The sequence below is a fragment of the Chrysemys picta genome, chromosome 2, assembly GCF_011386835.1.
Source record: "Chrysemys picta bellii isolate R12L10 chromosome 2, ASM1138683v2, whole genome shotgun sequence".
NCBI lineage: Eukaryota > Metazoa > Chordata > Testudines > Emydidae > Chrysemys > Chrysemys picta.
In genome coordinates this window covers 253,296,147-253,440,325 of record NC_088792.1, presented here as the reverse complement: position 1 = coordinate 253,440,325, position 144,179 = coordinate 253,296,147, and the positions used below count along the sequence as shown (strand labels likewise).

General features: G+C 44.8%; 1 protein-coding gene and 1 long non-coding RNA gene across 12 annotated transcripts; one reads left to right on the top strand and one right to left on the bottom strand.

Moving 5' to 3' along the window:
• Window positions 1-52,848: 52,848 nt before the first annotated feature.
• On the bottom strand, window positions 52,849-86,183 carry LOC112060214 (uncharacterized). Of its 7 annotated transcripts, none has more exons than XR_010598031.1 (5): window positions 85,731-86,039; window positions 84,291-84,401; window positions 78,815-78,977; window positions 77,950-78,095; window positions 52,849-53,626 (listed from the first exon to the last, which is right to left on the bottom strand). It is a non-coding gene; the product is annotated as an uncharacterized LOC112060214 (long non-coding RNA). The 7 variants fall into 7 exon arrangements; XR_006173273.2 differs by lacking the exons at window positions 52,849-53,626; window positions 85,731-86,039 and adding exons at window positions 63,264-67,430; window positions 86,052-86,183 and having other exon boundaries at window positions 77,969-78,095; XR_010598028.1 differs by lacking the exon at window positions 52,849-53,626 and adding an exon at window positions 63,264-67,430.
• YWHAZ (tyrosine 3-monooxygenase/tryptophan 5-monooxygenase activation protein zeta) lies at window positions 86,142-123,055 on the top strand. Of its 5 annotated transcripts, none has more exons than XM_005306624.5 (6): window positions 86,142-86,407; window positions 89,090-89,393; window positions 117,626-117,749; window positions 120,999-121,162; window positions 121,249-121,344; window positions 121,998-123,055. In XM_005306624.5, the coding sequence occupies exons 2-6, from the start codon at window positions 89,100-89,102 to the stop codon at window positions 122,055-122,057; spliced, it is 738 nt and encodes a 245-aa protein (XP_005306681.1). In that variant the 5' UTR covers window positions 86,142-86,407; window positions 89,090-89,099; the 3' UTR covers window positions 122,058-123,055. The 5 variants fall into 5 exon arrangements, with proteins under 5 accessions (XP_005306681.1, XP_023965200.2, XP_065438289.1 ...); XM_024109432.3 differs by having other exon boundaries at window positions 86,157-86,346; XM_065582217.1 differs by having other exon boundaries at window positions 86,277-86,612.
• Window positions 123,056-144,179: the final 21,124 nt, after the last annotated feature.

Below are 144,179 nucleotides of genomic sequence, written 5' to 3'. Positions count from 1 at the left end.
GGGAACAATTTCCCATTGGAAAATGCCAATTTGATTAAATCAATTAGTTCCATGGGAATATGTTTATTCCGTCCAATCTACTGATAGAAACCGAGTAGGTTTCTTGACAGCCTGCCTGGCAGACTTGGAGCCTGGCTGCCCTGGAAGCCCTGGTTCGAGCCAGCCAGGCTTCCCCCTCTGTGACTGCCTCATCAATTTGTTTCAAGAAGTGAAAATTAAATGTAATTTCAGTTTTTCTAGTTGTCAGAATTCCCGTTACACAGGAAATAGAGGTTTTGTTCCAATGAGAATGATTTTTTTTTTTTTTGAAATTTTGGAATTTCCAGCAGAACAGGAATTCCAGGTTCCAGCCTGCCCTGAGAGTGAGTCCCTTAAAAGCTGGGTCTTGTCAGAGTGCAAATACACATCAGGTCAAGAAGGCCAAGCAGGGTTTATCCTGTTGAAAGACTGACAGATCAATCTTCTGCTTTACAGACAGTGGAAAGAGGAAGGACAAGATGAGTGTAATATGATCACTGTTGCTCAAACCAGGGAGTGAGTGTACTGTGGAATTTGGAACAAGCTGCAAGGGATGGAGCTGCCCTGCTATAAAATCTGCAAAGGGAGAATGACTGCAATCATCTGGTGTCACAAGATCATGTGCTACCATTGTGAAGTGGCCACAGGACAAATAAAATAAATACAGAGGCTTAGACTGTGCAACTAAGACAGTGTTGGTCATGGTACTGTCACAAGGAAGTTGATGAGGTGTATTCAAAATTCCAGGTCCCCACGCTCTTATTGCACATTAACCCCCCTTTTGGGAAGGGAAGGGTTAATCTAGGGATAGACACCACACTTAGCAATAGGGCAACACGTTTATTGAAAGGGAGCGAGCCCCAGCCACTGCCAAGAGCAATACCAGAGGCAGACCTCTAATGTGAGGGCAAGACTACACTACCGCGCTACATTGGCACAGCTACAGCGATGCAGCTGCACCGCTGTGGTGCGTCTGATGAAGACGTGCTATGCCGACAAGAGAGCGCTCTCCCATCAGCATCATTACTCCACCTCCACGAGTGGTGTAAGCTATGTCGGCGGTAGACGCTCTCGTGCTGACGTAGTGCAGTGTGGACATCGCTTTAAGTTGAAGTAACTTATGTTACTCAGCGGGGTGTCATTTTCACACCCCTGAGCGATGTAAGTTACATGGACTTAAGCGGTAGTGTAGACCAGCCCTGAGTTACAGCAAACCCCAGTGAATGCCAGGGGAAATCCCCAGGGCAGACCCCAATAATACAACCCATCAAATACTGCAAGTCTCAATAAACAAGTCAGTGCCCTCAACCCATATAGATTTCAACTGGGTCTGGGATCCTTGGATTTCCTCTGAAGTGGAAAGTGCTAAGAATCTTACAATATTAACTCAGGAGCAACTTGCCAAATTAAGGATCGGCCACTCTTTTAAAATTAAGTTTGGCGACATGCCTTTGGACTCATTCTGGTTGACAGTGGCATATGAATACCCGGTAATCTCAGACCATGCTATCTCCATTTTGTTGCCAGTTTCAACAATGTACCTGTGCAAGTTAAGTCAGGCTTGAAAAATAAACCTATATCAAAAACAAAGAGCGCAAGAACTCTGATTTGCACCATCAACATTTTCTACCAGGCTTAACTGACTCTGCATATGATATCAAGTATCAGGGGGTAGCCGTGTTAGTTTGTATCTACAAAAACAACAAGGAGTCTGGTGGCACTTTAAAGACTAACAGATTTATTTGGGCATAAGCTTTCGTGGGTAAAAACCTCACTGCACTCTATGCATCTGAAGAAGTGAGGTTTTTTACCCACGAAAGCTTATGCCCAAATAAATCTGTTAGTCTTTAAAGTGCCACCAGACTCCTTGTTGTTTCTGCATATGGTAGCAGATGGTTGATTTTCTTTTTTGATGGTTTGGGTTCTGTAGTTTATGCATCGGAGTGTTGCTCTTTTAAGACTTCTGAAAGCATACTCCACACCTCATCCCTCTCAGATTTTGGAAAGCACTTCAGATTCTTAAACCTTGGGTCGAGTGCTGTAGCTATCTTTAGATATCTCACATTGGTACCTTCTTTGCGTTTTGTCAAATTTGCAGTGAAAGTGTTCTTAAAATGAACAACATGTGCTGGGTCATCATCCAAGACTGCTATAACATGAAATATATGGCAGAATGTGGGTAAAACAGAGCAGGAGACATACAATTCTCCCCCCAAGGAGTTTAGTCACAAATGTAATTAATGCATTTTTTTTAACATGCATCATCAGCATGGAAGCGTGTCCTCTGGAAAGATGGCTGAAGTATGAAGGGACTTATTAATCTTTAGCACATCTGGCACGTAAATATCTTGCGATGCTGGCTACAACAGTGCCATGCAAACGCCTGTTCTCACTTTCAGGTGACATTTTAATTAAGAAGTGGTCAGCATTATCTCCTGTAAATGTAAACAAACTTGTTTCTCAGTGATTGGCTGCACAAGAAGTAAGACTGAGTAGACTTGTAGGCTCTAAAGTTTTACATTGTTTTGTTTTTGAGTGCAGTTATGTAACAAAAAAAAATCTACATTTCTAAGTTGCACTTTCATGATAAAGAGTTCGCATTACAGTACTTGTATGAGGTGAATTGAAAAATACTATTTCTTTTGTTTATCATTTTTACAGTGCAAATATTTGTAATAAAAATATTATAGAGTACTGTACACTTTGTATTCTATGTTGTAACCGAAATAGATATATTTGAAAATGCAGAAAAACATTCAAAAATATTTAATAGATTTCAATTGGTATTCTATTGTTTAACAGTGTGATTAATCGCAATTAATTTTTTAAATCGTGATTAATTTTTTTTAGTTAATCACATATTAGGGGCTTTGTCTTATATAGGCAACTATACCCCTCCCAAAAAAGTGTCCCAATTTTTCAGACTCGCTATCTGGGCTCCCTATAGGAGATGGTGGTCCTTTTGAATAAGGGAAAATTCATGAGTGGGCACCTTTCATGAGATAGGTAGAAAACACCCGAACAATCACTCATATTGTAATAAAAAAAATCACAAGAGTTGGCAATTGTAGGCACCTTAGAATGGGATCCACAAACCCAGCATGCTAGGCAGGGAGCCACCTAAGATGGCCTATGGGAGATGCTGATGAGAGAAGTGTGTCACAGAGATTGAAGCCAAAGTCGGGCTGCAAGGAGGCACCTATCTATGCTAGTGATCCAGGAAGTGAAGTCAGGCAGATTAGGCACCTAAATCATTTTCTTTGAGAAGGAGTCAGGTAGGTGCCTCACTCCGCACTAAGTGACCAGAGAAGGAGGCGGTGGTGGGGTGGTAGTGCCCATCTTATAACTTTAGCCCAGTGATTGGAGCACTCACCTGGGATGTGGGAGACCAGGTTAATTCCCCTCTCTCTACCAGAGGAGGAGAAAGGATTTGAACAGACATCTACCACCACTCAGGAGAGTGCTCAAATCACTGAGTTATGGGATATTCTGATAGTTAGTTAGTTAGTTAGTTAGTTAGTTAGTTAGTTAGTTAGTTAGTTAGTTAGTTAGTACCCATTACACTTCAGGCATTTAGGTCAGTGACTAAGCTATTCCACTCCTGTCTGTTTCTGGCAAGTCTTTCAATGGTTCCCCAGCTGTGCCCCAGGTTTTTCAGCTTTCACAGCTCTTCGCCATGTTGTTTTTGGAAGGCCTTGTTTTCGCTTGCCTTCAGGTGTCCATCTTATTGCTACTCTAGTGATGGAATCAATTTCCATCTGAAGCACATGGCTAATCCATCTCCAACGCCTCCTGGCAATGATGGTGCTCATATCCTCTTGGTTGCACTGTGTCAATAGATCTTGGTCTGAGATTGTTCTGGGCCAAAAGATATGGAGGATTTTTCTAAGGCAGGTTGTATGGAATGAAGACAATTTGGACATGTCATACTTTGTCATTCCCCAGCATTCTGCACTATAAAGTAGTAATGAAAGTACACATCTCTGATAAATCTTGAGTTTGGGTTTGGTGTTGTAGTTTGATGATTTCCAGACTGTATTTAAGCTCCTGAAGGTATTCCTGGCTTTATTGATTCTGTTCTGGATGTCTTGGCTTGTTCCACCATCCTGGCTGATGGTGCTGCCCATTGGGCCAGTGAGACAGAGCGTGCACAAGTGAAAATGACTTTGTAGCCTGGTAATTAGGGCACCATGGTGGGAGGCCCAGGGTTCAGTCCTGCTGCTCCATTGACCTGTACCTGGCTCACTATACCAGTCTTACCATGGAGTCATAGACAGTTCCCTTAGCCGCTCCAACCTCATCTTGCCACTCAGACAAACTGAACATTGTGATTACAGGTTACTTAAACCTAAAATTACATCACATCAGGTTTCTCCCAATCCCAAGAGACCAATCACCCCAGATCAATTGGTACTCCAGACCTTACACCAAAGACAACACAGGCAGCCAATTCTATAATAAACTAACTATAGGTTTACTTGCTAAGAAAAAAGAATGAAAGTTATTGAGAGATTAAAGCAGGTAAATATAATAACAGGTAAATCACAGTTTGTAACTCCAAATGGTGGAAGTGATGTAATAAACTGCCAGTTTCCCAAAAGTCCTTCAGGGCTACCCAGAATAAGTTAGGGGATCTCCATCTTCTCATTTAGTTATTCTGCCCTGTTAGAATCCAAACAGTCCAAAGATGATAGATCATTTCTTGAATCCATATTTATAGCTCCTTTACACAGAAAGCAAGCTGACAGTGTCTTTACCCACATAGGCTTTTCCTTTGATGACAACGCATGAGGAATGCACTTAGACTTTTGACTTCCAACCATATACGTAGTGGCCACTCGCTTTGAAATTAGCATTTTCTATTAAAGTCCTTAGGTCCTTCATTAGCATTTCACAAGTTTTCTTTGACAGGTAATTTAGTTACAAGGGAATTTACCATGTAAATGTTTACTATTACATTATGACAGGACTAGATAAGCTAAAATAATGCCTGTAACATTCCACTAGTTTCCATGAAGTTTAAACATCTGAATACACACTTATACATGTAACAATTACATTGATCTACACAAGTAAATTGACCTGAATACACTCCAGCATGACCTGGTCAGCATCACACATTGATTGTTGGTTCATCCATCACAGAGGTGTCAGAAGACTATATGTATGAGGTATCAGGCTAGTATTAGGAGTAAGTACGAGATCAGGGATAGTTGAAACCATATAGGGAGGTACAGCAGGGTTCATGACTCCTGTAAACAGTCAGGTGGAGGCACCACCAGTTAGTAGCTAAGAACCCAGGCCATTGTAACCCACTGCAGCCAAAGCAGGAGGACACCAGGTAAGGGCTCCTGTTGATGATTAGTTGCTCTTGGGGTATGACAACCCATGAAACCCCCTTTCATGCATATAGGACTCTGTTGTTTTAACCCATTTTCCTAGATACCAGAGTTCTTTTGGCAAATAAATGCCACTTTGTTTTGAAGAAACTGTTTTTGAGTCACTTTAGTCAGCTGCTGTCTCAGGGTAGAGTAAAAGGGCTTAGAGGTGCTGCACCCAACTGGCTTGCCAGGTTAACAGAGGGGCTGCAGCCCAAAAATTCAGTCGGTTCCAGTCAGAGAAGGAGAAAGTAGCAAAATCAGTCCCAAGGAGGTGCACCAGAAAGGGACAAAAAAGAATCTAAGGCACAGCTCATCCAGTAACCATGGCAATGACATACAACCACTCAAAACTGGCTGATTTATTTACAGATTTTCTATTCAATCAGAACAACAGAAGTCAGCAAAGTTTCTGGCTACTTTACATATTTTCATGTTCCAGAAGGGGAAACACCAAACAAGGTGGCTCTGACTTGTCCAGTGCTTTCCTAGTGGCTTCTGATAAATAGATCCTATCACTTGCTCTCATGAGTAGTCCAGACTCTTATTAATCAACAGTCCCAGCCCAACTAGGTTCGGGTACACCTGACTGCATCAGCTCAAGGAAGCTCTCCCAGCTGCAGCTCAGAAAACCGGGGGGGAGATTTAAAAACCCTGCATATCTCTGTCTGGTTTGAAGGGGCATCCTCCTTGTGTTCCCTCAGGGTGGGGTGTTAGAGGGCTGCAGAACTCCCTCCATGGGGAACCAAACAACCTGATCTATGCACCCCACAACACGCAGAATTAATTTAACAGGTACCAATCTGCAGAGCCACCTGAGATAAGAAATTATTTCTGAAATCTCCCAGACATTATTGTAGACTTCAGTTGACTTGAGGCCCTTTAATGATGCAAACTGCTTCCTAAATAGAATTTATACAAGAAATTGCTTTAGGTTATTGGAAGAAGATAATCTTTTCCCTCCTTCTAATCAAAGATGAATAAAACATCATCCAACATACTGTACAATACACTGAACAACTGTCAGTCAGAGTTCAACATCTAATTTAGGCCTCAGTCCTTCAATCCTTATGCACAATAAACTACTTTCTCAGGTGAGAAGATCCACGGGTTAATTGCTGGACTAAGCCTGAGATTACTTGCATAAGTAGTGTTCAACTTGAGTGAAGCTGCAGAATCAAATCTTCAGTTTAGCTGGACTTTTAAATCTGATCTGTGACCACCAGATCCCTTCCAAAGGATCATGTATGTGATGGATCTCAAACACAACAAATTAACATTCAGGCTCTGCTCAGAAGCTGGCTAGCTGCCATGGGATGATACTCCCTGGGAAAGGGGCAGCTGATGTTACATAGTCAGAATGGCAGCACAGAATAAACAGGGATTGTGAAAGCTCCCTCTTAACTTCAGTGGGACCAGCCTTGTATTTAGAACTGATGCCCCAAGAAGTGGCCCAACTGCACTTTTTGTCATAGGCAGCACGATGGGGCGCTTGGAGGGCCTAGCAGTTAGCACACCTGACTTCTAGCCCTTTGTCTCTCTGTCAGGGGCCTGGTTCTTGACTCTAGGCTAGGAGTATTTGGGCCTCCACTCACATCTGGGTCTTTACCTTGAAGTGGAGCATGGCAGGAGGACTCAGGCCCTCCCCTCTCCACCAGGCTCCAGCCCAGAACTCTGTGGGAAGTAACACCAACAGGCCAGGGCCGCCCAGAGGTGGGGGAAGTGGGGCAATTTGCCCTGGGTCCCGCAGGGGCCCCCACAAGAGTTTTTCGGGGCCCCTGGAGCGGGGTCCTTCACTTGCTCCGGGGGCCCTGGAAAACTCTCGCAGGTCCCGGGCCCCCAGAGCTTCTTCCGCTCCAGGTCTTCGGCGGCAGTTCGGCGGCGGGGGGTCCTTCCACTCCGGGACCCGCCACCAAAGTGCCCCGAAGACCCGCGGTGGGGGGTCCTTCCGCCTCGGGACCCACCGCCGAAGTGCAGAGTCTTCGGCGGCGGGGGCCACCTGCCGCCGAAGACCCCAGGCCTCCTGAATCCTCTGGGCGGCCCTTCAACAGGCGCCTCCCTCAGAAAGTTTAGTTCCACTATTCTGGGCTACTTCCTACCTATGTACTCCTTCAATTCCAGGCATGGACGCTATAGAGCAAACAGTCAATAGCTTAAGAAAAAGTCCAAATGAGCAGGGCCCTGCAAGACCTGCTGGTTCTCAAAGGGGATGGTGGCCGGAGAAGACACTGCCTCGGGGCCTTACTCACTCTGTAGCCCCATCTCAGGCCCAACCTTCTTTCTGGCTCCCCAGAGAAGGACTCATTCTCACCTGCAGCCTGTCCACAACTCTTGGCCTGGGTTTCTAAACTCCTTTTAACCCACTCTCCTGTCAGAGCATGCTTAGCAGACCCCGAGGGGCAGGGCTACCTGGGCCCAGTACTGCCCTTTAACCTCTGTGGGTTCAATGTGGGCTTTGTATACCACATCACAGGCAGGTATAATCACGGTGTCTTGGCGGTGATCTTACATATTTTAATACGATTATTTAACTATTATTATTATTAGGGCTGTCAAGCAATTAAAAGAATTAATCGCAATTAATCACACTATTAAACAATAATAGAATACCATTTATTTAAATATTTTTGGATGTTTTCTACATTTTCAAATATATTGATTTCAATTATAACACAAAATACAAAGCGCTCACTTTATATTTATTTTTGATTATAAATATTTTCACAGTAAAAAACAAAAGAAATAGTGTTTTTCAATTCACCTAATACAAGTACTGTAGAGCAATCTCTTCGTAATAAAAGTTGAATTTACAAATGTAGAATTATGTACGAAAAAATAACTACATTAAAAAATAAAACAATGTAAAACTTTAGCGCCTACAAGTTCACTCAGTCCTATTTCTTCTTCAGCCAATCGCTCAGACACACAAGTTTGTTTACATCTGCAGGAGATAATGCTGCCCGCTTCTTGTTCACAATGTCACCTGAAAGTGAGAACAGACGTTCGCATGGCACTGTTGTAGCCTACATCGCAATATATTTACATGCCAGATATGCTAAAGATTCATATGTTCCTTCATGCTTCAACAACGATTCCAGAGGACATGCATCCATGCTGATGACTGGTTCTGCTCAATAACAATCCAAAGCAATGCAGACTGACGCATGTTCATTTTCATCATCTGAGTCAGATGCCACAAGCAGAAGGTTGATTTTCTTTTTTGGTGGTTGGGGTTCTGTAGTTTCCACATCGGAGTGTTGCTCTTTAAAGACTTCTGAAAGCATGCTCCACACCGCATCCCGCTCAGATTTTGGAAGGCACTTTCAACCTTGGGTCAAGGTCTTTGGCTATCTTTAGAAATCTCACATTGGTACCTTGTTTGTGTTTTGTCAAATCTGCAGTGAAAGCATTCTTAAAATGAACATGTGCTGAGTCATCATCTGAGAGTACTATAACATGAAATATATGGCAGAATGTGGTTAAAACAGAGTCAGAGACATACAATTCTCCCCCAAGGAGTTCAGTCACAAATTTAATTAGCACATTATTTTTTTAACGAGCATCATCAGCGTGGAAGTATGGCCTCTGGAATGGTGGCTGAAGCATGAAGGGGCATACAAATGTTTAGTATATCTGGTACGTAAATACCTTGCAATATGGGCTACAAAAGTCCCATGCAAACTCCTGTTCTCACTTTCTGGTGACATTGTAAAGAAGAAGTGGGTAGCATTCTCTCCCGTAAACATAAACAAACTTGTTTGTCTTAGCCATTGGCTGAACTAGAAGTAGGACTGAGTGGACTTGTAGGCTCTAGTTTTGCATTATTTTGTTTTTGAGTGCAGTTATGTAACAAAAAAAATCTACATTTGTAAATTGCACTTTCACGATAAAGAGTTCGCATTACAGTACTTGTATGAGGTGAATTGAAAAATACTATTTCTTTTGTTTATCATTTTTATAGTGCAAATATTAGTAATCAAAAATTATAATATAAAGTGAGCAGTATGCATTATCTATTCTGTATTGTAAATGAAATCAATATATTTGAAAATGTAGAAAAACATCCAAAAATATTTAATAAATTTCAATTGGTATTCTATTGTTTAACAATGCGATTAAAACTGTGATTAATCACGATTAATTTTTCTAAGCTAATCGTGTGCGTTAACTGCGATTAATCGACAGCCCTAATTATTATTCATGGTATGTGGGTACGGCCCTGAAAAAAACACTCACCAATACGCTCACATATAATTGTGAAATGTTCCACATCTCACTGTTCCAAGTACCTACAGTAATCCCTGTATTGGACCCAGGCAAACAGTTATAAAAAATAACAAATTTAACAGAGTTAACAAGGATGATCGCTGCAGGCCAAGTGCCACTGCAAAGGTTTTGGTGGAAAATGTTTTGAATGAAGGTGTTTTGCGCCTCAGCACACATCACTGAGGTAAATGATTGGGGCCAGGGCCCCAGGATACAGTAATTCTGTTCAGTTTTATGGTTATAAAGGGGAATCAGATCCTAGAGTATTTTTCTTATTTGACTCCTATGCCCCCATTTGAGGAAATTGTGACATGGCAAAAAGTGAATAAGCTTTGTCTGAAACATGTGAACTCCTCCCCCCCTTTATTTTTTTTGTTTGTTTGTTTGTTATCTGATTGTTGTATATTATACCAGACTCACTGAAGCTGGGTCATTTATACCTCTTGTGTCAGTGAGATTCTCTGTGGCACAGGAAAGGACAGCAGGTGGCATTCCTGCCACCACCCTCTTGTGATTGCTGGTAGGGATGGAGGTTAAGCTGACTGGGATTTCACAGGGACTCTGTTGGTAGAGACTGCTAAGAGATATGCAGCCATGCCACATACAGCCTTTGCTGACTACCTTTTGAGATGGACTGACTCCCAACGCTCTCCCCAGCAAAGGGGAGCTTGGCTCTTTGTATAAGTGCAACTTCCTCCCCTGAAGGATTTACCCGCTGCTGGGGTCCTTGCACCTAGGTTTATGCCAAGGTAAACCTGGGCTATATTTAACCCATTTTCTGTTATTAACCTGGGTACATACTGTAACACTGCACCCCATATTCTTCATAGTGCTATTATTATGAAATGATTTTATGACATAATTATGCTCCATTTAGTACAAGGCAGGTCATGTAAGGTGTCACTGGAAAAGTTATGATTTGCTTAATATGATTATCTTATTTGTATGCATGTATCGTTTTTGTATCTCAAGTTATGAATATTGACTATGTATCTGTATTTCAAATATAGTTACACCTGGGTGACACCCACTAGGCAAAATTCTTCCAGTCTAGACAGCTGGCTGTGAAGGGTCAATTCAAGGTAATGGACCATTAGGAAAAACAATAGGCCTTAGGAGAAGCTTATCTCCCACCTGGTAAGCCTAACTGAGAATGCACCAGACAGTCTGTAAGTAATGGCTGCTATGACTCAGCAAGGTATGGAAGGGCATGTGACCAGGCCATGTGACTCTGGACTCCATTTTGGGATGTCTGTATTTTTCCACAAACTGGTCTGGGAACCGTGTTTGAAACCAAGGGTGTTCCTGCCGTATGCTAAAGCTATAAAAGGCAGGGAGTGACCTCACCACTTGATCTTCACTCCCCACACAAGAAAACTCCTGGAAACACCTAAGGAACAAAATACTGAACTAGGGAAATGTTGGACCCAGGCTAAAGGGATTTCTAGCCTGTGTATGAAAACCTGAAAATCCCAAGCTGCAAAGCAAGTGCAGCTTGTACCTTGAGAATCTGCAAGCCTGTTTGTATCATCAGTCAGGGTGAGAGACTGTTAATTCAAATCCTATCCTTCTAGTATGTTAAGCTTACTTTGCATTTTTGTTTATTTACTAGATAATCTGCTTTCATCTGTTGCTATCACTTATAATCACTTAAAAATCTATCTTTTGTAGTTAATAAACTTGTTTTTCCTTTATCTAAACCAGTAAGCTTGAATGAAGTGCTTGGAAATCTTAGCTCAAGGGGCAAAGGCTGTTGCATTTCCTCTCCACATGGACAGGGAGGTGAACTGGATAATAAATTCATACTGGTCGGGGTTTTGACCAGGGCAAGATGGTACAGCTCTAGTGTCCTAGGCTGGGAAGCTGGTGATTATTTTGGCTTTAGCCTCTGTATTGTTGGTTCATATAGTGGCTGGTCAGCCTGCATGTAACTGCAGCTGGGTGTTTCCCTACCTGTGTGAATGCTGGTGGAAGTGTAGGACTGGGAGCAGGTCTGCAGCTTGTCACAGCAACACAATGTGAGTGGGAGCCCAGGCTGGTGAGTTGGAAGGTTCAGTGGTACCCCAGTTCCAGGTGGCGCCCCTGGGGATGTGTGGAACCCGTCACACATACCACTGTGAGAAATAAGCTAGGATGTCCACAGGCACCCTGCAAAGGTGCTTTATCACAAATGAGTTCTGACATTCTAGTGGACTTCCAGTTGAATTTAGAAGAAAGATTTTGATGAAAAAGGTCACACGCCTAGATACTGGCAGCAGTGCTGTAGGATGGTGTCTGGTCAGGGTTGCAAAGCTGATATTCTAACTGCAATCACACTTTTATGCATCTAACAAGGACTGGGAAGTGCCAGAAACAAGCACCTTGCAATTGACCTAAATATCTTCTGGAAGTGGCTAAGAAAGCCAGGGTCCACTGAAAGGAACTTAGCTCATAGCTGTTCACTGCAGAGACTAATGGGTGGGGACAGCAAGTGTGAAAGTACATGTGAGTTGCCAGTCAGAAGTCTCCCTGCAGCAAAGATGGAGGAAAAGCAGCAGTGATGAGAGGTGTCAGCTAACTAGCTTTCAGCCTGCTAGGCAAATGGCCTCCAGTAAGAAGGACAGCATTGCAAGGTGGGAATCTTTGATTCTCAGCCAGTAAAACCAGCTGCACAAATAGTGAAAGACAGCAGATGGTGTGGATAAAGCCAAATCCACAATAACCTGCCTTTAAAAGTGGCTGAGGCCCAGCTTCACAAAGATACTAGGCATCTAAGTCCCAATTTTAGGCTCCACTGCAATCTACAGCCTCCCACTCTGACTGTAGGCGCCACTTTCCCAACACCTACATTTTTGCAGTAAAAGTTCTCTTGGTGCCTAAGTTTCTCCCTCTGGCATAAGCAGTGCAGCCTTGCTCTAGGTGTCCATATGCCTATCTCCTGCCTAAGCCCCAGAGCAATCCATGGACTAGGGGAACACAGACACTCCTCCGTCTAACTTGCACATGAGGCCTGGCCAGCAGGTGCGCTCAGAGATCGCCTACCATATTGGGTCCCATTCAGTACAGTGGTACAGCTGGCCTTTACAGCCACTGAAATGTACTCACATTTGTTTAGGGGACCCACCCCACGCTATTAGTTCCAAAATCTTGAAGGACATAGTGACCAGAAATAACCAGTTCAATTTACTAACTAGAGATATTTCATTTGTTTAAAAAAATCCATCAGTTTTAAATACAAAACATAAGGCAGCTGGGTACAATTTATCCAGCCACCCATCTCCCCTTCAGTTTCATGGGTGGCGTTACACTTCACCCAGCCCACTAACCATATGTGGCAGTGTCACTGGGGGTGAGTGCAGTAGTGCCTCCCTGATGTCCCAGCAAGGCCATGCTAATTCTTCCCTCATTGGCTCATCTGAAGACAGAGAATATGCCAAAACCGGTCTCAGCAAGAGTGCTGCTACACAGGAAGCTGGGAGTCTTCCCTGTTCTTACAGCTCTGAAGAAAGTGAGCACCTTGGCCCAGATCCACAAAGGTATTTAGGCACCTCAGATGTAGTTGCTACTGTGATCCATAAAACCCCTGCTTGGCTGCTGCCTAACCCTGTAGGTGCCTAAACTCACTTGGTGCCTAAATTTTCAGAGTAAAAGCTCCTTAAGTACCTATGTTTCTGCCTCTGTTAAATACACTGCTATCTCAGACTAGGCAACCGGGCGCCTGTCTCTCGCCTAAGCCCCAGTGTGATCCACAAAGCAGGGAAAGATAGGCGTTCCCTGGCTTATGTTGTCAATGGGATCCAATCCAGTAGGTGTCCTCTGAGCAAGCCTACTGGATCGGGTCCCATTCAAAATCTGGCCAGAGGCCACTTCCCTTACAACTTTTAGCCCTATGGTTAGAGCATTCACCTGGGACGGGGGAGACCAGGTTCAATTCTTCTCTGTGCCTACCAGGGAGATGGGAGACCCCTGTTCAAATCCTTCCTCCCAGATGAGTGCTCTAACCACCAGACTCTAGAATCATTCTTGCTTGCTCTCTCTGATACAACGAAAGTATTAGCCAAAGTGGACCAGCTTCAAAAGGCAAGGTTGAGGGAGTTTACATTAAAATATCCCATAGTGCAGTGGTTAGAGATCCTGTTCAAATTCTCTCCTCAGCAAACAGAGGAGGGAATTGAAGCTGGGTCTCTCACATACAAAGGAGTACCTTAATTACTAGATGAAAGGTTTACAGGAGACAGCACCAGCACCACCTCCTCTAGCATCTCTTGCAAGAAACACCTTAGACACCTAAACTGCCTGACTCCAGGAGAGGCGTTCCCAATTGTGGCTCACAAGCAGAGGTGCCTTCCTGCAGCCCAGGCTTAGGCGTCTATTCCGTGAGAGGGATAAGGTTCAGGACACACCCCTTTCATTGGCTAGTTTAGCTGTTTGTGGATCCCATTTTTAGGCACCTAACTCTCCCCATTCATTGTATAGGAAGCCTGAATGCCTAAGTCAGGCTTTGTGCATCCCATTGTTGGTTCAATGATTTTCTAGGTGCCTAAAATTTAGGTGTTGCGATGCCTACATCCCTTTGTGGATCTGGGCCCATCAATTTGATTCCCTGCCTCACCACCACTTGAGTGAGGCCCTAGGGCTGGAATAATGTGGCCCCACCTGAAACCGAGAGAACTTATCCCAGTAAGTTTGATGGTCATTTTAGGCGAAGAGGAAGGAGAATTGTGGATGGTATCTAAAACCTGTCACCAATGAATGGAGTGTTTCCAACTATCAGACATCTCCACAATAAAAATTCATTCAGCTCCCGAGAGCCAGTGTAATACAGCAAGAAGTCCCTTATAATATATGCTTTCTCCACCACAGCAGGAGTGTTGCTGTAACTACTTAATGCAGCTTGCAGATGCTGTCATTTACCCATTTGATATACATGAGCTGGAAACTTCCTTCACTGCAAATTCCATCAGAAAGTGAAGGATGGATTCTCCTAGCTAATTTGCACAATTATCTGTACTTTTAAAGCTTTTGTAGTCTTTTCTCATGGTAAATAAATAAACTGAACAAGACAGCACAACACACAGCATGGATACGCACATAATACAAATGGTTTCATCGTGTAGCTCATCCTGATTTATGTTGCAGAAAGCAGAGATGTAAGCTCAGCTCTTTGATCACTTCTCTGGCACTTAGGATTGTTCACCAGCAGAATTTACTCAGGCAAGAAAACGCATGGCTTAAAAGTATCTTTCATTTCCACTTGAGCTGAGACAAACAGGTCTGGACATGATGGCTGGCTCACGGGACAGCCCTGCCTCACTCCAAACCTCAGCGGGATAGCCTTCTGCTTTAGCCAGCCATTATCCAGAGGGTAGCTTTGTACCCCTTGCACAGAGATAAAGGTACTTGGGATCCCATTGTGGGGTATGCTACAGCACTGATACCCATGTCGCACTCAATCAAAGGCCTTGTTTTGATCCAGGGAATGCCCATACCCTTGCCAATCACCTGCTGCCCCTGCCTCAAACACCTCCCGAAGATCACACAGCGAATCTGCTAGCAGCCTATGCTAGATTGCACTGGCCTGCGCTGGATGGATCAGCATTGGAGCCACCTTACCATGCCGCTTCAGGACACCTTTGCTAAAATCATATAACCTGTATTCAGCAGAGTGAGAGGTCTCCAGTTTTCTAATCACAACCTGTCGCCTCCTTTGCTCAGCAGGATCAACAAGCCCTTATTAAATGATCTCTCCAACTCCCTCCTACCCAGTGCCGGATTAAGCACAGCTGTCAACACCCAAGCGAAAAACCACTGGGCAAGGCTGGTACAACTCACTTGTCAGCCCATCTCTGCCTGGGGACACCTTTTTCTTTAAAGCTTGAATTGCTTCCAAAGCTTCCTGACACTGCACAGGGGTGCACAAACCTTCTGCCTGTTCTACTATAACTTTAGAGACTACCACGGAGTTCAAGAATACCGCCCGCGCTCTCCTATCCCTTTGGACAGATGTCTGCTGTTCTTGCTCTTCTCCCCACGTAACTTGGCATAATAAACCTGGATCACATCCAGCATCTCCTCAGGGTCTCTGATGCATCTTCCTTCTGCATTTCTCAGCCCCAACATGTCCCTAGCTTTCCTCCTCATTTTTATAGGCAAAAATCTGGTGCCAATTGGTCTTCACTCTTATTCTAGCAGCAGTCGTTTTCCCTTCACTATTATTTTTAACCCTGTCGCAAAGGCTCCTGATCAGACATGCCAAACCCGTGAAAAAAATGCAGAAATTGGGCTTGTTTGGGGCTTAATTGGCTTGTGAGTTGCTTGTTGGTTAGTTTTTGTCGTTTGGCTTGTTTCTGCCTTTTTTTTTTTTTGATCGGCTCCCAGCAAGCAGGAGCAAGGGGGGGCAAGTGGGGGGAGAGAGTCAGGGTGCACAGTGAGCCCACCACAGTCCCAGACTGCACGCTGGGGGGATCTAGTCACATAGAGTGTTGGGATTCTTAGGGATTGGCTTGTTTTGACCTTGTTTTGAAATGGGATTCGCTTGATTTTTGGCAACTGTGCCTGATGTTCTCCTCCCCATTCCTGCAATTATACTCTTACCCCTGACTTCTGAGTAAGGGTGCTCCTGCCCCTCCACTCACACCTCCTGACATGGAAGAGGGCATGGTCAAGGCCGGAGCTGTGAGGGGGCGACTGCTCTGAGACTCTGCAGCCTCTCTTGATGATACAAATGCAACACTTCTTTTACCTCCGCCATTCCCCTCTCTACCCATTGCCTCCTACCCCAACCTTCCTGACTCTGCTGTGCCAAAGAGTCACCTCTGCGGGACAGCCGATCTCTCTCCATTTTCTGAATCCTCCTGTCATTGGCAAGACTCATCAAAAACTGCTTCATTTCCTCCTGCCTATTTACCCACCAGCTCATCAAGGAGGGAAATACCCCAGTAACTGTCTCTGAATCCTTAAACTGAGCAAGGAAGAAGTCAAAAATTCAGTCCTCTTCCTCCTGCTCCACCCAGTCACTACCATTCATTACTTCCAAGAGCCTCAGATTCAACTTCCAAATTCACTTCCCAAACCGAATGACTGTATCCAAATGCAAAGTGACCTGCACCAATACATGATCTAAAACCTCCAATGTAACGGTCCTAAACCTTGCACACTTCACTCCCTTCTGTATGTACAGCCTATAAATTCTAGTCCTCCTTGACCCTCTAAATATACTCTCCACCACCCTTTCCACCTGGGCTGAGCCCTCCAAATCCTCTTCCAAAAAAGCCATTTTTCAGTTTAGCTTTTTGCATCGACATACGTAATTGTTTAACATCTGCTGCCCTGAACCACTGATACCTCTTCTGATCCGCCTCATTGCACATACTCTCCTGTATCTGAATGTGAGAATTAAAGTCGCCCCCAAAAATAACAGTCCAAAAAGTGAAAAGAAAAGGTGTAACATCTTCCAACAATAACTCTTTCCATCCCCGAGCTAGGGTGCCCGTACACATTAATAAGCCTGTACGTAATGCCAGCCATATTCTCAAAGTCCATCACCATCGCTCTGCAGGCACTACCTCCCAAATCTGTGGCTGAGGGATTTTGAAGGTGAAGAATAATTAACCCATATCATCTATTTCACTTTCAGCCACTGACCATACAGACCACCCCTTTCTCCAGCTAGATCGAGCCTTTTCACAATCTATTTCAGAGTGTAAGCTGGTTTCCTGAATCATTAACATGTCCAAAGGCTGCAAGTCTTGTAACTCTGCCATTTTCCAAACCTGTGTCCTTGGTGCTCTAATGCTATTCACATTCAATGTCCTTGCCATCAGAGAGGCTGGCTCCCCTGACCATCCCTGCCCATTATGCTCCCACAGGTCATGGGATCCTCCCGCACCTTCGGAAGATGCCATCAGGAGTGCTCAAAGGATGTTTGATAGGCCTCCCCCTAGAATTGGACATTTATCCATCCCCCATCTTCAGTGTCTCAAATCTCCCTCCTTCCATTCTCTCCAATCTCCCCCTGCTTACTCTGTGCTTTTTTTATTAGCACTTCTCAACTGTTTGTTACCCCATCCCCATGGCTTGTGGAAAACCCAGGCACAAGGGGGAAGTCTGTAGCAGTGATACAGTGGGGGAATAAGAGGCTACCAGTGTGAATCTGCTGATGGACATGACCGATCTGCAATGCCCAAACCAGATGTTCCCATCAACTCCCCCAGTCCCTTCCTCCTACTATCCCCTGTCTTTTCATTCGCTTTTCCCTTCCCCTCATGCTGACCCACCAATACCGCCACATTTCCTGTGCCTGCCCCATCATCCACCACTGACTCCAAAGTGTTTATTGCTGCAACAATATTACTATATGCCCCTGCTTCCCTGGCTGACTCCTGGGCCTCCATCCCCTTTACCCAGTTGGCCAGAGGGGAAAATTTGTTGCCCAACTCTATAGGTAAGGGAGCAGGTCCTGGAAGAAGAGGAGAGGAGAAACAGTCAGGGTCTCCCAGACCCAGACAACCAGACCCAGAGACACCAGAGCTAGGGACTCCCAATACCCCACCACACCTCTGGCCCCCTTCAAAGTTCCTCTGTATGATAGGGGCCTCTGGGAGCTGCCCCTAATCCAGAGCAGAAGATGGAGTTGCCTGACACTGGCGAGAAAGGGAGAGCACCGTCAGTGGAATAACAGACAGGGAAAGGTGCGGAGAGAGCATCACAGAGGGCAACTGAAGAGAGGAAGCCCCTTCCACCCCACCAGCCATCTGATGCTATTGCTAGAGCTCTACCAGAAGAACTCTCCCCCAGTATCCACCAAGCTCTACCCCTTTTGTGGCTGATCCAGCAGTGAACTCTCCTCCTCCTCCCCACCTCTCCCTACAGATACTTCCTCCTCCCTTTTCTCCCCCTCCACATCTAAGGATTCACTGGAGTTCTGCTCCTCCACCTCCCTTCTCAGCTGCCTCCTGTAGGACGTTCATTATCCCTGCTCAAAACTGATATGCTTTGCTGACCTACAGTCTCCCCCACTATGCACTGAGCATCATCCCTCCCCTCAACCCCATTAAGCATAGTTTGCTTCAGGTCATATAAATCAGTGAAGCCCATATAATAGAATGGCCTGCAGTGAATTGGGCTTTTTGCTTGGAAAATTCCTTTCTTATTGGAAATCAGCAAAGGAAACTTAACCATTGCCTGAGCAGGGCAGGTTATAAGATGCTGGAATTCTGACACTTGAAGACTTGTGTCATTCTATTTAAGGAATATCATTATATTAGAGGGAATGTAATCAGAAAGAGACCAATTGTTCAAAAATCATCAGACACCCCAAAAAGAGGTGTTTTAAAACACATTGTGTGAGAGACTAATGTGTGGACTCTGATAATAGTTTTGATTCCTATGTATGCTTTAGTTTTCTTCTGGGCATTGCATTGCTATACTGAGTGTAAAGGGAAAGGATGATGTGTTAACTCAGCAGCTTGGTTGGAAACCAGAGTAATTAATAAACTGAATAATGTCTATTCATGTGAATGTGAAAGTCTATACATGTAAATGAAGGATCACATGAATATTTAGCATATCTGACATATAAATACCTTGCCACGCCGGCTACAAAAGTGCCATGTGAACGCCTGTCCTCACTTTCAGGTGACATTGTAAATAAGAAGCAGGCAGCAGTATCTCCCGTTAATGTAAACAAACTTGTTTTTCTTAGCGACTGGCAAAACAAGAAGTAGGACTGAGTGGACTTGTAGGCTCTAAAGTTTTACACTGTTTTGTTTTTGAGTGCAGTTATGTAACCAAAAAAAATCTGCATTTGTAAGTTACACTTTCACGATAAACAGATTGCACTTCAGTATTTGTATGAGGCAAATTGAAAAATACTATTTCTTTTGTTTATAATTTTTAAAATACATATATTTGTAATAAAAATAATAATATAAAGTGAGCCCTGTGCACTTTGTATTCTGTGTTGTAATTTAAATCAATATTGAAAATGTAGAAAAAATCCAAAAATAGTTAATAAATTTCAATTGGTATTGCATTTTTATAAATGCAATTAATTTTTTTGAGTTAATTGTGTGAGTTAACTGTGATTAATTGACAGCCCATATATATATATATATATATATATTAGGGCTGTCAATCGTGATTAACTCAAAAAATTAATCAAATATATATTTGTGTGTGTGTTTATACACACACACACACACTGATGCTAAGGATGACACTTCTAGAGGCTGGAAAATTACTTAAAACTGGATACATCCTAGTCTGCAGTTCTCAGATCATGTTATCTCAGGCATGTCTTTTATACTTCTAAAACAATCATCATTAAAGTAATAGAAAAGAGACAGTTGGACTGGACAGTGGCTTGCACAAGGGCTATGTAACAGAAATAGACACTGATTTTAACATCTTTATTAGCATAACCATGTTTAGATGTTCCTTTCACTCCTTGGACATGAGTAGGTTAGAAAGAAATTACTATGTTCCCAGCACAGAACCGATTTCTCTGGTAAGTGCCATTTGACAAATGCTTCTATTGCCAGTTCCCAAAGATTAATAAAAGCCTTACAGAAATGAACTCTGACAAGCTTAGGGAAGTGAAGGGATTCGGATTTATACATAATTTGTGAATAAAAGTCAAATAGAGAAAAGGCTCCTCGGAGAACTATTTCATCCTCAGTACTACCATTAAAGTTAAAGCTCGTTATTCACTATGCTAATCACTGAGATTTAAAGGTAGAAGGCTCCATTTCTGATGGGGAATAGTAACAGAGTAGACTGCAAATATTTAGGCCTCTCAAAAAAGAATTCACATTTGAACCCGTATTATCTAATCACCTAAAGAGCTCGACATGTAAAAGAATTGTATTTAGCCCTGCAACTAAATTTGCAGGACTTTCAAGAGGCTATGGAAACACAGCATAGGAAAGGAAATGAGTGTTCTGCAGTAAGTGAAGTGAAGTTATTGGATTCTGTTTCCCTGGAAAGGGTTGAATCTAAGTGACCTGGTCAGAGGATTGAGCCATGAGGAAAGGCAGAGTACCGCATGGCCAGAGCCGCTGTCTAGAGAGGGGTGCTATATGAGAAGCACCTACTCCACCACATACAGCTGTGAGGGAACATACCAGTGATGAGTGCATACCTATATAGATGAACACAAGGGTGTTTAAGGTGCTCTGTGGCTGAATGGCTTTTGTTAAGGTGGTATTTATACAGGTGACCAGTGCTATCAAGGTGCTGGTGATGAGGGTGTCAGGTCTCTCCTGTTACTGCACTGCAATCACATGAAACAGGTCTCTGTTCTGGAGGGTGATCATTGGGGTGCATTACTGCACCCCAATCTCATGTTGTCTGCCATGTATCCGCATAGCACATAATATTACTAGAGCTGTACAAAATATGGGACAGGAAATGACAAGCTCTTTAATGGCCTTATCCTTAAATTTGTGGTGTTCCCATAATACACAGTATTGTTGTGTCTTCCTGAAAGAAAAGCTAGGCACTGATGCAGGTTGTAAGGAATCCGGTGCAGCTCCAATTTAAGGAAGAGATGGGTATGTGAGGGCCAAGGCCTCTGGAGGCTGAAATAGTTTGGGTAAACGTTCAGATCAGACTCTGAACCTCTTAAGGTTTCCTCACCATCGCTATATAATCTAAGGCCAGTTTACCACATGGTTTTTACATGACACTTATGCCATGGTGATGCTGGTTTACTGGGTGCTCCAAATAGCTTGGCTGTGATAATGCTAGTGATGGCATGATTTTAGTTTATTCCCCCCTAGTATTAGGGGCAATAAAGAAAATATCTTATTCTTTGAATACCAAAGACCAAATGGTCAGTATACTTGGGTTACTGTAAACCTCTCCCTTCCATTGAGGGTCTGAACATACTGTCTGCATACCTGGTCTCTACTAGCCCAGGCAGCAAGAAACCAGGACTTAGACACAAAAGAAAGATTTCCTTCACAGCAATTCTGAAAACTACCATTAGGCCATCTGGGATGCCCAGTCTTTCCCTCTCATCAGATACAGTTCATATGACCCAGACATACCCCTCTTGCTGTCTGATCTCTTGACATATCTACGGATCAAAAGTGTAGAGTCCTCCTGAAGTAAAAAAGACTTGACATCACTTACTGAATCAGGCAACAAGGACTAGCTTTGCTTTTGCACCCAGATGTTCTCATGATGATATCTTCCCTAAGGGGATAAATATCTTCCTGACTGTTGGACTGTGGTTATGTTAAATGCCTTAAATCCATGTCTCATAATGGACACCACTGAGAGCATCAGATCTGCACAGCAGATGGCTACAGAACAAGAGTGCTCTCAAAATACAAGGGACATTCCTGAGGCATGTTTTCATATTATCTTTCTTACATTGGGTTTTCAAGTGTCAGTTTATCATTGTGACATTGTAAGATGCTAAACCTTTAGCAGTTTAATATTCTGGTAGAGGTTTTACATCATTGTTGTATATCAGATTCATGATTTAAAGTTTGGAAGTGTTTCACTTTTTGTACATATGTTATTTCACACCTGTAAGGATAAGTTTTGCACTTTCCATAATCATCTTATCTGTTGGCACGATTTGAAATGACACCTTTATGAGCATTTTAGAAAGCTAAAGGATTGAGTAAAATCTGTCTTTCAATGTGTGAACACAAAAATGTGTGAACATTACCTGTATTTAGAATGGGTTAAATACCATTGACAGCTCAATTCTGCCACTGTTACTCATGGTGAGTAGTTTTTTACTCCACAAGTAGCCTCCTTAATTTCAGTGGGATTATTCATAGTGGCAGGAGAGAAAATAGGGTCCTGAATAACTTGTTCAATTAATTTTGTGACTTTTAAAAAAAATTAAAAGAATATATTTTCACTTATTTGCCCAATTTATAGAACTTGGCAAATGGATTATGAATATTCATAAATATTACACACTGTGACTCTTTGCCAATAAAAATGTCCTTAATTTGTCATGTTTTATTCAGCCCTTTTATTCAATTTTTGTCAAAACATAATTCACAACATTATCTAAATGAAAGGGTTAGTCCTAGAAGGGGTTCTGGCCTACTGATATATTTTGGAATATTGTTGTTAGGATCTGTTTGTTTAATATCCCTGAGCAGAACAGAGAGGTAAGGTTGTGCTAAAGATACTAAAGGCATTTTCATAGGCTCCATGTGACCCCTAGATTCAGAGTTCTCTGACAGTTTTGGTCTGAGCAAGACATTCCCCATGCCAGATTTCTAGTAGAAAGAACTCCATATAATTAGGTACCTAGTGGAAGGGGGAAATTCTGAGTGTATATGTGATGTAAATGCTAAAGTATCCCAGTACTTACTGGACATTTCGTAGGTGTCCGTCAGAGGGATCTTTAACTGATAAATGTCTGGTCAATATTAACTGAGGCCTTATCTACACTACGGGGGGAGATTGATCTAAGTTACTCAACTTCAGCTACATTATTCACGTAGCTGAAGTCGATGTACTTAGATCTACTTACCGCGGGGTCCACACTATGCTATGTCAACAGGAGACACTCTCCAATCAACTCCCCTTGCGCTTCTCATTCAGGTGGAGTACAGGAGTTGACGGGAGAGCGATCTGCAGTCTTAATTAGACTTGCTAAATCAGTTGCCGATGCATTGATCACCCGGTAAGTGTAGACAAGCCCTAAGACAGAGGCTCATGAGAGAGCCCCTGAGAATATAGCAACATAGTTCTTTGATAGTGTATCTAATTCCTTAATTTTCCTTAACTATATCTATAGCACCACCCTTACAATGATCAGTACTTTACTTCACAAGTAGTCCCATTGATTTCCATAGGATTATCTGCAGATTAGCATACTAGTCAGTGTGAGTAAGGATGGCACACTGGGTTTAAAGGTTGGGAAGATATTGAGAACAATTTCATATTGTGAATGCAAAAGTGATGGATTTAGTTTACGATGCTACATTAGGAAATCTAGAATCTCTTATGAAACAGTGGCCAGCTCATGTGTTTGGGGAACAAAATTTGTTGTCATCTTTGAAATGAAGTTTAAGAAATCCACTATTGAACTCAAATTGATAATCAGAGCCTCAGGTCCAGGCCTCAGAATGCTGTATAAATTTGCTGCTCTTACAAACTCTGAAATGTCATCCTTAATGGAGATGGACCCGAGTTGCAAAGTTTGGTGGTGGAGTAATCTGGGATTTCAGTTTGCCCTGCTCTAGGGATCAGAGCTACCAGCAATGTTCAGATAATACTAATATTTAAATCCCCCCTCTGAGTGTCGTCAAGCACTTTACAAATATTAGTGATCCTGCACTAGTGCACAATATACTAATTATACCTCCCAAAAGGAGATGAGAGGTACTGCTGTTCCCCCACCTTGAGAATCTACCCCTGAATAGGAAGCAAAGATGAGCCCTCCCATGAGTGCTTTGCTGCACAGTAATTTCTTGTTGTATGTTTCTTGTAAGCTAAATAAAAAATAAACAGTGCACAGAGGTAATCCATTTCTTTCTCACAGTAGGAAATACCTTTGCACAAGACTAAGTAATAGCAAGTGTCACAGCAATACTGGCTTCCATAAGCACAGCAGCTTAGTTTTCTAGTTGCTGACATTGAGGCAGCTGGTCTATTATGTTGCACACATAACAAAGATAGTATAAATTAAGTTGCCATGTGAGTCAAGGATGAATCCCACACACAGAGATATGTAATACCTTTTATTTAACATTGTGTACTGGATGTATTCATAATACTGACATTTACTATCCTGCAGAGAAGGAAAGAGATATTGTGCCACTTCTTTTGACACTAAAAATATTCTTTTGGGTTCTGGTTCTTGGAGCAGATATATATAGCTTTAAAGAAGCGCTCTACCGTATTTTTCTTCAATATTTTAGTTTTATCATTTAATACCCACATGAGGACAGTCACAGGCATGTGGCACAGGTGCCAACTTTCATTTTTCTAGGTGGGTGCTCCACCCCACTCTCTGCCCCGAGGCCTTCCCCCAAAGCCCCACCTTCACTTCACCTCTTCCTGCCTCTGCTCCACCCACTCCCAGAGCGTGCCTCACCTTCACTCCGCCTCTTCCCACCCTTCCGCCCCCTCCCCCACTGCTGAACAGCTTATCAGTAGGAGCCACCGAACAACTGATTGGTGGGGGCTGGGCACCCACTATTGTTTTCAATGGGTGCTCCAGTCCTGGAGCATTCACAGAGTCGGCACTTATGGTCATTGGAGAGGGTTATAAAATACCCACTTTGTATTAATGATACCCCAGAAAGCTGAGTTGAATTCTAGTAATGATACTTCAGCAAAACTCTCACTTACCGATCAATATGGAGATTTGGATTGGAGGGCCAGTGTATTATCACATCACGCCTAGAAAGATTGCCTTTAAAAGACATTGTTTCTGGCAGCAGCAAGCTAGCATTAGTGGATAATGCATGTCTACCCTGAAGCATCACTTACACTGAGGTTTTTTGGAATCCCCTAATTCAAGAGGGATTTAAAAAACACACACACAAAGTTCAACTTTCCATCTAGCTTCCAAACACTCTTGTCCTGGTTCAGAAGTGCCCACAGGCTCAAGACTATAAGATCGCTCAATTCTAGATATATAAAAACAAAGGTGAGACAGGTCCAATGCAAAGTATGCCCAGAAAAGTCCCCAATAGACAGCTTCAGGGTCATTCTATGGCCTTGTTCTGGTTACTACAAACCGATGCTTCACTTTAAGAACAATGGCCTTGGTCATCCCGAACCATTGACACCACTTCAGTGGGGTGTCAGCAAGGGAGAGGTGTCAGAAAACCTGGCAGGGATACTTGGGGGAGAGAGGGGGAGTGAAGGGGCCTTCAGATTGTTCCCTCCAAGGTTGGGATTGTTCCCTCCCATGGAATGGGCAGCAGTTTCTCCCACAAACGCTATGGATCCTGGGGGAACTCCAGAAGGGGTTGGCCCCTTCATCCAGATGCCTAGGGCCTCTCTCTGCACCAGCTCTTCCATAGGAATGGCTGATTTTTTTCCCCCAGCTATTGCTGCCCTTTGGGGGTTTCTCCCATGGGAAGAGGCCCAGGGAAGAGTTAGTGCAGTCCCAGACACATCAACACTGACCGCTTCACCACTGGGCTTGTGGGGAGCTCCCACCCGTGTCCTTGGCCTCCCCATCTCCAGCCACAGAGGGGATTCTGCAGGGTTGGAGGGGAGCAAGAAAAGGTTCCACAGTGTTGTCTGACCCCTGCTCACAGAGGAAAGGGGATCTGTATGTAGGGAACCGTCTGCACCCCTCATATTGGACAAATGATCCGACTCACAGGATTCAAGATTTTTGTCTGGATCTAAGTTAGAGAGATGGGCCCAAGCTGAGAGTTTTGGCTAGACTTAGGCCTGTCAGTTATGATAGTTTTCCCCATATATATTGTCTGACCCTATTAAACCAGCCTTTTCAGAACACACCTGTCTCTAACCAGACAAAGAGAGGCAGCAGCCTGAATTCTGCTTGTTTTAATGAGGTGTTAACTTCAAAGACTACTTGGGATTATTTAAGCATTAAATTACATTAAGCAACACAGTTGAAGAAATAAAAATAAACACAAGTCAAATAACTTTAACCTCTCCACCAGGCCGTGCTAGCAGCGGTTGTTAGCAAACAAACATTGTACTGCACTTAGAAGTGGAACTTACTGAGTCACCTTCTCTGTTCCACCACAGGCATTGCCTCGACTGCCTGTTTGTCCACTTCTCCATAAGTGAGTTTGGCTTTCCTCCACACCTCTTACGTGTGGCATGCCCTTCCCGACCTAATTCGCAAAGCCACTGCCCCTTCATTCTTCAAACCCCTCCTTGAGACCCACTTGTACTGCAATTCCTACAGGAAATCAATAGCTCATAATAGCTAAGTGGGAAGCCAGTGGGGATTGTGTATCTTTAAAACCACCACTCTTAAATGATTTTGAACTAGCAGTTTGTGCAATAACTAACCTATGCAACTATGTGATCTTATGGGATTTTCTAAGGAGGCAAAGAGAGTTAATCACCCACTCCCACTGAATTTCACTATAACTCCTTTGAGAATCACAGTTGTTACTTTCCTGCTCTCATCTTCCTTCCCTCCTATTGTTCCTCTCACTTGTTGTGTCTTGTCTTAAATTATATTGTAAGCATTAAGGACATGCTCCCCGCCCAGATGTGTTTGTACAGTCAGCATGAGCTGGCCCCTTGAGGGAGTTTGGGTCACAGCTCCCTCTGTGTCTGTTTTTCCCCTGCAGCATAGGGTTGAGACAGCCCAGGTTAGCCATTGATTAGAGGCATCATGTGTCTGGGTAGGGCCATGAGATTAAGATCAAATGAGTATAGGCCAGAGGTGGCTCCTGGTATAAAAGGAATTGGCTGCTGAGTCTGAGGGTCTTGGGGTCAGAAAAGAAGCTGGGATGGGGGAGATTCTCCAAGGGCTGTAGGATTGTTTGAACCAGGCAAGAGCCCTGGGCTGAAAGACCTGCAGAGAGCGAGGAGGGAGATGAGCTTCCTTCCTAAATGTTTATGAGGTAAGGTAAGAGTGGAATACACCTGCATATAGTGCAGATCTTAGGATGGACCTGCAGATAGAGTGTCAGTTCAGGACTAACTATACCTTTTAACCTCTGCCTCTCCATGGGCCTCCTTCCAAGTGGCAGGCCCTGCATCTTCACTTCTCTCAGGAGGAATTGTGTGATTCACCTTCCCTTTTAGACTGGATTTCCATGCTACAGCACCCTTGTATAATAACCATGATCATTCCATAGGTCCAACTGTGTTCAGATACCTGCACAGATTCCTTTCAGGACCTGTAACCAGTAGGGAATATAGTGACTCAGAACAGCTTCTCCAAAACAAAGTACTGTTCATTTACATCAATAGAATCATAGAAGATAGGGTTGGAAGAGACCTCAGGAGGTCATCTAGTCCAACCCCCTGCTCAAAGCAGGACCAGCACCAACTAAATTATCCCAGCCAGGGCTTTGTCAAGCCGGGCCTTAAAAACCTCGAAGGATGGAGATTCCACCACCTCCCTAGGTAACCCATTCCAGTGCTTCACCACCCTCCTGGTGAAATAGTGTTTCCTAATATCCAACCTAGACCTCCCCCACTGCAACTTAAGACCATTACTCCTTTTCTGTCATCTGCCACCACTGAGAACAGCCGAGCTCCATCCTCTTTGGAACCCCCCTTCAGGTAGTTGATGGCTGCTATCAAATCCCCCCTCTTCTGCAAACTAAACAAGCCCAGTTCCCTCAGCCTCTCCTCATAAGTCATGTGCCCCAGCCCCCTGATCATTTTTGTTGCCCTCCACTGGACTTTCTCTAATTTGTTCACATCCTTTCTGTAGTGGGGGCCCAAAACTGGATGCAATACTCCAGATGTGGCCTCACCAGTGCTGAATAGAGGGGAATAATCACTTCCCTGGATCTGCTGGTAATGCTCCCACTAAGACAGCCCAATATGCCATTAGCCTTCTTGGCAACAAGGGCACACTGCTGACTCATATCCAGCTTCCCATTCACTGTAATCCCCAGGTCCTTTTCTGCAGAACTGCCACTTAGCCAGTTGGTCCCCAGCCTGAAGCGGTGCATGGGATTCTTTTGTCCTAAGAGCAGGACTCTGCACTTGTCCTTGTTGAACCTCATCAGATTTCTTTTGGCCCAATCCTCCAATTTGTCTAGGTCACTCTGGACCCTATCCCTACCCGCCAGCATATCTACGTCTCCCCCCCAGCTTAGTGTCATCCACAAACTTCCTGAGGGTGCAATCCATCCCATCATCCAGATTAATAAAGATGTTGAATAAAACTGGCCCCAGGACCGACCCCTGAGACACTCCACTTGATACTGGCTGCCAACTAGAAATGGAGCCATTGATCACTACCCGTTGAGCCTGACAATCTAGCCAGCTTTCTATCCACCTTGTAGTCCATTCATCCAATCCATACTTTTTTAACTTGCTGGCAAGAATACTGTGGGAGATCATATCAAAAGCTTTGCTAAAATCAAGATATATCACATCCACTGCTTTCCCCATATCCACAGAGCCAGTTATCTCATCATAGAAGGCAATTAGGTTGGTCAGGCATGACTTGCCCTGGGTGAATCCATGTTGACTGTTCCTGATCACCTTCCTCTCCTCCAGGTGCTTCAAAATGGTTTCCTTGAGGACCTGCTCCATGATTTTTCCAGGGACTGAGGTGAGGCTGACCAGTCTGTAGTTTCCTGGGTTCTCCTTCTTCCCTTTTTTAAAGATGGGCACTATATTTGCCTTTTTCCAATCGTCTGGGACCTCCCCCGATTGCCAGGAACATAGCATTCAGAGAAAAGGGCTAAAACAATAAACAAGCCAATATGCATCTTGTTTTACCTAAGCTATAGGTAGGTCTAACTTATCCCAGACACTTCAGTCTCTGGGTGTGAAGAGTCAGTCTGCTCCCCTGCAGTCACTACCTCCTCTGTCTCCTCTCAGCATCAGGACTGAGGTTTTTAACCCCTCCAAAGTTTGATGTTTCATTTTCCCTGCTTTGATTCTCTTCCCACCACCCCAGCCAGCCTGTTGAGCAGAGTGGAGGTAAAACTTCAGTATTGACGCCTGTATTTTTTGTTATGTACCAGTCACTGATTATCAGAAGTCACTGACCTTGGTCCCTGCAGATGTGCAAAACTACAGAAGACTGACTTACCCTAGTTATCCTTTAGCAAGCAACACACTAACCAAACAAGAGGCACACCCAATATTCATTACAATCATACAGATCTCTCCATGGTCTTCAAACACAGCATGTGACAAAGGTCACCCTCAACTAATCACCAGCCTCATGTCCCCGTGCTGACTGTCTACCTGCATGGAGCCCCAACACGAGGCATGTCAGGCTGCAGGTTAGGACTCATTTTAGTAGTGTCAGATTTGCCATGTTTTGGGGGGTTAGTATGAAACACCCTCAATTAGTCACTGACCTGGTTTAGTAGCTGCACCTTCACCATGCAAGCTAGTAGTGGAGTGAGTATTTAAATATAATAGAATCTGCCTTCATTTTAAGATGGCCTAGATCTAAACCCACAGGGAGCTGTAACTATATTTGACAGAAACTGTGGCTTCTAAATAGAACTATGTGAATCCTTTTTCCAGCCTTTTATAGCATTACACACCCAAATCTCAGCCCAGGTTTCCCAAATGCTTCACAAAGCTTTTGGGCAAACCAAGGCTAATTTTCAGGTGACAGTGGGCTGACTTTCCCCGTGAACAGCCTTCCCCCTGGGTGCTGGGGAGGGATTTATAGTTTCAACCTCAAATTGTGAGAAACTCTGCATTTTTTGCACAATTTTCAGTCAAAACCATAAGTAGCTCCATGGTTCTGGCTGAGTTTTGCTTTGGGGTTTTGCCAGTAAATGCTGATAGTCACTGATCAAAAAGGTAGGAGTAAGTACATTTATTGTATGTCTTAGAGTTAGTTTACTAGAAATTTTTCCCCAGCAAGGATGTCCCATTTTTAAGGCCACAGCAGATCCCATCTGAGCTTGTCATCTCCTCAGCTCTCACTATATCGTATCTCTAGAAACACAGGATGAACCAGCCATTCTTACAGTACTTTTCTTGGGCAGCAATTATTATACAAACGAATGCAACATTGTATCTCTAGAGCAGGTATATTTGGATCAATTTGCACTGTGGTAGCCTGTAGACCAGGAAATCACAAGGTCATGTTTGTTCCAGACTGGTGCTTGAGCTCATATGCCATGTTGTGCAATACCAAGGCACTGTGCTGTAAAAGGTGCCAACCCTGGGATGGTATTTAAAGATGAGATTCCTTCTGCCCGTCTCTGTTGGCTGTGCAGGTGGAAGTCAGGCTCGTAGCCTTTTTTGAACTGAGCAGAGAAATAAACGTCAACATCCTGGACTATGCAACAAAGAGTCCTGTGGCACCTTTAAGACTAACAGATGTATTGGAGCATAAGCTTTCGTGGGTGAAGGACTATGTTTCTTTCCTCATTAAACCAGGTTCTAATGGGAGCTCTAGCTGAGAGCATAAAGCCTTGCCTACAGAGTCACTGTACTACCAGCTTTTAATTCATTATTGTAAATGCTCTGAAATACCTGGGATATGAAAGGTAATAATATATCAAGTTATATTCTTATTGTATTGTAGAATCCTGCCTTATTTGTCTCAGGCAGTGTAACAACAATAGTTCTGAATTCAGAGTCATGTAACTGACTCACACTGACTACTGAAAAACAGGCAAGGGTCATATGCAAAAACGTATTAGATTCCAAAAGCAATTTCAGGCTCACTTTCTTGCATTACATTAAAGCTACTGCTCCCAAAATGTTAATGATTTTATACCTCCCCCACACCACCTGTAAGTTCGTTTCTGACAGTCTGCAGTACTTGCAATGGACTCTGCATTCTTTAGATCACAGTTGCTCAGACTTTATCCTGGCCTTTCTCACCTGGGGTACAGGAACAATATTAAAGCCTCCAGCTTGCATAAGGTGGCTACCTCCCCTGGACTTTTGGGGCAGGACTGGGAGGAAAGGAAATAGTTCATTTTGGATACTGATGGGGTTAACATTTCTTCAAGCAGGACAACCTGAACTATGTCGTAAAATTTTAGTACCTTATTAGCTCACCTCTCAATTTTAAAGATGGGCCTGGGTGCGAAGTTGGACCTGAATTTGAATTTCCCCCAAAGTTGGAGGGGTTTTGGATCCAGAGTTCTAATTTGACTCCAAGAGATGAGCCCAAGCTGGGAATTTCCCAAGAATTTAAGTTTTTGGATTTGGATTCCAATTCAGGCCCATCTCTACTTCTTTTAGGCCAAATCCCTGTCCTTGCTTTGTCGCCTTGGGCCACTCTTGCAGTGCATATGGGACAAAAGCTGGCTTTAAAAGGCAATTAAGGATTCCCTTTGCATAGGGGAATTCCTGGTAGTAGTAAACGGTATAGTCAGGCTCAAAACAACCCACTTCTGGGCCCTCAGGGGTTGTCTGAGCATGAAAGTTATTCTGGAATAAGATAGGATGTGAATTTAAAGAGGACTGGTTACTCTGGAGTTGTCGTGTCCCCTGTGTGGAAGACTTATCTACACCGGGTCAGCACACTGTGCTCTGGTGATCCTGGTCCAGTGGAACTTCCCCAATGCTGCTCTAACTAGAGCTGTAAGGGGCAGGAAGATTGATGGAAAGCACCCGAGGGCATGGACTGCTTTCTCAAACACTAAAGCATTTTGAGATCCTCCATACGCAAGACAAGATATAAAAAATCAGAGTTGAAGCATTTTAGAATACTCAGTGTTCAGTAAGTGGTTTTGCTGAGTTCTAACTAGAAATTCTGCAAAGTGAGAGCGAAATAGTCCATATCGTCTTTTCCTTTTGTGTGGATGCTCATCAGGCTGCTCTTATTTATGCCATGGATCACGCTGGCCCCATGTCAAAGGGATCAGAGAAACAAAGGTGTTTTGTTCTTTTTGTTCCCATGGAAAGCCTGGTCCTGTGCCCTGTTCACACGCACCGACCACGGCACATCACCATGCTCAAGAACTGCCCTCCGAGTTCACATGTGCTCTTCACCGTCCATTCCTGAAAGGCAGTGTGATGCAGCAGCATGCCTGCTGTCTCCAGAGCCAGGAATATTGTTAAATGTATTATGTGTTGTTATGTAATGCTGTTAAATATAACTTGGGGAATCTTGACAATTACATTCATAATCTGTATAAGTCCTTTTTTAAATTAGTACATATACAGTAATACTCAGTTTTACATCACACATACACACACACAGGGGCAGATTCTCAGCCCAGAAACCTCTTCCTTTCATCTCCAGAACACAATGGGTGAAAATCTGGCTCTATTGTAGACAATGACAAAACTCCCATTGACTTCAGTGGATCCAGGGTTTCACCCAAGGACTCTACGCAACCCCTAAACACTAGAGCTATGCTCCAGTGATCACTGCCGCTTACCACCCAGCAACACCCCAACTCTTGATACACACACTGCAACCTTCTAGTCCCCTAGCAAGCTCCTAATTCCCTTCACCTCCTACTTCTTGGGTCTCCTGATGTTCTGATTTTGTACACACAAGTGGAGCTCCTATAGACCAAGCTGATATTTGATATCACCCCCCCACACACACACTAACCTCCCATTTCCCAGAGCTCCACAAATCTAATAACTATTACATGTGTACATAGTCACATCAAGTGTAGTCTCAACTAAAATGGAGCTACCTCTGAGGTGGAACCTGGCAGCTGTTTAACACACAGTGATTACACTAGCTAACGTGGTCAGCATGGCTCCGGAGCACATTGGCAGGTTCTGAAAGGAGGGGACCATGTGACCTACAAACCATCCACCCATTTTAGTTCTGTGTTGGGGATTGTTCTAGCTAAACATATAGGGAATACATGAGTGCCTTTCTTCTTCTTTCTCTGCTGCCCCTTTCAGCACTGAGGGCCCTTTCTCCTATTCTCTCTCTCTCTCTCTCTCTCTCTCTCTCTCACACACATACACACACAGTCCTGAGGTCCCTTCCTCCTTCTCTTGTCAATGATAGCCATGTTCTTTGCTGCCCTGGGTGGGTGGTGGGATTATATGTCATCTGACTGAGGCTCCTTATGATAGTGAAGAGCAAGGCATAAGACACACACACACATACACACACACACACACTAGCCCCTGCCTGTGCTGTGACTAACATGCCTAGACCAATCAAATACAGCTTAGGTTGGCTGCTGAGTGAAGCACCCCCCCCCCCTCAAGTCACTAGGGTAGAAATGAAATTATATGAAATTAAAGAATTCGTTTGCTTAAATTGATTAAGAAAATGTGTTGAAAAGAGAGGCCCTGATTAGCAAGTGGCAGGAAGGCCTTGAAAATAATGAGTTATAAGGATAGCAGGAGTGGAGTAGGGAGGATGCATGGTGCAAACAAATAACTAGTAAAATAAAGAGATGTTTCTAAAAAAAAAAGGCCCCCTGACCGATAAGGGTGAGGGCAGATGGTTTAAAAGAAGACAAAGAGAATCTGTCTTAGAAGGAGCCAACATGAACCTTTGCACCCCACATACCAGGGCTATCTCAAAAATTAGGGCCTATGTGAACACAGGTGCAAAGGAAAAACTGTTGGTCAGCATGAAGGAGGGGAAACTAGAGAGGAAAGACCTTGGGAACAAAAGAGGTTGTAATTCTTATCTGGATTAAGACAGGAAAGAAGGGTGAACTGTCTCAAATTGGTTTTTCGCTGAAGTCAGTAATTGCCAATGACATCACTTGTTGGTTTTTTTTAAAGCCTATAAAAGAGTCAGCTCTTAAAGGGTTCATTGCTAATACCTGCCTGACCACATTGAAGCCAACCAATATGGGTCGAAGCATCCCTGGGTTTAGCCCATGTGTAAGTGTCTTGATCAGATGCTTATAAGTATTTTGTTACTGTTTGGATGTAGTACATTGCTTGTTATTTAGGCTTTTTAGGCATGTTTAGAGCAATTGTATAAAATACCATTTGGCCTTTGGATTTAATAAAGGACTTCATGGTGAAATTAATGTTGTGGTAACACCCTGCACAAACAATGATAATTCCAACACCAGGGTGACCACAAACTGATGACTCCTACATGACAGGAGGGGTGAAGGAACAAACCAACACCGCAGGCCAAATCATCCCCTTCTATGTGATTGATCAATACTGTACTAGTGACTAGGAGACATCACTGGCCTTGAGAGGGAGAGTGCAGCTGCTCCTTCTCTTCTGTGCTGTCTGTCTGTAGCCAGTACACAGCTTCACAGTACAGCAACAGCCCTCTGGCTGAGAGTCAGCTGGGGAAGAAGCTGTGAAGTGGGGGTGGGGGCCAAGAAGCATCTAGGCAGTGACCCTAGTGATTTCCTGTCTCACCAATGGTCCCTCCTGCCCCCAGTCCTCATGGTGAACCACAGCTCTCTCTGCCCATCGAGCTCCCTCAGGAGTCCTTGGATTCATATTTTGTGGGTTCAAGGAACTCCTCCGAGCCCATGTGGATCCATGGCTCCTGCCCGAAACCATCAGGGAAGGGGATCGACCAAGGGGATAAATGACTATTGTTAACGTAGTGGCAGCCATATGTTCTCATTTTCTTGCACACATTCTCATGCTCAGACATGTTCAATATACTGATGTGTTTGTGAAATAAAATTGATTGCTTTGTTGTAATCTAAGGATAGCTAATCGTTGGGGCAACATAATTATAGTGTCAATCTCTGCAAACTACCACAGGGAAAATGTGCTTGGAGAACAATGAGGACGTTACATATTCCAATGTGGGATTTTTTATTATTTTTTGCAAAATAAGATACATTGTAAATTCTGTGGGTAGGAATTGATGTTCAGGCCTTATAAAAGAGCAAATCCCTCAGAATAATTTGAATATGCTGAAATCTACAAAGGGCAAACATCTTGAGACATAACATTGTAGCATATGTGGCATCCAGAAGAAACATGAATACATGTGGTCTAGGCTTGGTTAGTTGTTAATTTATACTATGTAAAATATTAGTTTATATAGTAAGAAAATGTTTATATGAGCTACTGCATGCGACGATTACAGGGGCAGGCATTTACATAAATTCACAGAAGTGTAAAGCAGGAGTTTTTCCTATTGTCTTGTCTTGTCTTGTATTTAGGCTTAATATCTAATTGTGTAACACGATAACATTGTTTATAATTATTATGCCATTTTGGTATTATTTTTCCACCCCAACCCCCCAAACCTTTCTTTTGTTTAACAGCCTTATTCAGCACTCTTCTTCAGGCTAGGAGCAGTATTGTTTAACTGATATCAGCCATATATTGACTGAAATATTAATGTCTTCAATTCCCCCTCTTTTTCATACTAGCTGTATCTTTCGCAGATATTGACATCAAATCCTTTCTTGAAGATCGTAGGCTTTTGTGGCATGGACTATGTCCAGCATAATGGTGATGCAAGCCAGGAGTAATGCCTTTTATTAGAACGGCCTTTTATTAGAATATTATTTCTTAACTTAAATTCATCTATGTTAATGTTGCTGTTGGTATAGGTCTAGAATGAAACACAAGGGATTCTGGGTTGAATGAAAAATAGATTGGTTTGTTATCACTTCTGCAATATATTTATTCTAGATAAGTTGAAACAGGGACTGTTCATGGCATTATCATTTGATATTGTATGTTAGATGGATTCTGTGAATAAACTGACTACATTGTCATTTGAATATTTTAGTTTTGCGCATTCATCCAGGGCCAGCGTTAGACTTGCTGGGGCCCAGGGCAGAAACTAAGTTGCTGAAGCCCAAGACCTGCTGACTGGGGCAGAAGCCAAAGCCTGAGTCCTGTGCTGAAGCCAAAGCCTGATCATGTAACTTCGCTTTGCGGGGTCCCTGTGGTGTGGGGCCCTAGGCAATTGTCCTGCTTCCTACCCCCTAACGCCAGCCCTGCATTCATCTCCCTCACAGGATTTGCTAGAACATTCTGGCTTTTTCCACAAGGAAAAGACAATGCAAGTAATGCCTAAGGTCATTATAACAGAAAGGGATTTAAGAAAAAGCATTCCCTTTTCAGTTTGTGCCTTTGACACCATCCTTGTGTGCAGGCTGCTTTACTAATGCTCCTCTTTAATTAATGAGTTAGGACCCAATCCTGCATAGGGCCCCATCTAGACAAGTCCTTGCACCTACGTGGCATCCAGGTTAATTCACATCCATGTAGGCACAAGTGTCTACCTGCACCAGTGGCAGCTGCTGCCCAAAATAAGTGATGGGGCTGGGAATTAGAGACACTTCAAACCCACCCCTCCTCACCCAAATGTTTCACTCCATAACCCAGATCATTTCTGATCTCCCCATGCTCCAATAGCTCCGCTATGAGACACAGCAGTGCTCCCCTACTCCTTCTGAAAGAACAGGCAGCCCTCCTCCACTCCGTTATGTGTTTTCACCCTCCCTTGTCAAACCACAGGTTCCTCTTTGGTCACAGGCCCCTACCTGCTGTCTCAGCTCTCCCCAGCGCTGCCCTGAGGTGGAGCCTTTCATGGAGAGTGTCTGTGCCTGCCCTGCATTCACACTGTGGGACTATCCTGACTGCCCCCAAGAGCACGGGAGAAGCAGCCTGTAAGCAGCATGGCATCTCTCAGCCCTGCTCCATACTTTCGGAGGAAGGAGGAATTTTAGGGCCAGATGTCTACCAGTCCCACCTGCCTCTGGCTCCACTTCATAGATTCGCCTACAGCAGGAGCAGCAGAAGCTCCCTAAAATTAAGGGGGGCTACCAGCACCCAAACTGTGGTCCAGCCCTGTGCCAGCCCTTCCCCCAAGGCCCCACCCCATGCCACCCCTTCTCCCCAAGACCCTGCCTTCACACCGCCCATTCCCCCTGAAACCCCACCCCCGCTCACTCCTCTCCACCTCCTCCCCACCGTTGCTCGTTCTAAGCCATGGTCCCCAGACCCCCCTGTTCCAGCGTCCCTGGCCTACAGTTTTTTTAGTCATTGCTGATTAACCTGAAGTATTTAATAGGCTCCTAAAATCTAATCTGGACACTCCCTAAACATCTACTCCAGGATACAAACTTGTGTGTCTTACCTATGCTGAGCATGAGAAAAAAGTCATTTTTTTTAACCCGTGTTAGTCCTAGTGAAGACAAGGCAGGTTGTAGTTTTAACATGTGTTAGCATGTCCAGGTAAACCCTAGGCTCCCCCAATAGGGTTTACCATGATTATCTAACACCTTAAAACTACAAACTCCTTTGTCTTCACTAGGACTCACATGGGTTAGATTAACCCCACTTTAAAATATACCTTTTTTTCCTAGCGAAGACCCAATTCTAGGCTGTCTTCACTGCAAAAAGTGCTTTTGTTTTGGTTTTACACTGAAATAGCCATCTGAGTGTAAAACCCTAGTGGAGACAAAGCACTGTAGTTTTTACCTCAGTGTAGCTAGTAAACCTACCGGGGTCACCCCCAACTAGCTACATCAAAGTAAAAACTTCCTGTGCCTTGTCTCCACTAGGATTTTACACTCCGATAGCTATTTCAGTGTAAAACCAAAACAAAAGCACTTTTTGCAGTGAATACATAGCCATTCTCCCTCGCTAGTCAGGGAGTGACTGACTTTTTCTGTGCTAGGCAGCCTTTATATAGGACCTCACCCAGACCTGATTGGCTGCCTCTTTCCCTGCCCTGATTGGCTCTCCCCAGGCCTTGGCTGATTGGCTGCTGGTCTGCACAGCCTCTCAGGCCTGGTTCAGCCCTTTTCCTCAGGGGGTGGGGCACTGCCCCACCACAGTATGATTAGCTATGGCAGGGGAAACTCAGAACCCTGACTCTAGGGTCTAGCAGATATACAAAAAGAGAACTGCTTTTCACCCCTCTCTCTGCAGAGTCACAAATGTTTACAATGGTAACACTCAATTAATTATTGTTATTTATTATAGGGCCCAAAACTGTGCTAGGCACTTCATGAAAAGACATGGAAGATTAACTTCTGGCCCAAAGAGCTTAGAGCCTAAATGGTGGACTTGACAGATAATTGAGAGTATCACATACACCAGGGAGTAGGGTCAGTGGAAGGAAAGCATCGGTTATGGAAATACTATTCTGCAGTTACTCTTGTTAGGAAGGCACATGTGTCTTAAATATTGTTTATTTTTAAGTAAAAACATAATCAAGATTTCTGATTAAAATTTCTCTTAAGGGACTTTCACAGACATCATCAAGCATATTTTTGGAGCGTTTATTTCTGGATTTATATGCTACCATCACCACTTTGCCTATTTTAATTTCTCAGGCCAGTAGAGTTCTGTGACATCACTTCTTCTTCTTCTTCTTCTTAGCGTATGCGCAATGTGCCTCAGGAGGCACGTGACCAGGATTCATCACCAAATTTGGTCCACTGTTTGGATCATTAGCTTTCCCAGCTTGGGCTGATGGGGAATGCGACGTGAACGTCGATCCATGCCTCCTGTGACATCACTTATGGCAGGGGTGGGCATACATTTTGGGCCGAGGGCCACATCTGGGTGGGGAAATTGTATGCAGGGCTGGGGCAGAGGGTTGGGGTGCAGGAGGGGGTGTGGCGTGTAGGAAGGGGCTCAGGGCAAGGGATTGGGGTGGAGGAGGGGTGCGGAGTGTCTGAGGGCACTCAGGGAAGGGGGTTGGGGTGCAGAAGGGGTGGGGAGTGCAGGAGGGAGCTCAGAGCAGGGGTGCAGAAGGGGTGCAGACTGTGGGAGGGGGCTCAGGGCAGGGGGTTGGGGTGCAGGAGGAGTGTGGGGTGTGGCAGGGGGCTCAGGGCATGGGGTTGGGTGCATAGGGGCGCAGGGTGTATGAGGGGACTCAGGGCGTATGAGGGGACTCAGGGCAGGGCTTGGGGTGCAGGAGGGGTGAAAGGTGCAGGCAGGGGGCTTAGGGCAGGGAGTTGGGGGGCGGCCCGGCGCCACTTACCTCAAGCGGCTCTGGGGTGGCAGTGGTGCACACTGGGGCCTGCCCTGTCCCTGGACCCGTGCCTCTCCCAGAAGCGCTGCGGCCCTGGTGGGCGCAGAGGGCGCTGTGTGCACTGCCCTTGCTGCGCCTCCAGGTACCTCCCCTGAAGCTCCCATTGGCCATGGTTCCCCGTTCCCAGCCAATGGGAGCTGCGGGGGGCGGTGCCTGGAGGCAAGGGCAATGCGTGAAGCCCTCTCCCCCGCCCGGGGGCCGCAGAGACGTGGTGCCGGCGGCACCATCAGCCGGATCCCAAGCCCTAAGGCACCAGATCCGGCCTGCGGGCCGTAGTTTGCCCACCCCTGACTTAGGGCCTAGCTCTGAAAGACATACACCCCTGTAATCCCCATTTTTCCAGTTGGGTGAATTAGAGTCCTTGGTCCATGCCTAGAAGAATTTACAGTCTGTCTTTTATTTCTCTGTACAATGCCATGACACTGTAAAAACAAATACATACTAAAATTATATCCTTCCTGTGCCTGGTGCTTTAATCAAGCAAGTTTCAAAGATGGACCAATGAGGCTCTATGTCCGCTTTTCTATATTTACCTACACACAACACTCTTGCTGCAGAACATAAGACAGGTATATTAATACCAAACGTTACAAATATTAACAATGGAGTAGAAACAACATCCATAAAACAGAGTTAAATTTAAAGCAGATAAAATATAGAATATACCAAAAAGAACAACACTTTTTAAAGATAGTTATTTGTGACTCAGTAACCTGGACCTTTTAGCAGCTAGTGCCTCATCCAATGCCAATTAAAATCAATGGGATTTAAGCATTTGGTAGAAGTTCTGCACATATTGTGCACTTGTTTTGTTTTGTTTATTTCACCCTAAGAAGCTCTACAGCACAGGACTATGGATTTTCCTGACCACCAATTATCCTCCTTTACAAATCATTTGTTGCGCTAAATGCAGTACTTAACCATCTTTGGCTCAGCTCAGTCTGCAACAGATCACATTTTCTGAGATCCCTGGAACTGAAGGAGAGGTGAGCAAACACGCTGGAGGTCAGAAACAAATAGCAAAGTGACTGGTGTGAGAGAGCAGTGGGGTGGATCCAGGGAACCCAGGGGCGAATCCTGGCCTACACCACAAAGTTAGGTTGATGTAAATTGCCTTGCATCAACAAATTTGTGTACACTCAAATTTGTCTCTGGCCAATGTAAGTGCCCCGTTTAAAGCAACACAGTAAAACCTTCTCCTCAAATGGCACTGAGCCATAGTCAATCAACAACTGCCAACACAGTGCGAGTGGAGACACTGCGTGACCTATGTCGATCATTACAGATCTCCAGCAGCTGTCCCACAATGCCTGACACTGACTGCTCTGGTCACAATTGTGAACTCCACTGCCTGGGCGGGATGAAGACCGGAAGCCATCGCCCTCCTTAAAACACCTCTTGCATGTTAGAAATGCCTTTTCCAGCTTGACGAGCACACCTAGCAGCTCTCCCTGGTGTGCTACTGATCATGCTAGCTCCATGCACTAGATGTGCTCCTGCCTGGAGTAGACAGGGGGTATTGGGTCTCCTAGGCCTGTGGGTGATGAGACTGTGCAGGCACAGCTATAGACCAGCTGTAGAAATGTGGACATCTACGAACAGATTGCACAGGGGATGCAGGTGAAGGGGTATGACAGGGATCAATCAGCAGCAGTGCTGTGTGAAAGTGAAGGGGCTGCACCAGGCATGCCACAAGGCCAGGGAGCCCAACAACAGACCGGGTGCTGAGCCGCAGACCTGACACTTTTACAATGAGCTGCATGCCACTTGGCCACCACCTTACAGACCATCAGGGATACCTCAGAGGAGTCTGAGACAGGGACCCCTGCCATGAACAGTGAAGGGGGCAAGGTGGGAGACTCGGGGGAGGGGGGTAAGGGTCTAGCTATGCTGTGAGGCAGGACTTGCTTGAGACTGCTGCAGTCTATCCAGTCTCACCAGCCGAGCAGAGATGAGCCAAGGGAAGGGGAAGGCACTTCGGGTAAGTGCGTATATGCATTTTCCCTTACAATGCGTAAATGTAAAGATGGCGCCTGGCCTATTAACAAGACACAGGAATTGACTTTTCATTGTTTTACTCATATGAGAAGGTGGGGGGAGTGGTACAACACACAGAGTAGAGTTGCCATCTGCTTTTCGTTTCCCTGTAGGGTTAACCAGGGCGAGGGGGGACATGCCAAGCAGTTTATTTATATATAGGGATATCCCCTGTAACCTCCTGAGAGATCTCAATGAAACTATCATGGACATACTCTGCAATCCTCTCCCAAAGGGTTCAAGGGACGATAGCCACTCAGTGATAACTTTGGCTGGCACCATTGCAATAAACAGGCTAGTGGCATACGGGCTCAGGCAGCTTTGGAACACCAGCAGCAGATGTGCACTCTGTGCCTTTGTTACTCTCAGGAGTGAGATACCAGCTAAAACTACCAACATCTGGGGGAAATGGTGCCAATGTTCAGTGCCACTGCCCTATGCTCGTACCCATGGAAATAGGGACCAAAACTTTGTTCCATGAAACCAAAAATCTTAATGCCTTTCTCCTTCCCTCTTCCCCCTAGTCCCCTGGTGGGCCATACTCACCATTGCTGGGACTGGAGAGCAGTGCTGTGCAGAGGCACCCCAAAGCTGAAGTGTCAATAATCATGTCTTATTTACACATTTTATGGGCATAAGTTTCAACATTCCCTTCCCTCATCTTTCACTTTCCACTGTGCCTGTAAATCCAACAATACGTCTGATGCTTATATCTGTAGCTGCTACCATTGCGGCCTTGAGAGGTGCCCCCCCCCACACACACATGTGAGGAACACCTGACCCCGAGGAAGAGGATAAGGAAGAGGACTAGGGAGGATATGTTCAGTGAGACCCTGAAAGCCAGTGCTGCATCAGACGCTGGTGGGCCAACATGACAGGCAGCATGCAGAGGAACAGAGAGGGCAGGAGAAAATGGAGAAAGACCTAGGGATCCCAGCAGGAAAAGAAGACGATGATGCACCAGGACATAATATGGCTTTTCAAGCAATAAACACAAATGCTGCAGACTCTAGTCGACCTACAGGTCCAACAATCATGGACTCTCCATCTTTTGCGGTCCTGGAGAACTCCGTGGTAGCAGCTCCTTACACCCCACAACATTCCACATGGCATCATGAGTTGCATCCCTAGCCTACAACTCCATGCTGAGGGACAGTAAGGACAACCACAGCTTCACATACACCAACCATGCCTCTCACTGGTCAGTATATGTATAATCAAAATGGACTGCATTTGTGCACTGAAATGGACAGAAATGTCTGTTGCTTTTCTAATTTTTAAGTTCCATTCCATTAACTTATGTTGGAAGTTTGTATTGTATTGTTCTTTTCTTGTTTGCACATTGGGTGTTTTTGCACTGCTTTTGTCACTCGATATTTTTTTGAAAATAAAGCCATCTTTATTAGTTCACCATGCATATTGCAGAATGTATAGCAGTACACAGAGCAGCCAGTCCTTATACATGTACAGCACCACAGAACTCATAGGCTCAAGAAAACACCCCAGCATATGTGTCTAACTGAACAGCAGCTTAATAATTAATAGTTTCAGTGAAATGGTCTAATAATTATAAATGTACAGCCAGTACCAAATAATTCATAGATTCATTAGGACGTAGTGTTATATGTATAAATGTACACCAAGCACTATACAATTCCGAATAGCCAACAACCTTCAGAGCAAGAGAGCAGTCAAGCCTCCCCCAACCACGTATCTTCCCATTGGGCTCTTGTAATGGCCCTTATGTCTGGCTGTTCAAACTCAGCAGACAGCCACTCCACCTCTGCCCTCCACTCCAATGGCAACTTCCCCCCCCCCTTTGTCTCACACATATTATGCAGGACACAACAGGAAGCTATAACCATTGGGATATTTTTCTCACAGAGCTCCAATCTTGTGAGTAAGCACTGCCAGCATCCCTTCAATCTACCAAAAACACATTCAACTGTCATTCTGCCCCTGCTGAGCCAGTGGGTGAATCTTTCCGTGGTGGCCAGTGTATAGCTTCGTGAGCCAGAGTAAGCTGGGTCCCCCAGAATCACTACGGACATTTCTATGTCATCAATGGTAATCCACTGGTTGGGAAAGAATGTCTCTGCCTGCAGCTTTCTGTGTTCTTAAAGATGAGAGCATCATGCACCTCCCCTGACCAGCCAATGTTGGTGTCAGTAAAGCATCCCTGGTGAGCCACCAAAATTTGTATAACCACAGAAAAATAGCTCTTTCTGTTAATGTACTCTGTGGCAAGATGGGCTGGAGTCAAAATCAGGATGTGCATGCTGTCTATCACCCCATCATAGTTAGGAAACCCCATCTGCTGCAAATCCATCCACTATGTCCTCCACATTGCCAAGACTCACATCCTGCACAGCAGGACATGATTATTGGCCCTACACACTTGTATGATAAACAGCCCTCACACAGTGGCCTTTCCATCTCCAGAATGACTTCTCACAGACCAATAGCAATCCAGCATTCCAAGCTTCCAGAGTGTGATTGCCACTCATTTCTCAACTGTTGGTGCAGCTCTCATTCTGTTGTCCCTGTGCTGGAGATTTGGGGCACACTCAGAAAAACAGATCCAGGAATGTGGCCTTTCACATGCAAAAGTTTTGCAGCCCGTGCTCCTCATCCCAAACCTGCATTATGGTGTGATCCCAGAAGCGGCACTCCACTGTCTGCAGCTGCTCCATGAATGCCACCAACAAGTCATTGTTTTGTTTTGAATTGTTTTTCACTGTATCCCTTAACAATCTGTCTTCAAAGAAATCCTCATGTCCCCCATTGTTACAGGTCTTCTGCAGGTCTGCAAATTCCAGGGGATCGTTCATCCTGTGTTTGCAACATTCATGAGAATAGTGCAGAGCTGTGCGGGCTCTGTGCTTCTGTAAAACAGCTGACAGCGAAGCTGTGTGGCTTTGTGGGATTTAAGAAAAAGTGTAAAAATGTTGGGATATGGATGGGATGGAGAAAATTGCATGCTGAAAACTTGACCCCTAGATCTCTGGGCAAATCATTTCTATCCCACAACACATTGCAACAACTTCCCAGAAGGCTTTGTCCTGGACAACAGCATGTGACACACTGGTATACTTACCCATGGTGCACTGCACTTTGTATTGCCAGAAGTACTCCTGGTGAGTTCATGCAGCGCCAATTCAAGCAGGCAAGTATGCACACGCACGAGCGATACAATACTTTAGGCAACTTTATGCCAACATAATTTGCATTGACCAAAGTTTGTGGTGTACACAGGGCCTCAACTGTAATAAATGTAAAGCTCCACACCCAGGAGAGCAAATAAGCCGCACAGCTATAACAACAAGTAGGGGGGAGAGGGATTCAGCTAAGCAGTTGCACTCATCATGTTATAATGAATTTCTTTTCATTTATCTCATTAAATATTTTCCTCCCAATAATACTTCTTCATGTAACCAGCTTTATAGCTACGGGAGACAAGGTAAGGGACCGGATCGGGGAAGCTGGGAGGGGAGATGTCCATGAGTAGATCTTTAGCTTAGGATATGACCTGCAGTGACTGTTTGCTATCCATTGCATACCTGTATATTAATAAACTGAGTTAGTAGGAAAATGCATATGTTAAGGCATTAACAAGTGACTGTTTGAACCACATTTAACAAAGAATTTACTGTGTACTTGAAACACTGGGGATTTGTCCCTTTTGTTGGCTCTGAACTGGAAGCTCTGTAGGCAAAACACTACTAGGAATTAGAGCCTATTAGAAGTGCTTACACAGCTTGGAAAAACAGCTGCAATTCACCAAAGAATATAGGCCACACATACAAGATGGAGGACTCTATCCTAAAAAGCAGTGACTCTGAGAAAGATTAGGGGGTCATGGTGGACAATTAGCTGAACATGAGCGCCCAGTGAAACACTGTGGCCAAAAGGCTAACTGGATTCTTGCATACCCAAACAGGGGAATCTCGAATAGTAGTAGAGAGGTTATTTTACCTATGTATCTGGCACTGGTACGACCATTGCCGAAATACTGTGTCCAGTTCTGGTGATCACAATTCAATAAGGATGTTGATAAATTGAGAGAGTTCAGAGAAGAGCCATGAGAATGATTAAAGGGTTAGAAAACATGTGTTATATAGTGAAAGACTCAAATAGCTCAATCTATTTAGTTGAACAAAGAGAAGGTTAAGGGGTGATTTAATCACACTCTGTAAGTACCTATAGGGGGAACAACAATTTGATAATTGGCTCTTCAATATAGCAGACAAAGGTATAACATGATCCAATGGCTGGAAGATGAAGCTAGACAAATTCGGATTGGCGTAAATTTTCAACAGTGAAGGTAGGTAGTTAACCACTGGAACAATTTGCCACGGGATTCTACATCACTGGCAATTTTTAAATCAAGACTGCATATTTTTCAAAAAGATTGCTGCAAGGGAGTTTAGGTTGGACATTAGGAAAAGCCCCCTGACCCTCCCCTGCTGTCCCCCCACCCCCGCAGCCACGCCGCCGCGTGGGCAGTGCTCTGGGTGGCGGAGCACCGTGCTCCTGCCAAGCAGAGCTGCAGCGTGTCTAGCTCTGGCCGGGCTGCGCAGCTGCCAGACATGCTGGCATGGTAAGGGGGCCAGGGACAGGGGGTTGGATAAGGGGCAGGGAGTCCCGGGGGGCAGCCAGGGGATAGGTAGCAGGGGGTGGTTGGATGGGGCAGAGGTTCTGGGTGGGGGCAGTCAGGGGACGGGGAACAGGGGGATTGGATAAGCGTGGGAGTCCCAGGGAGCCTGTCAGGGGGCGGGGGTGCGGATAGGGGTCAGGGGACAGGGAGAAGGGGGGGTTGGGTGGGGGTAGGGTTCCAGGGGGGCAGTTAGGGGTAGGTGGTCCCAGGAGGGGGAGGTCAGGGGACAAGGAACAGTGGGGGTTGGATGGGTCAGAGGTTCTGAGGGGGGCAGTCAGTGGGTGGGAAGTGGGAGGGGACAGATAGGGAGTAGGGGCCAGGCTGTTTGGGGAGGCATAGCCTTCCCTACCCGGCCCTCCATACAGTTTTGCAACCCCAATGTGGCCGTCGGGCCAAAAAGTTTGCCCACCCCTGGTCTAAGTAATACTTAGCCCTGCCATGAGTGCAGGGGACTGGACTAGATGACCTCTTGAGGTCCCTTCTAGTCCTATGAGTCAAGCAGGAATTATTTCAGGTAATTTCTATGGCCTGTGTAATATGGGAGGTCAGTGTACATAATCACAATGGTCCTTTTTGGTCTTGGAATCTATGATTCTATGAATTACATAAATAATAACAATTTACATTGGGAATTCAGGCTACATGGTTTATGGTAGGAACCTATTGCTATGGGTGGATACCAATTATTGGTGTGAAAGTGGAGGACAGTTTCACTAACTGATAGTCATTTACAGTGAATTATGAACAATCTAATGACCATAAATCCTCCTAGGTCTGACAGAAAGAACTTGTGGCAGCACTTCTGTGTCATATAAGTTGTACAAATGCAGAAAGGAGGTCAGCTCATGAGCATGGGTAGCTATAACATGGATGGTAACTTTCATGGTAACACAGATCCACTTTTTACTATATGATATAACCGGAGTAGGTTGACTCAGACCACTTAATCTTGAGCAAATTGTCTTACGCTCCAAGCGCAGGCTATTTGTTCACCTCAGGAATGTATGTCTTGTTCCACCTATTTTTTCAAACACAGGAAACACAGGCATTGTGGCTGACAGATGGGAAATCTCATTCTCCTTTTGTCACTGACTTACCTTGTGTATCTCTTGCAGTATGTTAGAGCAGCAAAGAAGTACGGGATCTTGCTCCAAATCTACACCTGTTATATTTTGAAGGGGAGCGACTGGATCAGCTTTCAAGCACCCACTTCCAAAAAGCTGTGTATTTGGGACCATGGTGTTTTTGCCATTATGTCTTGCTAATCTTCTCTGAGTGCTCCTGGATGGCTTGGCCCATGCCTTCCCATTGCACCTGGCCTGGATCTGGTCTGATATAAATGGAGACTTGTTCAATTTAATTCACTTTGTTTTATTATAGAGGTGGGTCTGAACCAAAACAAACAAACAAAACCACAGGTCCATATACTCCAATCTCTGTGAAAGTGTGGATTCAGATTCTACCGAAGTGGTGCAGGCCCAGTTCCACCTCTGCTTTACTAGATTTAATTGGGAGTTACAGTTCACATGTCTGACTTCAAAAAATGAATCTTCCTAACTTGCTGAGAGTCCCAGTCAAACCACTGAATTTCCTACAAAAACCAGCAACTCTAAAGTTAGAAACAGAAGAGACAATGTGTCTTACAGTAACAAATCAAGTAATAAATCAAATGAGAAATTCCAGATCAGTACTAAATCAATACTCCACATCAGCCGAATGGTCTCTTCTATAGACAGATAAAGAGTTTCCTGCTTAGCTATCTCTGAAATGTATACTTCTCATATGTGAGAAGCACTGTGTTCTACTGAAGTGACCATGGGATAGAAGCCAGAAACTTCTGAGTCCTAATTGCACTTCTGATACTGACTTGTTCTGTAGCCTTGAGCAAATCACTTGACATCTTTGTCTCAGTTTCCTCTTCTCTAAAATGGAAATATCAATAATACCTACTGCACCCTTGTGAAGTAGGTATTATTGATATTTCCATTTTAGAGAAGAGGTTAATGGAAATGGTTAATGTTTGTATAGTGGTGCTTGAAAGTTGTCAAACATTATATCAATGCTAATCAGTATATCTGGTCTGCCCACATAGTGAGCAAACTCAAGGACAGCTGCTGGCATAATATTGTGTATTTCTGCACAAAATGAAACATAAATCATGTTTTCTGTCCTCAAGTTTCCCATCCAATATTTGTTGCTTCACAGTCTGAAGTACTTAGTAATACGAAACACATTTCTCTCCTACTGTATTTTATTTTTTGAACAGTATTCTATCTAGAAAAGTGAAGAAACATGACTGAATCTTAATTTTTTAAAAAATCATCGTGTTACATTCTCCTGGGATCATCTATAGCAAAATGTAATAAGTTTCTCAATATGTGACCTAATTATAATTGTCCTTTTAAGTTTTGTTTCCCATAAGAGCTAAATGTCTATGGTTAAAAATAACATTTGAAACTGCTCCAAGTTTCAATACAACTTTTACAATATCATTCAAATTTACCATCTATTTTAAATTTGTTTTAATTTTTCCTCCCTAACTTATGAAAGGCGTTAGTTTTATTCTACCACACATCTCCTACAAATGATATGAGCAGATAAACTAGAGGAGCTAAACAAAATGAAATCACATTACATTTATTTATTTAGTGGTCTCAAGAAGCTACAGCTACTATTATAGTAGCAGCTATAGGAGCCCTAAGGATGGTTTTGTAGCTGAGTGGATGCCAGGTTGTGGGTTCTATTCCTGGCTCTCCCACAAGCCTTTTTTGTATTACCTTGTGTAAGTCACTTAATGCTTTTGAGCCAGATCCTCAATGAACAGCTAATGGGAGTTAGGCAGCTAAATACCTTTGAGGATCTGGCCTTTGTGTCTCAGTTTCCCCACCTGTAGCTGAAGGATAATAATATTTACCTACCTGACTAAGCCACTGTGAGGCTAAATGCATTACTGTTTGCCAAGTGCTTTGAGATCAGATGGAACATGTTGAGAAGTACAAAGAATGATTATTCCTGGTCATGTTCAGTTCTTAGCTAAAACAATAACTTAACTTTTACATATGGCCCTTTCCTTCTGACAGAGCCTAACTGAAAAGAAACCCAATTTTCAACATGGGTAACTAAATAGGATCCCGATCAGCCCTTCACTATGGAAATGTTAGTTTTATGCATCAAAGAGCCAACATGAACAGGTAAATAGGAAATCTGGACATCACACGAAATATTTGAAAATCAGACCGTTTGTAGGGATCACTCACCCACCCACCACTGTGGAAATCTCAACACCTCATTCTAAAGCCTTGTAAGTGGAACTGCCGGGCCACCTTCACAGATACTGAGTAAATGCCATTTTCATGGTTTACTAATCTATGAGGTGAGGGGAAGATACAATCCCACTTTAAATCTAAACAAGAAACCCAATTTATAATCGTCTAGCTATGCTGCTGGGAGGGTCTGAAAGACTTAATTGCCACAGTATACAAGGGGGACTTACTGGGAAAAATAGATCTGAGCAAGTCTTAAAGTGGTTTCAAAGACATGCCATGCTTGCCATTGCCTAACAATGGAATGTCACTACTTTGTAAAGAAAGCTAAAGGCTTGGGCAGCTTATTTAAATACATTTATAATGCCAGTGGGCAGAGAGGTGCTTTTAAACAGGAGAGAGCAGATCCAGAGTGGACACTCAGGTAACATAGTATGATATGATCCAGCTGAAAAGTGCTGAGTGACTATCTCAGGACATTGTGGGGTTAATCAGGCCCAGAACCAGAGCAGCGACACAGCACAGTTTGAGATATGGCTGACCTCACTCTGGCAAATGACAGTGTTTAATATTCTAGAGGGAAAACAAAAATAAAAGCATGCGATTTACAATAATGACAATCCCATGTGTTCAAAAATCATGAATCAGGCTCCCCAAAATCATGAGACTTGCTTAAAAATCATGATTTAAAAAAATGCATTTAGGGTCTCATTGCTGCAGGAGACAAGGCTTTAAGAAAAAACACCAAATATCATGAGACTCACAATACTACTGAGACAGTTAGTGACTTTGGATTTACTTCCACTCTGAAATGCTCAAAAACCACATTACCAGTGCACATGCACCTATCCCATGCATGTGCATTATGCATCATTGCAAATAACACTCTGCCCTGAAAAAAGCATGACACTTATTGGAAAATACCTTGGAGTGGGGGGATAGTGGATACTGCACTCTTTAGCCAAAACTTCCAAAAGTGACTGGTGATTTTGGGTGCCCAACTCGGTACACCTTGAAGAGGCCTGATTTCCAGAGGGTAGTTGCGCTAAAAGATCAGGCCCCTTTAAGGTGCCAAAATTGCTAGTCACTTTTGAAAATCTTAGCCTCTGTTTGCAGAGTGGAGAGTACTATTTCAGACTCAGTCCTGTCACCACCTGCTCACTAGTGATCCACTGACCTCAGAACAACCTTCTTCTTTTTGGCTGGATCTGAGAACCTACATGACTTCCTGCATTTGCAACACGCCTGCCAGAGGAAGGCACAGAAAAGCCTACTGCATGTGGAAGAGAGCTCAGAAGAGAGGGCTAAAAAGTTGGAGCTCTCCAACAAGGATGTGAAAAATCTGAGGGAATAAAGACACAAATACTGTGTAGGAAAATCTGTCCCTAATGGATGAAAAGCTTCTTATTCTTGTCCTGTGATGAGATCCAATGGAGTTAGGTGACTAGGCAGATGTCTGGAGTAAAGGAGGTGGTCTCAGCTCCAGTTTATCAGTTTTTGACTTTGGATAAGATATTGAACTAAGGCTCCTTCTACCTGTCTCTAATGAATAGCTAGGTGGAAGTTAAAGATCTCCTGGCACCGTTTAAAAGAGCTGAGGATAACCCCCAGATTCTGGACAGCAGATCTTCTTTCAGTAAAACTTTTTCAAATATCCAAGGGGCTGTGTATGCTGTTATGGAGCACACAATGCTCACCATGTTTTTATATCACTACACTACTACTTCCAGTGTCTACCTGTTTATTGTAAGACTGTTTGGAATACCATGTATAGAAAAGGTATTATTTAAATCCAAATTTGACTCTGTTTTGGAATCATGTGAATGCATGGTGGCGTTTTGCTGCCAACTGAGAACGTCAAGTTCTCAGGGGGTATTACATGGTCCCTTGCTTCACTGCTGAGCAGTGTGCATCTTGGGATTGTTTTCACTGTGAATTGTGGGAAGCCAGGTGGGTTCAAATGTTTTTAAAAGATCTCATGTTTCTGTTGTCTCCACCAGTGCTTCCTTTCTGGGCAGGCTCATGCCATTTTCAAATTGCTATCTGCCAGCACAGACCCTACAATGTCCCACTCTGCTATGGTGATAAGCATGAATATGCAGAGGCTGTGTGAGCTGTATTACAGCAGTCAAAGCTGGAAAACTTCAGCATTGGATTTCTCCTGTTACACCACCAGATGGATGAAGCTGACATAGGAGAATATTCTACAGCAGCAGTGCAGCTCCTCCAGCAGCATGGGATACTCTGTGTTGGTAGCAGCAGGACAAGGAGGAAGAACAGGACAATGCTGAGCTATTGGAACAAGAGGACTGGTTCCTGTATCGCCTACACAGCATTCAGCACCATTTCTGGGCCCAGGAAACCAGCATGGAGTGGTGAGAAAGGACTGGTTCCTGGATCACCTACACAGCATTCAGCACCATTTCTGGGCCCAGGAAACCAGCATGGAGTGGTGAGAAAGGACTGGTTCCTGGATCACCTACACAGCATTCAGCACCATTTCTGGGCCCAGGAAACCAGCATGGAGCGGTGAGAGAGGATTGTTCTGAAGACCTGGGACAACCAGCAGTGGTGAAAGAACTTCAGGACAGGAAGGGCTATCTTGCTTGAGATGACTTAGGAGCTTCAGCAACAGTGTCCTAACATGTGTTGCCCAATACCCATGGAGAAACAGGTCACCATTGCATCAAGAAACTGGTTACCCCAACCCGCTGCCAGTCTGTAGTCAATGAATTTGACATGGGGAGATCAACTTTTGGGGCCATTCCATTCTCATGAAGGTCGGCTAAGCCATTGGTACTGTCAAACCAGCTCATAAAGCTGGGTAATGTTCAGAAGATTAATGGCTTTGCACATATGGGGTTCCCAAACTGTACTTGGGCTACTGATGGACTCCACATACCTATCACTGCCCCCCTTACCCTCCCTCCCCACTGGTTCCCTGCCAGGGCACAGAATTTATAAACAGAAAAGGGTATTTTGCCTTGGTGCTCCAAGAACTGGTTGACCATCACTGGAGAGGGGATGGGGACGGGGGTGGTTTACAGACATAAATACAGGATGGTCTGCAAGGGTCCTCAATGTTAGGATCTTTTGGAACTTGTTTCTATTTAAATTAATGGAGAAAGAACGGTTGCCCCCAAAGACTACTGTGGACATTAATGGTGTGGAGATTGTTCCAATTATTCTGGGATACCCAGCTTATCCTCTCACGCCCTAGCTAATAAGCCATATACAGGTTGCTTGGGCAGAAGGAATAAACGATTTAACTATTGCCTGAGCAGTTGCAGAATGATGGTCAAGTGTGCATTTGGCACTGTTTATGGAATAGGATGGAAGCATCACAAAAAAAACACCATTCTGACCATTATAATTGCATGTTGCATTCTGCAGAATATTGTGAGAGTAAAGGAGAAAGCCTTCTGGATGGGTTGGAAGCAGAGGTGCAGAGACTTGCTCGGTGGTTTGAGCAGCCAGATAGAAAACGCTAACACCTGGGGGAATGCTGTCACGGAAGTCCATTGTTCATATTTTGAATCTCATGCCTGAACATGTTAGCCTGTGGAGTGGAGTGTTGGGATAGATACATTGTGAGCACTGGTGTAGTATGTATGGGTGATGGTAATGGAACATTCCCCATGTACTTTTGTGAAACTCTATGAATTATGTCAGCTTTATTTAAAGAAATTTCTGAGTTAAAGCCAACGATGACACATAACTGATGCTTTGTAAATGGTTTTTATTATGACAGAAAAATAAAAAAACCCATATAAAGGTTTGATGGAACCAACTAACCAACTATAAACCAACCTTTAATTAAAACAACAGTGCAAACAAAACAGAAAGTGCAACAGTAAGAACACTGCAAATAGAACAATTATTTTTGGTGGGGGGAGAGGCTAAATTTACAGGTACGTATACAACTTCCCTCTAGTTCATGTGGGATCTGGGGTTGAGTGCAGTGGCTCAACATTTTCACGGATGTTGCAGGGCTGAAAGGAGCTGTGCTCCCAAGTGCCAGTGTTTTTGATGCCCAGAGATTGGTTCTGAGAGGGGAATGACCACAGGGAGCACTGCTGCAAGGGTCCGGTAGGAAGGCGTTGCTGCTGGTCCCAGCATCCAGTATTGTCCAGGGGCTGAAGGTGTTGGCTGGGTCCCAGATTACGGGACTGCAGGGCTGACCAGAAGAATGTTTTGGAGGAGAGCATTATGCCTCAGGATAATGTCCATGAGTTGCCTCTGCATCTCCCTTTTTTCATGCTCTCCTTGGCCATGGCGATGCTGTCTGTGGCCACTGCCATGATCTCCTGGGAGCGCTGTGTTTCTTTCTCCTTCTGGGTCCTCATATACAGCCTCCAACTTCCAGTCAGTCTGGTTTTCTTCTGGGACTCTGCCATGAGTTCTGAAAACATCTCATCCCAAGTCTTCCTTTTTCACCCCATCAGGTGGCCCGTCTCTCAGCAGTTCATAGAGGCACTTGTTGGTCTGGCCACTGCAAGCCCTATGGCTGTGGGAGTTTGGAAAAAAATAGTTGCTTATTGTTTATATTCCAGACAGGCTATTATAGCATTTTTCATATGTATGTGTGATTATCTCCCTGAGATGCTTACCATCTCTGAGATTCCCCCAAGAATGGGAAGTGGTCTCAGTCTTACACTGAGGCGGGTGACTAGGAGGCAGAGAATGGTCTAAGGCAAAGTCAGACCAGCAAGAGAGGCTATGAGTTTATTCACCAGGATGGTCCTCCCAGTAGTGCTGCTGGAGTGGGAGGGGCTTGTAAGCTACATCAGGAATGATGGGCTATTCCAACAAAACAGAGCAATTCCTCAGTCTTAAGCTCTGCTATATCTCCCTGGCAGACACAGAAAAAGTGCAGAGAAAAACAGATAAGAACCTGCAATGATTGTTAGCTACAATGTGTGGTGCCAGTGCATTTGTACCTCAGCAGGGAGCGGTATTGTTTGTGCCTTTACTGGACATGCAATGCTAATTTACACCTCATGCAAGCTATAAGCACTAACCAAACTTTTCCTCTAATCACAGTAAACCCTGGCTCAATAAGCTGTTGAATTTTGCATAAATTAATGCTTTTGTTATTCAAATCTGCCACTGGAGGGAGGACAGACTAGAGCAGGGGTACTCAAACTGGGGGTCGGGACCCCTCAGAGGGTCACGAGGTTATTACATGGGGGGTTGCGAGCTGTCAGCCTTCACCCCAAACCCTGCTTTGTAATGGTGTTAAATATATAAAAAAGTGTTTTAAATTTATAATGGGGGTTGTACTCAGAGGCTCGCTATGTGAAAGGGGTCACCAGTACAAAAGTTTGAGAATCACTGGACTAGAGACTGCAGTTGTGCCTGCTGAGGGCTGCCATTTTGAGACAGCCAAAAGGGGATGGGGGTATTTCACTATTCAGGACAGATGAGGAAAAGGAAATAGGAAAATAGGCAGATGGGCAAGTGCTCTCCATACTTTAGCCCTCTCAACAGCGAATAGCTGTGGTTTTAGTATATCACAGAGGGCAATTGCCATGTGGAGCAGCCAGCATTTTGGAAACAGGCCTGGGAGGGGCTGAATGGACAGCGTGGGCCAAGGGAGGCAGGGGCTGAATACTCCGAAGGGCTCCTATTTCACATCCACCTACAATGGCTGTGATCATGGGGCTCCCAGAACCCAAGCCAGAATGGCAGCATAGCACAATAGTAATAAATTGTAAAGATAGGTAATTACATGCTGAAGCTCCCTCCACAAGATCTGCCTCTTCAGTCCCATCCAGGGTTTCTGGTTGGGACTTGGGCTCAGCTGATGCAGGGCAGCAATTTGGTTTCATTGCAGTAGTGCAGGATTGGGGCTGGCTTTCCAGCTGTCAGGGTCCTGAGTCCCAAAAAGATCCTGGCTCTCAGGGGACAGCTCATCTCCTGCATCCTCCTGCTCATCTTCTGATGGGCTTTGCTGGCTCACCTTGGGGAGGGGCCAGGGGAGTGCAGGCTGCAGGATCTGAATGGTGTCTGGGACAGGTTGTGCTATAATTGTGTAGCTTCCTGTCAAGACATCTGCTTTGCAATGTCCACAAAGAGGTCTTTATTTCAGTGGCTGGCCACAAGAGCTTCCTGAACAAACGCTTCTCCCCATTGATAAGATCCAGGATCTCAGCATGGCTCCATGCAGCTGCACGAGGCATGTAGTGGGGCTTCTGGAATGCTAGAGTGGTTGTACTACAAGAATAGTACACTAGGATCTAGGAGCAAATGGGCAAAATCTTGCTCCGCACCAGGGTTCATCTTGGGAAGCTGACACCCAGAGCAGGGAGCTCACACAGGAAAATGGACAGGTCAGTAATGATTGACCTGCAAAGCACTGTGGGATCGCCATTGGAAGCATGCAAAAAGTGGTGCTCAGCAATTGCATCCACACGAACAATAGACCAAAGTAATTCAATCTGAAGCAATCCCAGTCCACTTTACAGGAGGATTCCAGAGCTCACAAGAAATGTGAAGTTAGTGCACAGCGATGGATTGCATTGTGTGTTCACAAGCATTTTTAAACTGGATTAACTCAATTTGATCTGGATTAAACCCCCATCTAGACAAGCCCTAAGTTTCAAACAGAAATATCAGATGTGCATGCACAATTCAGCTACTTGCATGTGCACACACATCATAGTTGCATACATAAAATAGGCTCATTCAAGCATTTGCCTATGTCTAATTTTGAAAATCTAGTCCTCGCTGGATTAAACTAAATAGTTGCTATGATTAGTGTTATGATTACTATGATTTTGCATAGATATATATGCAAAAATTATCATTCTGTATGTGATCCTCATTCTGGTATCAGTTCATTTAGCTGTTATGTTTTCAGGGTATAATATTTTTTCTGTATTGTTCCATGGATCCTTGCATCACATTCTGCTGTCACCCCTTGCATTTCTTTGTTGACTTGTACAAATTCACGTGCACTATTGTCACAGTTTCTCCCCAATAATCTTTAGTAGTAGAGTATACAAACCAGCCCACTCATCATGTGAAATACGTCTTTTCCACACTGTCAATGTTATGTTTGCCAAGTAACTCCTTACTGGTTGTGAATGTTTCCATGTTGCATTATAGAGTTTGAGACAAAGAGTCAGCTGGCCAGCCAGATACAATGCCAGTCACCCAAAATATCAGCAAATTAGCTACTGTAAAACATCAACTAGCTAAAATCACCCAGCATACATTGTAGCAGTCCGTCTTGATCAGGAAGTACTCATTCCCTGCTAGGCCTTTGCATAAGTAGCTTGCCCTGTGTCAGCCGCCACTGTATAAAGGTTTCTTTTCCTTTAACTGAAGTACATACCCCCTACAGTATATTGCCATTCATCACCTCTCAGAAATGTGTCATTGTTTCTCACAATATTCGGTGAAATCAACTCAGCCAAGTAACACCCATTTACTTGCTAGACCAAATATAGCCCTACTGCTTTTTTTTCTTTTTAATATGGTAATTTTTTTCTCTGTTTGGGACAATTCCTAGTGCCTCGCCCAAGTGAGTGAGTATTAAACAGGGATTTCTTCACACAGGAGTCAGGGGAATGGAATCCTCCCCCTTGGCAAGTTTTGGACCCCCGGCTGCTCCACAGATGTTACTATAGCCTATATACTGGAGTGGTGACTGCTGCTCTTGTGCTCCCCCTACAGGGGGACATTGGCAAGTAGTTCTGTGTAGTCACAGACCAATTAATCAAACTCCACTCCAATCCTGCATCATCCCTAACCTCCCTTGTACACAAAGGCAGCAACTATTGCAAAGTTTGCTAACGATACTAAACGGCTCAAGATAGTTAAGACCAAATCAGACTGTGAAGAACTTCAAAAAGATCTCACAAAACTAAGGGATTGGGCAACAAAATGGCAAATGAAATTTAATGTGGATAAATGTAAAGTAATGCACAATGGAAAAAATAACCCCAACTTTACATACAGTGTGATGGGGGTAATTTAGCTACAACTAATCAGGAGAAAGATCTTGGAGTCATCGTGGATAGTTCTCTGAAGACGTTCACGCAGTGTTCAGCGGCAGTCAAAAAAGCAAACAGGATGTTAGGAATCATTAAAAAAGGGATAGAGAATAAGACAGAGAATATATTATTGCCCTTATATAAATCCATGGTACGCCCACATCTTGAATACTGTGTACAGATGTGGTCTCCTCATCTCAAAAAAGATATACTGGCATTAGAAAAGGTTCAGAGAAAGGCAACTAAAATGCTTAGGGATTTGGAACGGGTCCCATCTGAGGAGAGATTGAAGAGGCTAGGACTTTTCAGCTTGGAAAAGAGGAGACTAAGGGGGAATATGATAGAGGTATATAAAATCATGAGTGCTGTGGAGAAAGGAATAAGGAAAAGTTATTTACTTGTTCCCATAATATAAGAAGTAGGGGCCACCAAATGAAATTAATGGGCAGCAGGTTTAAAACAAATAAAAGGAAGTTCTTCTTCACACAGCACACAGTCAACCTGTGGAACTCCTTGCCTGAGGAGGTTGCGAAGGCTAGAACTATAACAGGGTTTAAAAGAGAACTAGATAAACGCATGGAGGTTAAGTCCATTAATGGCTATTAGCCAGGATGGGTAAGGAATGGTGTCCCTAGCCTCTGTTTTTCAGAGGGTGGAGATGGATGGCAGGAGAGAGATCACTTAATCATCACCTGTTAGGTTCACACTACCTCTGGGGCACCTGGCATTTGGCCACTGTCGGCAGACAGGATACTGGGCTGGATGGACCTTTGGTCTGACCCAGTATTGCCATTCTTATGTTCTTATGTTTTATTGCAGTGCAGCAAATAGTGGGTGTGGAATTTTCCCACGTTACCTCTTTATAGCCTGTTGAGCTTGTGTAGAAGAACAGTGGTCCATCGTTTTTTGGATTCCATAGGCCTGCTGTAGGGGGTCAGAATTTGTTCATCTGTCTGCATTTATGTGACCATTTCGATGCTGAATCCACTCTTTATTCTCCCTCTTTTCTTTGCATAAGAGCTCCCATTCAAAGCAGACATGTTCTGTAATGTATTATCCTGTATAACATTCACAGTGATTCTAATTTTCCCCAGCTGCTCACAGCTCTATCCTCAGGTGAATGTTTTATGAGATTTTTGCTGCTCAGCTTTATCTTTCAAATAATTTTTTCTATTAAAAAACCAGTGATTTTTGCAGCCGTCATTTCATCACCCATGGATTTAGCCAGTAAATGCTTTTAATAGCAACATTTCTACTGTTTGTCAAGGCTTGCCAGGCTTTTACAAACCAGAATCGGCATAAACACGGAATAACCTTAGTATCCAGGAGGGTGTTCCCTGCTGGTCATGGCTGAGGTCATGAGCAGACAACTAATGAAGAGAATTAAAGTGATGATTGTCTGCAAGCCACACAGCTAATATACCAGTAGAGAATGTCAAGCTTCCAGCAACTTTGAAAAAGTATTTGCCAAAAACAGCTAATCACAGTAAAGTATTACATTTTAAAAGGAATGCATGTATTTCAGTGTGCAATTACACTAAAAAAGATCTACTTAACGGTAGAGTATACCTCAGTATTGAAAGTGGGATACCTGAGTTCAAACCTGTACTGAGAATACTAGGGCCAGGGCTGGGTGCTATGTAAAGTGACATAGGCCATCAGTGAGAGCAAACCATTCAGTCAGCCAAAGAGCACTGCTGGCATTCAGCAAAAATAAATAAATACTGCTGTGTAACAGCAGCTGACAAGGACAGGAAAAAGATAAAACATGATAGTATCACAGATGAGGCTGTATAAAAAGTTCACAGCCCTGGGTCAGAATGAAAGAGATGGGAGTTAAACATCACTACTAATGCCACCCTTCCCACCTCCCGTTTAAAAGTGGTAGATCCTTTTAACGTTTGCTTGTGCTGTCTCATGATGAATGGAACCCCTACTCCTGAATACTATGAAAGAATAAGGGTTGCTGTAAAAGAAAGTGAATCATTTACCTTCCATTTTTACTTCCTGGAGCTGTTAAGTTTCCAGGAGGCCATTAAATCAGTTTGGACAAATTCTCCTCAGCTATGTTGTTACATCCCTACTGAAGTCTTTGCTCCAACACAGATGAGGAAAATTTCACACGTCTAATATTCATATCCTGCTTTTCCAAGAATGAAGTCCAAAACAAATGATAAACTCCTTTCAATGCCATTTTTTTGTCCATTCAAAGTAACATTTAATAAATTCAGACATTAGGAGGATCTATTTCTACTCTTTTACTTGGCATACACAATCTCTCAAGGACCTTATTAGCTAAATTTTCTCAATACACTGTTTTCCCTTTCTGGTTACCTATGGTTTCAGTGCTGCAACCGGTGTACATCGTACCCATGAACCAAAGCAGTGAAGAACCAGCTAAAAAGATTCCATCAGGAAATAAATTGTTAGATTATATAAGGAAAGCTCACAGTTTAGATTTAGATCCTTATTTCTGAGAGGATGCCTTGAACATCTTTGTTCTTCAGCTTGTTTTCCTTCTCAGGCAGAATCATTTGACTTAAGAGCTATATGCCAGTTAAAAAGACACAATTATCTGCTGACTGCCTTTGCATTATCAGCTGTTATATCTTGGGCTTTCCCATGCCCTGTCTGTGAACCCCAGATTCAAGCTGGCCTAGTTGGTAGCATTCCCTGGGGCTTTGTGATTGGCATCCAGAATTTTCAATAAACTTAGGATCTATTGGAGGGAGACCAGCTTTGTACAAACAAAACATCACGTTTTTCTTATACTGCAGGAAAATATTCTTACATGAATTTGTCAACTGGTGCAATAATTCTGACAAGACTGGGTGATTCAAGAGATCGCGAATGGCCTATGCAGCCTTTCAGGTCTAGTTTGTCAGTGGCTGAAAACTGATGCCATCTGATGATGGCTGTTCAGTGGCTTACAGAAAATGAGTTGGTGGTTTTGGTTCAGTTCCTAGAGGACCATTGTTCACATCACAAAACCATTACCAGGAACGAGACCAGCATGTCTGGACACGGAGACTGAAACCCCTCTCATTCCCAGAAGTCTATACCTGCTTTGTGGATAAATAAGTCTTCAGTCTCCAGAGCTGCCAATCAAGCAACTTTCCTGAACATTAGATTTACTAAAAATAGCTGACACACCAGTTCTTAAGAACAAAAATGGGAAATACGAGATAATATTTTAAAATTCACCGAGCACTGCAGTAAGAGCCCTGAGTGCACATCTCTGAAAAATCAGTCCATACGGGTTTTACTATTCATAAATATCAATTCATGTGTGTGTGTCTCTATATATAGTTCCATACTGTACTACCATATTTTGCTATTTGAAAAATAAAACAAGATGATAGAAAAAAGGTACTTTTAAAGCTCATTTTCCCCATTATATGTAATGCTGGGAATATCTGGCTTTACCTCTAGTTTTCTGTCTCCCTGTCTGGCTAGAGATTGTACCATTTATGTTAGGTGTCCTCCAGGATGACTGGCAGCATCTATCTATTTTTAAAGTATAATCTTGCTAAATTTGTCTTCAATTGGAAATTTGATTTAATTGCTCTTCATACTACAGTTGTTTAATGCGTTATAGTTATAGGCCTCTTCAGAGCTGACAGCTCCATATCCAGCCCAGCATACTCACAGCCTTCTGAGCTATGCAAACCCTGGAAAGCATAAAATGGAAAAGCCGTGCTGGGAGGCAGTGTAGTCTAGTGAATAGGGTACTCAGCTAGGACTCAAGAGAGCTGCATGTTGGGTTCTAGACCTGGGTCTATCAATGAGCTGGTGTTTCATGTTGGGCAAGTCACTTTTCCTATTTCTCCTTGCAACCTTTGTCTGGTCTGGCCTAAAGCTCTTCAGGAATGGGAGTCTCTCACTGTGTTTATCCACTGCCTCACACAATGAAGCCCTAATATTGGTTGATGGTACTAGAGTAATACTGATCTACAGCTGATTCAATATGCAGCTGCCTTCCAGATGGGATTGATTGTTGGGGCCTTTGCTGTGTACAGTGAAGGAACCAGATAGGCACAGTGATGTCCAAATAACCATATTTACTAACTACATACAACATGGGGGAGGGATAGTTCAGTGGTTTGAGCATCAGCCTGCTAAACCTAGGGCTGAGAGTTTAATCCTTGAGGGGGCCACTTAGGGATCTGGGGCAAAAAAATCAGTACTTGGCCCTGCTAGTGAAGGCAGGGGGCTGGACTCAATGACCTTTTGGAGTCCCTTCCAGTTCTATGAGATAGGTATATCTCTATATATTTATACCAGGTCTAGCTACATAGACATACTGATGCTCTGGAGGGTTTTGGTGGTTTCTGAAACGTTGAGGGTGCACAAAATATAGAAAGGGATACTCCAATTCAATGGCTCGATGTCTAGTTGGCAGCTGGTATCAAGGGGAGTGCCCCAGGGGTTGGGTCTGGGGCCAGTTTTGTTCAATATCTTCATTAATGATCTCGATGATGGGATGGATTGCACACTCAGCAAGTTTGCGATGACACTAAGCTGGGGGGGAGAGGTAGCTATGCAGAGGGTAGGGATAGGGTCCAGAGTGACCTAGATAAATTGGAGGATTGGGCCAAAAGAAATCTGATGAGGTTCACAAGGACAAGTGCAAAGTCCTGCACTTAGGACGGAAGAATCCCATGCACTGCTACAAGCTGGGGACCGACTGGCTAAGCGGCAGTTCTGCAGAAAAGGACCTGGAGATTACAGTGGATGAGAAGCTGGATATGAGTCAGCCATGTGTCCTTGTAGCTAAGAAGGCTAACGGCATATTAGGCTGCATTAGTTGGAGCACTGCCAGCAGATCGAGGGACGTGATTATTTCCTTCTATTCAGCACTGGTGAGGCCACATCTGGAGTACCGCGTCCAGTTTTGGGCCCCCCACTACAGAAAGGATGTGGACAAATTGGAGAGAATCCAATTAGAAAATTATTAGAAGGCTTGGGCACATGACTTACAAGGAGAGGCTGAGGGAACTGGGCTTATTTAGTCTGCAGAAGAGAAGAGTGAGGGGGAATTTGATAGCAGCCTTCAACTACCTGCAAGGTTCCAAAGAGGATGGAGCTCGGCTGTTCTCAGTGGTGGCAGATGACAGAAGGAGCAATGGTCTCAAGTTGCAGTGTGGGAGGTCTACGTTGGATATTAGGAAAAACTATTTCATTAGGAGGGTGGCAAAGCACTGGAATGGGTTACCTAGGGAGGTGGTGGAATTTCCATCCTTAGAGGTTTTTAAGACCCGGCTTGACAAAACCCTGGCTGGGAAGATTTAGTTGGTGTTGGTCCTGTTTTGAGCAGGGGGCTGGACTAGATCACCTCCTGAGGTCTCTTCCAATGCTAATCTGCTATGATTCTATGCATTACATTGACCATCAAAAACACATAACATTCACTTTCCAAAATCTGCTCCTGTTCCAATTCTGAGTTTATTACAAGGTTATAGTCCTTATGCCTTTCAATAGGTTAAGACTGAACTGTCTAACAGATCGGTGCCTTTCCTCCATATCCAGCATGCCAACTAAAATTATAGGGACATAGCTAACAAGTTGAACTCAAAGAGGTCATGAGCATAGTGTTCTTAATGGAAGGTCTTCAGCTGTGGAGTTCATAACTGCAGGAGATCATGCTGAGTCCTAGTCTTGACAACTTTAGGGCATGATGTAAGGCTTATTTCTTTCTTTAAGCAGGCCTTTTCCCAGTAATAAAGATGTAGACTGACCCCAGCAACTCTCTAAGGGTATGGCTCCATGTCAATGTTAGCTAGAACTCAGACTCAGACTTGAGCCTAAACCTCCTTCTCTCTACACATACAATTCTGTCTAACTTGGATCTGGGACCCAGGACCCCACAAGTGGTGTGGGTTCAAGCCCAGATCCCACTGAGACTCAGGCTCAAACTCCATAATTTTGCAATGCAGATGCAGCTCAAGCCTGGGCCATCCCTGACTTCGGCCCTGAGAGTCCATCAACACTACCCCACAATCCCATGGGCAAGTGTTCTTTATTCTCTCTAGCCCAGAAGCAGCTAACTGACTCCCCCAAAATGGCATTTAACCCTTCTATTTTATTCTGACCACTGAGCTGCAAACACAGTGAACCTTTTCCTGCGTTTGCAATGGCCACCAACCATAAGAAGTCCTTTTCCAAACATGCTGCTTCTGGATCACAGGAGCACAGCCAGATTGTGGTGATCTCTGGTGTGAAACAAGCAAAAAGTTCAGTTTAGTAAGAGAACCAGGAGTGACTATGTATCCCAAGAGACAGAAAAGAAGGTGGCAGCACTGGGGATTCACTGAACGCGTGACCACTGCCAGTGGATTAAGCAGCTCAAGACTAATTACCAGAAAGCCATGGATGAAAACTGCACTTCTGCTAACTCACTGCCGCTTTTACAAGGAGTTTGATCAGCTGCTGGATACTGCACCCAGCACTGGGCTAACAGTGTTTCACACTGGCCTGATCAGCCAAGATGGCTACCTTCTGACCCCCATATCCAGAAATAGGACCAGAGGGGAGCCACCAGGTGCCCCATTGGGCTCTGCCAGACTCTCGTACTGAACCAGGTGCCTGAGGAGGCTTTGCCGTTGGAGCAGCTGCAGCATATCCCAGGACCTTACTTGGAGGAGCTTTTGATACCCCTCTACCCATCAAGGATGGCCTGCCAAAGAAATAGCAGCAGAAACAGAAGACAACTTGCCCTGGATCCTGGTAAGTTGCTGGCTGAATGTTTGTTTTTATTAATATAGGAATGGGAGGGATTTCTGGGTTAAGAACCAATGCAAAAATTACAAGCCATGGGCAGCAGCAGGTATACACTAATCGCAAACTGCACACCAGCACCTTGGCACTCCCCCCTCCTCATCCCCCACCACATGGCACTCACAATGGAGACCAGTAAGTGTAAACAGTGAAACAAGCATTTTAAAATGCTTTACTAGAAACTTGTGCATTCTTGCTAAGATGTGTCGGTGTTTTAAAAATAAAACTTAAGTTATACCACTCTGTACTAACACAACTTATAATGTGACACCTGTAAACAGTGAACTGTTGGAGGTGGAAGAGACGGAAATGTAGTCCATTTACAGATGTAGTCCATTAAAGCTAAATGGAGTCATTGGGTGACAAAAATCATTTGTCCAAAACACAGCTGGAGTGGGGGAGGGGTTGTATGCAGTCCAGAAATGTGCTGGAAGGGGCATGGGTGTGGCTGTGGTATTAGCATGTGTTCGCATGCAGTCATAAAAGGCTGCAGTGGAAGTCGTGGGGAGGCAGTAATCCATATGGATGCTAACAGCATCCTTTTGATTCCCTCATGAATTCTGACTGAATCCTCAGTGCTGAGAGCTGCAAACTTTTCCTATAGCAGAAACTCCAGATAGGTAGCCACATTTTGGGTCAGGGTGTATTTTCCAGGGCTACCTCAGTAGTTGACCAACCCACTCCACATGTAAATATGTTGTTCAGTCACCATAAATTTGAATACTTTGGTGACATACACAGCTGGCTTGCCACCAGAAGCTTGGAATAGAATCTCTTTGCCAGTCAGGAACCCCAAGAATTGTTATGGCCTCCAAAATATGGTGTGCTACAGCCACTCCCTTCCCCCCAAAAACTCAGGTGGTCTGCATTTAAAAAAAAGTTTTTTTTACTTACCTTTCTCTGCATACTCTTTTCACCAGTACTAACTCAGTTGTGTCCATGGAGCTTCTAGGATCTGAAGCATTTATCACATACTACATTGAAGTTCAGTTTTACAAAGTATCCTATTTTGCCCTTGAAATTGCACAAGGATTTATTCTGTGCCCATGCACTGAACCATGTATGAATCACTGAGAAAATAATGTGGCTTTATATCTGCTTGCAGGCACCTCTAAGCAGAAGCCTGGGTCTCCCTACCCTCATGAACCGGTCCAAGAGGAAGATTTCCATGAACAACTTATGGTGACATTCTGGACAGGGCCAACAGTTGCAGTACCAAAGAGAGAAAGATTCATGGCAAGCGGAAAGGCACAGCAAATCCTACACACCCTGAGAACAGAACTGCAGAGCAGGAGCGGACACTTGCATCACAATTCCTGGAACAGAAACGTTGGTTGAGGGACATTAGAGAGCACAGCGGAAAGACCTGTTTGAGGAGCTGCTTTCGCTAGTGGCCAAAAGAGTGCATGCTCGTGCTGCGCCTATGATGGGGCCTGAGTCCCCTCCATGATCCCATGCGCTGCATACCAGGAACACTTTAGACAATTCCATGGTTGAGTGGCCCATGCAACTGTGACTTGACTTAGCAGCTGGGCAGGGCAAATCTACTCCTAGCAGCACATTTCAACCTCCATGGTGCTCCCCCACACACACACCACACCACCACTGCATGCAGTGAGCCCTACACAGACTCCCTGCGCCTTGCACTCTGCTACAGCCCTGTAGGCTCCTGTGCAGTGGCGACAAGCCTGTGCTAAATGCACAAGAAAGGGAAAGGAGGACATGCAAAATTGGGTTTTTCTTTGATGGCACTGTTTGCATTGTTCAGTGTTTGGCTTAGGCATGTTGTTTTATTAGCGGTTGTGATATTGGTTTTTATTATTGCTTCAATGTTCTAGTGGCAGCTGGCCTTCCTGGCAATATTTTAATATGGTTATTTTTGTAGGACAAATAAACGCTTTTATTTTACTAAGAAACTTTATTGCCATCACATCGTATAATGTGTATTTTGAATAATAAAGATAAACAGGGTAAGGTACAATAGACAAGTTATATCTAAATAATATCAGTATATCTGTGTACATCAATAATGTAAATACATAATCCCCCCATTACATTAACAGTTATGTCATCCAAAATAAAAATTAATGACACACTTTCATTGTGTATGACAGTACCCACTCCCATTGCACCCCGTGATGTGATAGTACCTCATTCACTGTACACACTGCTGTACAAAAACAGTCAGAAATGTGCTATTCTCCTTTTTCCATAGGCCTGTGTAAGTCCATAATGTAGCAGCACAGAGCAGCCTTGATTTCTGTTGCCCAGGAACATCCTGCACTGTGATTGGTGCACTGTCTGGTTGAGCGTATTGGTTCAGCAATCCATTACTGCCATAGGTCCATTCAAGGGCAAATGGCTCATCTTTGGCTTCACAAAGAGTGTGGATTGCTGTGCTCTTTGCAATAATGCAGATAGCGTTGATGACACTGGAATCCAAATGCATCTATAGAGTGAAATCCCACTGGCGCTGTCTGCCAAATGCACATTCAGCCACGATTCTACAGCTGCTGAGAATGTAAATAAACATTTTGCGGGGCCCTCTGAGAGCTGGATATGGTTTCATAAGCCAAGATAAAGAATGTAGGGTCCCCCAGAACGACAGTGAGGACAGTTACTCCATTTATGACAATGTCATTTGGTGGGAATAGTGTCCCAGCCTATCCATAAAGGTAGGCTCCTGACTGACGGAAAACCCTTGCATCATGAACCTTTCGACTACAGCACATCTTGAGGTCCATAAATTGGCCTCTGTGGTCCACAAGGGCCTGCATAAACAATGCTCTTTGTGGTTTATGTACTCATTTGCTCCCCGAGGAGGGCAAACTGTGGACATGAATCCCATCAATAGCCCCAGCACAGTTCACTGGTTTTGAGAGAATGAGCTTTCCAATCACCTCAGGAACATTGTTTACACCCACCACCATTGGGTAAATCATACATCTGACTGTCTCAGAAACTTTCACCACCACTTTACTCACAGTTGACTTTCCAACACTAAACTGGTTAGTAACAGATCTGTAGCAGTCTGTTATAGCAACCTGCTTCTGGACTAATATGTCTGTCCTTGTACATGTGTCATGACACCAGAGGGTCAGGGCATGTTGCTCACAAGACTCTCCCCAAAACATGTAGCTTTCTTCATGCAAAAGTTCTGGAGCCACTTCTGATCATCCCAGGTCTGCATGATGATGTGACACCACCAGTCTGCACTTGTGGCCCTGCACCAGTCTACATAGGGGGCATCAGCAGCTATACCAAGAGTTATAAAGCAGCAGCTGCCAGTTTGAGTCTTCCATCTCTGTATTGTCACCCGCCTGCTCTGTCAGGTGCCTTTAGTGGGTCAAAAAAGGCCACTGAAATGTCCACCAGCACCTCATGGAAGCTCTGCCGCTTTCCTGAAGTGGGAGCAAAAGCCCAAGCAAAAGTTCTTCAAATGGTGACTCCTCCATGTTGCTGGCTCTGGTTGCAGAGAGTATGCAGACCAAAATGATGGCTCAGCAGGATGTGCTGGCAGGCTGCCACAACTTCCTGCAACATGCAAGGTGGAAAGTCAAGTTTTCCCACACTGCACCATGAAAAAGGGCTAAAGTGGCCACATTTCAGGAGGGTGCAATATAGTCTGTGATATGGTTGAACGGACTCAGGTCTGCATACTGCAGTCTGGATGCTGGAGTCCTGATCTGGGGCCCAGGCTCAAAAATTCTTAACCCAGGATCAGCAATGAGTGTGGACATAAGCTCTGGGCTTTCATACCAAGAGCCTGTGGACCCTGGGCTTACACTGCAGTGTAGACAAACCCTAAGACAGTCACCTGGACTAGGGGTGAAATCCTGGCTCCAGTGATGTCATTGGAGCTTTGCCATTGATTTTAAATAGACCATAGTTTTCCCATTGATTTATTTTTAGAAAATGGCTCTAAACTGAGTGAGGTGGAAGGAGGAGAGTTTGGTCATTGCTCAGGTGGAATTGATGTAACCTGAAACTATATAATTTGCACTCAGATACTAAATTAATAGACACATATTAGGAGGCTAGCTGGCTCTAGAGCAAGTTCCAAAGTTTATCCCATAAATATGTTTACAGCTCCTACCACTAACCCAACTCCCTGGGACTGAGTCTCACATGCCAACCCCCCAAGGAGCTTCAGAGAGCTGCCATTTTTTTTTAAATGTAAAATATATATATATATCCTCCTTCTCCCCCTCCCCCAAGTTATACCCGTTTGAAATATTTAAAACTAACAGAAGAATCCTTCTAATTCATACCAGTAACTGGGAGACCTGCTGATAGTGTCTAAATTTGTAAATGATCCAACACAATAAAATAGTGAGGCTAATGCATCACAGAATGTACTGTATTTATTTTGACAACTGCAGTTTAGTGTTAATTATTTATGATAGCATTATTTCCTAATGTACTAGTAAATACTTTGTAGTGTTCTTTGTAAAAAGAATGAGACTTCACTACAGCACTATTTTTGTGTGCAAATTATAAAGTGTGCAGATTAGCAATGTGAGGATTGTCAAGTTTCTATTGTATCTATCTTGTAGCACCAAGGTTAGCAGTAAGACCCCTGGCACATCATATAAATAGCACAACACTTCTTGACTCCATCACAAAAGAAAAGAAAATGACCTTACACAAAAAAGTCTACATTCCAGCACAATCTTGACATTTTCATCATTGTTGGAAAAAATGCATTCATTGTTTCCCCTCCCCCCCCCTCCATAAAAATCATTCCCCTCGGAATTCTAAATGTGTGAGGCATGCTGCTTAGCTGACATTAATGGCCATGTGTTCAAAGGAAGGCACAACAGGTGTGCCCACAAAAAGAGCATGTGCACTCGTTCCAGCAAAACCTTCCATATGTACATGTAAATGGATAATTTCCACGAGTGGCACATTACTTACAAATGCTGGTTTTTGCATGTGCAATGAGTGAACATTTTCATGAACTCAGAGTCTAACCTCCCCTGTTTCCTTGCTTAGGAGAAATAACTGAAAAAGGAGTAGAAAGGGGAAGAGAAAAAAATCTAATAAATATAGTATTTAAATTGTAAGGTATCTTTTTTAAAGCCTGTAACATACGTAATTAAAAAGACTATACTGTATACATGATAGAATAATTTCCACAAATTAGGCTATCCAGGGCTGGCTTTAGGGCGATTCACCCAATTCCCCCGAATCGGGCCTCGAGCCCCTAAGAGGGCCCCGCAATGTCCCTAAGGATCCTTCGCCGCCGTAGGCACCAGCAGCCAATAGAGCTGCCGTCAAAGTCCTGCCGCTGTCTTCGGCGGCAGCTCTTTCGAATCGGGCCCCGCAGTGCCTAAAGCTGGCCCTGAGGCTATCCCGAGTACAACACACATACTCCCCTTTAGGTAGAATTTTTTTTTTAAATTGAATTTTCCTCCAAAGATAATATAGTTTTAAGTTACAGGAGGGGGAAAGGACCATGAACTTGAACTAGTTTTCAAGCCCTGAGAACCTAAAAAGTCGTTTGAGAAGTTTACAATTTCCCAAACTTCATGAAATTCACCCATCTCTAATACCAACACCTATGGGAGGTTCAGACACTTCGTTCTTTGTTACATTGTCAATAAAGCAGCAGAGCATATCAGAGCTCAAAGGACACAGAGCTGTCTGGAGGTATAAATCATACCCCAGCAGCCACAGTGCCAGGATTCATGTTTGACAGGCCACAAATCAATGGGGGCCCTGCCTACGTTACTGCTGCCACAGGAGGAATAGTTAGGCTCCAAAGTGAAAAGTGCAAAATTTCTAGGTGTGGAGTAGGGCCCGGCAGAAGTGGAACCAAGCCACAGGAACTGGAATACATGGGGAGAAGGATGGTAAGAAAAGTGTGGCATACATAGTTTGGTTGGGTGGCAAAAAAAGCAGGGCATGGGAATGGTGCACTTCAATACTGTGCACACACCTGCTTTCTGTTTGGAAACTTTCTGAATATTGCTATATCCCTGGAGCTATTTTGTCTCATTGATTTAGAGCTTATCTACACAGCAAATTAGTGCACAGCAAGCCAAGGTGTGAACCAACTTAAAGCACAGTTTGCTAAGCCACACCCTGGAACTTTCACTGTGCTGTAGCAGTGTCCACATGGTGAGACAGCGTAACACCGACAGACCCTGGTCGTCGGCAGGCAGGATCAAACCTGGGACCTCCAGAGCTTAATGCATGAGCCACTACTGCATGAGCTAAAAGTCATATGGCTGTTAGCTAAGGCTGTAGAGCACAGTTGCCAACTTTCATGTGGTAAATAAGTGCCCCGCCTTTCACAATAAGCCAAAAAACAAGCTAATCCCATTTCAAAACAAGGCCAAAACAAGCCAATCCCTGAGAACCCCAATACTCTATGTGACTAGATTCCCCAGCGTGCAGTCTGGGACTGTGGTGGGCCCGCTGTGCACCCCTGACTCTCTCCCCTGCTTGCCAGGAGCCGATCCAAAAAAAAAAAAAATAAATAAAAGCAACAAGCTACAAGCTACAACAAGCAACAAGCTGCAAGGCAAAAACTAGCCAACAAGCAACTCACAAGCCAATTAAGCCAAAAACAAGCCCAACTTCTGCATTTTTTCACAGGTTTGGCAAGTCTGCTGTAGAGCAGACTCATTAATCTCTCTCTCTAAGTGGTCTCAGTGCCACTAGATAGGACAGAACACCACACCCAGAAGGTGTGTGGGTTACAATAGCACATGGCAAGCTGGTGCACTGTAGATTTATATCCTGGCTTACTGTGCACTAACTTATAGTGTAGACAACTACACTAATGGGTAGACAAACCTTAGAGAGTTGGGATTTGGGAACTAAAAGGTTCTGTGGGAGCTGGGAAAGAGGTCATGAATTTCATGAGCAGGAAGGCAGGGTGTGCCCAGCTACCACCCAACTCTTCCTAGGAGCAGCACACTGTACAAGCATCAACAAAGGCTTTTCCTAGTTACATCTAAGCCATAGGTGCCGACTCCGTGGGTGCTGTGGGGCTGGAGCACCCACGGAAAAAAATTGGTGGGGTGTTCAGCACTCACCGGCAGCTCTCCACCCCGCCCCCCTGCTCCAGCTTGCCTCTGCCTCCTCCACGAGGTGCCACTGTGTCCTGCTTCTCCCCCCCTCCCTCCCAGCACTTGTGCTGCAAAACAGCTGATTCGCGGGGCAGGGAGGGAGGGGGGAGGACGGGGAACGCGGCGTGCTGCGGGAAGAGGCGGGGCCAGGGTGGGGATTTGGGGAAGGGATCCAATAGGAGCAGGGACGGGCGGAGTTAGGGCGGGGACTTTGGGGATGTGATTGGAATGGGGGCAGGGCCATGGGGCGGGGCCAGGGTGGAGTCAAGGCGGGGCCAGGGGCAGTGAAAGGGGCAGGGGGACACGGGCATCCACTGGCGCTGCAGAAAGTTGGCGCCTATGATCTGAGCCTCTGTGTCTGATAATGTTTAATGTAATTTGTTTCTGGGAAATCTGAAAGGAGAGACAAACTAATCTAGTTTTGTTCCTACCTGTTGTAAGGAGCAACTTTTGTGTTTTTAAACAAGTGCATGTGCACTTAAAGTTTAAAACTGAGAGGCTTCAGAGAAATTTGATGGGGTGGTCCACTCACTGCTCTGTGGCACTTCCTTGTGGCTCAGATGGGGAATTAGCTCTGCCACCTGGTCAAACATTCCTTCCTGCGGTTACTCAATCCATCATTTCACTCACTAACTTCATAGCCTCTAATGCACTGTTGGCGACAGCAACATCCTCTTCATAGCTTAGCCCTCCAGCCAAACCACGTTAAAGTTCTCCCCACTTCTGGGGTATCACAAGCCCTTTGAGGCAAACTGTCCCAGGCAGTCTGCTCCCCATTGCCTGGTCTGTGCCACTCCCCCAGTGGCTAGTAGAGAAACCCAGGCCCACCCTCTACACCTGATTCCACTCCAGGGACCCTCAACCCAGCATCTATAGGCTTTTACTCTCCCAACCCTTATTGTACCTTCCCTGGACCACTTCCTGCTCTTCCCCTTGTATCAGGGAGTGCAATTTCCTCTCTTGATAGATCCTGACCAGCTCCTCCCTCAAGCTGGATTTCATCTGTAATAGGCCATAGCATGCCCTAGGTTTCCTCCAGGTGCAGCCTAAGGTTAATTGACCTAATTTACTCCTTCAGGCTTTGTGTAGGACAGATACCCCACCACAAGAAGCTAATAATTAGCCTTGCCTTTTCATTACTGCTGCCTGGATGGAGGGGATCAGAAAACAATGATTCTGGATAGCACTGAGAAGAGAGCTTGACTCTACATTACCATTCAGTTCTAGCACATATCCTCTAGGGAGTTCAGTGCATTCTAACAAGTACTCTTTGCTTGAGTATCAACCATGATTTTAGTTGAAGATTTGAAAAATCTCCACATTGTCATCTGAAGTGTACATAAAAATATTAATCCCAGCCTCAGAAATGTCCATTGGCTTTCTAATCATTTCAGAATCCAGTACCAAATCTTCCTCTTTCTTCACGACCCTCCATAGACTTGCATCACACCATCCAATTGCTTCCTTTTCTCTAACCCAATTCCCAGCTGCTCAAACATCAGACTTCTTTTTGACCTTTTCCTGTCTCTTCAAGGTGAATGGTAGAGAACTCTCTACACCTATGGCTTTCTCTTCAGATCCTGTCCCAATGCTTCACGTCTCTAGCAAAACAACTAATCCCTGCTCTTTAAGCTCCCAGTTTTCCTGGGCTCCGGCATCATCCCCAAACCTTGGCCTTTGTACTCTTTTTAAAATCATACCCCCATCATGTCTTCCTGCATGTTACATTGATACCTTCACACATTGTTCGTATTTGCATATATGGACTGTAATTGCCTATGTATCATGTTGTGATCCTTTTGTATGAATAAGGTACACTAAAGACTGTGTTGTATAAACACTCTAGATCAACTGACTGACAATTCTACCTGTGAAGTACAGAGACACTTTTTATTCAGAAAATAATTTACTGCTCTTATTTTCTCTAGCATACTGCTTATCAGTTGCAGTGATCCTATGATTACTACTTATTTGTGCTCTAACTAGCCTAGCCAGAAGCCTGCCAACTTTAACTTATTTGAAAAGAAATAAATGTTTAACTGAGAAGTGAGCCATTAACTATTTGAGAGGTAATAGTGTCCATAAGCATGTTAGTCTCCTCCAATAGTTTAATTTTCTTCCCCTTTAAAACTGTTTCAGGTTGAAACATGAAGCACTGCCAGTAGAAGCCAGAAGTTAGAAAAGAAAGAGCACTAGCCAAGTGAGTTGCAGCCTAGAGTTCTTACTCCAAAAATCTGCCACTAATCTCTGGGCCTTGAAAAATCTGTCTGAGAAGAATTATCTAGGGGTTTATATGGTAAAGATGCTTTTGTGTTTAAGGCACTGGACTGGAACCTACAGAATCATGGGCAATTCCTGGCTCTGTCACAGATTTTCTGTGTGACATAGGCAAGTCACTTAGATCTTGTTTACTATGAGGCTTGATTCTCCTCCTTGTCCCCCCAAGAACAGGAGAATAGGTGTAGCTGTCAGTCTGTTGCTGAACTTCAAATTCTAAAAAACAGCAGTAGAATTGTAACATGGTGACACTGCATGCATTCCCACTAATTTCATACGTTCCATGGCTTTATCATACAGAGACATATTCAGCTAGCTGGGAGGAGGTGTGGGAGACCAGATTTTGACCTTGTTGGCATGATGGTGTTCATGTATTCCTTATTTTGACTTCATCCCTTCCCAGCTGATCTACCCCTGAATTCAGGGCCCGGAGACGGCACCCATAAGAACCACCACTGTAGGATAAACTGTTCAACCTTATTGAGGATCCCACAGCCAAAAGACAAAAGTAAGTACTTTCTTTTTGTATCTTCCACTAGTAAACTCACTTGCAAAAAAAAAAAAAAAACACAGAGCAACTCAGATATTATTATTTAAAAGCAATAAAGATGACACTTCCAGACAATTCTAAATCTCCACTCCATATAAGATTCTGAAGATATCCTTATCTTGTGGTGAAACTAACAGTTTTAAAATTTGTACATAGATTAACAAATCCATTATTCTCATTGATACCTATAATCCCCCAAATTAGAGCCACCGATACTCCCAACCAGATCAGTAAAATACCAGAGGACTAAGGGAGACATGATAAGAGTCCACAAATATTTGATGAGTGTAACTAGCGAAGAAGGGGATTTAGGGTGGGATAGGGGGCTATAACGACTAGAAATGGACACTGATAATCCAAAGTCACATTCTAATTGGCCAGTTGAACCTTTCTGATAGTGAATGGCTGTAACACTGGCTCCCAACAGTGCACTGCTGGGATCTCCTTACTAAAATCACACAAAAAAAATCCCTTCTCCCAATATGTTCAATAGATTGGTACGGGGCTGGAAGATGTCCGGCAGGGGAAAAACAAAGGATAAGATGCCCTGTGGGGAGGAAGGGGTGAAGAGAGGTTGTTTGGGGTGAGAGGAAAGAATGAGGGGCAGAAGAGGGGGGAAATGATAGTTTTAAATTTCTGCTGCTCTTCAAGTCTGTAGCTTCTTTAACATTTCAGCAGCAATGTGTGGCCCTGAAAGTGTTGTTCCACTCACTATCAGCTATATAAGCTAAATTGGGAATGGCTCAATATACCAAATTTCATTTGTATATAGGAGTCCAAATTGGCTGCTGGCCTACAAACTGATATCAAACAGCAGCTGAGCTTCAATAGGTAAGGGTGTAAGGTAGCAGAGCAAACAAACAAATAAAAGACACCCACAAACAAACCAAAAGAGAGAGATTGACAGAAAGGGATTGAAAAAAAAATTAAACAAGAAATACTCTAAAAAGTAGTGATGGGTACTTAGTGTTTTCCCCCCTACTAGTTTCTCTTATACGGACACTGTGAAAAAAGGTTCTAATAAAGAATGCCACATACATTCCAAAAACTGCTTAAGAGGGGTTTAAAAAAAAGTAAAATAGCAGTAAGCTATGCCAAAAGTGTTCATCATCACTCACTAGTGCAGCACTTGTGGATTTTTGCAGCAGTAGGGGGGGAATGAAATTAAGAAAGGGAAAAAATAGGGCACCTATTTAGGATACATTTCATGACAGATCAATTTGGCTGTGGAACAGACTCCCAAAAGAAGTGGAGAAAACCCCTATCACTAAGGTCATTTTAAATGTGACAGAACCAAACCCTAGAAAAAGTACTGTAGGGAATAATTCTTTATTGTTAGGGAAATGGAGTGGATTCGTGTGGTTATGGACACTGGTTGCTTGAAGTCATATTCTGAGACCAGCTGGTCTTTTCTGATTATGTCACAGCCATGCACCAGTCCTAGTGATGCAGAATTGGGATCAATGTAATTTTCCACAATAATATTTCTGAGTAAATTCTTTAGATATTATGTCAGTGTATAGAAACTGCCAGATTGGATCAGACCTCAGGTCCATCTAATCTAGTATCTTCTTTCTGCCAGTGGCCTGGAGCAGATGCTTCACAGAAAGATGTAAGAGCCCTGCATTAGGCAGCTGGGGTCTAATCTGCCCTCCACTTTAGGTTTATCTTTAATAGCTAAAGATTAAACTCCGAAGCATAAGTTTTAATAGTCCTTCCAAATTTTTTGTTATTATTAGCTATTATAACTGGAGATATTCTTGTTACCCATGTAAATGTCTGATTCCTATTTGAATTTTACTAAATCCTAGGCCTCAAGGCCTTTCCTGGCAATGAATTCCACCATTTAATTAGGTGTTGTAAGAAAAAGTGTTTATCGGTTTTGAAATTCCTACCTTTTCATTTAATTGAAATTACGTTCTTGTATTATGAGACAGGGAGAACCCGATATATCTTCTTTAGACCACTCAATTTATATACTTTTAACATGTTCCCTCTGATTCATTTTTCTGAGGAAAACAATCCCAATCTTTTCCATTTCTCTTCATATGAGAATTTCCCAGGCCCCTAATCATTCTCATCACCCTTCTCTGAATCCTCTGTGATATTAGCAGACCAGGTGCCAACTCTTGCCAAAGTTCCCATGTGTCCATTGAACACGGACAAATACATAGCCGGAAGCAATCTGGCTGGTGTGTTAAGTGTTAAGTAAAATAGATATTAGAATTATACAAACATGTTTAGACTTTACTGAATGCTTGTGAGTTGCTGCATGCATTAATCTCACTTATAACATCTGTATCCCATACTGCAAGGTAATATTTAATTGGTTGTACTGTGAGAATCTGTGACTGTATAAGTCACAGACAGGACAGAGACATGTCTGAAGTGCAGATCTCCAACAGAAGGTGTTATGTCCTGCCCAATGGGAAAAGTCCATTGACACCAGATGGTCTACGGTGGGACATTGAAGAGGACCTCCATGTGAAGATGAGTCATTCAAGTGGATTCCTCCCACCAGCTGAGTTTACAGCTCAGAGCATAAAAAAGAGGGGGATAGAAACTCCTAATAAGAAGGAACTGGATCTCCGTGCTGCTTTGACTCGGGGGGTGGAGAGGCAAGGTTTCCTAGGCATAAGAAAGAGATCCCCAGCTGCCTAGCCTGGGTTAGCCCTAATGGACATGTACAGATTACTTATTATATAAACTTCTATTACCTTTTGAAATTTAAGATTGTAACTCATGTGTGTATATTTTTACCTGCTTTACCCTTGCAAATACCTTGTTTCCTTTTCCTATTTAATAAATCTTTATATAGTTTATTATAGGATTGGCTACAAGCATTGTCTTTGGTGTGAGATCTAAGGTGCAATTCATCTGGGGTGACTGGTTCTTTGGAACTGAGAGTAACCAGAATATTGCTGTGATTCTTGGTGTAAGGAACCAGCTATCACCAAGGTACACTCACCTGGGTGGTAAGATAGATGAGAGTACCCAAGTGTACATAATCTGTGACTATGTTTAGACAGTTTAGTACCTGAGGAGTTTACAATTGATGGTTGGTTAGTGAAATCTAAGTACAGAACTCACAACCTGTTTGGGATTTGTGCCCTGGTTCTTAAAAGTCTGCCCAGAGGTTGGTACTTGGGCTCTTGAGTCACTGCAGGTAGCATTATACCCCCTCTAATTGTAGAATATCCTTTTGGAGAGGGGTGAGTTGTACTGCACACTGTACTCCCTAAGAGGCCACGCCTTTGATTTTATATGATGGAATTATACTATTCTCCATCTTATTCTCATCCCCTTCTGTTTGCATCCTAATATCTTGTTTGCTTTTTTTTTTAGCATAGTTGCATATTAAGCAGAGTCTTCATTGAGCTGTAGACAGTGATGCATAGGATCCTTTCCTGAGCTGATACGTTCATTTAAAACTCTAATGTGTACAAGTAGTTTACTTTTTTCTTTCCAAAGTACATTACTTTTGTGACGAACTGGGACTGTTCTTAATGTGGTCTTTGAATGCTGAGTGGGGAGTGTTGGCTGGGAAGGCAGGAGAGGTTGGCTAGGACGGTCTGCATTGGGGGATGGGAGACTGGCCTTAAGGGAAGATACCTGAGCATGTAACATGAGAACCCAGGAAGGGGTTAGAGGCCAGGTGACACCTTTGCCCGGGAAACTGAACAAAGGCTGTGGGAGGGGTTGCTGAAGGGAGAGTTTCAGGAGCTGGCTGGTGGAATGGCTGGGAGGCAGACAGGGCTCTGACCTCCCAAGGGGGCTGTGGGACCCTGGGACCCCAAGATGGACCTAACTGGGGGGGATCCTGTTGTCTGTGCCTGCAAGACCTGTCTTGGACTGTGTTCCTGTTGTCTAAATAAACCTTCTGCTTTACTGGCTGGCTGAGAGTCATAGTGAAAAGCAGGAAGCCGGGGGTGCAGGGCCTTGTGTCCCCCCACACTCCGTGACAACTTTGTATTTATTAACAATGAACACTGAACAAGTCCAAGTTCCAAATTCCTAATGCTTTTTCTTCTTAGAAACAATAGGCAAGAGTTCATCCTCAGTTACTAAATCCAGAGGTATTTCACTGGAGTGTAACTGAAGATGAAATGGATGCAACATTAGGTTTTCAGATCTGTATACTACTCACTTAAGTTGTAGGGACTCACATTTTCAGTTCGGAAGGTCCCTGGGTCAAACCTTGGTGTCAGCTACCAGGATGGCCATCACACCTTCATATGTGATAGGACATTGTATGTCATCTTCAAAAGCAGTGACAAAACCATACGTTTCCTCCTGTGGAAAGAAATGGAGAAGGAATTTCATGTGATGCATGTTAGTACTTGTTTTATGTATCTTTGGAAGGCATAGATATACCACAGTGATAGGCCTGGTGTAAGAACCAGAAGAGAATAAAAGAGTGTGATTTAAGTGATACGTAGGCCTCATGCTGGTTCCTACACAGGGATATGATCTATTCTAGATCCATGTTTTCAAACATTACAGCTTAGATTGCCAGTAAATTACTGGAAGCCTGTTTTATGACTGGCAGGTCTATTATATGACTTCTTGATGATTCCAATGGTAACAGTACCCACCCCAAATCCAGTTCTTCGTTTACACCCCAAAGTGACCTAATTAGTTTAGTCAATCTAATTCTAGAGAGAGAACTTTGTTCTTCCATTTTGCATCTCAGCTTGCATTTAATGTTGTCACACCAACTTCAAACACAGGAATAAACTGATTCTCCCACAAGAATGTTAACAACCCCCAAACAACATCAAGCCGCCTGATTTTCAAACCAAGCTCCACTGGATCCAAGACCCCACCAGGCAGAGGTGAAAGTAAACCGGTATGGTCTGGTACGGCATACCGGTAAGAGCCAGTACGCCGTGCCGGACCAGCTTCTCCAGGCTGGCAATTTAAAGGGTCCGGGGCTCCCTGCAGCATGTCCCTAGCCTACGTTTCCCAGAAGTTGGGAATGGGCGACAGGGGATGGATCACTTGATGATTACCTGTTCTATTCATGCCCTTTGGAGCACCTGGCATTGGCCACTGTCAGAAGACAGGATACTGGGCTAGATGGACCTTTGGTCTGACACAGTATGGCTGTTCTTATGTTCAAACAAATTGATCTCTTCTATCAGATAATGTCTGAAGTATCCTCAATGTGGACATCTGCAACCAAGATCTGCATTAATATATTACTCCATATCCAAAGTCATCTGAAGATATGACTACAAGGATTACCTAAACAGGACTTCAGGTTGTACTAGTTCTTTGCGTCTTCTGAGGAGGATATGTGTATTGTTTCTTTAAGACTTCAGGAGGAAGCCAAACAGGAAAGAGGGGTTTGGAGAAGGTTCTAGGCCAGTGGTTTTCAACCTTTTTTTGTTTGCAGACCCCTAAAATTTTTCAAATGAAGGTGCAGATCCCTTTGGAAATCTTAGTCTGCGGACCCCCCAAAGGGTCCTAGGCAGAAGCTTTTCAGTGAAGTAGAGAGAGCAAGAATGTGCATAGCTTTAGGGGTAATACTCCTCACTTTATCCTAATCCATCACTGAACAAGGAAAATGTAAAGAAGGAGCTCTTTCTGTGATTTTTTTTAAACCATTGTCACATGACATGGTGTTTTCAGTTGATTCGTTTTGGACCAATACAAACAGAAGGAAGAGAAAATTCAAAAATTGAATGCCCCAGAAGTTTTTTTGTTTGATCAGCTGACCAAATATCCTGAGAGGAAGGAACACATCAGTAGATTCCAAAGCACAGCCAAGCTTGCCACAGAGAGTGGTGAAATACACTCATTAATCTACATCATGAGGAATGAAGCTGAAAATATATAAATCATTAGCCTTTGCTGAGGAAGGAGACTGGAATAACCATGACACCTTCTTAAAAAGTATGAATGTTCAATTCCAAAAAGGAATGTAATACACAAACAGACATGCTGTTACTGAAGGATGCATGGAAGACTTTGTAAGGGTACTATAATGTACAAGTACAGCCTTGTGACTTTGATTTCAATAAAGAACATATAAAAGACCATCTAGTAATTAGGATTTTAAGCAAGGAACTGTCAGAAAATTACAGTTAGTGTCTGACTTAACTCTACAATAGGCAGTGCCATAAGCATAGAATCATAGAACTGGAAGGGACCTCGAGAGATCGTCTAGTCCAGTCCCTGCACTCATGGCAGGACTAAGTATTACCTAGACCATCCCTGACAGGTGTTTGTCTAATCTGCTCTTAAAAATCTCCAATGATGGAGACTCCACAACCACCCTACCCAATTCATTCCAGTGCTTAACCACACTGACAGTTAGGAAGTTTTTCCTAATGTCCAACCTAACCCTCCCTTGCTGCAATTTAAGCCCATTGCTTCTTGTCCTGTCCTCAGAGGTTAAGAAAAACAATTTTTCTTCCTCCTCCTTGTAACAACCTTTTACCTACTTGAAAACTGTTAACATGTCCCCTCTCAGTCTTCTCTTTTCCAGAGAAAACAAACCCAATTTTTTCAATCTTGCCTCACAGGTCATGTTTTCTAGACCTTTAATCATTTTTGTTGCTCTTCTCTGGACTCTCTCCAGTTTGTCCACATCTTTCCTGAAATGTGGCACCCAGAACTGGACACAATACTTTAGCTGAGGCCTAATCAGCACGTAGCAGAGCGGAAGAATTACTGCTCGTGTCTTGCTTACAATACTCCTGCTAATACATCCCAGAATGATGTTTGCCTTTTTTGCAACAGTGTTACACTGTTGACTCATATTTAGCTTGTGGTCCACTATGACCCCCAGATCCCTTTCCACAGTACTCCTTCCTTGGCAGTCATTTCCCATTTTGTATGTGTGCAACTGATTGTTCCTTCCTAAGTGGAATACTTCACATTTATCCTTATTCAATTTCATCCTATTTACATCAGACCATTTCTCTAGTTTGTCCAGATCATTTTGAATTATAATCCCATGCTCCAAAGCACTTGCTACCCCTCCCAGCTTGGTATCGTCTGCAAACTTTATAAGTGTGCTCTGTATTCCATTATCTAAATCACTGATGAAGATATTGAACAGAACCGGACCCAGAACTGATCCCCTGCAGGACCCCATTCGTTATGCCCTTCCAGCATGATTATGATCCACTGATAACTACTCTCTGGGAATGGTTTGCCAACCAGTTTTGCACCCACCTTATAGTACCTCCATCTAGGTTGCATTTCCCTAGTTTGTTTACGAGAAGGTCATGTGAAACAGTATCCAAAGCTTTACAAAAGCATGACAGACCTGCTGAAACTACAGGATTCTCGCATAGACTAGATATTTGCAGACCCTTCTGGGGGGCTGCTGAGAAAATTCCTAGCCTCTGGGGAAATTCCCTCCAATTGGCTGCTCTAAGCTATTCCTCATATTCCTGCCTCCTGGAGAAAGGCAATCAAAACTGCTCCATAGACTGATGCATTCCTTACTCCCTTAGCAATGCTTCTATCTCCCAGTTGATGTGGTGGGACCCCTGTGTTTCCAGAGCCAGCTAGCAAGCAGCTGCTCCCACTGGCTTCTTGTGCTGTCAACCCCAGTACAAGGCCTTCTCCCTGATGTACTGCCCCTTCCCCAGGGGAGAGAGGAGTTGGAAAAAAGCTCTGCCCTGCGGCCACCTCAGGAGGCCTGGGAGGAGGTGAATAGCCTTGCCCTGCTTCCCCATCCACCTTCTCAAAGGTTATAGTTAGAGGGAGGGGTAATAATTATGTTAGGGGAGAAATAATTATGTGCTATGGAGGGAAGGTGGTGGAATCTCCATCCTCAGAGGAATTTAAGGCCCGGCTTGACAAAGCCCTGGCTGGGATGATTTTGTTGGGGTTGGTCCTGCTTTGAGCAGGGGGTTGGACTAGATGAACCTTCTGAGGCCTTTTCCAACCCTAATCTTCTATGATGGAAAGAGAAGGATATTTTGGGGTCATTCTCTGTCCACGCCCTCTTCCTCCCACCTACTCTGTTTGTATGTACTTTTATGCAAATCTGTAAGTGTATGCAAGTTTCTATAATTTTACAAATTCATGATCTACTGGCTTTTGCTTTCTGGATGTCGACAAGTATGCCTGACAGTCTGAGATACTGAAAACACAAGTCATCCAGCAAGAAAACTGCAGAAGCATGGTGCAAAAAAGCAGCAAAGAAAAAAAATTCTCTTGAGGAAAAAGGAAGCCGCCTGTATCAGGGGATACACACTTCTTGAGCACCCCCTGCTGCTGTATGCAGTACTGCAGTTCCTTTTCCTGCTCCTGGCACCCCTTGTAGGTTGAGAAACTCACTTGGCAGCTCTTTACCGGCACAGCCCTCCAGCCAAGTCACAAAGCCCAAATGAACCCCTTCCAAGATATTATAAACTCTGATAAATAATTCATTCACCTTTAGTAGGATCTTCAGTACTAGCTCTGGGCCCCTTTAAATACAGCCCTTTGTTTAGGCTCCCAACTCAGTCCTGCCCCCTTCATGGCAGGGCTGTGAACAGCAGGGGAAGCCAGGCCCACCCACTACCCTAGTTTCCAACCCAGGGTCCCTATTATCAGCAGCCATGTACCACTCACTTCAATTCATTGCTGCTTTTTCCCTGGGCCTCTTCCTACCTGCCCCTTTCCGCTCCACCTGTACCTCAGGGTTAATGATCTTAAGATATAGCTATATCACTCTACAAACCCAGCTAAGCAAAATGCAACCCGAAGTAGATTCTGGCTACCAGTTCAGGCTTCTTTGGCCAGAGAAGGCCCTCCAGTCCTAGCCAGGAACTGACTTGCTAAGGCCTTGTAGCAACTTTTATCTGAGCCCCGTGGGCTCTGATTGGCTGCTCCATGCAGCCTCTCTAGGAAAGCCTGGAAGACTCACTTTCACTGCTCCTTTTCTTGGGTGGGGTGTAGTTGGACCATGGGGCCTCCAGCAGAGAGCCATGAAGGCCAAGTATACCCTATCACACCCCCTAACATAAGTCTTTTAAGAATACCAAGTTCCCTGGACAGAAATGTAACAGGCATGATAAAGTAAAACACAGGATAGATGAGGTTTGCTGAGCCAGTGGAAGTATGCAGGAAATGTAATAATAAAGGATGGTAATGGGAATATATCTTTTTGAAGCAAATGAATCAGGGAGGCAGCACAAACAAAGGTGAGCAATGTATATTTCCTTGGATCATCACAGCTGCAAGGGTACTAATCCCATTGCTTCTAAAATTGAAACAAGAACTAGATATGATGGAGAAGAATGGTGTAACGGAACCAACAAAGTGATGTTCCTTTATGATGTATGCTACAAAAAAAATTGAGACCGCTGTATCTGCACAGTCCTACAGAGATTCAATGAAGCAGTAAAGAGGAAAAGGTATAGTCTTCAAATTTATTTTGAGTAATAATTTTTCCTCAGCAGTGAATTCTGGTGAGTTCTGCCCCACCATTCTGAACACCTTACTTTTGTTACCTCCCATTTGGTCTCACAAGTGCTCCAGAAATCTTCCAAAGGAAAAAGAATGAGATTTTGTGAGTCCTGGGGGAAGTGAAAGTTTAAATGGTGACATTTTAATTTGTGGGAAATCCAAGAAAGAGTATCATGTAAAGTTAAAACAAGGTCTGAAGGCAATTGGGGTGGTCAGAATAGAACAAAATGTACGCTAGCCTCTGACAAACCTGACTACAGTTCTTAGGGTATGTGATAAAGAAGGGGTTGTGGCCGATCAGAAAAAGTCAAAACTACTGTAGAAATGTCACCACCTAAAAATGAACATATGATGTTCCTTGGTATGAGTACACTTTTGAAGAGCTAAACAATCTAGAGACAACATCCTCACTTCTGTCATTTGATTATATTTACAAGTCTACAGCCATTTCCGCAGTCCAGACAAGAAAGAGAAGGCGAGAGGACATGCCTAGAAGTTGTCTAGGGAGTGAATGGATCAATGGGACAAAGAAAGGGACACACTGAGCCCCCCACATCCAAATCCCCAGCCTGCTGAGCCTCACCTCCTCCAATCAGACCCTCCCCACTGAACCCCATCCCCTTCATCCAGACGACTCTCCCAGTGATCCCCCTGTACTCCAACCCCCGCCCTGACGAGCCCTGTGCACCCGGACCCCCACCCCACCAAGCCCCATCCCCCCAGGACCCAGGCCCCCCTGCTGAGCCCCATCCCCCCTCACCCAGATTCTCCCTCTGAGCCCCAAACATCTTCACCTGGACCCCCCTGCAGAGTCCCATTGTCCCTCCCTGGAAACCCCAAAAGAGCCCTATGCATCCAGATCCCCCCCCCATACCCAGATCCCCCACTGAGCCACTTGCACTCAGATTGCCCCACACTGAACCCTACACCTGGATCCCCCACCCCCCACATGGATCCTGCTGGGCTGAGCCTGCCTGGCCACACCTGGTGCACCTGGCGTGGAGGGGCAGGGCCCCGGGCAATTCTGGGGCAGGCCCTGCCCTTGTTGTGTGTCAGGGTTCAGTGCCGTCTCACCTCTGAGTCCGTGTCCTGCGGGGGGAGAGGAGTGCGGCAGAGAGGGGCTGCAGGGTGATCTCCCACTTCCATGCAGCCAGTGACCTGTGCTCCCCATTGCCAGTCTGGAGCCTTCACGTTTATTTATTGACAAAAAATAGAATGTGCAGAATTTTAAAATATGCACAGAAATTTCTTTTGGTGCAGAATTCCCTCAGGAGTATTATAGCCTTTGACATATTTGAAGACTGTTATCGTGTTGTCCCCAATATTCTTTTCTCTTTAAATATGCCCAATTCTTTTAACCTTTCCTCATAACCCAGGATGACAAATGTGTGAAGTGGGGGACAAAGCATTCTCTGGCAAGGTGATCTGGCTGTAGACCAATTGATTGGGTGGATCCAGTCTGACCATTTTTAGATAACGTTGCAATTTTCTGTCAGAGGAAGCCTTTCCATCATAAGTAATGCTCACAATTCAAACACACCTTTTATTCTCAAAACCCTTCTCAACCCTCCCCCAACCCTCCTGAAACCCTCAGCCCTATCCCCAGCAGAGGTCTGACCCCATAAAGGGTGAAGTGCCAGAGTCTACAGGAAAGCCGCTAGGGACTCTGCTACTGCTATTGATTTTCTGTTTAAGGCACTCAGATCCTCCAGTGATGGGCAACGGCATAAAACTCAGATCGATGGATGACAGCAGAGCACGAGCTTTGCTAGAGTGAAGGGTAAAACCAGTTTTCTGCTTCAAGTTCAACTCTCCTAAGTGCTCTAAAGCAGCGTTTTTCAAAGTTCAGGTCGCGACCCAGTACTGGGTTGCGGCATGTCAGGCACTGGGTCGTTCTGGTCAGCACCACCAACCGGGCCGTTAAAAGTCCCGTCTGCGATGCTTCCCAGCTAAGGCAGGCTAGTGCCTACCCTGTTCCAACACTGTGCTGCACCCCAGAAGTGGCCAGCAGTGAGTCTGGCTTCTAGGCAGGGGAGCCACGGGGCTCCACAGTGCCTGCCTCTGCGCCAGGGACCGGGAGCCGCCAGAGGTAAGCGTGTGCCCCAACCCCTTGCCTCAGCCTTGAGCCGCCCCTAAACCTAGAACCCCTTTGTGCACCCTAAACCCCTCATCTCTGGCCCCACCGCAGAGCCTGCACCCCCAGCCCAGAGCCCTGACCCCCTCCCACACCCCAACCCCTTGTCCCAGCCCTGAGCCCCCCCCAACCCAGAATCTCCCAAACCCAGAATCTCTTCCTATACCACAAACCTCCCATTCCCAGCCCAGACCCCCTCCCACACCCTGAACCTCTCATTCACAGCCCACCCTGAAACTCTCACCCCCACACCCCAAAACTCTGCCCCAGCCCTGAGCCCCCCACACACACCAAATCCCTCATCCCCAGCTCCATTGGGTCACGGGCATCAACAATTTTCTTCAACTGGGTCCCCAGAAAAAAAGTTTGAAACCCCCTACTCTAAAGAGCTGCTGCACGGTCACTCAGACGGCTTTGAAACGTGGTGTGTCACATGGGAGCCGGGGCTTCAGCCAGCCAGCCACATCTGGGGCTATTTGAACTGAGATGCGCCGCCCTAGCGAGCCAGGGTAGGGGATTGGGGCAGTTTCTCCCACGCCCCAGTGACAGCACCTCGAACAGGTCAGCAGGCGGGAGCCCCTCTCCGACGGGAGGCGCCATTGTGGCAGGTCTGTGTGGGGGAAGGGAGAGTCGGTGCGCGGCGTCTCCCCGCCCTGCCGCCAGGGGAGCGGCGCGGACCCCGCAGGCGCTTGCTCACTCACACGCTGCAGTTGGAGGCAAAGGCGCGCGCCCGCGGCAGGGGCTGTGGCGGACGGAGCTAGGCGTGTCCCCCGCGGTGCTGCGCGCGCCGACGCCAGCGGCGGTTGGTGCGGCCCCCGCCCTGTGGGGCGGAGGGGAAGGCGCGGGCGCAGGCGCTCGCTCCCTCGCGGTTGCCATGGCCCCGTTTGACGTCACGGGCAGTGTGGTGCCCGTGCGTTGCGGCGCAGTGATTGGCGGAGACCCCGTGTGCGGCGCTGGGAGAGAGGCTGCAGCGGAGAGAGCAGCAGGGCTAGAGAGGTACAGTCCGCGCCGGCTACCCGCCCAGAGACACTCGCGCCGCCGCTTCCTCCTTACACAGGTAACGGGGCCCACGGCATAGTCAGCCCTGAGGGGCTCCCGCGAGGGGGGAAGGAGCTGGCGGGGTAGCGGCGCCCCCCCCCACCCCTCCGGTCCTTCTGCAGGCAGTAGGGCGGCTCCCTGCGCCGGGCTCCGCGGGCAAGGCGCGGGGGAGCTGGCCCCCAGGTAACTATGCCGCCGCTGCGGACGTGGCCGCCGCTGCACAGGTGAGGCCGGGTCCGCCCCCCCGCCAGGTTGCCGCCTTGGAGAGGGGGAAGATGGAGCCGTTGGGGGAAGCGGGGGCAGCAGCGTGTGACCCGGGGCAGGGGGTCAGCGCGGGCTGCTCCTCTGGCAGGTGAGGCTACTGGGCGGTGGCTCGTCCCCGCGGTGTCGGACCAGGGAGGCAGCGGGGGGCGCAGCCCCTCCGGGTCCGGTGCGACCCTCCCCACCTGGGCGCGCGGGGCCCTGCCGGCAGGGGGGCCGCCTGCCTGGGGCAGGGCGCGCAGCGTGTGGGGCGCGGGCGGCTCGCTGGTTGGGTGTGGTCTCCCGCCGGCAGCTCTGCGTCCGTCTGGCCGAGCGGGGTTCCTGGAGCGCTTGCTGCGGTGGCCCCGCCCCGGATCCCGGCGCGGAGGGAGCCGGGGTGTCGCTGGGGCCCCCGGCCGCGGGGCGTGTAATGGGCGCTTTGCCCGGACTCCCGAGTGGCCACGGCAGCTCCTGTAGGGCGGTGACTGCGCTGGCGCCGCGGGGCGGGGTCCTCGCCCCCTCTCTCGCCCGTGTGGCGACGGCGCCGGGCTGCGGCTTTCCCCTCTGTCGTTCTATGGCGGGGCGGGGGCGCGGCCGCTTCCTCCCCCCGGCGCTGGGCTGAGGTGAGCGGGGTTAGCGCGCACAGTGGGCTGGGCTCTGGCACGGATCCGCCATGACAAAGAGCCCAGCGGAGACGCTGCCTGTCTCGGAGCCGGGCGGATGCGGCGGCGGCCGCAGCGCGGGAGGGGCGGCGGGTAGAGTATGGCCCGGTTGTCCCTCCTCGCCCACGCCGTGTCGATTTCATGTTGTAGCCGCCCCGCTCCCCACCGCCTCGCGGTCGGTGTAGCCGTGCCGGCTGCGAGCGCGCACCGCGGCCCTGCGCTGCGGAGAGCTCCTACAGCACCATTTTATGCTGTCAAGACGCGATCTAGTGTACAGAGGAATTGACTGGCATTTTCCGACCATTGCTGTGCTTCGAAAGTAGCTTCTCTTCTGTTAAAGCGCAGCAGTGCTGTCGAGGATCCTGCCGTGCCAGTCTGCTGGCGTTGGCTAGCCAGTAACCGCAGTTTGATCAACTGGCTTTCAGATAATGTTTTACCCACTACTGCCCTGTCTAATCTATGCTGGGTGGTAACATTGCTGCAGCTGCAACCATTCTATAAAATGGCTTCTTAACAGTGTTTGCAGTGTGGTCACGGCCTTTATCCACCCTAACAAATATTATATAGAAATGGAGTAACTGTTCTCTACCAGTGTTGGTTCAAACAGCTACTGAAACGTCCTTCACCCTTGAGATGACCTGAGCTCTGAATATCTAATTTTTTCTTTTCATGGAGTTTAAATACAAATTCAATCCCCAGTAGTCTTATGTGAAATATACTTATATAAGCCAAACCACAACTGTTGGGGAGCAATGGGAAAAAGTAATATAAAAACACAATATGCTTGGGTAAAATGAGTTTTCACATGTTAGTTTCATCAGTTAAGATACCAAGGAATCTTATAGCTACTGCATATTGCAGGGCTTGAAATAATTACCAGATATTTCACGAGTCTTTGGTTCATAATGAGTGTGGGGGTGGTGGGCTCTGACCATTCTGACATGCAAAAGGGTATGTTTTAATCAAGTTAGATCAGTATATTGAAAGGGCTTGTTAAGATGCAGACCAAAAGGGCTACAACGCACCCAGCTAACACTTGCATCCCAATGAGGGTTTTCACTGCCCATCAAGCCATAACTAGCAAGGTGGAAGAGCAGTGCCCAGGTGAGAAGCTCAGCCCCTCCTCTTCTAGGAGGGCTGCAAGTGTATGTGGATGTATGATTAGGGCCTAAGCTGTGATATCAACCTCTGGGTAGTAAGTATCTGAAAGTTTAAAAACTCCTGGCTGGTGCAGAGTTATTTTTCTTCATTCTTGAGACTAAACTTCTTTAGGGAGTTGGGAGTTTTATGCTACTACTTCAGTGTGAAGTTGTTTGGGTTTTTTTAAAATTTCTGTTTTTCATTTATTTTTTGGGCTGGTCCTCCTCTGAACTGTTTAATGGTCAGCCACTGATGCTGCTTCCAGTTTGTTCTCTAATCATCAGAATAATGAAACTGATAAACTTAATGATGATGCTGCTGCTTGGAAGTAGTCTGAAGAAAACTCTGAGCAGTGGCAAGAGGCACTTGAATTGTCTACATACTTGGGACAGCACAGAAATGGTGCACCTTGCAAGTGTGATTTGATGTCTGAAATAAAAGATTAGAAGTGCTACATTAAAGGTTTGAATTTGTAGAAATGTCATGTCTTGAAGACTTTAAGTCACTGGTTTTATAAATGTCCAAGCATTGAGAGCCTTAGTTGCATAACTGACAAGCTAGAATATTCTATATTTTAAAAAAGACTCGTTCTACATATGAGGCTAATTTGCCCTTGATTAATATTGTTTGAATAATGCCTTCCTATTTTCCCTCTTCAGAAAAATCAGCATGGATAAAAATGAGCTGGTGCAAAAGGCCAAACTGGCTGAGCAGGCTGAGAGATATGATGACATGGCAGGCTGCATGAAGTCTGTGACTGAGCAAGGAGCTGAGTTGTCCAATGAGGAGAGGAATCTTCTCTCTGTTGCTTACAAAAATGTCGTAGGAGCCCGTAGGTCATCTTGGAGAGTCGTCTCAAGTATTGAACAAAAGACGGAAGGTGCTGAGAAAAAACAGCAGATGGCCCGAGAATACAGAGAGAAAATTGAAACAGAGCTAAGAGACATCTGCAATGATGTGTTGGTGAGAGATAACTGTATTTAATCCGCGTTTGCTTAATATTGCAGGGTGTAAATAGTTTTGGCCTTGTTAAACTGCTATTTTTCAGTTCCTTGCTAAAAACTGAGGCATTCTATGCAAAGCATCCAAAATCTCCCCCTACCACCATGTCTGAAAAACAAAATTAGATCATAGAATACCAGGGTTGGAAGGGACCTCAGGAGGTCATCTAGTCCAACCCCCTGCTCAAAGCAGGACCAATCCCCAGACAGATTTTTGCCCCGATCCCTAAATGGCCCCCTCAAGGATTGAACTCGCAACCCTGAGTTTAACAGGCCAATGCTCAATAACTGAGTGACTTCTCTTCCTTAAATACGTAATTCCAAAACTGGTATTAAAGTCCTTGTTGGCATCAACTTTAACATTTTTGCAAACTTGTTGAAACTCTTTATTGTACATAGACTTTATATTCCATTGATCTCCTGATTATACATGTTTGTATATAAGCAAAAATATTGACACAATACTTATGTATGAATGAACTAATTAACGGGCTTTGAACCTGGTTTCTTTCGAAGAAATATTTTTTTTCACATAACCCAGATTACTTTTGTATCTGGAATCTTCAGTATACTGTGCTGCTTGTATGAGGTTGTAATTCTCACTATGGAAATTGTGCCCCTCCCTGGGTAAGATGATGTAATGTTGGTTATGACTCAGCCATGCAGAAAACTGTCTGCACAAGGAGGCAGTAGCAAAGCTACTGATGCCCTCTTCAAGTTACAGCTTTTAGTGATAAAAAGCTAGAACAAAGAAGATGGTCTCTAGGATTAGGCTACTTTTATGGCTTGCAGTTTAGAATAAGACTTGTTAATATGAGGGCTGAATGTTAAAGTTTCTAATTATGATGATTCAGGTGCCAAAAACACTTTTTGAAATATCTAGTTACCTAAATTTTTCAAACTCTACAATAATACACACATACTGGTATACAATGAACTCATTGCTAGTGAGTCCTTTTGCATGTGTGCTGAGGTAGAAATCCTATTGCTACAGTAAATCAAGGACTTCACTGAAATTTTGTGATATAAGAATTCAAGTTATACATGTATATGTTGTAAAATCAGCAAGATACATGCAGGTGTTGATTAAAATGGTGCGCACACTTTAGTTGAACCCTTATTTTAAACTTCTATTAAGGTTACTGACACCTTAAATCTTGTCTGGTGGATAGTCACTAGATGAAATGTGATGTGATCATCCCTTAGAATGAAGTGAAATGTATAGAATACAACTTCTCCAAAGGTATAGAAGAGAATATTCTATACAATTTCAGCATCATCCTGACTGTCTAGTTCTATTTAGGGACTATCTTCCTTGGTGATTGGCACACTAAAAGTACCCATGCAGACAGGGCTTTAATGTGTCTTAACGTTAATATAAGGATAACTTTAAAGTGCCTATGGAACTGCCTAACTTAGACAGATGTAACACTATTAAAACAACTTTCTCAATGTGAAGTGTGCTTCAATCTGATTAAGGACTAATACCTAGAGCTGCTAATTCCTAATTTTATTTCAGTAGGTCTCATATTGGTGGGAGAGAACAGGATTTTTTAAAGGGACACTGCTTAGGCAGACTTAACACAAAACTCAGCCTTGTAAACTAGATTCATAAAGCTTTAAGGCCAACAGCTTCATAAAATATTTCTTCTTTCTGCTGAAAGATTTATTGCAGACAGCAGTGTTAGCAATCAAATGCTGAAGTATTGTTTTTCTCAAGTATGAAAACCAGATTCTGAAACAAGGATTGTTCCTGCTAAAAAATAAAGCAGGAAACTAAAATATTAAACTATTTCAACATGTTTTAATCTAAGGTATTTGTGTGGAAAAATAAGCGCTCACAAAAAAAAGCCTGTCCTTGTCCTTTAGATTTCAGAAGAGACTTTAAATTGTGTGCTGTATGTGGTGATCAGAAATATAAATTCTGTTTAGATCATTACTACTCAGCATACTTAACTGACTTCAGCCAGCTAAAATCTTACTCATCTGGGTGTGGTCAGTCCAGTTATTCTTAATCAAAACTAAACCTGTTTGGACTAAGCTACCATCCAGAAGAAACAATGCCCTGGGCAGTGACCTTTTTTAAGAAAATTGGTCTTCTAAATGCTAGGTTAAAAAAAAAAAAATTTGAATATTACTATATTATGTATCCAAGTGACTGGTTTTAAAAATGCTTTCAAAGGTGCAACCTAATTATCAAGGTTAAACTTTTAGGTAAAGAACTAACATTTATAGCTAAACTCACTCTTGTTTCTTGACTGATAAGATGTCCCAGATAGACTCCTTAATTAAACTACTATATACCAAGAAGTTTCTGTACCAGATTCAATGACGTGAGATGGGCAAACGGTAAAATCCAGCGTACGTTCATTTTAGCCCATGTTACTAGGTGAGAGAATCAACTACAACAGCATATTTTAGCAGCATATTCTACATAGGGATCTGCATAATATTATTATCTGAGTGAAAATGAAAAGAGACTTAGTTTAATTACAAGTTTTTGTAGTTGGACTCTATAGACTAGCCTACAACTATCCACATAGCAAACCTAACTTCAGAGAGAAATGAGACTGACCAGAGAGCATAGTTATTGACTCTGCTTTTATATAGATAACTGGATCTTAAGTGTGGGTAACAAAGTTCCATTTATACAGTTCATGGCCCTTACAAAGTTCCGTGCAAAAACTACTCAGGCTCCCTAAGCTTCCCTAACAAGCTCCATTTAAATGAATGTATTCGCTTTTCTTTCGTACTCTACTTGGTCATTAAATAAATGACTTTTTTAAGCTGCTGCTCTCCCTCAGTATTTGCAGGGTCATTCAGGTAACACTGCAAGGTATGAAATATTGCACCACAATTCACTGTGGAAGTAATTGATGTCCTAATTGCTAAATTGATAGATTAGGAAAGCCGGGGGGGGAGGAAGCCCTTTAGGCTAATGTATTTGTGACATTACCAGAATGTGGCAGTTGTTGGTTCTGCTGGAGCTTTATGATGCTACATTTGTAATTTGCTGGGAACATATAAAAGTGGTAGATGAAAATAAATAGTATGAACACAGTCTATTTGTTGGGGCACTGGATTGGGATTTGGGAGACCTGGGTTCTGTTCCCAGCTCTGCTGCTGACCTGTGACCCTGGTATTACCAGTATTCCATTTAAACTGGAATTATTCTGAAATGGAAGTGTGGGAAAATGGTCAAGGAATACTTTCTAAAGGATTTGGTTCTTGTCAAAACACTTAACAGATGTAAGGCAGTGCAGGGCTTCAGACAAGCATTGGCCTATGCCAATTGCTAGGTGCTCACTTAAAACGAGAGCAATAGCTGACAATTTACAATGGAAAGTAGTACTGGGGGACGCATACATCATAGATTCTATAGACCTAGCACATTGCACACACCAGGGGCTCCTTGAATTCCTCCGTTGCCCTCTTAAGATCCTTATGTGCCGCCTTCCCTGCTTTTCTGTTTCGGGGAGTCCCTGCAACTCTTCCATGCTTGGGTCTGTGCCCTCCATTCCTCCCTGCACCTCCCTCCCCGGGCTCTGTTTTCCCTTTCCCAATCCTTCTGCTGACTGCAGGTCGCTGTTTCCATGCCCCCTACCTCTTTTCCTCTTCTGGGTCCCTGATTTCCCTCATCACCACTCCCACTTCTGTTCCCTTGTGTATCCCTCCTTTCGTCCACTCACTAGAGTTTTCTCCCACAAAACCTCCCTGTAAGACTTTGTCTGGCCTCTCACGGAAATATCTTCTCCACACAGCAAGTTAAATTGCTGCCATTGATATGTGTAGGCAATATCAGGAAACCTGATTATTCTCTGAATCCAATGTCTGTGGTGTTTCGGTTTACCGAATAGAGTTGTCTTTTGATGCCTAGAACACTCCCTGAAATTTTGGAATTGATCGATGCGATGTTCCAAAGTTATTCTTAAGACCGAAAAATGCAGTTGAGTTTAGGGCCTTGTTTTGCTCAGCCAAAAAATCCAGGGACAAGTGGTCTGTCCTTGAATGAGGTAATGAGGCCTTCTTCCTCAAACTGTGTCTGTAAAACAAGTGCTTCTTACTAATTTCAGGGTTAAAGGTTTACAGTGGTACTTTTTCATGGAAGTGCATCTATTTACACTTGCTATAAGTACTCACTGTAACCTAAAGCTGGGTAGTAATGGAACCAAAGGAAGAGGGCAGAATTTAATCATCCACCTGTATTTTTTTCTTTTTTTTTGGTATACAGTTCTCTGAAGTGCATATATAAAAACCCAAAATTTTATGTATTTGTGAAGGGGAGCATAAGTAGCTTCAGAACAGACCCAAGTGACTGCTTGTTCACAAAAAGTGCTGCAGCAGGGATGTTTGTTGCCTTAGTTGTGGGGATTGTCCATTCTGAAACACTATTTCATAATCCATTGATAAAGGTATATATGTGTAAGTGGTTAATATGCTATCACCTATTCATATTTACCACATTCCATCTGTACTTAATCATATTTGTGCATCATCTGTTAATGAGTAGCATTAGCAAAAGTAACATCCCCCACTTGGCTTTTCTAGGGAGTGAGTTGCCATTGAATGCTTTTGCAGAGGGACATACATGACTATATTTTCACTTTGTATGTTATATGCCACTTTTAGTGTCCTACTTCCAGCCCATGGAGCCTACTAATTTTTAGGGAACACTGCCATAATTTTTCTGGCATGTAGACTGGTGGGTTGCTGGTGGGCTATAATGGTGTAATAACAGTGAAGCAGTTGGTTGAGTTCGGTGGATTTTTCAGCAGCTGCATTGCTTAACTCTTGTGATACAGTATAATTCACTATACTGTGAAAGATTTTAACAAACTTGTTGGAAAAGATATTCGGTACTTCCATGGAAGAGTACTATCACTGCATGTAATTCTATGGCCATCTACGTTTAGAAAAGATGCTAAAATTGATGTTTAGTCTCCCTGTCAGTTCAGATTTTTTGTCCTGTATTCAAAACTTTTTGGAGTACACAGCAGGAGTTTAGCTAAAACTTGTATCAAGAACTTGATTTGAATTTTCAAAGGCATCTAAAGAGTGTTATGTGCTCCAATTATTAAAATTGAGTGGGAGTTGAATGCCTAGTCCCCTTAGGCTCTCTTGAAAAATCTTAGTCATTAGCAGTTGTAATATATCTATTTTCCTGTTTTAGAACCATTAGTTTAGACTTATATGCTAAAGAATTTTAAAAATTCTAAATTCATGAATTAAATTGTTAATCTTTTGGATTTACAAGTGATGCATTGGAGATAACCAGTATATTCCAGAGAGATTACTAGCTATAGTTGTTCAATTTTTAGTTTTCCATTAAGGCTCTAAATGAAGTCTCCTCTTGATTTAACTGTCTACAACCACTCTTTCCATTAGGCTTCAGTGTATAGTTGTCGAAGTATTGAATAGGAGGCAGGTGCAAACTCATTGAGTCTTCTGACTTCACACTGTTAATTTGTGAGAATTACTTCCTGGTTGTAGCTGCACCTATCTGAACTCTTTTCTCCATCACAAAGATGTAGGAACTTGCTATGGGCTTGTCTACACTTAAATTGTATAGTGCTCTAACTTGCTGGCTCAGGGGTGTGAAAAATCACCCCCATGAGCACAGCAAGTCTGAGCGCTTTAAAGCGCTAGTGTAGACAGGCTCCGAGCGCTGGGAGCTAATGCCCTCATGGAGGTGGATTACCAGGAGTGCTGAGAGAGCTTTCTCCCAGCGCTCGCACACGATCACACTTCAAAGTGCTGCGCTTTGAAGTTTCCAGTGTAGACATACCCTAAAATAACAAGAATAGTTTTCCTTTAATTCTCTAACAAAAGGTTTCTAGTCAAACTATTAATCTGCTACTAACAGCTCCAGTATCACAAAGTGGAACTGAAACTCCATGTCAGTCATGGGTGGCTTTTAGTTTGAGATGGACTGCTAGCTACCCAGATCAATTTGGTGTAATATAAATCAGAATGACTACATTTGATTCTGTCTATTAATTCTTCTGCAAATGTATGAAACTTTGGTTCACTAACAGGGTAGCAAAGTGTCTGGATTCCAGCACAGTTAAGATACGTGGCTCATTCTTAATAATAAAGCTGTATGGACAAAGGAAAGGACAACTGTCAATATTGTGTGTTCTGACCTTGATCTAGCTAGATGTATTTGTTGCACCAATCACCATAGTGGCTAAGTGCAAGCAGGAACATTAAAAAAGCCAGTACAAGTTTCATGGAACAGTCAGTATTTGGAAGTGAAAACACATCTTTCTGATAACCATTCGCTTTTCCCTCTTTAATGCCAACCTGACTTTAATGTCTAGCTTGAATAGCAAGAACTACACAGTGCTTGGTACTATATGAAGGCATCCAAACAAATCTTTTCTTTAATTTTTGCAAGAACTTAAAAATGAACTTGCCGGTAACAAGTAGGAAACTGACAGCAGCAAAATAAAAATGACAAATATTTGGTCAGTTGCCTAATACTATGACTGTCTTTTTCCCTCTGACCCCCTGCCAGTAGAAGATGGGAAGCATGCTTCTGCTGTTGCTTGTAGCTTTCTGGGATTGTTGATGAAATTATTGTAATAAAGTTGCCTTACTAATAATCCTTTATTCGTTCCTCCAGGCCACACTATCTCTAGTAACCAGTTTTGATTAAGCACAGGTAAATTTCTATTTGAACAGCATATCTTAGGTGTGCCTCAGAACTAGATCCCTTTACTTGCCACACATGTTTATGTATCTGGCTTAGGCTGAACCATATTAATTCATGGTTTTTACCATTGGTGAAACTCCCCTCCATGAGTAAGTCCTGATAAAACTGGTGTTTGGCTAACTTGTTATAATTACTAGTCTGAAAAGGGTTGAAGTGTTTTACTCTACTAGTAAAGGACAGGGTAGCCTAAAGCTCTTGACAGGACTCTTGTAATCAAGAGCATTTGAAGAGGCTTCTCCCTAGAAGCTGCCTGTAGCAAGGGACTGCTAAGTACATAGTATCCATGTGATCCTCAAACTAGGAGAAAACAGACCTTTTAAAGATTCCTTTTTATTGGCAATAGTTTCAACTTTTGAGATAGCTTGATTAATAAAATCATTTAATGCTGCCACTGATTGGCATTTATCAAATTATACCAAGTGTGTAAATTGTTCTCTCTCTCCTGCTGCAGAGGGAGAAAGACAAATGTATGGGAAGAAGCCAGAAAACTTGTATTTTGTAAGTCATGGCTTTTGTACTCCACAGACATAACTGACATTTAATAGTTGCTGGATGGAAAACAGTCATAAAACTACAAATCCAGTGTCTATTGCAGAAGAAAATATCTAAGTTTATCATAAAATCTGATCAAGATGAGACCCTGAAAAAGTAGATGTACAGTCCTAAAACGGGAGATCACTTGGACAGCTATGGTCCTGCACTGTTGGCATGATCATAAGTTTAGATTTAATATAAAATTCCATTTGGAACACAGACTAGATCGAGATCTTTTCTCCTTGTGCTGTTTGTTCACTGAAAAATAACTCAACTTAGATTGTCTAACATATGTTCTTTCCCTACTTCATTGGTAGGGAGAAAAACCTCTTAAGCAGTGCATTTGAAACATCACATCTATAATGCTGTAAAATATAACTTGCACTAAGCTGCAAGGCAGTTAGTGGCACCCTTGCCTATTGTAGAATGCCTAGTTACTATTGCTTTCAAAGGAGTCCAGATTTCAGGCAGTTTGGATAATGTTGCACTTGATCTTCTGCATGGCCAGTTATTGATGTACACTGCCTACATGAAGGGAAAGCACTTATGTTGCAAAATGTACTTTTTAAATAAATAACACTGGACATTGGGGAAGCATTTTACAGCTCTGAACTGTAATCTCTCAAAACTACATAAGTAAATTTAAATGAGACCAAAATGTGCTACATCTTATAGAAGATTTGATGGAGAGCCACTAATCACCCATCAACCGGACAACCTTATTTTTTCTATCTGTTGTGTTTCTTGTTCTTTTTCCTGTCTCTCTTTATATTCCTTTCTTAATCCACTCCCTACTATTGTCTTAAAGAAACACAACACTTTTTTGTAATAGACGATATCTTGCATATGGAATTAATATAAGGGTCTACCATCAAGTGTAGTAGTTTTACTTGTACCCCTTTTTAGACTAAAAGTATTTTTGGGCAGGCCCTCTTCCTGTTACAGTACCGCTCATAACAGGGCCATGATCCTGATTGGGGCTTAAGTGCTACTGCAACTTAGATAATACTGAACTAATCTTGGCAGTTTCTACAAAATATAGCCAGATTTAAGTACCAATGTTTGATGCTGTACAAGACACAGGTCTGATTGCCTGCCTGCAGGAGTTTATAATACAGAATCAAATAAGACTCAGAAGGTGGTAATAAAGCACTTGTTTATATAAAGGAAAAGTGTGGTAATGTCTGTAGGCCTCATAGAAATGGGTTTTCAAGAGGGATTTAATTGAAGATGAGACCACAGTGTCCTGGGATAGGGAGGTCCATTTCAGAAATAGGTTGCATAAAAGACAAGTCTGGTAAGACTTAATCAGTAAAATGTGGTAAATTATCCTCCAATACTTTTAATCCCTTTCATTCCCTAGCAAAATTAATTTTGAATATAACATTGTAAAATAAATAAATTTGGTATTAATGTTAAAAAATGGCATCGATTTTGCTATAAACTAACATGACACTGATGTGAGTTCTTAAACTAGCTGTTTTATTTTATCAGTCCAACACATTTACAAATGCAGGCCTTCAAATTTTTGGTCCTAAAGTTTGATGTCTTTCCAACATAAGGTCTGAGTTTTATTTTAGTACTTCTAAGAAACCTTTCATAAAGTAAGGATAAGTTCTTTCAGGGTGGATTTGATTTAAATCGAATTGATTTAAATCATGATTTAAATCACTAGTCAGGAAGACTTGATTTAATCATGGATTTCTGCATAAAAGTGCATTCTTGTTGGTTGTTATAACCTTAGTACATCATCTTCACAACTCGGAGATAGATGTAGGTGTCATTTTTAGAAGGTACACCCTATACATTTTTAAAGTGATTTATTTTGAAAACTTTTCAGATAAGTTTTATAGCTATATCGGAAAATGAATGATTGGTTATTTAATTTACCAAAGGTAATTGAAGCAGATATTTATGAAGTCATTGGGAGGTAAACAATCTCCAATTCAACACGTTAATCATTAATATTTGGAGGATTTTCTTGCCATGCTGTATTAGGAGGAGAACATCACCAGACAGACACTTACATTGTTTTATTTAACTAAACATTATATATTCTGATTTTTTTTCTTCAACAGCAAACATATATAATATTTTAACAAAACAAGCATATGAATTTTTGAATTTAGTTAAACATTCAAGTTTTTTAAGATCAGGTTTGTTTAAAATTGTTAACTAAAATAGTTAAATGAAGTATTTAAAAAAAAATTGACTGTCAGCCAGGTCAACATGAGAAACTTAAAATACTGGCTTCTGCAGCTAACTCGGTCGTCTTCACCTTCATTTTCCTGTTTGTTCCTAATCCGTAAAAGAAAAACAAGCTTTCCTGCTTTTTCAGGTCCCAAACGATTTCTCAGTTTTGAATTAATTAGTCCAGAGGAAGAAAATATTCTTTCTTACACCGGCAGAAGAAGCTACTGTTAAAAGTGAGATGATCGCTTCAACAGTCTCTGAATCCAAGTGCTTAAGCTTTCTTTAAAACATCATCAGCAAACCTATTTCTTGAATGGTTCACCTTTAGCTCTGAAGTTTATTATAGTTGGCATCATGGAGGGATGTTTGCTGGATGTTCATGTCATAGCCAGCTCCTCTTCTTCAGCAGTTAAGGTTTGACCCTGGTACTGAGTATTGAGAATATTTGCAAGAAAATGAGCTGGAGATAGTGCTTGTCCTATTTGTTTTTAAATGCTTGTAATTTAACTCTGTCATTGCATATTTCTTTTTTTAAGATCTCACTCAGTTCATTCCAAATTTCAACAGCGTCAGCAATAAAACAGCTATTTCCCTGCATTTTGTTCAAGGCTACAGAAATAGGCTTCAGGGTACTCAGCATGTGTTCAACATTTCTCTTAGGCCCAGTGTTGAAAACTTTGGCTGTGACCGTGCCATCTATTTTTTCACGATTTTGTTCACAAACTGTCATCAGATTAGGCCAGTGCTTGATATAGTGCTCAAAACAGTCCACTACTGAGTTCCATCACACATCTTGTGGGAGAGTTAGCTTGGTTCCTCCCACTTTTTTCAGAGCAGCTGCTGCAAAGTGGTTGTTAGGGAAGTATTTTGCAATTTCAACATTAGCCTTTATTTGCGGAACACTGAAGTCTTTGGCTAGGAGGTAGATGAAATGAGCACTGTAATAACTGTATGTTGTTAGCTTGGGGACTCACTCCACTCTTCTAAATGTCTTCTCGTCTTGGATACATTTGCAGCATTGTCTGTGACCAAGCTGCGTACTAGACATTTGAATTTTTTTTCACAGTTTGTTATAGCTTTTACTGCTGCTACTTGTAAATTTTTTGCTGTGTGTGCATTTCCTGATGTATCAATTGTTCCCTTCTTCTGTTTTCACACAAGCACGTACAACAGGATCATTGTGGACATTGCTCCACCCATCAAGACTCAAGTTAACAATTTCACCCTCTAGACCTTTTGCACACTGCTCAATTTGTCTTTCATATGCTTTATCAAGCAATTTGCCTGCGATATCTGCTTTGCTGGGTGGACTGTATCCTAGTCTTAATGACTGAACCATGTTAATGAAGTGTGGGTTTTCAATCATACAAAAAGGCAAGTTTGTTGCATAAACAAACCGGGCAATTTTTTCATCAATTACCTCTTTTTGTAATCTTCTGGTTCTTATCTATGGTTGTTTCTAGATTATGGAGATTTTTTTTTCTTATTGCTACAGGTGATATATTGTGGCTATGTGACATACATGATTTGACTGAGAAACTATAATTGGCAGATAACTCTGAAACTATAGAAAATGATGATCTTGAAGGTGGATAGTCTTCAGAATCCTGTATGTTGAGGATGGATTCTCCTAAACCAAATAAGTCAGTGCAGTTATTTAATTATTATTACCATATTGCTCATTTAGTATTACTCATTGCATTCACTGACACTCAGTATTATTTTAAAGGTGAAATTGTAAAAGGAAGATCTGTCTATTTCAGCTATTTATTTTTTATCACAACTGCATCTAAAATGATAGTACCATAGAGTAACAACTATGTTTTTTTGCTCAAACATGAGAATTCAAGAATAGTCTAGAAGGAAGACAGGCAGTCCTTAAGAAAGAAGTATGAAATAAAAAAGTTTACCAACCTGAAGATCCTGCATGTTCAGACATGTTCCTTTCATCATCTTCAACGCAGCTTCCTCCTGAGAAGGAACACTTCTCATGATGTTGTTGCATTTGGGCAACTGGGCCTTGCATTTCTTTGTTGCACTGTTGGCATTTTGCGCACATGCCTTTCTTACCCACAGGTAGAGGAACTTCATTAAAATATTCCCAAACTGGGTCTCTCTTATGGCCTGCTGCCACTATAGGTTTTCCCTTCTAGTGAGAGAATGGTATGGTAGATCTCAAATCAATGAAGGCTACACTCAGGCCTGGTCTACACTAGGCGTTTATGTCGAAGTTAGCGCCGTTACATTGAATTAACCCTGCACCCGTCCACACTGCGAAGCTATTTAGTTCGACATAGAGGTCTCTTAAATTCGACTTCTGTACTCCTCCCCAACGAGGGGAGTAGCACTAAATTCGACATGGCCATGTCGAATTAGGCTAGGTGTGGATGGAAATCGACGCTAATAGCTCCGGGAGCTATCCCACAGTGCACCACTCTGTTGACGCTCTGGACAGCAGTCCGAGCTCGGATGCTCTGACCAGCCACACAGGAAAAGCCCCGGGAAAATTTGAATTCCTTTTCCTGTCTGGCCAGTTTGAATCTCATTTCCTGTTTGGACATCGTGGCGAGCTCAGCAGCACTGGCAATGATGCAGAGCTCTCCAGCAGAGATGGCCGTGCAGTCTCATAATAGAAAGAGGGCTCCAGCATGGACTGATCGGGAAGTCTTGGATCTGATCGCTGTGTGGGGCGATGAGTCCGTGCTTTCCGAGCTGCGCTCCAAAAGACGGAATGCAAAGATCTACGAGAAGATCTCTAAAGCCATGGCAGAGAGAGGATACAGCCGGGATGCAACGCAGTGCCGCGTGAAAATCAAGGAGCTGAGACAAGGCTACCAGAAGACCAAAGAGGCAAACGGATGCTCCGGATCCCATCCCCAGACATCCCGTTTCTACGAGGCACTGCATTCCATCCTAGGTGCGGCCGCCACCACTACCCCACCACTGACCGTGGACTCTGAGGATGGGATATTGTCCACGGCCGGTTCCTCGGACATGTTAGCGGATGGGGAAGATGAGGAAGGAGATGAGGAGGACGAGGCAGTCGACAGCGCTTACAACGCTGATTTCCCCGACAGCCAGGATCTCTTCATCACTCTTACAGAGATCCCCTACCAACCGTCCCCAGCCGTTAACCCGGACACAGAATCTGGGGAAGGATCAGCCAGTAAGTGTTTTAAACATCTAAACATTTATTTTTAACAGAACAGGAATATTAAGAATAACAACAATGGGTTTCTCATGATTAGTTTGCCCTAGGCGCTTAACGTTTCAGTCCTGGGCAGTGCAACTATTGAAAAAAAATCTAACAATGTCCGGTTTAGCATGATTGTTCTGCCCAAGCCGCTCTACTGTTTAGTCCCTGCCAGTGCAGCTACAGTAAAATGCGGTCTATATGTCCGGGGATAGAGCAGTAATCCTCCTGGGACATCTCGAGGAAGCTCTCCTGGAGGTAATTGGAAAGCCTTTGCATCAGGTTCCTGGGGAGAGCGGCCTTATTGGGTCCTCCGTGGTATGAAACGTTTCCGCGCCAGGAGACAATCAAGTACTCCGGGATCATTGCCCTGCAGAGCATGGCGGCATACGGCCCTGGTCTTTGGAGGCTTTCCCGAAGCATTCTTTCTTTATCAGTGTCTGAGATCTTCATCAGGGTGATGTCGCTCATGGTGACCTGCTTTGAATTAGGTAGGGGAATGTTAGTATTGGGACTGCTTGCCCGTTCCTTTACAGAACTGTAAACGCCGGTTTGCAGCCACGCGGTGGAGGCGGGAGAGGGGCAGCATACAGGGATCTTTCCCTGGGACAGCCGCGAGGGGGTGGGACAGGAGCAGAGTTCCTGCTTGCCGGATTGCTGGCAGCAGGGACTGGCATTGCTTTCAATGTGAAAGGAGGCCAGTGCTACTATTGAAGTTTTAAGCAGCCACAAGTCTACGGCTTACCATGTCTGCCTGCTACACAAATTCCGGTGTCCTGCCCCGCTTCTCAGATCTGCAGTGCAAGACCCCAGGCACTGAATGCGAAGGCCGAGAATTCGACCTTGTCCTGAGTGCGCATGTGATAGGTGCTGTGCATGGTCTTGTTCACAGAGAAAGACTATGTTCTTTGTTCACAACTACATTCCCACAGCCACATCTGCGGCTGTCTCACAACCTAGCCTGGCATCACACTCCCAGAGGCTAGCGCAGATTAGGCGTAGGAAGAAGAGGACACGGGAGGACATGTTCTCGGAACTTATGGGCTGCTCCCGAGCCCAGGCAGCACAGCAGACCCAGTGGAAGGAGAACTTGTCCCAAATGCACCGATCACACATGGAACGGGAGGAGAGGTGGCGGCAGGAAGACCAGCAGGCGACTCAAACGCTGCTTGGACTAATGAGGGAGCAAACGGACACGCTCCGGCGCCTTGTGGATGTTCTGCAGGAACGGAGGCAGGAGGACAAAGCCCCGCTGCAGTCTATCTGTAACCGCCCTCCCCCGCCACCAAGTCCCATAACCCCCTCACCCAAAGTCCAAAGAAGGAGGGGCGGCAGAGTCCGTGCAAACTCTCACTCCACCCCTGCAGACTGCTCTAGTAGTAGAAGGCTCTCATTCCCCAAAATTTGACAAGTCCTTTCCTTCCCGCCTCACACAAGCCCCCATCCAAGTTTCACCCCCCAGTTTCATGTGTGGTTGCTAATAAAAAATACGTTTCTGTTAATTACTGTTTCTATCATGTTCTTTTGGAGGAGAGTCTATCTGAAGGGGGGGAAGGGGGTTGGTAATTGGACAGGACAGTCACCTTTAGCAGGGTACATAGGCGGGGGCAGGTCCAGCAGCAGGGCACATACACAGTCCAGTCACTAGTTACCCTGGTCAGTCTGGGAGGTGGTTTTCATGTTCTGTGGTGGGGGGTGGGTTGCTCTGTGACTTTGTGGCGGGGGAGGGCAGTTACAGATCTTATGCAGCGGTCCTTATCCTGGATCACAGAGCCACGCAGCAGGGGATCTGTAACCATCCTCCCCTGCCACAAAGTCACATAGCCCCCACATACACACAGTCCCGATCAGGAGGGGTGACAGGCTCCGTTGAAACAACCAGTCCACCACTGCGGAGCCTGTCATTCCTGGAGTTTAGAAGCGTCATTTGCGTCACTACACTACACCCGCTCCCCACCACAGTCTGCGTCCCAGGTTTAAAACATTCCCGCGAAAACAGTAATAAAGAAAACGGTGTTCATTAACAAAGTAGAAGTGATTTTATTTCTAAACGTGTGTTGGAAGGAGGTGAAGGGGGTATGTAGCTGGAGAGGATAGTCAACATTAACTGGGTAAAGAAACGGGGGCAGGTTCAGCTTCTCTGTACACAAAGTCACAGGTTACCGTGCTCACTCAGGAACCTAGCTTTCAAAGCCTCCCGGATGCACAGCGCGTCCCGCTGGGCTCTTCTAATCACCCGGCTGTCTGGCTGGGCGTAATCAGAAGCCAGGCTATTTGCCTCAACCTCCCACCTCACCATAAAGGTCTCCCCCTTGCTCTCACAGAGATTGTGGAGCACACAGCAAGCTGCTATAACAATGGGGATATTGGTTTCACTGAGATCACAGCGAGTCAATAAGCTTCTCCATCTCCCCTTGAGACGGCCAAAAGCACACTCCACCACCATTCTGCACTTGCTCAGCCGGTAGTTGAAGAGTTCTTTTTCAGTGTCCAGGGCGCCAGTATAGGGCTTCATGAGCCAGGGCATTAGCGGGTAGGGTGGGTCCCAGAGGATGACTATAGGCATCTCCACATCCCCAAGAGTTATTTTGTGGTCCGGGAAGTAAATACCTTCCTGCAGCCGTCTAAACAGACCAGAGTTCCTGAAAACGCGAGCGTCATGAACCTTGCCCGGCCATCCGACGTTGATGTTTGTAAAACGTCCCCTATGGTCCACCAGTGCTTGCAGCACCATTGAAAAGTAGCCCTTTCGGTTGATGTACTGGCTGGCCTGGTGGTCCGGTCCCAGGATAGGGATGTGAGTTCCATCTATAGCCCCACCGCAGTTTGGGAATCCCATCGCGGCGAAGCCATCTATGATCACCTCCACGTTTCCCAGGGTCACTACCTTTGACAGCAGTACATCAACGATTGCCTTGGCTACTTGCATCACAGCAATCCCCACAGTAGATTTGCCCACGCCAAAGTGGTTCGCGACTGACCGGTAGCTGTCTGGCGTTGCAAGCTTCCAGAGGGCTACGGCCACTCGCTTCTGGACAGTCAGGGCTGCTCGCATCCGGGTGTCATTGCGCTTCAGGGCAGGGGACAGCAACTCACAAAGTTCAAGGAAAGTCCCCTTCCGCATGCGAAAGTTTCGCAGCCACTGGGATTCATCCCAGACCTGCAGCACTATGCGGTCCCACCAGTCCGTGCTTGTTTCCCGGGCCCAGAATCGCCGTTCCACAACATCCACATGACCCATTGCCACCGTGATGTCCTCCGTGCTGGGTCCCGTGCTTTCTGACAGGTCTGTGCTACTCTCAGACTTCAGGCCCTCACCGCGGTGCCGTAGCCTCCTCGCCTGATTTATCTGTATCTGCCTCTGGGAAAGGTGGATGATAAGCTGCGAGGCGTTGACAACGGCCACAACTGCAGCGATGGTCGCAGCGGGCTCCATGCTCGCAGTGCTGTGGCGTCCGCGCTGTCACTGACTAGAAAAGTGCGCGAACTGATTTCCCGCCGGCGCTTTCAGGGAGGGAGGGCGGGAGTGATGGACGGATGACGACAGTTACGCAAAAGCACCCTCGACACATTTTTTTACCCAGAAGGCATTGGCGGCTCGACCCAGAATTCCAATGGGCAGCGGGGACTGCGGGAACTGTGGGATAGCTGCCCACAGTGCACCGCTTCCAATGTCGACGCTTTCCCCGTTAGTGTGGACTCACAAAGTCGAATTACTGTCCTTAGTGTGGACACACACGTTCGACTTTGCAATATCGATTCCAAAAATTCGATTTAAGTAAAATCGAACTACTCTCGTAGTGTAGACATACCCTCAGAAAGACCTCAAGACTTCTGGAATATGCTGCTCAAACAGTTTCACTTTTGTTTCCACTGCCTGTCCCTCCTGTCTCGCATTTATCTCCAGACTTCTTCTCCTTGTCTAGATCTATTCCGCCCCCAACAATCTTCTATTCATTGAACTTTTTGAAACTTTGCACTTATAGACAGAGGTAAGGGATTGACTCTGAGAACACAAATTTGCAAGGGAACAATAGGGTTGAAGTCTGTTATTTCTCACCTCTATATATTCATTTATTTATTTTAGAACATTTTTGCAGTTAACAAGCATGTTCTCTGGAGACACAAATCCACAGTTTGAGAACTGCAAAACTAAGCATCTCTGATGGTATCTTCTAGACTGAGCACTGAGTCCCATTGGGTAGATAGAAAGATTAACCTAAATAATCTATAGAGAAGCCCCTGGAACCCCATAGATTGGGTCCCTAATCCATGAACTATTGGAACGCATTTATAAAACTTTTCTTAAACATTACATGAATATATTTTCTCATAGTATAGAATTAGAATTTATAATCCCTATTCCATGATGAGATATCTTTGAGCTATAATGTAGCTTAATTAAAACTATTTTTAGATCAGATTTTTTTTGATAAAATGCTTTGAGGTAAAACCTATGTTAAAAAAAACTTTTTTTTTTTTTTTAAATCATTGATTTTTATCCACCGTGAGTTCTTACGTATTCTTTCTCTTAAATTAGATATATTGCTGTTAATGAGCAGCTGATATCTTTGGGACAAGTGAGCCTGCTCCTAATGACCTGCCCTTGTTTGTCAGAAGGGAAATACTTTTAAAAAGAACACTATTGCAGAAACCTTTCTCAGGTACAATATTATTCAGAATCCCCAGACGGCAACATTCACTTTTACTGAAAGCTTCATCAACAATTTCATCGGTGTACACACTCAGAACTAGAAGCAGCTGGCCTAAGTAGGACATTGGTTTAACATCCTCTGTTGAATTAAGTAACCTGTTCCTACCAGGTTAGTTTCACCAAAAGATGTGACTGAACACACTTTTCTAGCAAGGTAGTTCAGGCACCAGATGCCAGCAAAGAACTATTTTAATCTCCATGGATTGCGTTCCAGTCTTCAGTTTAAGTCCAGACCACAACTTCCTAACTCCAGTATGTACACTGCGTACATGAAGGAAAAGCACTTTATGTTGCAAAATGTAAGTTTTTTTTATTTAGTTAGTTAGTTAAAAAGAACAGTAAGCATCTCTGGGATAAACTTCATTTTGCTGGACCACGGGAACAAATGTGTTAAATGACTGTAGTCCCTCAGGGGAAAGAACATATCTGCTACATTTGTAAACCATCATGTAAACTTACAATGTGTAGATGTTTTAGTAGTGCAAACTGAATGTGTATATTTGCCTTGATCTTCTAACTAGCTGGTGGTTTTCTCAGCAGCTGGAATAGTGGAAAAATAAATCTCTTGCTTTGGTCACTTCTCAGAGTGGAACAGTAAATATCTTTAAGATCACTAGTTCCAATCTAGCCTAAGCTAATAGGCAAAAAAGATGCAGTGACAGCGTGCCACTGCAGATTACTGGACATAGCTCTTAACTATAATAAGTGTTCTTGGCTGTTTCATCATAAGCCTAGAAGTAGATCAGGACTGAGATTCGCTGGCAGATTAGTGAAGCTTGTACTGAAGCTGTCTATATTGTATCTTTTTTTTAATCTGTCTTAAATTTCTCTGGGTGGGTGGGGGGGAATGAAACTACCTGGGGTTGGGATAGAAATGTGCCAAGTTTCCTCTTTAAGTGCTGGTCCCTATGTGTATTCCACATGTGAGGTACCCACACGTACCATGTGCCCAAGTCTGAAGATTTTAGCAAGCAGTGTCCATTGGCCCCACATGCATAGTAGATCTCCTTGCGCTTCGAGTACGGGCATAAGAGGCAGTGTGGGTCAATGCCCGCTCAGTTCCTTCTTACCATCCCATGGCCTGACTGGGAATCCAGCGTCGTCCTGCTCCAGCCTTTCAGAAAATCCTGTAAATAAGATTTTAAAGAGTTATTATTTTAGCGTAGTATAGTTAGTTTTTAGTATAGCTTGTGTAGTTTGTTTCCCCAGACTGGATATGGTCCCTGACCATAGGGAGGCAATGTCCAGAGTCCTGGGCTTCAAAACCTGTCTCCTGCCCTGTGTACTTCTCCGTCAGGGACGAACATCAATGCTGCCTCTCCTGTCTGATGCATATTTTGACAAAGTGCAGCATTTGTTGCTTGTTTCCACTGAGAACTCTCAAAGGCCATTAGCTAAGCCTTAGAAAACACTTAGTGGAGAAGGCCATGAGGCATGTCTCCGATTTGGACCAGGCAGGACCCCCCCCCCCAATACATTGGCCTCACCAAACAAGCAGTGCCCCTGTGAGCACATGCTTAAGAGTGGAGCCCTCAGTTTCTAAACATAAAGACTTTTCTCCAGGGATTCCCATGAGAACAAGGGACACTTTCATGGGCACAAGGACAAACCTGGTTGAAGACCATCCATAAGAGAAGTGCTCCTTCCCTGAGCCCACTAAGGTCGGGTGACCCCTTACTCTCAGACCCTAAGGAACTGATTCCGCAAAAAAAACCCTGAGACTGAAAGAAGGTGGTACTAAAACGTAAGGACCATCATCCACTGGTCCTGCGGATGAGCGCGGCTCCAGAATCTGCAGTACCAACTCATCCGCCCAAAGAACACACCACGTTTAAAGATGCTCCTATACCGTCAGTGCTGACCACCAAGACCCACGCACACTGGAGAGCAGAGAGATCTATGTCGTACTGGAGGATATTTTACTCCCCCTATTTGCAGTCTCCTCTATTCTCTGGTGCAGCCCTCCTGAAGGACATTACTAAACCGGAAGATACTACTTTGGTATCCAGGAACAGTCTCGGAACCATCAGGCAGGATTGCCCTGGTACCAACAGCTCCACCATTCCAACAGGAGCGATTTCCCCCCCCACACCCCCTCCCGATTCAGAATGAATCTGATGGGCTGGTCCTGCCTTCATCCCCACAGAGAGAGCCAAACCCAGACAGTGATCCAGGATAACAGTCACTACTCTTATGTACACAACCTCCCTAGGGACCAGTAGTTTCCCATTCCATGCCCCTTTCCCGTCCCCGTCCCCCCCCCCCCCCCCCCCCCCCAACGGTTGGTCCCTCTTTTTGGCCTTATTGGGTGCTGTGGGATCCCTATAGCAGATGTTCAGGACCCACCCAGGAGTCTTTCTGCTCTTCTTCCGACCAGTCAACAACCAGTTCCATCGGTGTATGAGGAAGAGGGGGGTGTTGAACTGGAACTGCAGGTACTGACGAGTTCCGACTGGAATCTCTGTCTCTTCTCCAGAAGAGGCAGTTTCTTCTTCTTCCCCATCCCCACCAGTAAACCATAAGCAATACCAGGACTTATTACGAAGAGTGGCTGACAATCTCCAGATATCTCTAGAGGAAGTCCAAGACCCACACCACCAACTGTTAGACATTCTGCAGCCTCAGGCCCCGAGTAAGGTAGCCCTTCCAGTTAGAGACCATATTGGAACTGATGAGATTGATCTGGCCTACCTCAGCCTCCTGTGCTCCCAGACCTAAGAGGAACTATTTTGTCCCGGCAAGGGGGAGCTGAATTTCCCAACTACCTGTTGGTGAAGGCTGCCACAAAATGAAAAAGGTCACAGTACCTAAGGACCCCACTCCATCAGACACGGGTTCCAAGAGATGACCTCCTGGGCTGAAAGGTCTTCACTGCAGACTTGCAATTCTGCATTGCCAATTACCAGGCCCTGTTAGTCAAGTATGACCTTAATAACTGTTCTAGAATGGAAGCCTTTCTGGGCAAACTTTCCTCTTAGGAAAGAACCCAGTTCCTCTTTTAGAGGAGGGCAGACTGGTGGCAAAAACGGCCCTTCAGGATGCAATTAATGCAGCAGATACAGCATTCAGAGGTTTAGCTACTGGTATTGTTATGAGGAGGGATTTGTGGTTGCAATCCTCCGGCTTCCCCAGGTAGGTGCAAAATACCATCCAAGACCTTCCCTTTAACAAGGAGATGACTCCCTCCACTCATTAAAGGACTCTTACGGTCTACCCTTTACTCCCGGGGGATCTATCCACCAGGTCCAGGAGGAAACAGCAAAGGCAAAACTATAAACCACCACCATCTCCTCCTCATGCACTCTACTACCAGTGTCCTGCCGAACCTCCCTGCAAGTGACAGTAGACACAGAAGTCCCACTTTTTTCATCCGCCTCTACCACTGCGACCACTACCCATTCCCAGCCCACTGCTGGGACATTCAACGTTCTGGAGCTGTGGGCGGTTCACCGTGCATGTAAGACCTTCCTCCCACTCATTTGCTTCCTTCACATCCAAATGATGTAGAACAATATCACCACCACCGTCTACATCAGTGGTTATCAAACTTTTGTATTGGTGACCCCTTTCACACAGCAAGCATCTGAGTGTGATATCCTCCGCCTTCTAAACTAAAAACACTTATTTTTATATTTAACACACTTATAAATGCTGGAGGTGAAGTGGGGCTTGGGGATTAAGGCTGACAGCTCGCAACCCCCACCTCCATTATAAGCTCGCGACCCCCAGTTTGAGAACCCCAGGTCTACATAACAAACAGGGAGGTGCGAGATTGCTCCTGCTTTGTTTGGAGACAGTCAGGCTTTGGAACTGGTCCATCAGGCACAGCACCACTATCCAGGTGGCATACCTCCCAGGAGTTCACATTGAGGCTTTAGCAGAAAACCTCAGTAGGCACTTCTCGGCAGGCCATGAGTTGGAAATCCATGACTGCATTCTGTCAGATATTCACCCTCTTCTAGGAGACCTCTCTGTGTCTCAAATGAACAAAAATCTCTTTGTTCCAGAGGAGCCATAATCCATGACTCCAATGGCGACACTGTCCTGCTAGCGTGGAAAAGCAGTCTCTGATATGCCTTTCATCCCATCCCCCTACTTCATAACATCTCTTTTAAAGCACCTGTGGAAGAGGCCAATGTCACTCTTCTAGCACTCTACTGGCTAAGACACTTCGGGTTCCGAGAGCTGTCAATGTCAGCCCATCCTCCAATCAAAATCTAGACCTTCCCAGAACTCTTTAACCCTGACCTTGCCCTGAGTCAACACCCCAATCCAGACTCTTGATCTCACGACCTGATGTTTGGATTGGTGTTGGAAATAAGCACTCTAGTTAGTCCCCTGTCAGGCGATACTTATCCAGAATAAAAAAAGAATCAATCAATACCAGTTTGGCTAAACGGAAACACTGCTTCGCCTGGATGCAACAGAATCAATCTCACCCAGTCTCGCCAAGCAACCCTATAGTTTTAGATTAGCTACTGTCTCTTAATAAAATAAATTAAAAAAAAAAAAAAACCTCCTGATTTCTCAATCAGCTCATTACAAGTCCACATACCAGCCATTAGTGCCTTCCTCCCTCCAGTAGACGGGTGCTCTGTCTTTATTTACCCAACTACAATACGGTTCATGAAGGACCTCAAGGCCTTTATATCAGTCATTAAACCAACACCAACCGCTATGAGATCATAACCTTGTGCTGTCAAAACTTTTGGTCCTTCGTTTGAACCTGTAGCAACATGTTCCATGTCCCACCTACCCATGAAACTGGAGTTTCTAGTGGCCATCACTTTGGCCAGGAGGGTCAATGAACTTGGAGCCCTCATGGCAAACTGCCCTTCATGGTATTTCCCAAGGACAACCTATCCCTTTGCTTTCACCCTACACTTCTACCCAAAGTCGTTTCTGAATTCCACCTTAACCAGTGTATTCACTTGCTTGTTCTTTTTCCAAAATCCCACCCTTAATCTGAGACTTCATTCCTTCAATGTCAGGCAAGCACTGGTCTTTTACCTGCAAAGAACCAAGCCTATCAGGCAGTCTCTGACTCATTGTAATAGTAGAGAGGTCCTGTGGTCAAGCTATAGCCTCTTAGAGGATTTCTAAGTGGGTTTCTGGCTGCATTATCAAATGCTACAAACTGGCTCATCTCCATGGTAGTATAATGGCCCACTCCACAAGAGCACAGGCTGCCATGGTAGCATCCCTACAGGAGGTCCCAATGCAGGACATACGCAGAGCAGCCACCTGGAGTTCCAAACGAACGTTTGATAGGCATTATGCTCCAGTCCAGGCCTCTGCTGTGGATGCAGCAGTGGGATCTGCAGTATTGCATACATTTTTATTGACCGCTTCCTCACACCTATCTCCAGTCTGAGTACTGCTTGTCAGTCACCCATATGTGAAGTACACATAGGGACCTGTGCTCAAAGAAGAAATAGAGGTTACTTACTGTGATTGGGAGTTCTTAAAGATGTGTGGTCCCTATCTGTATTCCACTACCTGCCTTCCATCTCCTATGCTTCGGACCTGGATTAGATTTGCCGTGAGAGGAGGAACTGAGGAGTTGTCGACCTGCACTGTCTCATACCCTAGGGAGCACAAAGAGATCTATTGCACAATGGACACTGCCTGCTAAAATCTCCAGACTCTGGCGCATGTTGCACATGCATACCCATGTGTGGAATACATGTAGGGGCCTCACATCTCAAAGAACTTATCTAAATAGTCCTTGCTTGTAGTTAGGGTCATATCATCTCAAAGATGCAGCAGAAACAAAACCCAGTTATATTAGAAATTGGAAAGATTAGGTTGTTTTCTTCGAGACTGATAAGGATCATGTTAGAGGTCTACAGAATCGACAGCAGTGGAGCACCTGATTCTCTTCTCATAATAAAAGAACAAGGGGACATCAATGAATTGAAGTGCAACACGTTTAAAACAGATGGAAGGAAGTACTATCTGGGCTTAAACGTGGAACTCACTGCTCCAAGATATTGAAGCCAAAGGATTTAAAGGATTAGCTGCTTACCCAGAATAAGATCCATGGTTACATTATTTAGCTAGGATAACTTATAAGGGATAAACCTCCTTGCTTCAGTACGTGCACGCCCATTAGCTGCCAAGGGTTGGGGAGCAATGCATAACTCCCATGTTCAGGGTGTGTTGAGGGAATTATTAAATCTTCTGAGGGATTTTATAATGGCCACTGTCCTGAACCAGAACTAAAGAATTTTCATGCCAGAGTATTGTATCCCTTTTAGATAAACTGTGTGTTCAGTGGGCTGATGAGGTGTAATCTTGTACTTCTACCTAGCTCAGCCTTGAAAAAGGAATTCCATTTATCTAAAGATACTCATCATGGACAAAAAATATCTTGTATCATAGTAAGAGTGTATGAGTAGATCTTGAGCCTGGGATGGTAAACTTTCATGAGTCTTGCAGTGCTGACCTAAAGAATGATGCAATGTCTTCTATTCTCTGCCTGCCTTTCATAAAACTCCTGGCTGCTAGACAAACTCTTTGCTGTTTCCTAAGAACAGCACTTTTAATTACAGAAATATTTTGTGGCCACAAGATGAGATTCTGAAAGGATGGTAGCTCACAATGTTGAGCGATTAACATTGAGGCAATAAACCAAGAAAAACCTAGGCAAAAGGCATTGGTTTTGCAACTTGAATATTTATTAAACTGCTGTAACAGCCTTTCTTCATTGGGCAGACTGTTGTATATGTTGTCAGTGAGCTGGCTCTTCTATCAAATGCTTCAGAGCGTCCTGTGGCACCTTTGAGACTAACAGAAGTACTGGGAGCATAAGCTTTCGTGGGTAAGAACCTCACTTCTTCAGATGCATAAACCTGTAGGAGAACACTTCAACCTCCCTGGCCACACAATAGCAGATGTAAAGGTTGCCATCTTACAGCAAAAAAACTTCAGGACCAGACTCCAAAGAGAAACTGCTGAGCTCCAGTTCATTTGCAAATTTGACACCATCAGATCAGGATTAAACAAAGACTGTGAATGGCTGTCCAACTACAGAAACAGTTTCTCCTCCCTTGGTGTTCACACCTCAACTGCTAGCAGAGCACCTCACCCTCCCTGATTGAACTAACCTCGTTATCTCCACACTGATATATACCTGCCTCTGGAGATTTCCTTTACTTGCATCTGAAGAAGTGAGGTTCTTACCCACGAAAGCTTATGCTCCCAGTACTTCTGTTAGTCTCAAAGGTGCCACAGGACGCTCTGTTGCTTTTTACAGATTCAGATTAACACTGCTACCCCTCTGATACTATCAAATGCTTGAATTTCAAATTTCATCATTGGCATTTCTGATAATCCTGGCAGAGCCTCTCCAGGCCTGTCCATTATCAGAGCCTCATTAGTAGATTGGACAAGGTCTACTTCGTGGTCATAAAATGGTGGCATAGATCAACTGGCAAGAAACTCAAAGCTTAATCATTTTTTAAAAAGCTTTGGATATCATATCTGTCCTAAGTCCTCTGCAACTTCTTTTTTTACCAACACTTAACTTAAAATTCTCTCCCTTTGTTGCTGTGAAAGACCCACAGAAACCGGATACACTTACTATAAAGACTACACCTCTACCCCGATATAACGCTGTCCTCGGGAGCCAAAAAATCTTACTGCATTTTAGGTAAAACCGCGTTATATCAAACTTGCTTTGATCCGCCGGAGCGCTGCTTTACCGTGTTATATCCGAGTTCATGTTATATCGGGTAGAGGTGTATAAATAGTGAAGCTTCCTAGACATTTGATAACACTGAAAGATTACTAAAATGGAGAATAGTTTTTCTAACCATAAATGTAACATATAACATACTGATCATTTTCTAAAAAATGTTTGTGGTCTTTAATGTACTTGTCATGAGCAAAGTCTTTCTTGAAGTATATTGGCAGTACTTTGTCCATCCTACTTGTTATTAAGAAAGGCACTCAACCTCACCATTAGAGACATGGACAGACTTTTTAACCTTATGCTGTTCCAGAGCGCTGGTAGCTAAATAACTTTTCTCATTAGCATAAGATTCTTTTAAAAAGATAGTTTGAGCAATATCCTCTCTTACTTGGGTAACTTTTTCATGATACAGGATTTTCATTTTCCGAGCAGCTGGCTGCGCTGCTAACATCTCAGCTGTAGAAGAGGCTTTCTTAATTAGTAATACTTTCTACCACCAGTGCAAATATGTCCCTTCACTTGTCAGCCAGCAAACAAAACCATTAAGCAATGGGTATTTTTATAGATTTAGAATTTCACCTGGAGCTGTGGCAGTGGGGAGTTGTTAATAAAGGGATATGAATCTTACTGGTTGCCAACTGCCAGACTTCATAAGAGAAGCTAGTTATTCTTCTGCATAGCTGGAACCATGTTACAGAAAACTTCTGGGGTTAATTCCTATTTCTTGACATTTGTAACTGAGAATGTGTAGATATGGCTTATCTGAGGGTGGGGACTCGTGCCAAAGGGTTATGTGCATACTAACTAATCTGGTAGACATTCTTTTCAGGGCTATAATTAAGAATGAGTGGACTGGCTATTTTTTTAGTTCTTGGAATACCTGGAATCACCACTGAATTTAATGAAAGCTGCAAATTCTTGGCACTTGTGAAAAGCAGGTCATAAGACTAAAATTTTGAAGGGTGCCTGGTTAGAACAAAGATTAGGGTGTTCTCCCTCACTGTGACACTAACTTGCTTTTGGGTCAGATCTCTGCCCAATGATTGGCCCTGCTGCGACCATTCATGCCAGAGCCAAGAACCCACCAATCAGTTATCTCATGTCTTGTTACGCATCTGTAGGAGTTGATACCTACTTCACAGGAGTTAAGATGCTTTGCGAATCACTAATCTTATGAAAGATGCTAGAAGTATGCAGTACTAAAACTACACTAGTGGGCTTTCTCTAACCTTGTCAGAGTATAGACAATAGACGTTTCTTCTGGTCTGAGTCTTGCTTCCACCCACCCAGCATCCTGGCTATTCGCATCTACTGGGGGATGGGGAGACATTGGCTTAAAGTAGTTTTTCATCTTGAATTTGGGTGGAGTTGGTCTTCAAGTCGTATTAAATTTCATGACTCATGAAAATTAACAGCAACCTTTTTAAGAGTATTGCTATATCCTTTAATTGGTTCACTCCTCCCATATCACTTTACTCAATGACACGCATGGTTTTTCCTGCTACTTCACATGCTGTTTGCCAAATCTGGTACCACATAAGAATTCACTACGAGTGTGTTCTGAATATGGGGATAATGCCCCTCCCAAGAAGGAAACATGCATGTTGCTTCTGCTCCAACTAATCTCCTAGCTCAGTCGTAGTAGTAAGTGCTGCAAAACTGTCCATAGTTCTGGAGTCTTGAACACCCCCCCCCCCCCCCATTCTATCATGAGTTTGAAAGGATAATCTAAGAACTGTGTGAGATAAAGTTGAAATGTTGGTTCTTTTTGTAGAAGTTAGGTAGCAGAAAAGTTACCATTAATGAATAGTCTCTTGTCAAACTTTAACGTTACGTATCCCAGATACCTTTAAATTCTAACATGTGTAACTGCCTCTAAAATCTCACTCAACTTTAGATGCATGCTATGCCCAACTTTTTTTCAACTTGGGTGTTAGACACCTAAAGAAGTGGCCTCCACTTTTGGAAGAAAACTGAGTCATTTATGTAGGTGCCTAACTTTAAGCACCCAATTTGGGGGAGGAAACTTGACTACAATGCTAAATCTGAAATGTCCTGAAAAGTCAAAAGAGACAAGTACTAGAGATGACTAATTTGTCTTCACTTTTCCACCATAATAAAACTGGCTACATGGCTACACTTCAGCCAAAAATATGCTAGTGTTTTATTAGCATAATTATAAACATGCACCATTAAATGATGTAAGATATAGAATACTGCTAGGATAATAATGGCACAGTGTAACACACAGTAATTACTACTGGGTACAAAAGTGTCAAGGTGAATAGTTGCATTGAGCCACGTACTGTAGTGTTTTTAAATAGTGCTTCTATTCCACTACTGATCAAAATCTAATTTGCTCTAAACGTGGGGGTTTTAGTAGTGATGTCTGGAACAACATTTGAGAATCGATGTTTGTAACTTTGTTTCTATCTTTCTGTTAAAATTTTAGGCTGTGTATGCAGGCATACTATCCTCAGTTTAAGACTCCATTATTAGAATAATTTACAACTAGCTAAATGGAATTATATTCAGATTGAAGTAGAGAGCTTATAAAACCAAGGATTAACTAGAATTTTTTTGTAATCACTGTCTTATGTGAAGTATAAATACATTGCTCCTCTTCAAGGTGTTGTTACTCATTCCTCCCCAGATAACCCATTTTAAATCAGAGTTAAGGAAGAATATGCTAGAACAGTCAAGAATTAAGTATGGCATGTTACACAAATAGGTTTTAAGTACTCTGCAATAAGTGACTTCAAACAAATGTAAAATTGTTTTGTAGCCTGGGAGATAGATGCCACATTGTTGCTATGTAAGCGCTAATACTAATGTAGCTGAAGAAAAATTTCCCAGTTTGCCTATGAAACTCCACTTTAATGGAAGAATAAGCATTACAGTTACCCTACATTTCAGTTATTTAGGTGTTTTGTACTGTTGAGCATTCTGTACCTAAAACAATTCCTTCTGTAGATCGCAACATGGCATATTCAGCAAAGAAGTTGATAAAAGCTAGGCAGACTAAAGCTTATCAGAACCAAGTTTTCTTGACTTTTTGAAAAACCTGCAATATAACTAATTTGATGGATCTACAATACTATTGAAAGGTATGGTTGTGTAAAACAGAGTACTCTTTGTTTTGATTTTAGTCTCTGTTGGAAAAGTTCTTGATTCCTAACGCTTCCCAAGCAGAAAGTAAAGTTTTCTATTTGAAAATGAAAGGAGACTACTACCGTTACTTGGCTGAGGTTGCTGCTGGGGATGACAAGAAAGGTACAGTATGTCAGCTTCTTGTTAATTTTGTCAAAAAATGGGCTTGCTTTAAATGGGATAATGCTCTACTCTGTTTCTGGGAGATGATTAATGTTAAATAGAATTAAAAGGTGGTTTAGCTCCGTGGTTCTAGAAATTCCCTGTTTATTAGCTAATTGTGGTAGGTCAGTAGCTCTCAAACAGTCACCAGGGATTCTCCCTTACAAGTGTGCTTTGCAGATCCCCACTGTAGCAAACGTGTGGTTGGTTATGAAACACTCCTGAAGCAGTCAACCATTATGCTTGTATATGTGTGTATCCCTAGTTTCAGAATTGAGATAAGAGTTCCCTTTGTCCCAGCCATCTCTGTTCATATTTCTGCCATTGGGTGGGGGGCGTTCAGTACCCTACCCTTTCTCCGCAAGGCTTAATATTTAGGGTTTTTTTTGCTAGACTTGCTACACTATTACAGTATTTTAAAAAATAGCAGACAAACTAGGTATTGACCCTCAAGGAGGCTGGAACCCACCTTGGAATGGAAGGGGCTAATGACCCAGACTCATGATGTACTGGAATGAGAATAGTCTTCTTGAGCTAAGACAGACCTAACCTCCAATTTATTTGGCCACCTTTAATGTCTTAGCAACCTTGAGTCTTCAGATGAAACTGGTTTGTCCCCTCAAACTGCAGGTAGTTGGCTACCTTCACCTGAACTTCAGTATAAACCCTGTAATGTATTAACTAAATACCTGTGAAGGGTACCAGAGCTATTGCCTAAAAGGTCTAAAGGTTTGACGGAACAAGGCCTGAGTTGCTTTGATTATTCCAGCATAGATTCTTTGGATGGGGTGCTCAGATCAGATTGTCCCACCCTTGGAGGTTGTGGAATTGTACATATAGCTGGCCATTTCTACCAGTCGTACAAAAATGTTCAGATTCTTCTCTCTGTATCCTTCAATTCATTAACCTACCAGTTTTATCTTCAGTATTAAAACCTGTTTGACAATTTTGCATCTGTGAATTAAATTTAAAGCCTAGGTACATTCATTTCATCTGTCACAGGGTCTCCATATATTATGTTGACTTGTGAGAATTAAGCTTGGGGAACTTAATGATCATGATCAATTGCCATCAAACACTATTAGTAGTCTCAGAATTCTAAAGAATTCTTTCAACCACTGGGAACCAAGTAGCAGCACCAGAGTGAAGTGTCCAGATCTAGGAATTGTATTGTGATCCCATAAATTGGATTGCTTATTGTTTTAGAAACTACTTTTACCTATTTACTGTATCTACATAGATACAAACATGTAACAACCTAGTAGACATATTAGCAAGGGTAAGCAGTACCCCTATAGCAGTGGTTCCCAAACTGGGGTTCATGAAATGTTACAGGGGGTTCTCGGGGAAAAAATTCCCTAATGGCAGACGGAGGGCAGCACAGGGCCAGCAGCCCCTGGACTTCCAAGAGCTAAGCAGATCAAAGCAAGCCTATGTATCACACTGAGGAGATTTCAACTTCAAGACTCCTATAAGAAATGGAAAGGGAGGTAGATATTTTTTGCTATTTTTAAAATTAAATAGGCAGCTAGTATTGTTTTTAAAATTATTATGAAGAAGAAGTTTAAGCTTTGTTGTAACGTGCATTGTTTGTAGGGTAACCAGATGTCCCAATTTTATAGGAACTTTTGGGGTCTTTTTCTTATATAGGCTCCTGTTACCCCCCCCACCCCCGTCCCGATTTTTCACATTTGCTGTCTGGTCACCATAATTGTTTGCCTGGACTGCTCAAGACCTGAATGCTTGTGTAGGAGGAATTCTTTGAGTTGGCTTTTTAAATACCTTCATGCTGTTTCACATCTGATAATCCTTGATGAAACATAGGAGCCTTGTCTTATAACAGGCTTATTCAAAGTGATACAAGCTACGAAAGTGAGATCTTGGAATAGTATTGCCGTTTTCATAATGTAATAAAAATACTGTAATGATAAATAATAATAATAAATCATGTGTAAGCAGCATGTCATGAAAACAAATTTTGTATTTCCAAGATCATGGCTTTTATAATTTATACTTAGGCAAAGGAGAAAATCCCTGGAAATATTCATTTCTAGGAGGGGGTTTGCGAGACTTGACATTTTAGTGAAAGGGGTTCACAGGATGTTAAAATTTGGGAACCACTGCCCTATAGCTTAGTCTCTTAGTCCTTGAGGGTCCAAACACCTAGTTTGTCAGCTATTTTTTAAAAATACTGTAGAATTGTAGCAAGTCTAGCCAAAAAAAGGTTCTTTCTAATTCTAAATTTGTACCCTAACAGTTCATGGTAAAAAGAACAGGAGTACTTGTGGCACCTTAGAGACTAACAAATTTGTTAGAGCATAAGCTTTCGTGGACTACAGCCCACTTCTTCGGATGCATCCGAAGAAGTGGGCTGTAGTCCACGAAAGCTTATGCTCTAATAAATTTGTTAGTCTCTAAGGTGCCACAAGTACTCCTGTTCTTTTTGCGGATACAGACTAATACGGCTGCTACTCTGAAAACAGTTCATGGTAAGTGTCTTCTGCTTTGTTTGCAAACTATTCAGAACTGACTTTACATTGAACCCTAACTGAATAGTGTGTGGGTCCAGTGCAAAGGCACCAGAACAGTACCCAGAGACTAGCTGTCTTCCCTCAACAAAAAGAAGAGATTCCCCAAGTTACATATTAGTACCTGACAGTTATTTGTGTAGGAGAAATAGTTTCACAAAGCTTTATAAGCAATTGCAAATGGGCTTATAATGGTAAATGTGGGAGCAACATTAATATGCAATGCTGCCAGCCCTGTCTGTAATAAAAGGTAGATTTGGAATATTTTGCAGCATTAAAGAGACACAGTCAGATGAAATTGTAGCCTTATACGTATAGGTTAGATACTAGAATTCTTAAACTTATGCTAAACTTTTTGTGCCTTGCCTCTTCATTCTTTACTAAGTACTATAAAAATGCTGCAATGCTTGGGTGGCAAATTCAGCTTTACATATTGACCAGCTATCTCCATCAAGTTTTAATGCTTATTTTGGGCCAAACCTAATTTGGCCATGTTGCTTTGATAACTGGCTAATTCTGCAAAACTGTTTTTAAAACAGTACTATGCTGTGAAAATATTTGTAAAGCTAAGATCTCCTTATTAATGAGGAAACTAAACCCTACCATATTACTCATGTTAGTTACGTGATAAAAACATAAGTCTTGAACACAGCTGTGTAAATGCATGTTGTTTTTCTTGAAGGGATAGTGGAGCAGTCACAACAGGCGTATCAAGAAGCTTTTGAAATCAGTAAAAAGGAGATGCAACCAACACATCCAATCAGATTAGGCCTGGCTCTGAACTTCTCTGTGTTTTACTATGAGATTCTGAATTCTCCGGAGAAAGCCTGTTCCCTTGCAAAGACTGTAAGTTTTTTAAAAAGAATCAAAAGCTTAAATGTTTTATGTAACCTATATTATATGGGCAATAACTTTTTTTTTAAACCCTCTAGGCTTTTGATGAAGCCATTGCTGAACTTGATACATTAAGCGAAGAGTCCTACAAAGACAGCACGCTAATAATGCAATTACTGAGAGACAACTTGACAGTAAGTACCATTAAAACTTGCTTGTTAAGCAAGGAATTTTATTACATGTCACCATGAATAGAGCATTTTGTTCATTGCTTGACTCTAACTAAAGCATATGAGCAGTTAACTGGTGGCTACTATTTTATGCCTAACATGTACGTAAATCATGTTTGTTAGTAGCAAGTTGTAATACTCCTGAACTGAAATTTTGTTCACACTTTTGCCTCCCAAGGTCAGTTGACACAACTTAAGTACATCCACACACAGTCTTGAATGTGGGCCTGGTGAGAACTTAAGTCTAATTTTCCTCTTGGCCCTCAGTAGTAGGAAAGACGTCTGACTTCAAATTAAAGGTCTTAGGGGGAGGGATAATTCTGCCTGATCTGAATTTGAATTTGTTGCAGGCTTAATGCTACATGTTTCAGTGGGTTGCGGGGGGAGGGCTTGCTGACCAGCCAATAGTTAAACTCCGAGAGGAGCAGCAAACTCCCAATGACAAAGCCTTTAAGAAGTAATACCATTCAAGGTAGGAAGAGCTTACCCCTTGAAGAAAAGTAGAAATATTACTCATATCCTCTTACTAAATATTATGAGTAGAAGAAACCAGAATGGGAGTGGGTTTTCAGCATTCTTGCAAATGCAAACACTTTACTCCATTTTCTCTCAAACAGTTGTGGACATCGGATACCCAAGGAGATGAAGCTGAAGCAGGAGAAGGAGGGGAGAATTAACCAGCCTTCCAACTTTCGTCTGCCTCATTCTAAAATTTACACAGTAGACCATTTGTCATTCATGCTGTCCCACAAATAGTTTTTGTTTACGATTTATGACAGGTTTATGTTACTTCTATTTGGATTTCTATATTTCCCATGTGGTTTTATGTTTAATATTAGGGGAATAGAGCCAGTTAACATTTGGGGAATTTATCTGTTTTCATCTGAGGTGGCCAATATAGGGTTGTGAAATTTTTATACAAGTTTTACATGTTTGGCATAGTACTTTTGGTACACTGTGGCTTCCCACAAGGTGGCCAGGGTTAAACAACTTCCTATGTTGAGCAAAGAAAACTGTTTGAGTATTGGTCTGTCATGATGGGAAAAAAGGGATAATCAGTTGCAGCCACAGGTGTAGTTAGTGTGAATATTTCAAAGCTGAAGCATACCATGGCTGTGGGGGAACAGATGTCCCATGGATATTGCATGTCAAGCATGTGAAATCCTATGGAATATATAATCAAGTGTACATCTTTGATTGCAGCTGAAAAGCGTTCCTTAAGACAGTTTTGATCACCCAGTCAACTTTCTCTAGAGAAGGGCAGAAACGGTTCACATTCCATTATTTGTAAAGTTACCTGCTGTTGCTTTCATTATTTTTGCTACACATTTTATTTGTATTTAAATGGTTTAGGCAACCTAAGAACAAATGTACAAGTAAAGATGCAGTAAAAATGAAATGCTTGATATCCATAACTACACTGTATATTGAGCACAGCAGTAAAACAAAAACCCATGTATTTAACTTTTTTAGGTTTTTTGCTTTTGTGATTTTTTTGATACTTGCCTAACATGCATGTGCTGTAAAAATAGTTAACAGGGAAATAACTTGAGATGATGGCTAGCTTTGTTTAATGTCTTATGAAATTTTCATGAACAATCCAAGCATAACTGTTAAGAACATGTGTATTAAGTTGATGTAAGTGGAATAAAAGTTTTATGAATGGACTTTTCAACTACCTTCTCTGTAGCTTTCATGTAAATCTGTCTTCCTGCTCTGAATTTTTTAGAGTATCAATAGGGATTCTAGAGAAACTTCACTAAAACAAGAGGCATGGTGAAATATCTTCACTATTCAAATGTCAGTCTTCCCCTGATTAAATGATTCTCTGCATCCAGATTTTTGGTTCACTTTTCCACAGAAAATGAAGTAGCAAGATTAAGAGCTTGTCTTAACTATCTTGAAAGCTGAAACTACATACACCTCTACCCCGATATAATGCGGTCCCGTATAACGTGAATTCGGATATAACGCGGTAAAGCAGTGCGCCGGGGCTGCTTTACCTTGTATCCGAATTCGTGTTACCGCAAGCGGTTCCTCTGCAGCCTTCCCTGGCCCCTCCCTCCCCCCAAGCCCCACCTCACCTCCGCTCCATCTCCTCCCATGAGCGCACTGTAGCTCTGCTTCTCCTACCTTCCAGGCTTGCCGCACCAAACAGCGGATTGGCACGGCAAGCCTGGGAGGGAGGAGAAGTGGAGCTGTGGCATGCTCATGGGAGGAGGCAGAGCGGAGGTGAGCTGGGGCAGAGGGGGGCCGCAGCAAGTAAGGGGGGGGCACAGAGGAACCACTCCCTGCCCCGCCTCACCTCCGCGCCGCTGCCTCCTCCCACGAGCATGCCGCTCAGTTCCACTTCTCCCTCCCAGGCTTGCCGTGCCAAGCAGCTGATTGGCGCAGCAAGCCTAGGAGAGGGGGAGAAGCGGAGCTGCAGCACACTCGTGGCAGGAGGTGGAATGGAGGCGAACTGGGGCGGCTGGGGTCCCAAGGAGGGCTGCAGCAAGTAACGGGGGGCGTGCAGAGGAACCGCTTCCCATTCCAGCTTATCTCCATCTCCTCCCCTGAGCGCTCCCCTGCTTTCCCCCCCCCCCCCCCCCCACGCTAGCTTGCCGGGCCAAACAGCTGATTGGCATGGCAAGCCTGCAAGGGAGGGAGAAGCAGAGCGGTGGTGGTGCGCTCAGGGAGGAGGCAGAGGTGAGCTGGGCAGGGAGCTGTTCCTCTCCCTACCCTGATATAACGTATATAACCTATAACACAATGAGATTTTTTGGCTCCTGAGGACCACGTTATATCAGGGTAGAGGTGTAAATGCTAAAGTATATAATACACACTTGAAGGGGTTGGGGCTGCAGAAGGCTTGTGAGTGTCCAGATGGTACGCCCATAAAGGCATTTAAAGCCATGGAAGAGAATATTACAAAAGTGCAACCAATACAGAAAAGACCTGGGGGAGTGGGGACACTGTCTTCCAGACCCAAACATTCCATGTGCACCAGGGCATGACCAGAACTGATCTTTGGAGCAGATCCAGAATCTGACCATTGCATTGAATCCCTCCCTCCATTTGCTTTTGTGTTCTCACTCTTAAATGGAGCTTGGAGAGTCTTGACAATTACTCTGAACCCTCAGAGCACTTTACTATTTGATTCTGGGAAAGGATCTGGAGTCTAATTCTTTCTCTTCCTTCCCCTAGCATAAGCCCCCTGTAAGAGCTGCATTGACAGCATATCTCTGGCAAGTACCTTCAGGGATGTCAGTCTGAACTTGACATAATTGAGACAGGAGGAGCTTCTCTTGATCCTCATTTGCTGTTCCACTGAGGACAGAAACAATATTAATTTCATTTCTAATGTTCTGTGGAATTATAGAATAAATGAAAATATTTTAGAATGAAGCTGGGTAAAAACTAAAATCAAATGGGGATAAAAACTACACTACGCAGAACTCAACAGTACTGTATCTGTAAGCACAGCGTAACTTGCTATTTATATCCACTTTTTGTAGCATTTTTGACACCAAATAATGGATGCCTCACTGTGGTAGAAACAGTGAGATCTTGAAGGATGAAGTGAACTGAGTTGCTAGATTAGACATATACTTTCCAGCTCAGCTGTCTTTCCAGAATATACTGGATTTTATCAAATGACAGAGCCTATGTAGAAGTATCCTCCCCTGTTTTTCCCTCCTCTTACAAATTACTCTTATATCCTAGTCAACTGAATAGCAAATTCAAAATGGCCTGAGAAATCTCTAGAAATAGCTGAGACCCACACCCAACAGTATAACAAACACAACTAATGGAAGAGGGTGGGGAGGGATAATCTCCATGTTAAATTTATAAATGTTATGAGTATCTAGGCTCACAGGTTAAGAATCTACTTTTTCTGATTAGGTTCAGAACGAAATCATACAAATCTATGATGAATTCAAAGGTGGGAGAATGCAAATGAGAGCAAATAGCAGGGGAAAGTAAGTGTGAACAAAGTCCCTTATTAAAAGGAAAAGCTGACAAATCACCCAAGATCACTGCCAAGAGAACTTACTACAATTCCATTCTTTTCTGTAGCATTATGACTAACTGTATAAAAAACAAATACCTGTCTAAAGGAAAAGGCAGTAATTGGTTAAGCTTCCTGCCGTGACTAAATAAAGGGCCCAATTCTATCCTGAAATCCAAGTGTAAATTGAGCTGTCTGGCAGATGGTGGCTAATACATTAAGAGGACTTTCGAAACCACTTTCTTAACAATGAACCAAGGATAGGTATTTGTAGTATGTGGTCGCTCTATTTCTGAGCAGGAATCCACTTTTGATGAAGACAGTGTGAAAGCAGTAGAATTCAACATCAGAGTTGCATGGGTTTTTTTGTTTGTTTCTTCCCCCCATCTACAAATAGAATTAATTTAGACTTTGAAATAGTTTGTTGATGTTTTTTTATCTAACCCTGCATCAAACTTTCAAAGGAGAGTTGCCGCTTCCTGTTAAATGTAAGTAGAATGCTAAACTAGTAAGTCCTGCAGTTTCTTGTTTAATGTTCTAGTTACAAGCAACTTAGAATGAGACCATTTTATCATTTAGGAAATACAGTATAAATATTCCTGGTTTTATATAATGGTTTTCATCCATAGATCTCAAAGAGCTTTATAAAAGAGTTCATTATCCTTAGGAAATTGTATCCAGTGTTTTTAGATGTGAAATTATTTTCTAAATATCTTTAGCACAGATTGCTCATCCTGGAGTCTTGATCCCCACCCCAACTCTTGATGCTGGAGTTCTCCACAGCACTCGATTAAAAATCTAATTGCTTTTATGGAATGAGTCTCCTGCCTGTTGGTGCAAGTAAATTCTAACACCAATCTAAGGCTCTTTTCTTATTTAGCTATTTAATTTTTTATTTGAACTGCATATTGCCTAATTAGAACAGTAATTTGCAAGGGTGCTTGTGTTACAAGCAGAACACATGCAGCTACAGCATCCAGGAATCCAGAATCCCATTAGCTGGATGTTATGTTGTGTAAGCAGAGGAACATGGTGAAGAAAGGTCCCCAAACATTTGGGCATGGAGAAGACAGTGGAAGGGGAGAATTGTCTACAAAAAGAGGTGTGTTAACTACATGTTATGGTGAAGGCTGTACAACTAATAGGATGCTTAAATTACAGATGGGACAACTCAATTTAAATAAAGTAATTATAAAGTTAATCATGGAACAAGGTGCTTAAATGAAGTTGAATCATTGCAATGAAGATAGTACAGGCTGGACTGGCCATTCATCAGCAACAGTTTGAGACTGACTGGGGCTGGAGAAAGATTCCTACAATGGCAATAGGCACATTAAAGGATCTCTCTCTTCTAAGAAAAGAATCTGGTTAAGTTCCTTTCTGCATCAGCTCTCAGTACCTGCTTATCAGAAGCTCATCTTTAAGCTAGCCAGTGGCATCTCCCCATAGCCCCTCTTGCCTTGGATTTCAGAATCCTCCCAAGTAGGAAGATGTGGCTACTGTAAGAGGAAAATTACTTCTGGAGAGCTGACACCTCTTGGTTGGGTGCATCTCCCTGTTTGCAATAATTCTTAGTCCCTTGTGACAAATTTCCTTCATGTTAACGTGACCAGCTTCTGAATAATAGGGAAGGTGTTCTTCTAGTATGGCCAAGGGTTGGAAATCAGGAGACCTATGCTCTCTTCCCAGCTCTCTTGTAGATTTTTTTTTTTCTGTGACCTTAGTTGGCCTGATTTTTCAGAAGTGTTCAGCATTCTCCGCTTTAACTGATATCAGTGAGAGATGTAGGTGCCCTACACCCTTTGAAAATCTGGTCATGTAAGCTGTTTTTTCTAAAAAGGTGCGTTCACCTACCATACTCAATGTGAGATTAATTTTTCCAAAATACTTTGAAATTCTTGTATGGAAGTTGCTGGAAGTGTAAAATATTTTGAACAGTAGTAGAAACTGTGTAAAGCAGTACTGTTCGAGCAAGTGCTCAAAGCCTTCAAATTTGCCTTCTACTAAGTGAGATAGAGTAGGGCAGATGAAAGGTATTTCCTCATTCTCCCTATCCCACTGCTTAGATGGAAAGTAGTAAGAAGTCTCAGGTGCAAGTGCTGACTTTGAGTAACACTTAAGTAAGGTGCTCCACTAGTCATGAACCATGCAGTGAATGGGCTGAGTGTCAATAACCATAGCAACTAAGTGCTATTGAAGTATTTTAGGAGCACAAATTACATATTGCTACATCACTGGAAAACAAAATCATTCAGAAATCTAAACTAAACCAGATATGCCTTGCACTGTATGCGAAGGCCCCCAAACTCTGCTTCTACCAGGTTATCAAAGGGTCAGAGTCCCAAAAGTCAGAAGAATCTGCTGGAAACCTTGTCTCTAGTCCTGCAAACTTCAGTCCTCACAGCTGAAAGCAAAAGCATCCTTCCCAGCTGGGATCTAAAGTAAGAGGTCTTGTGTCAGGTAAGCAAGACTCTTACCAACATTTTACATTGTCATCAATACTTTGAATTGCGCCCAGTAGTGTTATGTGCACAGAGCAATCTACCCTATTCATTAGACAGACCACTGTTTTTCATCAGTTGAAGCCTGTTGGTCTTCAGAGGTTGCCCAAAGTAGAAAGCACTATAGTAGTCTAGACTGGAGGTGACAAAACTGTGGTAGACTATGAAGGTCTGCACTCAGCAGAATGGTCACAGCCGCTGCATGGTCTAGTGTCCTCCTGGCAATTGAATTGCAAATTTACTTGACATGAAGTAAGTTTGACTCAATTATATTAGGTGCCTATATAGCTAATTTAAAACTAGAGGGAAACTGGCAACTTCACAGATTACGTTCCCAAGAGAGAAGCAGCAAGAGTCTAAACAGCTGGAAAAGGAAGGCTGTGTGACGTTCCGGTTGAGATGTAACACACACAAGCAGCTGCTTTTGGTGTCAGCCCTCAAGGAATTCCATTTTACTAAACCCTTCCCTAGAACTGTGACAAATGGGTCTGCTTTTATGAAAATGTTTCGTAGGCCTTTTCTATAGAACTGTTCTTTTAAAAAAATAGAGAGAGAGAGAGAGAAAGTAACTGGGAATTCAGTTCTTTGTGCAACTGCTTAGACTGGGTGGCCAAGCTTGTCAGGGAAACCCTCAGTTATTGCAGGCCCGTAGTGGCTGAAAGTAGCTTTTCCTGGAGAGAGTGGGAGCTGGCAGCTACTGAGGCCCTATACTGAAGTCCTCTGTTAGAACAATGATGGAGAGCTGCAGTCTGGCACAGACCCTATTGCGCTCTGGGATTCACAGGCGAAAGGGAGGGAGATACAGAGATTCCAAGGGCAGAGTCGAATATACTACATTCTGAATTCCCTGTCCAACAAGAGGAGACCCTTACAACCCTGCCAAAAAATGCTTGAAAACTAGTCACACTGGAAGCGTTTTAATACCAGGGAAGGCCTCTCCCCTTTTACTGCCCCTTTTATGTCTATGATCACCTTTTCTTTTTGCATTTTTCCTGCGTAAGTGGAGTTGTATCCCCCTGAAACAGCCTAACAATCTACACAATGCTTCCTGGGAGGAAATGATGTTTCTAGTGGGAGGGACTTCCATTCATTCTTCCTGCCTCATTCTTTTTTCATCTTGGTTTTCCTCTTTTTCCACTGTTTCCCTGCTCCATTCTTCCCTTTCTAATCTGTTTCATGTCCTGTAGCCCTACACAGCTCTCTAAAATTTGCAACATTTCACCCCAGAAGGAGCTACGTTTCAGTGATGGGCAAAGTAATTTCTGTACATTTAAAGCATTTGTTTATAAAGCATCTATCAGTATAGCAGATCTCCCAGCAGTTTCACGTGACTGTCCTGCTTTGATCCACAAAAAACTGTCATGTGGGGCTGGCTGGGCTTGGCTTTCCACTCTAGCCAGAGGTGGACAGGCCAATCTTGAGCAGTGCTGACACCTCAGGTTGCAACACCTAGAGCAGGCAGCCACACTCAGCCAGTCCCATGGGACAGGAGCCGTAGGAGCTGCCTCCGCAAGGAAAGTGCGGGACAGGCTCACTCTGCAACTTCCTCCATGACTTCCCCCCAACCCCTGCAGGGGCAGGACCCACCCATCCTGCATTAGCTACTTTAAATGTTGAGAAGTATGCTGTAGAATCCAGGCACCAGCTACGTAAAATCACAGAACTCCACACTGGAACAGACCTCTGAGAGTCGTTAGTCCACCCCTTCCAACACCATGGCCCCAGTCCTACAATTTCTTGCTCATAGGCAGACTGGTGAGCTCTGGATGACTTCAGTGCAACTGCAGCTGTTTGCATACAAGAAGTTGCAAAATCAGGTCCCAAGTTTTCCAAGTGCTTTGGGATCCTTTGGAGGGGGAGGGGGGCAGAGGGAGGCAATATGTAAACATAAATAGTTATCACATTGAAATTATACTATTCATAGTTTAGTGTCAAATTCCACTTGGTTAAGTTCTCTGAATGTCAGTTTTACTATTTAAACATGTTCTGAGCTGGAGTCATAGTTTCTGGCTGTATTGCAGATACCCACAATGAGACCCTTGAGAGAAAAGGAGGAACTCTTTCCCCCCCCCCCCACCTAATCTAACATAGGGTTACCATACGTCCAGATTTTCCCGGACATGTCCGGCTTTTTGGACTCCAAATCCCCGTCCGGGGGGAAATCCCAAAAAGCCGGACATGTCCGGGAAAATCGGACATCTGGCCGGGAGCTCGGGGGCCTGGCCGGCGGTGCTCGGGGGGGCCCGGGGCCGGGCGGCTCGGCCGGCGGCTCGGGTGCCGGGCCGGGGGCTCGGCCGGCGGTGCTCGGGGGGGGGGCCCGGGGCCGGGCGGCTCGGCCGGCGGTGCTCGGGGGGGGGGGCCCGGGCGGCTCGGCCGGCGGTGCTCGGGGGGGGGCCCGGGGCCGGGCGGCACGGCCGGCGGTGCCGGGGGGGGGCCCGGGGCCGGGCGGCTCGGCCGGCGGTGCTCGGGGGGGGGCCCGGGGCCGGGCGGCTCGGCCGGCGGCTCGGGTGCCGGGTGCCGGGCCGGGGGGCTCGGCCGGCGGTGCTCGGGGGGGGGCCCGGGGCCGGGCGGCTCGGCCGGCGGCTCGGGTGCCGGGTGCCGGGCCGGGGGCTCGGCCGGCGGTGCTGGGGGGGCCCGGTGCCGGACCGGACCGGGCCGGGGGGCTCGGCCGGCGGCTCAGGTGCCGGGCCGGGTGCCGGCGGTGCTCGGGGGGGCCCGGTGCCGGGCCGGGCCGGGGGGCTCAGCCGGCGGCTCGTGTGCCGGGTGCCGGCGGTGCTTGGGGGGGCCGGGTGCCGGGCCGGGAGCTCGGCCGGCGGTGCCGGGCCGGGCCGGGCCGGGGGCTCGGGGGACGGGCTGGGGACCTGCGGTGCCGGGGGTGGGCCGCGCCTCCTCCCCCCCCCCACACACACACACACACACCCCCTCACACACACACACCCCCTTACCTGCTTCAGGCTTCCCGCGACTCAAATGTTCGTGGGAAGCAGGGGAGGGGGCGGAGACTTTGGGGAGGGGGCGGGGTTGGGGCGGGGCTGGGGGCGGGGCTGGGGCCCCTTTAAAGTGTCCTCCTTTTGGAGGCACTAAATATGGTAACCCTATCTAACAGCTATTTTTTAAAGAGACTCATTGAAGTTTAACCCTTTGGGACTGGGTAGTTAAGCTGCCTTGCTGCTATTGCTAAATGGTTAAGCACTAGTATGTTTAATTCCGGCTCATACTGCCAAAAGGAACTGGAGAATCTTGTCTAAGTAGATAGGTAGTATTGCCCATAAAGTTCCAGCAACCCTTTTTCGTAAATGAGACTTCTTCCACTTAAAGGCTTTGACATATCATTGGCCCAGATTGCAGTTATGCTGCACACTATATCCTCCCATTGCCCTTCTGCTGCTTCTCTCTGCCTCTTTCCTTCCCATTCTACTATCCCTTTCTCCCCACCCATGTCATCTCACCTTGTATTCTCTTCTTCTTCTCATTTCCTTTATTGGCCATTTTCTGTTTCTCAGGGTATGTCTACACTACGAAATTAGGTGGATTTAATATGTCAATTTTTTAGAAATCGATTTGATACAGTTGATTGTGTGTGTCCCTATTAAGTCAGCGGAGTGCATCCACAGTACTGAGGCTAGCGGCGACGTTCGGAGCGTTGCACTGTGGGTAGCTATCCCACAGTTCCCGCAGTCTCCGCCACCCATTGGAATTCTGGGTTGAGCTCCCAATGCCTGAAGGGGCAAAAACATTGTCACAGGTGGTTCTGGGTACATGTCAGCCCCCCCCCCCTCCGTGAAAGCAATGGCAAAAAATCGTTTCTCACCTTTTATCCTGGGTTACCCGTGCAGACGACAAACCATGGCAAGCATGGAGCCCGCTCAGCTCACTGTCACCATACGTCTCCTGGGTGCTGCTGACAGACGCAGTACTGCAGTGCTACACAGCAGCAGCTCCTTGCCTTTGCAAGTTAGCAAAGACGGTTAGCAGCCCTATTGTACTGTCTGCTGCTGTCTCCTGGTGCCTCCTGGCCGGCCTCGGTGAGGTCGCTCGAGGACTCCTGGGCAGACATGGGTGCTCCTGGCCGGCCTCGGTGAGGTCCGTCGGGGGCGCCTGGACATAAATGGGAGTGACTCCAGGTCATTCCCTTCTTTAAGTTTCGTCTAATGGAGATTCAGTCCTGCCTGGAATATCAGGCAAGCCTACCAAAGAACCAGAGAGGCAAACGGCTGCTCCGGGTCAGAGCCCCAGACATCCCGCTTCTATGATGAGCTGCATGCCATTGTAGGGGGTGCCCCTACAACTACTTCACCCCTCCCAGGCTACCTTGGCAGTTATCCCATTTGTGTGATGAATTAATAAAGAATGAATGAATTTGAAACAATGACTTTATTGCCTCTGCAAGAGGAGATCAAATGGGGAAGGGGAGGGGAGAGTGGTTGTCTTACAGGGAAGTAGAGTGAACCACCATTCTGCACTTGCTCAGCCTACAGTTGAACTGCTCCTTACTACTGTCCAGGATTCATGAGTCATGGGAGAAAGGGGTAGGCATGACTGCGCAGTGCTGCCAACTGGGAGAGCAGCCTGAGGCAGAAGCCTCCAGCTGGCATGATATTCTAGGCAGGACTGACTCTCCATGAGATGAAACTTAAAGAAAAGAATGACCTGGAGTCATTCCCATTTTTGTCCATGCGTCCCCGACCGACCTCACCGAGGTTAGCCAGGAGCACCCACGGGACGATGACGATGGCTAGCAGTCGTATTGTACCATCTGCCATCCGCAGGGCAAGGCAAGTGTGTAGCACTGCAGTACCGCGTCTGCCAGCAGCACCCAGGAGACATACAGAGACAGTGAGCTGAGTGGGCTCCATGCTTGCCGTGATATGTTGTCTGCACGGGTAACCCAGGAAAAAAGGCGAGAAACTTTTTTGCCGTTGCTTTCATGGAAGGGGTGGGGGCTGACAACATATACCCAGAACCACCCGTGACAATATTTTTGCCCCATCAGGCATTAGGAGCGCAACCCAGAATTCCAATGGGTGGCGGAGACTGCGGGAACAGTACAGTAAGCCAACCCTGTAAGCCATGTCATCAGTCGCCCATTCCTCAGTGAGAGCAACGGCTGAGAATCGTTTCGTGCCTTTTTTCCATGCAGACGCCATACCACGGCAAGCATGGAGCCCGCTCAGATCACCACGGCAGTTATGAGCACTGTAAATACCACGCGCATTATCCTGCAGTATATGCAGCACCAGAACCTGCAAAAGCAGGCGAGGAGGCGACGGCAACACGGTGACAAGAGTGATGAGGACATGGACACAGACTTCTCTCAAAGCACAGGCCCCGGCAGTTTGGCCATCCTGGTGGCAGTGGGGCAGGCTCATGCCATGGAACGCCGATTCTGGCCCCAAGAAACAAGCACAGACTGGTGAGACCGCATAGTGTTGCAGGTCTGGGATGATTCACAGTGGCTGCGAAACTTTCGCATGTGTAAGGGCACTTTCATGGAACTTTGTGATTTGCTTTCCCCTGTCCGGAAGCGCAAGAATACCAAGATGAGAGCAGCCCTCCCAGTTGAGAAGCGAGTGGTGATAGCCCTTTGGAAGCTTGCAACGCCAGACAGCTACCGGTCAGTCGGGAATCAATTTGGAGTGGGCAAATCTACTGTGGGGGCTGCTGTGATCCAAGTAGCCAAGGTGATCACTGAGCTGCTGCTGTCAATGGTAGTGACTCTGGGAAATGTGCAGGTCATAGTAGATGGCTTTGCTGTAATGGGATTCCCTGCAGTGGGATTCCTGGTGGGGTGATAGACGGAACGCATATGCTATCTTGGCACCGGACCACCAAGGCAGCCAGTACATAAACCGAAAGGGGTACTTTTCAGTGGTGCTGCAAGCACTGGTGGATCACAAGGGACGTTTCACCAACATCAACATGGGATGGCCGGGAAAGGTACATGACGCTCGCATCTTCAGGAACTCAGGTCTGTTTGAACAGCTGGAGAAAGGGACTTACTTTCCAGACCAGCAAATAACCACTGGGGATGTTGAAATGCTTATAGTTATCCTTGGGGACCCAGCCTACCCCTCATGAAGCAATACACAGGCACCCTGGACAGTAGTCAGGAGCTGTTCAACTATAGGCTGAGCAAGTGCAGAATGGTGGTAGAATGTGTCTTTGGATGTTTAAAAGCACGCTGGTGCAGTTTACTGACTCAGACCTCAGCGAAACCAATATTCCCATCATTATTACTGCTTGCTGTGTGCTCCACAATATCTGTGAGAGTAAGGGAGAGACGTTTATGGCGGCGTGGGAGGTTGAGGCAAATCGCCTGGCAGCTGATTACGCGCAGCCAGACACCAGGGCGGTTAGAAGAGCGCAGCAGGGCACACTGCGCATCAGAGAAGCTTTGAAAACCAGTTTCATGACTGGCCAGGCTATGGTGTGAAAGTTCTGTTTGTTTCTCCTTGATGAAAATCCGCCCCCTTGGTTCACTCTACTTCCCTGTAAGCCAAATGCCCTCCCCTCCCCCCTTTGATCACCATTTGCAGAGGCAATAAAGTATTTGCTGTTTCAAATTCATACATTCTTTATTAATTCGTCACACAAATGGGGGGATAACTGCCAAGGTAGCCCGGGAGGGCTGGGGGAGGAGGGAAGGACAAGGCCACACTGCACTTCAAAACTTATTTATTGAATGCCAGCTTTCTGTTGCTTGGGCAGTCCTCTGGGGTTGAGTGGTTGGGTACCCAGAGGCCCACCCACTGCGTTCTTGGGCATCTGGGTGAGGAGGCTATGGAACTTGGGGAGGAGGGCAGTTGGTTACACAGGGGCTGCAGTGGCGGTCTGTGCTCCTGCTGCCTGTCCTGCACCTCAGCAATACGCTGGAGAATATCAGTTTGATCCTCCAGTAGCCTGAGCATTGCTTCCTGCCTCCTTTCATCATGCTGACGCCACCTATCATCTTGATCCCGCCACCTGTCCTTGCGTTCATTTTGTGCTTTCCTGCACTCTGACATTGTCTGCCTCCACGCATTCTGCTGGGCTCTTTCAGTGTGGGAGGACTACATGAGCTCAGAGAACATTTCATAATGAGTGCATTTTTTTTCTCCTTCTAAACTTCGCTAGCCTTTGGGATGGAGATGATATGGGGAACGTTGAAACATTTGCAGCTGAGGGAGGGAAAAAAAGGGAGAATAGTATTTAAAAAGACACATTTTAGAGAACAATAGGTAGACTCTTTCATGGTGAACCAAGCTGTTAACATTACATAGCACGTGTGCTTTCTTTACAAGGTCACATTTTGCCTCTTATATTGAGGGCCTGCTGGTTTGGTGTGAGAGATCACACATGCAAGGACGGCGGGCAAAAGAATTCAGCTTGCAGGCAAACATGGTAAGCTACAGTCTTTTGGCTTCTTTAACCTTCATAACATGTGGGAATGGTTTCAAACAGCAGCTCCCTCATGTCCCATACCAAGCCCTCGTTGGGTTGGCCATTTAAAAGGAGGGGCTGCGGTTTTTGGGTTAACTTGCAGCACAAACCCAACTAAACCCCTCCACCCTATCCTATTCTCTGCGATGATTGCTTCACCCCTCCCCCCACCACGTGGCGCACAGTGGGGATTATTTCTGTTCAGCCACAGGCAAACAACCCAGCAGAAACGGCCACCTCTGAATGTCCCCTTAATAAAATTCCTCTGTTTCAACCAGGTGACCATGAATGATATCACTCTCCTGAGGATAACACAGAGAGATAAAGAATGGATGTTGCTTGAATGCCAGCAAACACTGGGACCATACGCTGCCAGGCTTTGTTATGCAATGATTCCAGACTACGTGCTACTGGCCTGGCGTGGTAATGGAAGACGGAATAAGGCTGCCCTCCCCAGAAACCTTTTGCAAAGGCTTTGGGAATACATCCAGGAGAGTTTCATTGAGATGTCCCTGGAGGATTTACACTCCATCCCCATACATGTTAACAGACTTTTCTAGTAGCTGTACTGGCCGCAAATGCATCCCAAGTCTTCAGGGCAAATTAATCATTAAACATGCTTGCTTTCAAACCATGTACAATATTTACGAAGGTACACTCACCAGAGGTCCCTTCTCCGCCTTCTAGGTCCGGGAGCCCGCCTTCGGTGGGTTGGGAGAGTACTACATTCAGGGTGAAAAACAGTTCCTGGCTGTTGGGGAAAATGGTTTCTCCGCTTGCTTGCTGTGTGCTATCTTCAACCTCCTCCTCCTCCTCATCTTCCTCATCCCCAAAATCCGCATCCCTGTTGCGTGAGAATCCATTGACTGAGTCCACACACAGGGCTGGGGTAGTTGTAGGGGCACCCCCTAGACTGGCATGCAGCTCATCATAGAAGCGGCATGTCTGGGGCTCTGACCTGGAGCGTCCGTTTGCCTCTCTGGTTCTTTGGCAGGCTTGCCTCAGCTCCTTAAGTTTCATGCAGCACTGCTGAGGGTCTCTGTTATAGCCTCTGTCCTTCATGCCCTTGGAGATTTTTTCAAATGTTTTGGCATTTCGTCTTTTAGAACGGAGTTCTGATAGCACGAATTCATCTCCCCATACAGCGATCAGATCCATTACCTCCTGTTTGGTCCATGCTGGAGCTCTTTTGCAATTCTGGGACTCCATCACGGTTACCTGTGCTGATGAGCTCTGCATGGTCACCTGTGCTGATCAGCTTGCCACAGTGGCCAAACAGGAAATGAAATTCAAAAGTTCACGGGGCTTTTCCTGTCTACCTGGCCAGTGCATCTGAGTTGAGAGTGCTGTCCAAAGTGGTCACAATGGAGCACTCTGGGATAGCTCCCGGAGGCCAATACCATCGAATGGCATCCACACTACCCCAAATGGGACCCCAGCAGGTCGATTTCAGCGCTAATCCCCTCGTCAGGGAGGAGTACAGAAATTGATTTTAAGAGCCCTTTAAGTCGACAAAAATGGCTTCATTGTGTGGACGGGTGCAGGGTTAAATCGATCTAACACTGCTAAATTCAACCTCAACTCGTAGTGTAGACCAGGGCTGAGTGTATTCTGCTTCGTGTACCTGATGCTGAGTCAGCTTTTCAAACAGCTGTGACCCTTCTCAGTGTATGACTTCAGATTTCACACATTGGGAGTGGCAGATTTATAAAATGACATTCACAATGAGGGAGAAACAGACTTTTCTTCAATAGTAAAATGCAAATATAATTGGTGAGGAAGGAGAAAAAAAATGGAAAACTCCAGGTCCAATATATTTCACAAATGATTCTTTTAATAATTCCCCTGCTTTCATTATGGTACTATCCAAAGGTAACTGAGTGCAGGTATCTTCACTAAACCCACACATACCAACCAGCAGAACTAGGGGAAGGAGAACTAAAACTTGGAAGATGCTTATAGAAACTCTGTTTCAGACCCAAGAGTACTCCTGTAATTGTTGAAATGTGTTAAAATTCAGTTGTACAATCGGTGGTTGGCCTACTCTGTTTCTGAATGAAAAAAAAACTTAACCCCTTGGTGGCTGGAGGAGAAATTTCACCAGTACTAAAAGATAAAGTAAAGTGCATTTGTACTAATGTGAACACTTCAGCACTAAGGATTCAACTCTTGTTATAGTTTGAGCCTGGAGCATATGCTTAATTGTTCAGAAACACATACATGCACGTGTGACTTTAATTAAGAGAGATGCAATTGAACACACTAAAAAATTCACAGAAAACCATTAGAGCTATATGTCCTCTAGGTTACAGCCACTAGAGGGTGAGAGGATCACACACTTGAGAGAAAGACAGTGGTCCCCATGTTCATTATAGGAGAACAAAGGGTGGGAGTATTAAATACAGCAGCTAATATTGGCAATAGGTGATCTAACTGCCTTGTGGCAAGTCTATAATTCTAGCATTGCTGGCACTTGAGTCCTGATCTACCCTGGGTGAAAGGTTTTAGTGCACCTATGGCCTCCAATGAACTTCAAGCCAGAAAAATATTATTTTTGTGTAAAGAATTATGTGTAAGATCAATTTTTTGCTGTGCTAGCTTGACAGACTTGGAATTGCATGTTAAATCCCAGACAGACAGAATGGAAGATTTAGCAGTGGGTCAAGTGATTACAACATGATTTAAGTGTGTATGATATGGAAACAAAGTTTATTTTTAAGGGTTAGAAAATGAGTGTGTAGAACTATGCATGCTGGAAGATGCATTCTTTGACAATAAATATATAAACACATACTCTGTGAAATAGCTGAAGAGGTGAGCAAGGGAAGGGTTACAACCAAGAATATAACAAGCAGGAAATAAGCAAACATGCTGAGAATGATAGGGAAGTTAGGCAGCCAGTGTGAAACCTCAAAGCACACAGAAGATTACACCATACTGCTTCTAAGACAACCATTCTGAACACTTTAATTAGGGTAACTGTAATAATATACTTATCCAAGCCCCTGTTATCTTGAAGGGCCCAAAAGTACTTCACAAACTATACCAAAGTGGGAATAGGTTCATCCACCACTGAACTGCATCCACCTCTGGGGTCTAGCAGCTGCTAAAAAGTGCATAAGCAACACTATATGATGGGGGCTATGAAATGAAATGAAAAAAGAATATATCTATTTGAAACTTCATGGGGATTTCAATCAAGAAGAATGTAATGAAAAAAGTGGAAATTGACCAGGGAACTTACGAAGAGTGGTGTGGGATCTTTAAAGGTGGTCTGCAGAGAGAACCTGTGTTCTTTTGTTGTCTAATTTTTAAAAATAAAGTCTTATCAGGCCTCCTTTATGGTGCTGTAAACTATTATAACAAATCGTTGATAAGATATTCTTCTTTGAGTGTCCTCTGCATATGCCCATTCTTGGGTTGCTCCAACTGGTGAGGCCTGAATGGTAGAATTTGTGACCCAGGGAGCTGTTCACTGCCAACTGGCTGAGGGCACACTATGCCATAACCCACATCAGGCCTGACACACTCATTGTCCCACCTCATTGTTGTCATAATCCGTATCTAAAGGTGTCATGTAAGATATCATATGCAAACTGGTAACCCACTGGTCGCTAATATTATTGTGTGATGCATGTATGGGTGGACTATAAACAATTATAGACGTGTGATGGAAATATCTTCTTAAAAGGTATGTGTTTGGCAAGCAGTGTATAAGCCTACCCTGTTCTAGACAAAGGAATGTTGTTTCACCTGCTTGACTGTGTTTCCAATGGAAGTATATTTACATAGAAGGTAAACAAAGCCATCAAACTAGCAAGGGTGGGAGATGACCACTTAGTGATCATGCTGGGAGATGGAGGCTGCACTTGCAGGAAACCTCCCTGGCTCTTGAAACAGAGACAATGGACTTATGCAGAAACAGCCCTCCACTCCGGACACGTTTGAGGCAGCTAAGGACCTCATTGCATTGTCCGTCGAGGCCCCTACACGCGCTGAGGACGCTCCGCCGAAGCTGCCACACAGAGGCAAGCCGGCGATGGTGCGCCCATCACGGTCGCCGTCTCGGCACCGTTCCGGGAACCGGTCCCGGTTGAGCTCCGCCTCGGTGGACTCCCGGTTGCCCTCGGCGCAGGAAGCACCGCAGCAGTCGGGCTTCAACAAGCGGTCGGCACCGACTCAGCAACCCAGCACGAGTCGGCGCCGCGAAGTGTCGGCGGTACGTTACCCGATGCCGACCAGCCGTAGTCGTTCCCGGTCCCGCGATCACCGGTACCGATCCAGGTCCAGGTCGGCGAGACGCTGTTCCAGGTCCTGGTCGTGGAGGCGCTACTCCCCAAACCCGGACCGGCACCATCCTACGGCTCCGCCGTGGCCTTCCAGGTCACCGTCCGTGGTCTCGGGGACTGACTCGGACCGGTACGGCGGGTATGCCCATAGGGCGCAGGCCAGCAGGGACTACGAAGCCTATGGCCATTCCCAGTGGGGCCAACCGAGCCAATGGCCATTCTGGACACCCTGGGCCTACCACCAGCAAGGGCCCCCATCGAGGGCCTCGAGATCCGGGCCATCGGGGTACCGATCCCGCTCCCCGCGGCACCACCCGCCATCGCATAAGGAGGCAACGGTCTCTAGACCACCGGAGCGGGAGGGAGTGGACTCGGCACCGAGTACGGTACCGTCCCAGTCCCACACTGTGGGTCAGGCCCCAGAGGAGCAACCAGTCGATGCCGGGTTGCAGGACAATGAGGATGGGCAGAAGGCCCCGACCTCTTCCTCCTCGCCGGATGAGGCAGTAGCGGGCACGACGGTGTCCGGCCCTCCCCCGATTGACCATCGGGCGCACCAAGACCTGCTTCGCCGGGTAGCCCTCAGTCTGGGCTTGCAAGCGGAGGAGACTGTAGAACAGGAGGACCCCATGGTCGATATCCTGAGCCCGGAGGGCCCCTCCAGAGTCGCTCTCCCGATTATACGGACAGTCCAGTCCAACTATAAGACAGTGTGGCAAACGCCGGCCTCCAGTGCACCGACTGCAAGAGGCGTGGAGAGGAAATACTTCGCCCCATCTAGAGGGTTTGACTTCCTCTTTTTACACCCGTCCCCTTGTTCGCTGGTGGTCTCGGCGGTCAACGAGAGAGAGCGTCATGGCCAGCAAGCTCCTGCCCCCAAGGGCAAGGAAGCTAAGCGATTAGACTTGTTCGGGAGGAAAGTCTATTCATCTGGGGGCCTTCAACTGAGGATCGCCAATCAGCAGGCGATTCTAAACAGGCACAATTTTAACTCTTGGGCATCAGTCGCCAAGTTTAAGGACTCCCTCCCGCCTGACGCGCATCAGGAGTTCACGGCCCTGGTGGACGAGGGGATGGCGGTGGCCAAGACCTCATTGCAGGCCTCCCTCGACTCAGCCGACGCAGCGGCTAGAACAATCGCGTCAGGGGTAGTGATGAGGCGTTCAGCATGGTTACAGGCTTCAGGCCTTCCGCCAGAGGTGCAGACCACACTGCAGGACCTCCCGTTTGAAGGTTCGGGCTTGTTTTCCGACCAAACGGACGCCAGGCTACATAGCCTTAAGGACTCGCGAGCAACCCTTAAGTCTTTGGGTATGCACACCCCGGTGACGCAGCGCAAGCCCTTTAAACCCCAGCCACCACAGAGGCAATACCACCCTCGCCCTCGGCACGAACCATACCGCCGTCGAGGCAGGGATAACAGGCAGAGACGTAACAATACACCTAACCAGGGCCAGAGTCACGGCCAGGGCAAGCCGCAGCCAGGGAACAAACCAGGCTTTTGAAGCTACGCCCGAGGACAGCGTACCACATTCTATAATGGATCCTCCTCTGAGTTTCAAGGACCGCCTGTCCCATTTCTACCGGGCATGGTTGCGCATAACATCGGACCGCTGGGTCCTGCGCACAGTGAAGGCGGGCTATACCCTCCAGTTTTCCTCGCCCCCTCCCTGCCATCCCCCTTCCCCGTCCCTCTTCAGGGACCCCTCTCACGAGCAACTTCTCATGCAGGAGGTACAGGCCCTTCTCGCTGCAGGAGCAGTGGAAGAGGTCCCACCAGACCTAAGGGGAAAAGGATTCTACTCCAGATACTTCCTGATCCCCAAGGCAAAAGGGGGCCTCCGTCCTATTTTGGACCTGCGCAACCTAAACAAGTTTCTGATCAAAGCGCGCTTCCGTATGGTCTCCCTTGGAACTATTATCCCATCCCTGGATCTGGGGGATTGGTACGCTGCCCTCGATATGAAAGATGCCTATTTTCACATCGCAATCAATCCGGCCCACAGGCGGTTCCTGCGCTTCGTTATCAACCAGCGCCATTTCCAATTTACGGTCCTGCCTTTCGGCCTGGCATCGGCACCACGAGTATTCACGAAATGCATGTCCGTGGTAGCAGCCTTCCTTCGAAAGAGAAGGATGCGTGTGTTCCCGTGCTTGGACGATTGGCTTCTTGCGGGCAGGTCGGAGGCCGAGGTCCGATCTCACGTGACGCTGGCCTTGCAGACATTCGACAGACTCGGCCTCCGGGTCAATGTGCCCAAGTCCACGTTAGTCCCCACACAGAGACTGGACTTCATAGGTGCGACCCTGGACTCGGTGACCGCGCAGGCAAGCCTCCCAGAGGCACGGTTCCTGACAATTCAGAGGGCCGTAAGCTCAGTCCAAAAATTCCCTACGACAACGGCAAGGTGTTGCATGCAGCTCCAGGGGCATATGGCAGCTTGCACACATGTGGTCAGACATGCCCGCCTAAAGCTCCGGCCTTTACAGTTGTGGTTTGCCCAAACGTACCGCCCCAACAGAGACCCATTGGATCAAGTGGTGACGATCCCAAATCAGGTGTTGGGCTCGCTCCGCTGGTGGCTCGATCAACAACAGGTCTGCAAAGGGATCCCCTTCGCTGCCCCACAGCCCACTCTGACGTTGGTAACAGATGCATCGGACCTGGGTTGGGGAGCGCATCTGGGGGAACTGCGGACCCAAGGGCTGTGGTCCAGAGAAGACAAACTGCTTCACATCAATCTGAAGGAGCTAAGAGCGGTTCGCCTCGCCTGTCAGACCTTCCATGCCATCATAGAAGGTCACAGCGTGGCAGTCCTGACGGACAACACTACCGCCATGTTCTATATAAACAAGCAGGGCGGGTCCCGGTCTTCTCCCCTGTGTCACGAGGCACTCCAATTGTGGGACTTTTGTATAGCCCATGCGATCCACCTCATCGTGACGTATCTTCCGGGGATCCAAAATGGCTTAGCGGACCGCCTCAGCCGATCCTACCGAATGCACGAATGGACGTTGAGGCGAGACGTCCTGCATTCAATCTTCCGGAGGTGGGGCTTTCCCTGGGTGGATCTATTCGCCACCAGGGACAACAGTCAATGCCCTCAGTTCTGCTCATTCCAGAACCTCAGCCGGGGATCATTAGCAGATGCCTTCACGATCCCATGGGGAGGGAGCCTGAGATATGCCTTCCCTCCGTTCCCACTCATACACAAGGTTCTCCTCAAGACCCGCAGGGACAGGGCGACAGTCATACTCATAGCCCCGGCCTGGCCACGCCATTATTGGTTCACGTCCCTGCTGGAATTGTCCATAGCCGACCCAATCACCCTTCCCCTCCATCGCGACCTAGTCACACAAGACAAGGGTCGCCTGCTCCACCCGAACCTGTCTTCGCTACATCTCACGGCGTGGTATCTCTCTGGCTGAACGATGCAGAACACAGGTGCTCTCACCAGGTTCAACAAATCCTCCTTAATAGTAGGAAGCCCTCTACAAGAGCAACCTACCTGGCAAAATGGAAAAGGTTCTCCCACTGGTGCGAGCCTCAACGCATACAGCCTTTACAAGCCTCAGTTCCGTCGATCTTGGACTACCTACTGCACCTCAAGCATCAAGGGCTTGCGCCCGCCTCGCTCAGAGTGCATTTAGCCGCCATTTCGGCTTTCCATCCTGGAGAGTTGGGAGTGTCAGTGTTCTCCAACCCCACAGTGGCCCGATTCCTCAAAGGGCTGGAGAGGGTGTTTCCCTACTCGCGCCCGCCTGTCCCGGCGGGGAGTCTGAACCTAGTCCTAACAAAGCTCATGGGTTCCCCCTTTGAACCCCTAGCCACTTGCTCCCTCACGCACCTCTCGTGGAAGGTGGCGTTTCTCGTGGCCATCACATCGGCCAGAAGGGTATCGGAATTGAGGGCCCTCACTTCGGAACCCCCTTATACAGTGTTTCATAAGGATAAGGTGCAACTGAGGCCGCACCCCAAATTCCTTCCAAAAGTGGTATCGCAGTTTCACATGGGGCAGGACATTTGCCTACCGGTGTTCTTTCCTAAACCCCATACGGACCCTCACCACCGCAGCCTACATACCCTTAATGTTCGAAGGGCGTTGGCATTCTACCTGGAACGGACCAGGTCATTCCGCAGAACACCTCAGCTGTTCATTGCTATTGCGGAACGTATGAAAGGCTTGCCTATCTCGACACAGCGCTTGTCGGCATGGATTGTGCATTGTATACGCACGTGTTATGAGCTCGCCGATGTTCTGGCCCCAGAGATCCGGGCCCACTCGACTAGGGCCCAAACGTCCTCGACGGCCTTCTTGGCACAGGTCCCTATCCAGGAGATCTGTAAGGCGGCCACCTGGTCGTCCGTGCATACGTTCACAGCCCACTACGCGATCCATCATCAGACCAGAGAGGACGCGATGGTCGGACGGGCTGTACTACAGTCAGTTGTACCTTGACTCCTACCCACCTCCAATGGTAAGCTTGGGAATCACCTAATGTGTAATGGACGTGAACAATCACTCGAAGAAGAAAGAACGGTTACTTACCTTCTGTAACTGTTGTTCTTCGAGATGTGTTGTTCACGTCCATTACACT

Bases quoted from the DNA above. Each gene is read 5' to 3' on its own strand.
- YWHAZ (XM_024109432.3), top strand. From the start codon at position 86,225: ATGGCCCCGTTTGACGTCACGGGCAGTGTGGTGCCCGTGCGTTGCGGC. The intron at 89,394-117,625 runs GTGAGAGATAAC...TTTTGATTTTAG, and splicing joins ACATCTGCAATGATGTGTTG to TCTCTGTTGGAAAAGTTCTT. The intron at 117,750-120,998 runs GTACAGTATGTC...TTTTTCTTGAAG, and splicing joins TGCTGGGGATGACAAGAAAG to GGATAGTGGAGCAGTCACAA.